The sequence below is a fragment of the Lynx rufus genome, unplaced genomic scaffold (assembly GCF_022079265.1).
Source record: "Lynx rufus isolate CCGP_SWC_20201006 ecotype Redwood Valley unplaced genomic scaffold, mLynRuf1.p SCAF_12, whole genome shotgun sequence".
Classification (NCBI taxonomy): Eukaryota; Metazoa; Chordata; class Mammalia; order Carnivora; family Felidae; genus Lynx; species Lynx rufus.
The window spans coordinates 38,558,702-38,702,880 of NW_025814826.1; the positions used below are offsets into that span (position 1 = coordinate 38,558,702).

Sequence of the window (144,179 nt, forward strand, 5' to 3'; positions counted from 1 at the left end):
TCCCCTGTAAGTAATACTTGCACATTTTCAAAGATGAGAATCTTCAAATCAGTGCTGTGTATGGACTGGCAACACATTTAATGTCTATCATTAGTGGATTGGTTAAATAAACCATGATTCAACCACATAATTGGAAAACATGGAGCTGGAGACAAGAATGAGACAGATCTGAATGTGCCAAATGTGCTGATATGGGACAATCTCAAGACGCAAGTTTGTATAGCGTGTGCCTGTGTGTTCAGCAAAGGAAGAAGAAAGAAGATACTTCTGCATAGACTAGTTCTACAAAGATACACAAGAAGTTAGCGATCATAGTTGTTCTTGGGAGAAGGGCTGTGGAACAGAGGATCTGTGGGGCCAAATTTTCTTTTCATTGTTTGCTGTTTGCAGATTTTCAAAGTATGTGTAGATATTACTTGTGTAATAAGAAACACTAATTTAAAAAACAACAACAAAACCTTCCATGTAAAGCACTTCATCACCATCTCATGAAGGTACTTCGTCACCCGGCCCAGCCTACCTTTGATACCTTCTCTGTTGATTCAGGTCATACCATGCCATTTGCTATTCCTGACATGTTCCTGCTACCCAGGAGTATTCCACACATAGGCACACAGCTGGGTCCCTTCATCTGTATATTGAGAATAATAACAGCACCCATTACATATAGGTTTTTGAGAATTAAATCAAATAAAACATAAATGCTTGTAGCAGTGTCTACCAAATAATGTTTCCATAAATGTTAGTTGCTGTTATTTTGTTTTATCCTAAGGTAGCTCTTCTCTATAAAAGGCTTTTGTTCTATCTCTGTCTGGTGAAAGGCTGCTTATACTCTTTGGCCTAGCTCGAATGTCATCCTCTCTGTTCTTCACAGTGTCTGAGAACTTTGTTCATACCATTTGTGTGGTGCTTTTCATAGCTTACCATTTTAATAACATACATGTCTGCTTCAATTCATACCTTATGGGATAAATATCATTTTCTGTAATTTAGTGTAATGAAAGCAGTATGAAAATCCCCAAAAGATGTCACATGTATGTATAACAGCAAACTCCTCTTACTGTGTGTCTGCTCATGGTTTCCCCACTGTGTGACACTAAAGGAACCTTCTGGGAATTAGGATCGACATTAGTACCAAGATTCCCCCCAAGGTGATCTAAACACTTCACACCATTTTGGTTGTCAGGCCTCACTGTTTACAGCTCCTTCCTTCTTGCCAGAATGCTGGGCCAGCTTTTAGTACTTAATAATATAGATGGTGAGCTAATGCTTGGCTGATGTCTAATTTAAAAGATTGACAGTGCATTAAAAGCCATAGAAGACAAAAAAAAAAAAAAGACTCGAATAAATCATTACAAGAGAAATCTCTTGACTGATTATCATTTTGGAGTTGAGTCTCTAATATTAACACAATAAAATATTCAATTGTCTTCCATATTCCTGTGAGAAAGAATATATTATTCAAAAATATAAAACATAATTTCAGAGTTAAAATATCTGAGGGGGAAAGGTGTTTTAGACTGATATATATCTTTATGGATAATGTGTTATCAGAATCATCTGGAGGAACTTTTTTAAGACTCAGATTCCCAAGCTCCACCCAAGGTCTACTACATTAGAATTTCTGGCAGTGATGACCCTAGAATCTGCTTTTTCACACAGGATACCTTGGTGATTCTTAAGCATATTAAACCTTGGAGAGTCACTGATTTACAATAGCATTTAGAAAATTCAGCTTACATAAGAAAGTTCAGCAAAAAAAAAAAAAAAAAAAATCAGCAAATCTAAAGATCTCCTAAAAAGTCAAGCTCCACCAAATCATCAAATAACCATTGTATGTTGCTCCCCATCTTAGGCAGGGGTTCTGTATTTTTGGTTCTATGAGGCACCTTGAATGATGTCATGCTTGCAAAGATATCAGGTCTATAGACAGGTTTGGACAACTGTGGAGAATTGGAATGTGGCTAGCCAATGAGTGATTCTTTTTCCTTCAGCTCCGTATTGAATTTCTCAATTCTAATTAGAGCTTCTCTTTTCAGGGCTTCAGGTCTGATTAAGGATAATGGTCATGGGAAGGAAAGGGGAAAGCAACATAGTATGTCTAGGGTCTCAAGTAATATGGAACCCAAATAATGAGAATTGAGTCACAATTGTACCTGACCTGTGCACCTGCTTGTTTTGTGATTTTAAATTTTCTGTTGAGTAGATCCAGTTGCCTTTTCAGTCCTTCTTTACATAACCCTGGAGGCACAGAGCATAAAGATAATAATCAAAAGCAACATACTCCACTCAGCGCATTCCTCTTCCCCCATAGGAAATAAGGTAGCTCAGTATGATTTGAGAGTCATTGTACTTTATGAATGAATCTAATTATTAACAGAGATTTACTGCATAGCTATAGTCTCTAGTGAAAAGAGCATTTGTTTTAAAGTCGCTATCTATTTTTAAGACTCACTTCACTTTTTCTTAGGTGTACAACCTTAATAAACCAAGTCATTTCTTTCTGAACCATAGTTCTTATCTGCAAAATGAGGTTACTTCAGCTTGTTGTCATAAGGATAAAAGAAATAATGTTGACAAAGCACTGAGAATATTGTCTAGTATATAGAATGTATTTAATATCTCATTAAATCAATCACCAAATAGCAAAGCATCCATGATTTCCTACTATGTGGTATTAATGGACTGTGTTGCTATAAGAAATACTAAGATTAGTACAGATCATGCTTAAACTACCGTGGTGCTTATCCACAAGATAAAAACCGAAACACACAAACTATAGCAATATTGTATAAAAGCTATTTAAATAATATAAAATACATCATAAGGCAACACATGATCAGTTGCTAGAATAGGGGTTTAACTGAAAAAGACAATAAATGAGAGTAGTGAAGAGGAGTACCTGGGTGGTTCAGTAGGTTGGGCTTCTGACTTCAGCTCAGGTCATGATCTCAGGGTTCGTGGGTTTGAGCCCCATGTTGGGCTCTGTGCTGACAGCTCAGAGCCTGGAGCCTGTTTCGGATTCTGTGTCTCCCTCTCTCTCTGCCCCTCCCCCACTTGTACTCTGTCTCTCTGTCAAAAACAAATAAACATAAATTTTTAAAAATGTAGTGAAGAAATACTTCAGAGACCAGAAAAGCAATGTGCTAAGATTACCTTGAATATTATTGAGGCATTTGTGAAAGTATATCTTTATGCACTCAACAAATATCTCCTGAGTGTGTACTACAGCATGTCCTATAGGCTCTGGGATGCAGTGATAAACAAGACAGAAAGGGTCCCTGCTACCATAGAGCCTATATTTAAGTCGCAGGGAAAAGACACAAAAGAGAATAAATCCATGTTCAAAACTAAGATAAATCTAAGTAGTGAATGACAAATGCTAGGGGCAAGGCATACAGTGGAACTAGCTGGCAGGTATTTTAGAGATAGAGTCAACGAAACCTCTCTTCTCAGGGAAAGTTTGGTCAGAGACCTAAACCAAGTCAGAAAGTGAACGAAGAAAAGACCAGATGGAAGACAAAGGAGCAGCAAGTGAAAAAGCAAGAATGAGCTTGGTTTACAAGTCCCTGCAGAAGACCAGTGTGGCTGCAGTGAGAGGAGCCTGGGGAGCAGTGGCAGGAGACACACGAGAAAGGGGAATGGAGGCCAGATCACACAACACCTTCTTAGTCATTAAAGAGGGAATTTGACTCTAGGCTGTGATGTGAGCTCATTGCAGAATTTTGAGCAACTGAATGGTATACTTTAATGATTTCCTTTACATGATTGTGTGTGGAGAACAGACTTACAAGAGATAATAGATGTAAGATCAGTTAGAACAATAATACATTGCTCTAGGAAAGAGGACAGTGACTTAAGCTGTTGGAGATGAGAAAGGGAACTAAAAACACAGTAGTTAAAAGAAGAATTTAAAGAGAATATCAAGAGGGGAAATTATAAAAAAACAACAAGCTCGTGGACCATGTATGAAAAGTAAAGAGGATACAGAAGAAATGAATTGAAGCCAAGATGAGAAGTAAGAAGCTCAGAAAGAGATTATTATTTGGGTAAGAGGGTGTAAAGACATTGAGTCTGGAGCCTGTGCACTTGAATTTGAATCCCAAGTCTATGCCTTACTATCCATGGGCCTTTGGAAAGGTCACTTAACACCACTAAGCCAGTTTCTTCACTTGTAGAATAGGAATAATGATATCTACATCATAGAGTTGTGAGGGTCAAATGAGAAAACATTAATTTCGTAACACATGGTAGGTTCTCCGAAAACATTTGTTTGTTTCCTTATACCTCTAGTTGAATTTAAACTTTATTTATGCCCTTTTAACAGCAAGAAGCCGCTAAATACCACTATTTAGAAAAGTGTAACTTCTTTGTGAAGACTTTACTGCAGTGGATCAACAATCATATTTCTGTTACTTACTCTATTCTCCTGTAATCCAAGGAGAATTCTAAAAACTGTCTCAGTTTTATTGCAAGATGGGAGATTCCCAGGCAAACTGTGGTGTGGTCAGATCACCTTAAGGGGAATCTCTATGACAAGCCCTATTTACCAGATGGCTCAGTCTTAGGTCCACTGAAATTGTGAACTATTAGCAAGCACATTGCAGGGCAGTTTTGATTGTCTGCGACACTGTATAGGGGAGGCGGGCTTTAAGAAAATCAAAGCATAAACTCTATAGGGCTTTATGGATTAAGGTCACAGCCCCTCAGTGAATACATAATGCCCTAAAGATGATTCCCATTTGCTCATCCAAAAGGGGAAATGGACCAACAGAAGGGAGGAGGTGGCTTTTATTTATTTCCATTGTGCAGTACTAAGTGAATCCAGGACTCACTGCAATTTCCTGTCAGGGCCTCCCTTTTATTTCATACAGCTTCCTACTCAGGCAGCATGTAGGAAAATTGAACAGTTGTCTAGAAATTAGAATAAACTCCATTAAGTAGTTGAAGATTAAATGTTGATTTCAAGTGTCCCAGTATGAGATACAGCTCAGGGTTTGGTCTTTCATACTGCTAGAAGCACTTTTTAAAATACTGAATACATGGCCAAACCAAAACAGAGAATACGGCTGGTACAATATTGGTGTGATATGCAAAAAAGGATTTGGGGTCGCACATGGTGGAGAAGAGAAGATATGAAAACTGTCCCAAGTTAGGGATGAAACAGGCAAGCACTGTGAAATCAATCAATAGTTTCTTCATCGCCCCAAAATATACTAATACTTAACTGAAACTAGTGGTCATTCAATCACTGATTAAGAAATGACCGCCACCACCATACCATACATAATTTAAAAAATGTTTTTTTCTTGTGATGAGGACTCTTAAGATTTACTCTCTTAGCAACTTTCAAATATGCAAAAAAGTGTTATTAAGTACAGTCACCATGCTGTACATTACATCCCATGACATTTATTTTGTAACTGGACGTTTGTGACTTTTGACTCTTCACGCATTTCACCCACCCACGCACCCACCCCCAACCACTCTCTGGCAACCAGCAATCAGATTCTGTCAGATCTTACCAATGATCATACTTTCTATAGTGTAAGTGATAAATTGAATCATGGCAAGAAACAAAAGATGTTCCCCCTGACCCCTAGGTATTTTGATTTGAACAATGGAGTTTTAAATTATGTTCTTGATTCCTATCAAGATTTTAACGAAATTACAGAACATACAAAAGGTTGCTGTTATCTTGTTCAAATAGAACTAGATTTTGCTCATCTAGCTGCAGATTCAGCAGATATACTGTACAAATATAAATTTTGGAAAATTCTACTCGATCTATAAACTTCTTTTTTTTTTAATGTTTACTTATTTTGAGAGAGCATGAGGGGAGGGGCAGAGAGAGGTGGGGACAGAGGATCCAAAGCAGGCTCTGCACTGACAGCAGCAAACCTGATGCAAGGCTCGAACTCAAGAACCAGGAGATCACAATCTGAGCCTAAGTTGGATGCTCAACCAACTGAGCCACCCAGGCATCCCTTGACCTATAAACTTCTTATCAAAGCACATGAGATCTTCCCTGCTAAATGTTCTACACATCTTGTACATAACACTAAAAAAAGAAAGGAATGTGATTTACTTACCTATAATATTGAGGCTTTCATAATGAAAACATAGGTCACTTTTCAAAATGTGTAAAACATGTAAACATATAAAAGCACTTAATGAGATTATTGACTTGATAGAAATGGAAGATTGCCCCTTAGACATGTGCCTACAAGATGGATATCATTGTTCCCAGCCATATTAAAATATTAGCTTGCCATAAAATCATATTTTCAAAGCGTGGCACAAGAAGAATGCCTTCTAATTTGCAAATTCGAAGGTGTGAATGGAAAAAAGACTACAGTAAAGCAGAAATGTAGATGCTGTTCCTTTGAAACTGATGATCTTTGAAGAGGCTATAAGGAACCTAGAAAAAGATGAAGTGGCTACGCAGGTATTGTTCAATGTTCCATGTAGGCTGCAAGGAAATTCATACAAGGAAAAAAAAATTCGTATTTTGGAAATAAGACCGCTTTAGAACTCAGAAAATGGCAGCCAAATTAAACAGGACTTTCTCATTTCTTCACTAAAACTGTACCTTATTTGGAATCCAACTTTAATTTCACAAGTTCAAACTACCTGTCTGTTTTAAAATCCTTTTCCCCAAGAAAGAGAGGTTTAAGTTATGGTGACATGATTAAGAGTGTTTTAAAATGATAGCCAATTTATGGGGCGCCTGGGTGGCGCAGTCGGTTAAGCGTCCGACTTCAACTAGGTCACGATCTCGCGGTCCGTGAGTTCGAGCCCCGTGTCAGGCTCTGGGCTGATGGCTCAGAGCCTGGAGCCTGTTTCCGATTCTGTGTCTCCCTCTCTCTCTGCCCCTCCCCCGTTCATGCTCTGTCTCTCTCTGTCCCAAAAATAAATAAACGTTGAAAAAAAAGATTTAAATGATAGCCAATTTATTTAAATATGGACACTTACATGATTAACCTCTAAATGGCTATCTGATTGATAGGCAGCTGGTCTATCAAAATCAGTGTGGATTCAAACTGAATGGACATCTTGAGAGAGAGAGAAATGAATTCTTACAAGTCTAAAAACCTGGTGTTACTTGTGAGTAAAATCCCAAGTATTCAATGCTCAGATGCTTTTGTTGAAAATATTCAGATCATCACGTGGGACTGACATCAGGAATCAATGTGATGTAGGCTTAGTAACAGCAGAGCAGCAAGTCAATGTGACTTTTACATTTGACTATATTTACTTTTACCACTACATAAAAAACAAAAGTATGCCCTAAAGAAAAGTTTGCAGGCAGTTCAGAGAAGTATTATTGGAAAAGGAAACTGAAAGACTAAAATTACCCCACTGTATCATAAGACAGAAAGAAAAACCTCACTGTTATCTTTTTATCAGATATAGGTAACATCTGTTTAGTATGAATCTTACAAATATACACTAAGATAGCCTGAAATTGTTTAATATATAATAAGAGTTAAAATAAGTCATAGTATCAGAGCAAAGAAATATTATGAAAACATTGTTAACTTTTCCTCACACATATGATTTTTCAATTAGTCCTATTATTAATCATTAATTGCCACAGTTACCTAGTTCTATTGCTTTGGTTTAAATAATAGCATTTATATAAAAGAAAATTAAATAATATGAATTTAATATAATTTCAAATAAACACCCATTTTCACATCTTTATGTTAAATAAATAACATAAATCATTTATTATAAACTATATATGGCTATAAAAAGTTGTTTATTATCTCTCAGCCAAATGCTGTTCCCTTGCCCACCTGGTGCTCCCAAGTACACTCTCTAGTCAACCTTCTACATAAAACTGTCTTCAGCCAGTCAGATTTCAGAGAACCCAATGATTAACACAGAAATGGTTCCTTCTTTCATGAACTTACAGAGTAGCAGGAAAGAAAGGCATCAAACATGTGATTACCAAGAAAACGTGTGGAAAAGAAGAATGGAGGTATACAGAGGACTAGAGAAAGTACAACTGGGAGAGCCAATCTGGCCAGGAAGGCTTTCCCAAGAAAGCCAGAGCCAGTCAATTTCCTGGAGGCTTCAGGGAAAGCCCAGGTTGCAAGCCCAGGTTTCCAGCACTGGAATAAGTCCAAGGTTGCAAACCAGTTGCCTGCAGGACAGATTTAGGCTGAAGGCATTCTGTGGCCATTACACCGTTGTCAAAAAACTCAAGTGTGTGCCCTCTCTCTCTCCCTCCCTCTCTCTTTCTCTCTCTCTCCCTCTATATATATACACATCTCTCTCTCCCTCTCTCTCTCTCTATATATAGAGAGAGAGAGAGGGAGAGAGAGAGAGAGGGAGGGAGAGAGAGTTTTACTTTAAAGCCTGATTTCTAGCCTATTTTGAAAAATAAGAAATGCAGCCAAAAATAAGAAATGAAGACCCAAGAAATGGACCCATGTTGCAGTGACCAACTGGACACGAGTAGCCACTGCCCCCTTTAAATGACGTATGACTTTTCCAATTCACATCTTCCCCTCACTCCCAATTGCTTCCCTGCATGGAGACTGAGTGGTACATGTCACATACCTTCATGCATGTTGTTACTTAGAGTAGAACATGTTTCTCATCAAGATGAGGCAACAAAAAGATAGCGTCCATGTATAGTCAGCTCACTTCACTAATTGAGGCCACTTTAAGCATCTGAATTTGTGATGTCCATCATAAGCCACTCTCAGATAAAACAAAGGTCTCTTTATATTTAAAAATTAGAAGACATTTCTCAGGAGAGCTCTTGCTCAGACTCCATATAGCATCTCCTTCTCCTAACTATTGTCCACCTTCAAAGTGTATCTAACTAAATGCCTTTCTTTTGTTAAAAATTTTTTTTTCAACGTTTATTTATTTTTGGGACAGAGAGAGACAGAGCATGAACGGGGGAGGGGCAGAGAGAGAGGGAGACACAGAATGGGAAACAGGCTCCAGGTTCTGAGCCATCAGCCCAGAGCCTGACGCGGGGCTCGAACTCACGGACCGCGAGATCGTGACCTGGCTGAAGTCGGACGCTTAACCGACTGCGCCACCCAGGCGCCCCAATGCCTTTCTTGATGTATTTAATGTGGCTGACCATCAACCGAAGTTGAGATCTCCAGCTGGAATCCCTTTCTCCTAGACTTTTCTGTGTCCCATTCAGCTTAAGTCCCTGAAACTAGACTCAGAATTACTCTGCCATCTTCTGGGAAGCATCTCCTGGTCAGGGGGCCCCAGGTGTCTTGAATGTGTGCTTTAGGATGCCAAGATAATCCAATGAGGTGTAGGAAGAAAATGTTAGCACTTTTATTTATATTTATTTTTATCTCATGAAACAAAAGAAATGAAGATATATAAATACTAAGCATATAGCTTGACACTGGTATCTTCCCTCCTTCCATGTATCAGGCTATTCTGGGTCTAGGTATACTCACTTATTTTTTCAACTTCAATATATTATAATATGTTGCAGTTGGGGAAGTGATTTTCCAAATTTCAATGGCAGTGTGGAGGCATAAATGGTATCAAAACTGATGTCTTAGAGGACTAAGTCCAAATATACTATGCTGAGTCTTTCCAGTTGGGGGACCCACTATCGCTTTCTCTGTTTTCAACAGCTCTGTCTTTTCCTTTCCCTTAGGAAGCTGCTGCCACCTTATGCGCACCAGTAAACATCTTCAACTCCTAATCTTCTGTGAGTTTAGAAAGCCTTCCCCTAGATACACCAATCCCTCTGGGAACCACCCTCCCACCTCTCTGAACAGCTCTGATAACATTCCTCTTAAAGTCCTTTTCTTCTTCTTAAGAAACTAGTTATCACCCATCACTCTTGCTTTGTGTTTAGGCAGAACTGAGTTGGTATCCTAGCATCACTTATATTCTTGGTCAAATTATTTAGCCTCTTAGAGCCTCAGTTTTCTTATCTAGAAAAATATCATTTTTTAAGGTTGTTGAGGAATTATGAAGTTTCTAGAACTTTATTTACAGCTGTAAGATTTATCTACTATGCTATCCTACTATTCCTCTTATTTAAGCCTTGGACATTTAACTTGTTCTAGAATAATTTCAGACAGAGAAAGAGAGAGAGAGATTTCAATTGAACCCAAATAACACAGAAATACCTCCAAATATCCAGGTCTTAGCTGGCTTACCACTAAAAGATAATAAGGGGCTCAGAATGAACTTTTCCTTACTGGCTAAAGTCTAGAGGCATTCAAATACAATGTTAAACTTATTGATTTTCGTACCCACCTGCTCAGTTTACAGCTTATTTCCTTGACAGCAGGATTAAAAGAAAAAGAGCAATGAGTAATGGAATGTCTGGGGCAGATTTCGGACACAGGAGATAAACTCCAAGTGTCTGAACTTGCACGTATATCAGCCTATATCTCTTTCTGATCTTCCTAGTAGAAGTACATTCCTTTGGTTTATCCTCACTTGATCTCTTCCATTTCCCTACTGAGGACTTACCAGACTCTGCTTCAGTCATACCCTTGATAGCAGAATGAATTCCATCATCTCCTTCGGTGGGGTGTCATTTGTCAACAGGAATAAGGGCCTCGATTGTGAGGAGGAAGCCCTGAATATCGATAGACAACTCCCAGCTATCAACGCCTCACTTTTGCCTTGCGCCTGATACCCCAGCCCAGCTAGCTAGGTGTCAGAGGTAACATTCCTCTTGGAGGTTTCAATACACTCTGTTGTGACCCCTTGACTCTGCTTGATGACTTCCATGATTTGTTTCTATATATTGAGGAAGGTGAGATTTTTAAGCTTACAAAGGGAAAAAAGCAACCAATTGGATGCCATTTAGCACTCAAAAAGAAATGGATTAAATATCACCTAATTTGTTTTAATTCCTGCTATTCCACAACATACAATATCCTCTGGTTGGGCTGGCTGACTTCCTGACCCCATTCACTCTTTCAAGTGATTTTACTTTTTATTGTGAAATATGTCATCCATAAAAAAGGATGTGTAAAGCATACATGTACTTTTAAAGAGACTGTTATAAAGCACACACCAAGGTCCCCCATACCCCCACATACATATTACAAAATGATAGAAAGTTAATATTTCAGGAGACCTTCCCTTCCCGTGATATAACCACTATCCTAACTTGTGTGATAATCATTATTAATAGTTTTATCACTTATATATGTTACCCCTTAACAATGTAATTTAGCTTTTCCTGTCTTTAAATTTTATATAAATAGAATAATAGTGGCTCTTATTTTGTGACTTGCTTATCCCATTCCATATTCTGTTTGTGAGATTCATTCACATTGATAGAGAGGTATAATTAGTTAATTTTCTCTGCTGTATAATACTCCATTGTATTACTTTATTATATTGCAGCTTCCTGTATCTATTCTACTGCTGGTGGAAATTTGATTTTCTACATGTACCTTGCTCCACTTCTGTCTCTATGTCTGTTCCAGCCTAGGAGACATTTTTTTCTCCCCATGAATTTAATTCTCTCAATATATGAATATTGTTCTTCCTGATTCTTCCTCACCAGTTCACTGTCCATCCTGACAGATCATACAAGTTGAGGTCAGACATATTTAGTTACTGAATTACTAATGAGCACCTTCATTAATTAATCAAATATTTTGAGTAGGTGTGAGAACTTAGACTCAATACAATGCAGTTTGGTATTCACTAGAGCTTACCAATATTTTCTTTTACCAACACTTTGGACCCATAAGAGTGCTCAGTTAGTATATGTTAATCCTTGGTTGAGATTAATAAAAAAAGCATAATAGTAGTAATAATAGTAGCAGTTAATGTTTACTGTGTACTATGTGTAAGGCACTGTACTAAGAGTTTTAGAAGAATTAAATTGTTTAATCCTCACAGCAGTACTATGAAATAGGTACTATTATGCTAATCCTCATTCTATACATGAGAAAACTAAGAGAAATTATGTAATGTGCCCAAAGTCATACACTAATGGGTATTAGAATAGAAGGGATAATAGAAACTTAAAGATAGTCACTTTAGTTATTCCATGCTGATTTACAAAGACATAATCACAGGGGCCTGGGTGGCTTAGTTGTTAAGCATCTGACTTTGGATCAGGTCATGATCTCCCATTTGGTGAATTCGAGTCCCACATGGAGTGAGCTTGAACCCGTCGGGTGAGCTTGACCCCTACTTTGCATGAGCTCAAGCCCTGCTTTGGATGAGCAGGAGCACAAGCCTGGGTTCGGTTAAAACACAAGCCCCGGGTGAGCCCCACTTCTCTCTCTCTCTCTTTCTCTCTTTCTCTCTCTCTCTCTCTCTCTCTCTCTCTCTCTCTCTCCCCCTCACTCATTTGCATGCTGCCCTCCCTCTCTTTCTCTCAAAGAAAAAAATCATAATAGTAATAACTATTACTTGCTGAGTATCTTCACTGTGCAAAATACTAAATGGAGCCCTCTACATCATCTCATCAATTCTCATAACAATTCATTGTGATGAGTACTATACTATATTTCCAGTTTAAGAGCAAGGAAACTGAGGCTCACAGATGTTAAGTAATTGCCTAATTATCTAGTAAGTGACAGGGTGGGATTTGAACCTAAATATGCCTTACCTCCACATCGATGATCTGCCATAACATCCTGTTGTCCCTCTGTAGATTTTACCAGGTCCATGACATTGATGCTTTTGCATCTTAAATCCTAATTTCTTTTTTTTAATGCCTCTCATCATAGGATGTGATGTGAACTATAAAGTTCAACATTCCACTTACAATGATGTCCAGGGAAAAGAAGTCATCACTGGTATGGAGTCACAGTTTTGGATTCCATGGAAATTTTTTATCTATTCTATTCTGCTATGTCACCATAAGTGATTGGCTGTAGCACAGGAAGAAAAAGTGAGTGTGACCATTAGTCTTGCTCAGAAAAATTAATGAATATCAAGACATTCTCTTGTCCATTAGCCCTTGGATGGTTCGTTTCTTCTTGCTTGTTTCCTGAGAGTGGAAGTGACCAGTTGGATCCTTTGGATCCTTCTCTGTTCTCTGCTACATTGATTGCTCTGATTAGTGAAAGCTATATACCACACAATGCTTTTAAAACCATTGTACAGAGAATACAACTATAGTAATAAATCAATATTGTTTTTATAGTTTGTAACATAGTTTAATTAAATAACAGTTTAAACTTTATATTTTTAGTAAGACTTACCGTATGCAGCTAAATCTTGGCCCCCAAAGTGGCATTTAGTTGTCTTTTTGCTCATATAACTACAAAGCAATTTTTAAACTGAAAGTGTAGGTGTGCTTTTGAGAAACTCCTTTCTGAATCAGCTGGGGAGAAGTCAAAAAACTTACCATGCACAAAAATGATCAGGGGATGGTACAAGTTAAAAAATCAAGACATGAATGCATTTTTTTATTTTAATTTACAAGTAGAAAATTATCTCCTTCCAGTACCCCATGCTATGAGTTTTGGCAAATGCACAGAGTTGAGTAATGATCACCACAAACAAAATACAAAACAGTTCCATCAACCACCTCCTCCTCAAATCCTTGGGTTACCTCCTTGGAGTCAAGCTTTCCCCCTACTCTTAGTGTCTGCCTACCATTGATCTGTACCCTTTCCCTATAGTTTTACTTCTTTAGAATATCATATAAATGGAATCACATGGTATATAGCCTTTGAATCTGGCTTTTTTTTTTTGCTTAGCATAATGTTTTTGAGATTAATCCAAGTTATTGCATGCACCAATAATACATTCCTTTTTATGGATGAGTACCATTTCATTGTATGGATATACTATAGTTTGTTGATCCATTCCCCAGTTGAGGGACATTTGGATTATTTGTAGGATTTGGTATTAGGAATAAAGCTGCTATAACATTCATATACAGGTTTTTATGTAGCACAGATTTTTTTTATTTCACTTAGTAAAATAAGTATAACTTGAGTTATAGGGTTGTAATGTAAATGTGCTAAATTTTGTAATAACTGCTAAATTGTTTTCCAAAGTACCAGTTTGCCCTCTCACCAGCAAACTATGAGAGTTCCCATTGTTCCACACAGTCCTGTACACATGGAATGATCAGTCTTTGATAGTAACCATTCTAATTAATGAGTAATTGTATCATGTTGTAGTCTTCCATTGCATATCCCTAATGATCAGTGGTATTGAGCATATTTTCATGTGGATATCTACCATCTGTTTATCTTCCTAATGAACTGTCTGTACAAATCTTTGGTCTATTTTTTAATTGGACTGTTTGTTTTCTTATTTTTGAGTTTTCATTATGTAGTTTGGATCCAAGTTCTTGGAGATTTTCTCCCAAGTCTATGGCTTCTGTTTTCATTTTCTTACAATATGGATTATGATTTTGATATTGTATCTAAGAATTCTTGCCCTAACCCAAGGTCACAAAGATTTTCCCCTATGTTTTCTTCCAAAATTTTGACAGTGTTGCTATTTACATTTATACCTATGATACTTTTTTTTTTTTAATTTTTTTTTTTCAACGTTTATTTATTTTTGGGACAGAGAGAGACAGAGCATGAACAGGGGAGGGGCAGAGAGAGAGGGAGACACAGAATTGGAAACAGGCTCCAGGCTCCGAGCCATCAGCCCAGAGCCTGACGCGGGGCTCGAACTCACGGACTGTGAGATCGTGACCTGGCTGAAGTCGGACGCTTAACCGACTGCGCCACCCAGGCGCCCCCCTATGATACTTTTTAAGGTAAAATTGGTATAAAGTATGGAGTATATGTCAAGGTACATTATTTTTGCATATTGATATTTAATTACTATAGCATAATTTTTTGAAAGGACTGTCCTTTCTCCATTGAGTTGTCTTCACATCTTTGTCAAAAATCACTCTACCACATACATAAGGGTCTATTTCTAGACTCTTTATTTTGTTCCATTGATCTATGTACCTTCCCTTCATTCATACCACATTCTCTTGATCACTGAAGCAAATCAGCAAATGAGCAAATCAGATAGTGTCAATTTTCCAACTTTGTTTTTTTTTTTTTCCTCCAAAAGTGTTTGGTTCTTCTAAGTCCTTTGCTTTTTCTTTATATATCTTAGAATCATCTTGCCAATATCTACAAAATATCCTGTTAGGATTTTGACTGGAAATTTCATTGGATCTGTAAATCAGTTTAGGAAGAATTAACACCTTAAAAATACTATTTCACTCTATAAAGACAGTATAAATCTTCATTTATTTAAGTCTTTTTTTTTACTTCTTTTACCAGTAATTCATAGTATTTCAAATAGGGGTCCTGCATATATTTTGCTAGATTTGTAGCTAAATATTTTATTGCTTTTAATGTGATTGTAAAGTGCACAGTTTTTTATTTTTATTTTTCATTTTTGCAAAGTGTACAGTTTTTAAAAATTCAATTTCCAATTATTCGTTGCTCTATATAAAAGTAAAATTGATTTTTATGCATTAAACTTATATCTGCAACCTTGATAAACTCTTTTAAATAAATATAATTTGTTTCTTCCTTTCCAGCCTGTGTGCAATTTCTTTTTCTTTCTTTTTTTTTATCTTCTCGCACTGGCAAAGACTTCCAGAACAGTCTTAAATAGGATTGATAAAATGAGACATCCTGAGTTGTTGCTAATCCTAAAGGGAAAGCATTTGGTCTTTTACCATTATGTCAGCTGTAGTTCTTGTATATACTCATTATCAAGTTAGGAAAGTTTTCTTCCATTCCTAGTTTGCTGTTAATTTTTATCAGAAATTGTTGTTGAATTTTTTTCAAGTGCTTTTTCTGCATCTACTAAGAGGACTGTGTGGTTTTTCTTCTTCAATCTGTTAATATCATGAATTATATTGATTGATTATTCCATGTTGACTTGCCTTACATTCCTGGGATAATTCCACTTGGTCATGATATATAATCCTTTTATATGTTGCTGAATTTAATTTGATAACATACTGTTGAGGATTTTTATGTTTGTGTTCATGAGATATATTGGTCTGTTGTGTTGTTTTCTTATATGCCTTTGTCCACTTTGGGTTCAGAATAATGCCAACCTCATAAAAAGAGTTAGGAAGTGTCTTTTCCTCTTCTATCTTCTGAAATGTTTGTGTAGAATTCATACGACTTCCTCCTTAAATGTTTTGGATAATTTGCCAGTGGAACCAGTTTGTTGTTGTTGTCATTGTTGGAAGATAATTTAACATATAAATTTAATTTCTTTAATAGATATAGGGTAGTTCAGGCTATTTCTTTTTGAATGAGTTTTGGTGATATGTGTTTTTTGAGTAATTTGTCAATTTAATCTGTTACGGAATTTATAAGCAGAGAGATAGTCATAGTTTTTTTTTTTTAAATCTTTCTAATTTCTTTAGGGTCTCTAGAGGTACCTCTCCTTTCATTCCTAATATAGGCAATTTGGGTTTTCTCTCTTTTCTTGGTAAGTTTTGTTAAAGATTGTCAATTGGAATGATGAGATCAAACTGGATGCATTTAAAGCAAGAATCCCCAAAGATTCTGATATTAATGATGCTACAGAAACCCCACTGTATGGCATACAAGACACTATCAGTAAAACTTAGCAAATTCAAAGTAATATTTATGTTTGAATAGAGGTCTTGTGATTTTCTTAACTCTAACCTGTCTCATCATGTCTCACATCATTTCACTATGTTAATTTAAAAATCATGTAATTATTAGAACAAACTTTATCTGGAAAACTCAACAACCACTTCAAATGAGTAAATGGTAGGTTTTCATTTCCCCAAACAAATCTTTCCAAATGTCTCTTTATATTTCAAATAGTTATTGACATTTTTAGAGTAACATATTAAATATCTTAATTATTAATTTTTCTTAATCAAAAGAAGTTACTATGGTTCATGTGATCCTGAGTTTAAAATAAAATTGTTTCAGGAGATAACAGATGCTTTCCAGATGTCCTCTAAAATTTCTGATTGATTTATATACTCATGTTGACTTACAAAAAAACAAAATAGGGCTTAAGAAATGATTCAACCATCTAACCTATTAACATTTAGATGCCTAGATAAATGAGTTGAAAATGTACAATGCCCATCTTCTTTCTGGAGATCCCAAAATTTAGGACTAAGTTATTTCTATAAGTCTAGAACCAATTAGTGCTGTTTCCATAATGTTTAAAGCAATTCTTCCACTGTACTGGATTCAAGTGGATTAATCTGTATTTTAAGCTATGGCTATAATTATCAAAATCTGACTTAATAAAATAGAGATGGTGGAATAAAAAAGACTTTATGAATATTTGTTAATTTTCTACTTTTTTAAAAGAATATTTTTTTCACAAATAGAAATTTACCTTGAGGTCCTCTAAAATCAGATTAATTTTTCTATCCTCTAATCCCATTTCAAATATCCTCAAAGTACCTATATGCTGTCCTGTAAAACTACTTCTTTAATACACTAAATAAAGTTAGGGCAATCATATATTCCATCTTAGATAATAAATTATAATGTTACCCTACCTAAAATGAGTTTGGGTCAAAGCTATCAATATAAAATGAAACATTCATTAGAGCAAGTACTAACTGATCAACACTAAATGCATAGCAATTTAAAGATAAAAAGAATTAATGCCTTCTGCTTTTAATGAAACAACACACTATAATTTGGTGTATATAAGTACTAAGTATTAAATAACAAGATAGAGTTTTTTAAAGTACCATTACTAATATGCTTCTGAAGGAAGAATATTGAGTATAAGCTAGACTCAGCAGCATAAGAACCAGAAGCACGTCTGTTTGGACCCCTACTCTATTCTTGGCACCTAGCACCATACCCATAATAACTTTTGTCTGCTGACTGTAAGTCTAGTGGTTAAGTACATGGGTTTGGAGGTCAGACAGATGTAAGTCGAAATCCTACTTTATCTAGGCAGATATATATTAAAACTTTCATTAAAAACAATATTATCCAGTTTATTTTTCTAAATCATGAGATATGAATTTTAAAAAACCTAGTTCTAAGAATCAAATCTATTCTCAAAAGTTAGGATTACCACATGAAAATCACTAAAAAGTTATGCTTGAGGCTTTGAAGGCAACTCATAAAGAGGAGTTTCAGAATTTGTAGCATGTTACATAAGCAATTATCTGTGCAGAATGTCCACTTTAAGGGGGATGATACTTTGGGATATATAAGCTTTCATACATTTGTTTAAATTCAATCTCAGATATTGATGGCAGAATAAATTTAATAAAAAGTGGAATTACATATTATTATAACGGTTTGTGTATTTTGACTCATTAATTCTACTTCTGAGAATCTACCATAAATCAAAATACAGAGTAGTACATTGAAACATTACTTGAAACAATTACAACAAAAGGAACAACCTAATACCCAACAATGGAAAAATAGAACCAACATCAACTATGAGAACATTTTTGACAAGGAATCTTTTGTCACATTGCAAAATCAGAAGTGCATAAAAAAAATTATGTATGTAGTATGCATTCAACTACATAAAAATATACATAGAACTAGCGCTAAAACTATCTCAATTTAAAGATAAAGAGTGTCAAAAAAAATAAAGATAAAGAGTGTCAGATCAGGTTAAAATAAAAGGCAAATATCTCAGATAAGAGGAGCAACTGAAAAATAACAGACTGGTTTAAAAGTAAAAGATACCATAGGCAACACAAATAGAACTGGGGTCAAACATTAATTTCATAAAAATGACAACTCAAAGAACAAAGCATTAAGTGGAATAAAAGATACACATACATGTGTATAATAATACGTTCTAAAAAATGCATAATAACTATATAAAAACCTATGTATCAAATTACACAGCACCAAAATATAAAAAGAGTCATTAGAGTATATGTGAAATATTTAGAAATACACTTTACACAGAAAATTTTAACATGCTACTATAAATTTTGTCATATCAGATAGAAAAAACAAGGGGCACCTGGGTGGTTCAGTAGGTTAAACGTCCACCTCTTTGTTTCGGTTCAGGTCATGGTCTCACAGTTTTGGGGTTCAAGCCCCATGTCGAGCTCTGCATTGGCAATGTAGAGCCTGCTTGAGATTCTTTCCCTCTCCCTCTCTCGCTCTCTCTCAAAATAAATAAATAAACATTTCAAAAAACAATTTTAAAAAGATAGAAAAAAACAGATAAGGACAGAGAGTTGAATAATTAATAAAATTAGTAATGCATATTGCAAATACTTCATATAATTTGAAAAGCACCTAAGTAAAATTAACATATTAACCTCCACTAAGCCAAAAAATATATATAAATAAGTTCTATAAAAATAAATTATAACAGGCTAATTTTAAATTGCAAAGCAATAAATTTATAAAATAATGGAAATTTAAACAAAAACACCTCAACTACTTCAAAAATAACAGTTTCTCCTATTATATCAGTTTGTGGAATACAGTCAAAGTTGTCCAAACCTTTATTAATTTTTTTAAAACAAACAATGAATAGAGATAAATGAACTAAAATTTAAGAGGCTATAAAAATAATATGTTTCATCTTTACCCATTAAAATTTGAAGATTTCCAGGGCTAGACTCTGTTCTCATTCTGTTGCAAGGCAATTTCATCCATTCTTACAGTTTCATCTATCATTTAAATGGCAGTCAAGATAATTAAAAAAAAAAAACACAGAAGAATAGAAATTAACCCTCAAAAAGAAAGGCAAAGCAAAGCATAAAAGAAAATATTAGAAAGAAAAAAAAACTACAAAGTGATAAAAGGCATCCGAATTGGCAAGGAGGAAGTCAAACTTTCACTCTTCACAGACAACATGATACTCCATATGGAAAACCCAAAAGATTCCACCAAACAACTGCTAGACTGATCCATGAATTTGGCAAAGTTGCAGGATATAAAATCAATGTACAGAAATCAGTTGAATTTCTATACACCAATAATGAAGCAACAGAAAGAGAAATCAAGGAATTGATCCCATTTACAATTGCACAAAAACCATAAAACACCTAGGAATAAATCTAACCAAAATGGGGAAAAATCTATACACTGAAAACTATAGAAAGCTTATGACACAAATTGAAGAAGACCCCCCCCCAAAAAAAATGGAAAAAGATTCCATGCTCCTGGATAGGAGGAACAAATATTGTTAAAATGTCAATACTGCCCAAAGCAATCTACACATTCAATGCAATCCCTATCAAAAAACACAGCATTCTTCACGGAGCTAGAACAAACAATCCTAAAATCTGTATGGAACCAGAAAGGACCCCTAATAGCCAAAGCAATCCTGAAAAAGAAAACTAAAGCTGGAAGCATCACAATCCCAGACTTCAAACTATATTACAAAGCTGTAATCATCAAGACAGTACGGTACTGGCACGAATGCAGACACTTAGATCAGTGGAACAGAATAGAGAACCAAGAAATGGACCCACAAACATATGACCAACTAATGTTTGACAAATCAGGAAAGAATATCCAAAGGAATAATGACAGTCTCTTCAGCAAATGGTGTTGGGAAAACTGGACAGAGACATGCAGAAGAATGAGCCTGGACCACTTTCTTACACCATACACAAAAATAAACTCAAAATGGATGAAAGGCCTAAATGTAAGACAGGAAGCCATCAAAATACTTGAGGAGAAGGCAGGCAAAAAACCTCTTTGACATCAGCTGCAGCATCTTCTTACTCAACACATCTATGGAGGCAAGGGAAACAAAAGCAAAAATGAACTATTTGGACCTCATCAAGACAAAAAGTTTGTGCAGAGCAAAGGAAATAATCAGCAAAACTAAAAGGCAACCAATAGAATGGGAGAAGATATTTGTAAATGACATATCAAATAAAGGGTTAGTATCCAAAATCTATAAAAAACTTATCAAACTCAACACCCAAAAAGCAAATAATTCAGTGAAGTGGGCAAAAGACATGAATAGACACTTTTCCAAAGAATACTGATGGAAATAGACTGATGGAAATAGCCAGATGGCTAATAGACACATGAGAAAATACTCAACATCATTCATCATCATGGAAATATAAATTAAAACTACAACTCACACAAACCAAAATGGCTAAAATCAACAATTCAGGCAACAACAGATGTTGGTGAGGATGCAGAGAAAGAGGATCTCTTTTGCACTGTGGGTGGGAATCCAAACTGGTGCAGCCACTCTGGAAAACAGTATGGAGGTTCCTCAAAAAGTTAAAAATAGAACTACCCTATGATCCACCAATTGCACTACTAGGTACATATCCAAGGGATACAGGTGTGCTGTTTTGAAGGAGCACATGCACCCAAATGTTTATAGCAGCACTATTGACAATAGCCAAAGTATGGAAAGAGCCCAAATGTCCATCTATGGATGAATGGATAAAGAAGATGTGATATATATATATATATATATATATATATATATATATATATGAGTGGAGATAGGTAGGCTAAAATGTTACTGACAGTTCTCTGCTTTGTGGAGTTTGACTTTCCGTGTCTTGTTTTCTGCTTAAAAATTATTTTTCTATAATGAACATATATTAATTAAAATAACAAAGATAAACATTAATTTAGATAAAATGGTAGAGTAAAAAAAGAAAGGAAAAAACTATCAACAACTTGCTCAGAGGGAAAAGAAAAAGGTAAGAAAATTTACTACAGTTATGAAACAATTATTATATGCTACTAAAAATGATAAAGGAAAATAAGAAGAGATCTTAAAATCTAAAACAGAATGGATAGAATATAAATTCCAAACAATAGTTTAAAAGACAAAGTCAGCACTTGCAGTTTCTGCTCTGACATGAAAAGAGCTTGAAAGTCATGTCTCCCTCCTTCATAAGAAGAAAAAATCTGAACAATGCCATGCCATGAGGACACACTCAAGTGGCCCTGTGGAGTAATCCATGTAGAGAAGAACTAAGGCTCCTAGCCTACAGTCAGCACCAATTTGCCACCCTCAAAATATATTTTCCAGCCCCCCTCAAGCTTTCAGATAACTATAGTCTCAACCGACATAAAACTTTAGTATCATGAATGACCCTGAATAAGAACTAAGCCCTGAATATGAACTACAGAGACTATGTGACCATAAATGATTATTGTTGTTTTAAGCAAAACAAATTTGTTTTAAGCAAAACAAAACAAAATTTTGGGCTGATTTATTATGCAGCATTAGGTTATTAATGCACTATTTTGATAGGCATGTGACAGAAATGTAGGAACACTTGGAAAAAAAATCACATTAAGAGAAAAACAGAGATAATGGCAGAGAATTTTTCCAAAACTGATGAATGTCATCTTCTATTATCTTCTGGCTCAAATAGTTCAGTGAATTCTAAGTAAGATTAAAAGAAAAAAAATCACACCTAGACATCATAACAACACTACAGAACATCAAAGATAAAGAGATCTTCAGGGAAGCCTAACAGAAAAAGATAAAGGATCTTCAAAGGATCAAAACCTAGACTGACAGCAGACTTTTTCATAGCAACAATGGAACCCAGAAGTCTGTGAAAAGATGTGTTCAATTTTGCCAAGGGAAGGGAACTATCAGAATTCTATACACGGAAAGACTATACCCAAAAAGTCATTAAAAATGGAGATGCAATTAAAATGTCTTCAGAGAAGAAAAAACAGTGAGTTTGCTACCAATATAATATTACTAACTGGCACAAAAATAGGCACATAAAGTAGCCCAGAAATAAACCCATACTTAAATCATTGATTAATCTATGATAAAGAAGACAAGAATATTCAATGGGAAAATGACAGTCTCTTTAACAAATGGTGGTATTAAAACTGAACAGCTACATGTAAAAGAATGAAACTGGACTACTTTTTTCACAGAATCACAAAAATAAACTCAAAATGGATTAAAGCCATAAATATGACCTGAAACCGTAAAACTACAAGAAAACATAGGCAGTAATTTATTTGACATTGGCCATTACAATAGTTTTCAAGCTATGTCTCTGCAGGCAAAGAAAACAAAAGTAAAAATAAACTATTGGGACTACACTAAAATAAAACAGCTTTTGCACAGTGAAGGAAACCATCAACAAGACAACCTACTGAATGGGAAAAGATATTTGCAAGTGATATACCCAATAGGGGGTTAATATCAAAAATATTTAAAGAATTTATAGAACTCAACACACACACACACACACACACACACAGAGAGAAACAAATAATCCAATTAAACATTTAAACAATAATCCAATTAATGTACAGAGGATATGAATAGACATTTTTCTAAATATGGCATACAGATGGTCAACAGACACATGAAAAAATGCTCAACATCTTTCATTATCAGGGAAATGCAAATCAAAACCACAATGAGATATCACACATGTCAGATTAACTAAAATCAGAGGTTCTTGTGTGACTCAGTCAGTTGAGCATCCAGCTTTTGATTTCAGCTTAGGTCATGATTCCAAGGCTGTGGGATCAAGCCCTGCTTCGGGTTCCATTCTGAGTGTAGAGCCTGCTTGGGATTCTCTATTTCCCTCTGCCCCTCTCCACTGCTTCTCTCTCTCTCTCTCTCTCTCTCTCTCTCTCTCTCTCTCTCAATTTAAAAAAAAAAACTGAAATCAAAAACAAAAAAATAAGTGTTGGTGAGGATATAAAGAAGGAACCCTTGTGCACTGTTGATGCAAATTTATGCAGCCACTCTGGAAAACAGTATGGAGGTTCCTCAAAATATGAGAGATAGAATTACCATATGATCCAGTAACTCCACTATGGAGTAGTTGTCCAAAGAATTCAAAAACACTAATTCAAAAAGATATATGCACCCCTATGTTTATTGCAACATTATTTACAATAGCCAAGATATGGAAGCAACCCAAGTGTTCACCCACATATGAATGAATAGATGTGTGTGTGTGTGTGTGTGTGTGTGTGTATTTGGTGTGGTGTGTGTGATGGAATATTACTCAGCCATAAAAAAGAATGAAATCTTGCTATTTGCAACAACATGGATAGACCTAGAAGGTATTATGCTAAATAAAATAAGTCAGAGAAAAACAAGTACCATTTTTTTCACTCATATTTGGAATTCAAGAAACAAAACACATGAACAAAGAAAAAAAGTGACAAACCAAAACAAAAACCACTCTTTAAAAAAAAAGTATGTTTATTTATTTTAGAAAGAGAGAGACAGAGTGCAGACAGGCAGGGGCAGAGAGAAAGGGAAACACAGAATCTGAAGCAGGATCCAGCCTCTGAGCTGTCAGCAAAGAGCCCAACATGGGGCTTGAACTTGTGAACTGGAAGATCATGACCTGAGCCAAAGGTGGACATTTAGCTGACTGAGCCATCCAGGCACCCGAAAACAGACTCTTAAATACAGAGGAGAGGTGGGCAGAAGGACACTTATCATGATGGGCAACAAGAAATGTATAGAATTGTTAAATCATTATATTGAACACCTGAAGCTAATGTAACACTGTATGTTAATTATAATTCACTAGAAAAAATATTACTAAGGAAATTCCAAAATATGTCTTTTAGTCACATGGAATGGGAGCTGTGGTGGAAAGTACAAGAGGAAAGGGTTTTATGGACAAATTCGATGAAATCTTGATGGTATAAAACAATAAAACTAATGTCTTTCTGGATTGAAATAAAAACAAAAATAAGTTAGGATTAAAATACATGACAATAAAAGGATACAAATGAGGAGCAGGTGACTGGAATCAATTGTGCTAAGGTTTGTATATTGTTCAGGAGGGGAGTAAAGATTTTTTATTAAATTTAGATCTTGATAATGCACATTCATGCTACAATTTCTAAGAAAATCCTGGGAATAAAATCTCTTTTATTACTTGATTCGTAACTGATAGATACGACAGCTACCAGTGAGACTAATCTAAAATAACAGAGAAAAATACCATTTGGAAAATAAAAACCCAAGAAAAGAGAGAGAGAAATATAGAAAAAATAGAATAATGAGGAAAAACAAAATAAATGTTAGAAAAAAATATCCAAATATGTGTGTGTAGTAATTTAGAATATATATATTTTTATGAACAGATATTTATATATAAAACATATTTATATATCATATATATTTATACACACATATATATGGTAATTATATCTACATATAGTAATTAAAATAAATCTAAATGGACTAAATGTACTCATTAAAATACAAACATCACCAGAATATGTTTAAGAAAACAAAAATCTACATCTAAAACACAAGACTATAAAAAGTTTAAAAGGAAAAAGTTGAAAAAATCCTAGGAAATATTGACCAAAAGAAAACTGTGTTCATTATATTACTGTATTAATATTGGACACAATAGATTTTGTAATAAAAGGCATTATTAAAATAAAGAGGTCCACTACATGCTCATTAACTGAAAAGTTAACAGTTCTAGATGTGTATACTACTAATACTATGGTCCCAAAACATATAAAACAACAATTAATAGACTTCAATGGGAGATAGGCAATTCTGCCATAATAGTGGAAGATTTTAACACAACTCTCTCAGTACCTGGAAGATTTAGTAGAAAAAAATTAAGGATATAGACAATTTTAATAACACAATTAATAAGATTCATCTAATGTTAGTTTAGAAAATGCACCCAACAGCTATAGAAGGCACTTTTTTTTTAAATCAGGCACACATGAAGCATTTACCAAAGGTGACCACATACATAAAATAATTCTCAACCAACTTGAAAGGATTGTACTCAAAGACCTTCTTCTCTGACTATAATATGATTAAGTCAGAAACCAATACTAGAATGATAAGAGAATAAAGACCTTAGAAACAAATACTCTCCTATGGTCATTTGCTATATGATAAGGGTAGTGTTGCAGAGCATTTATTCCTCACATCATACACAAAACTCATCCCAGATGGATTTACAGCCACATGTGAAAAGCAACACTATTCTTCTATACTGTTTTCTATAAAATTTTTAGAAAACAGTATAGAAGAATATTTTATGATTTCAAAGCACAAAAGGACCCTTTCTTTCTTTCTTTCTTTCTTTCTTTCTTTCTTTCTTTCTTTCTCTCTCTCTCTTCTTTCTTTCTTTCTTTCTTTCTTTCTTTCTTTCTTTCTGAGAGAGTGAGCATGAGTGGGGGAGGGGCAGAGAGAGAGACAGAATCTTAAGCAGGCTCCATCCCCAGTGCAGAGCCTCACGAAGGGCTCGATACTGTGACCGTGAGATCAAGACCTGAGCTGAAATCAAGAGTTGGTCACTCAACCAACTAAGCCACCCAGGCACTCAAAAGAATTTCTTAAACAAAACACAGAGAGCACAAACCAGAGGAACAGATTAATTAATATGACTGTTAAAATTAAGAACTTGTGTATCAAAAGACTCCATATAGAAAGTGAAAGTAGATATCTGCAAAATATATAACGAACAAAGGGTAATATATCAATAATATATAAAGAATATTGTACTTCAATTTTAAAATGAACCTAATAGAAAAATGGAGGGAAAAAATGAATTCCATAGGCGCAGAAATGAAAATACACATACAACAAAAGATATCAATCTATTGATAAATCAGGAAAATGCAAACTAAAATCACACTGAGATACTGTTGATACCCACTAGACTGGTACAAATTTAAATTTCTGACAATACCAAGTGCTAATGAGAATGTAGAACAAAAACAACTTTCATCTAATGCTGGTAGAATTAAAAATTAATACAATCACTTAGGAAAATTATGTTATAAATGAGAACATACACAGACTATAAGCCCACTGGATGCTTTATACAGTGCACCAGAAGACATGCATAAAAAACATTTATAATGACATTATAGTAATAAAAACTTGAAAATGATTTAAATGTCTATCATTGGTGAAATAAATAAGTTGTGATCATGATGGAGCATGGAATGAGTTAGGTAAAGCTAAGTGTATCCACATGGACAAATCTCAACAATATAGTGTTGAGAAACAGGAAAGCAGTCATAGAAAAATATATATAGTATGATTCATTCGTATTAATTTCACCAAAGAGCACAACCTAACAATGTATTCTTTAGTGGTCCATATACTGGTGTAAAAACATTAAAGAAATCCAAAGGGATGTGGTTAATACAAATGTCTGAATAAGGAGAGGTGCAGACAGCCAGGAACATGGAAAGCATCTGTTCTATTTCTTAGCCTGGGTGATGAGCACATAGAAATCTGTTTTATTATTGTTCTAAATCTGCACACATGCAATTTTTTATCCTTTTTCTTGGTTGGATATTCACTATATTTTACAAAACACACACCAAGAAATCCTTCTTTCTTTTCTTTTTTTCTTTCTTCCTTCCTTTCTTTCCTTTCTTTCTTTTCCTTCCTTCTCTTCTCTTCTCTTCCTAAAAAACAAAAACCCTGAATAAACTAATGTACCTTTTGTTTGTAGATGCAAATAAAAAATTCACTCCAAAGAGCTCAAGCAAAAATTAATTTGTAAATTATATTATGTGGTCACTGAATTTCTTATATGAGCAACCACCCCAATTTGGAGACTATGCAGACAAATGATGCTTCTGTTACTCTGCTAAATGGTTCTTGTGGAGCTGCTACTTCAGCAGCCACAGAACAGGGTAGACACTATAACTGGTCAGACTGGGCAGTGGACATTGTCACAATATTCTGTCTCTGGAGGTTTGACAGTTCTGTTCCCAAGAGCATTGGAATAGATTTCTGGAACACCTGCTTCTGTGTGACAGTAGTTTCAAAGTGACAGGAAATAATGAACCTAAGTCATATGCTAGAGAAATTGAACACAGCAAAACTCTGCAAGGAATCATTCTCATCAGAGTTGATGTGAATGCCATCTTCCAAAGTTGTGCAACATAACTGTAGGCATCTGCAGAAGCCCTGGAACATGTTTGAAAGTGAGTTTCTGGATTCTAGCTTTTAAAAGTGTGGACACCTAAAGTACGAAATTCTCCAAATACAAGAAAAGTGTTAGAAATTGTCAGATGGCTGCCTGGGACTGGATGGTAGTCTCCACAAAATTCTATGTTTAAGTCTTAACCCCAACCAAGTACTTCAGAATATGACTGTATTAACAGATACAGTCTTTAAAGAGGTAATCAAGTTAAAATAAAGCCCTTGGGGTGGGCCCTAATCCGATCTGACTTGTGTCCTTATAAGAAGAAGAAATTTGGACACACAAAGAGACATCAGGGATGTGTACCCACAGAGGAAAGATCATGTGAAGACATAGTGAGAAGGCAGCCACTTCAAGCAAAGGAAAGAAGCCTCTGAAGGAACTAAACCTGCCTATGTCTTGATCCCAGCCTCCGGAGTGGTGAGAAAATAAATTTCTGTTGCTTAAGCCACCCAGTCTGTGGTATTTTGTTATGGCAGCCTTAGAAAACTAATACAAAAAGAAGGACAAGTGTTTGCTGAGACTACTCCCAAGAGAAAAAAAGGAAATAAAAATTATTTTCAAGGCAGAATAGTGATTAGTTTTGAAGGGGTTTTCACTGAGATGTTGGAAATATTTGTATTTTGATTTGAGTAGTGGTTACAGAGATATGTATGTGTGTGTCTGTATATGTATAAAATTTCAGTGGGCTATACATTTTAGGTCTGTGCATTTTACCATATGTATGATTTACCTCAAATAAAATGTTAATTTTTTACAAACTACCACAAAAATGCTTGGCACCAGTTTTACTGGTAGGTCTTTCATAGTTTTTAAAACTATGTATTTCTTAGGCTATAAAAACTGTCGCAGAATTTGTAAGCAAATAATTGAATTAATTTCATGAAATTAGCATAGCTCTGAAACTGACACCAAATAAAAAACTGGGTCAATTTTATATAGAAATGAAGATTTTTTTAAATAATAAATTATTAGTAATACATTCATCAGTACATTAAAAAGTAAATCCTTTACAGGGACAATGTGGAATTTATTCATTGCAGATATTTCACTTTTGAGAAATTTATTAATATATTCTACCACATGTCAATAGAGGTCAAATGACATTCCACACAAATTCCTGATTTTATTTTCATTTATTTTTTTAATGTTTATTTATATTTGAGAGAGAGGCAGAGACACAGAATCTGAAGCAGGCTCCAGGCTCTGAGCTGTCAGCACAGAGCCCAACACAGGGCTCAAACCAACAAGCTGTGACATCATGACCTGAGCCAAAGTTGGATGCTCAACTGGCTGAGCCACCCAGGCACCCCACAAATTCCTGATTTTAGAAATGAAGAAATCAGCAAAAATAGAAGTAGTTGTTCAAGATTAAAAATATACGTGGTCAAATTAGGAAACTAAAAGAATACTTACCATCAATCAGGGATTCCAGAACAATAAGAAGGCAAATAAAAATTGAGTTAGCATTGGTAAATGTTATTGTTTGTAGATAATACAATTATATGCTTAGAAAACTGGTGAATATCAACTTTACAAAGTCCAAAATTAGTAGGCTTTCAGCAAAGCATGAGAAAATATAAATATGCTAAAATCATTTTCTTTTAAATTAGCTGAAAAGATAATTGAAAAGAAGATTCCATTTGCTCTAGAAATGAGAAACATAAAATAATTCTACTAGAAAATACCTAGGGCTCACATGACAAAATTATAGCACTTGCAATACATAAAATCAGATTTACATGTAGAAATATACCATGATCCTGAATGGACAGGCTAAATTTTGCAAAGGTATCATTTCTTCCCGAGTTAACTTATACTGGGAAAAAATATTGGTGTGTGGCAGTTTTGTAACGTGTCAACTTTCCTTTCTATTTCTCACAGGAGTGGACAAGAGAGATTCTTTCAGGACATTTGGAGAGTAGACATGAAGCAGCAGCCATTTTGTAGCTTCGACACATTGTCACTGATCCAGTTTCATCTCTGGGTGTGATGAGTGGCTGGGCAGACATTACTCAGTCTTCCCCTGTATCCTCCTTCAGCTGCTCTGACTCCTGGGACAGATGTGTGTTTGGCCTCATGACCAAAGGCAGATACTCACACCATACCACCAAGGGCAGAGCAGTATGAACAGGCACTGGTATCACTCCATCCTCCAGGGGCTTAGCTCTGTGATTGCGGCTGCACACTGTCCTTGCTCTTTCCATTGTACCCCCATCTTGCCTTCCCACTTGCTTGCCCTGTGGACTTCAAGCTCCAGGATCAGACACGAAGACAGCAAGACCACTGCTTACCAACTCCTACAATCACATAAGATCGTATCTATATGTGTATACCTCCTAATGCTTTTGCTTCACAAAAACTGAAAAGTATGATTACATACAAATTAAAACTTCAGAATGTTAAAAATAAATACATTTAAAGGCAAAACAAAAATCATAAGAAAGGTTTTAAGTCTTTAATACATAGTTTCCTATGAGTCAATTAATAAAATACTAACTATGCATCTGAAAAATGAGAGAAAAGAGAAATAGGTATCTTAAAGAAATATTGTATTTGGCCATTAGACATATAAAATCAATATGAAATATCAATTGTATTTAAAGAAATACAAATTGAAATAAAAATTGCCATCATAACTACCAACTATAATTCACTAAACTGTTAAAAATGCAAGTTTAATCTCACTAATAATCAGAAAGTAAATTGATATAAGGTTTTCAGAGGTCAGTTTGGTTTGTTCTATCAAGAGCTTTGGGGCAGTTCTTAATTCCACCTCTAGAAATCTAACCTAAGAACACAATTAGCATTTGAATAACTAATAATACACAAAGATGTTCACTGCAGTGTTATGCTAACAAACAACTGCATACAAAATTATTTATAAATAGGAAACTGGCTAAATATATCATGGTACACTCATAAGATGGAGCCATAGTCCTCATTAAAAACTTGTACTTGAAATATTAAAATAATAGTATAATGTCCATATATAATGTTATGTGAAAAGAATGGCCTTAACAAAACTTTGTACAGTATAAGTTTTGTTACAAATTATAAATTAAATTAGATATAAAAATAGTAAAAGTAAAGGACTAAATGAAAAATATATCAAAATGGAAGTGGTGATTACGTGGAAAATTAAGGAATTTTTTAAACTTTTGTCTTTTACTTTTCTGATATTTTTCTCTTTATACTTTGCTGTATTTACACTTTTTATAATCATAAAAAATAGATGTTACTAATATATCAAATTATTGTCCTTGGATAGTGGGATTAGGAGCAGCTTTCTGGTTTTATGGAGTCCCATTTTTTTACGTATTAAGTTTATAATCTGACTTTTTAGAAAAAACATCCTTTTCACATCAACTCAGGGGCCAAGTGAGCACAACTGAAGGTCTCAGATATCAGTTTTTGAAAAAAAAAAAAAAAAAAAAAAAAAAAAAAAAAAAAAAAAGCAGCTACCTTCCCTTTCCCTGAAAGTGTGAGATCTCTGAGCTAGAGTTAGGTAAGTACAAATAGTTAAATCGTGATTGGTGAAGGTCTTGCCATTATTTTTCAGAACGTGATTTTCCATGGTGCAACAGTTCTAATTGTTAGAAAGCTCTCCTCTGGGGCACCTGGGTGGCACAGTCGGTTAAGCGTCCGACTTCAGCCAGGTCACGATCTCGCGGTCTGTGAGTTCGAGCCCCGCGTCAAGCTCTGGGCTGATGGCTCAGAGCCTGGAGCCTGTTTCCGATTCTGTGTCTCCCTCTCTCTCTGCCCCTCCCCCGTTCATGCTCTGTCTCTCTCTGTCCCCAAAAAAATAAATAAACGTTGAAAAAAAAATTTAAAAAAAGAAAGCTCTCATCTAATTGAGTCAAACAAATGGTTTTAACTCTATCCTCTTGGGCACAGAGTATATCTAATCCTTCCTTCACATACAAGCCCTCCAAATATTTGAAAAGTTTTCATTCCCCGCCCCCCCCAGGTCTTCTCAAGGCTAAATATCTCCAGATCCTTCAGCTATTTTTCATAGGGTCATGATTTTGTCTCTTCAGTTCACATGTCATCCTTCAGACACATTTCCTTTTTTCAGACAATTAACAAATGAGAAAACCTTATTGACTAGCCACAAAAAAAGATGAAAAGTCAATGGTAAGATTTATTTTCAGACTTAGTTTTCAGTACTTATTAGAAAATAATTTACTTTTCCTTTTAAAAGGTGAATTTCCAGAAATTGTTCTTCATTTTAACTCAAGTGCTCAGCAAATTCTAAGTAAAGGACACACTTGGCTAAATTATTTAATTATTCCTAGAAGCAGGGGGGCAGTATAAACTAGTGTTTAGGAGCATAGTCTTTGGACTAGGTTCAAAGTCTTCTCTACTATTTATAGCTGTATGACCTTGAGCATAACTCTCGGTTTGATTTCTTCTTTGTAAAATAGGTGGTAATAATATTAAACATCTCATAGGTTACTGAGAATTAAATAGGATAATGTATGCAAAGCACTTAAGTCATATTGCCTGGTACATAGTAGTCTTCTTAAACAAAACATTCTATATATATTCTCAAAGTAATTTTAAAATCTTCAAAATAAGTCTATATGAAGACAGTGACTATAGGAAGCATCTATATGAAGACAAATACAATCAGAAAGCAAAAGCATAATAGTTACTAACAGTGGTTTTTACAATATTTCACTTTCTAATCTTAAATACATGATTTGATTTAAAAACTATACTTTCACAAATTCAAATTAAAGATATACAACTTTTCTGTGAAGGATATATAAATAGGGAATGAGGACAAATGAACTAAATTCAGTTTTCCAGGGGAGAAATGATGAAGGCTTGATTCATGGAGACAACAATGAAGACTATCATTTTGTTGAGTGCTTACCCTGTGCTAAGCATTCACTCAAAGAGGAGGAAGAAAGGCAGAGGGATGTAGGGAAGCAGAAGAAAGGAGGATGGGGAGAGGAGGCAAGGGAGGGTAAGGAAAGGAAGGGACAAGAGGGGAAGAGTAGGGGGTGTCTGGGTGGCTCAGTTGGTTAAACCTCCAACTTTTTATTTTGACTCAGGTCATGATCACAGTGCAGAACCTGCTTGGGATTCTCTCTTTCCCTCTCTCTGCCCCTCCTGTGCATTCTTGCATGCTGTCTCAAAATAACAAATAATTAATTAACTAATTTTTTAAAAAGAGGGGAAGAGTGAGTGGTAGCTAACACGTATTGAGTGCAGGCACTGTGTTGTCTACATGAATTTGTTTCATTTAATCCCATAAACCTACAAAATAAGTACTAGAAAAAGTCTTTAGAGAGGTTAAGTAACTTGCCCAAGGCCATAAAAATTTATTAACTGGCAAAGGACTCAAACCTAGTGCTTAACCACTAAGTTATTATTAAGAGGGAAATTGTTTCGATTAGGGGAGCAAAAGGACAGGGAAGAAAATATGAAGGTTTGGGGTCTAAGTTACAGAATCAGTAGTGATAAGAAGTATGGATTTGAGTGGGGATGGGAGGTGGAATAAACAGGACAGTAATTCTTTGATTTTTGCAGTTCTGAAGGCAATATCCAAGACACTCTAAGTAAAGAAAATTGGAACATTTCGATTACACTAAATCAATTTCACATGATAAAGGAATTGAACACTAAGGTCAATAACAACATTTCAAAGACTAGCCAACATTCTCAATCATTCCTTTTATTTAAATCTGATTTCTGTTTCATTTTACTTAAAAATGCAACATGAAAGAGAAAAAAAAAAAACCCTTCCTTGTTTTCCATCAAGGTGATTTTTTTAATTTGGTAACTTTAGAAAGGTCCATATTTTCCTCAATTTGATAACATAAAGTTTAGCAATGGGGAATGGCTTTAACCAATACCTTCTTAAATATATATACCAAAGGAAGCCTTTCAGGACTCAGCAGAATGTTTTAGTCTTGCCATGTTCACTTTAGAGAGCTGTGGAGAGTCTGGCTAGTGATATTGCTATGCTGATGCTTTCTTCTAGACACACACCTGATTAAAGCCTGCAGGATCAAAGAGTAAACCACTTACAGCAAAGTGCTACAGACCCAAAAGCTCATCTGTGATTGGAATCACTTAAAACTATTTTAAAGGGTCATCACAAAGAGGGTGCTTATTTTTAGAAATGAGTTTTGATACAAAGAAAAATGTTGGCCATTTCCCTTATGTTTATAACAACATTCCAATTTAATCTTCAGTTTAAAAATTCTTTAATTATTGCACAACAGTGTTTTGTTGATTGCATAACATTCACTTCTATTTGATACTAAAATCTAGGCTTTCTGTGTGTGTGTGTGTGTGTGTGTGTGTGTGTGTGAGCATGCACATTCCTTTCCTTTATGGTAATGATATATGCTAAAACTATGGTTTATAGGTTTAAGTCCACTCTCAGGAGCAAGCTATAAACATGAATGATGGAAAAAAAATCTGTTATAAAAACATTGTATTTTTACTTATTTCATTCTTACTTTACCCAAATTTTTTTTTCTGTTAGCAGCCATGGAGCTGGAAAAAAGCATTATATTATGCGGGTATCTGTTTCAAAAGTTTATTCCTCTGAATTCCACATCCCTATTCTCCACCACTTAAAGCTACTGACATATGGGGTGCCTGGGTGGTTCAGCTGGGTAAGCGTCTGACTCATGATTTCTGCTCAGGTCATGATCTCATGGTTCCTGGGATTGAGCTCCCTGTTGGGCTCCGCACTGACAGTGTGGGGCCTGCTTGGTATTCTCTCTCTGGCCCCCCCTCAAAAAAAAAAAAAAAACTTAAAAAAAATAAAGTCATTGATATGTATATATACATAAGGTCTTCAAGTAAAAGTAACCAATAGGTGTTGGAATTATTCTTTGGTGATGATTAGAATATTGTACAGAAAAAGGACTTTTAAAGTAAATTCTCTTTGTTGGTTATCATGTCGATCACTGAAAAAGCTGGAAGAACATATGCCAAAACACACAACCACATGTTTTTTTTTTTTTTTTCTGTCCAGTCATACATCAGAATCCAGCATAATTATTCTTGAATTAAAATCAAAAGCAAGTTTGTAAGAAGAGATCTATGTTCTTTTAAATGCCAAGATTTCATCTGGTATTCAGTTGATAACAACCATTGTATTTACTTCACTTTTGTTTATAGTGAAATTAAAAGTTGAAAGACAAAAAAAAAATATGTGAAAGAAAACACTGCATATCACATACACCTTTATGAGCCTTTGGCATTTCTATGTTGAGCAAAATATATTGTTCTAATGTAGTATAACTTTTTAATTGTCCTTGTCTTATACTGTTCTATAAAATTGAAGTGACCTTTTAAAAACAAACAAGAAAACAAACAAAAAAACAAAAGAAGTTTGTCTGCTCCTAGAAGACAGAACCAAAAAAACATTGGGCAAATTTAAACACACACACACACATTAGTTTTGCTTCTCTACAATTTAGTCATTATAGTAGAATATAAGTTTCAAACACACAAAACCTCGAGTCTCCTGGTGCATCTTGTGTTACCATCTCTTATTCCACTGGCATTCCTATGTTGGAGCAGAGTGTTCTTAGGATAATTTAGCTTAAAAAAAAAAAAAAAAAAAAACTACAGTTCTTCCTTGCTGTCTGTTCAAATATCCAGAGATGTCAAAGAGAGTTCTTTCACTTTTATTTTCTTTCGATGCTCTCAAAGTGAACAAACTATTTCAGTAATTTTTTTAAATTTTGGTGAATGATATTTCACCTAAAAGTTGATTGTTTCCTAATAAGAGAATGTAGCATCTTATAAAAGTGATAATTTTGTCAGTATGGGATTATACTTTTTTTAGTCAATTTTTTATAGTAAACTATTCTTCCCTGAGTTCCATCAGTCACTAATGTCAGACAAGAAGAGTTTGCCAGGTGATCAGATGGTAAACCTGAAGAATAATGTTTAACTTAACAAGGTTGTTTTGAGACTCACTTGAAATAATGTGCATGATTGTTAAGTAAAAGCAAAAATATGAAGCAAATAAGAGACATTTTTATTGATTATAGGTGAAACCTCATTTGAGTTCTACAGATCTTCAAAGAACAAGGCCCCAAGCCCAGCGGTAAAGGAGTTATTACTAGATAACCAAGAATGTTGTCGAATCACGTCATCTATGAAATCATGAGGCATACTGGTCATGTAGAGCTCTGGGCGATTTCTGAACCAATGAGACCATCCACATTCTGCCCAATATTTTCTAGGACTAGTTATAGTAACTTGCAGCAGAAATTCAATTTTTTAAATAAAAAAGGATTATAAAAGTTCTAATACTTTTTTGTCACAGCTTCTTAAATTTTGTACCTATCATGTAGTGTTTACACTGCAGCACATACAGCAGCTGACCTTTGAATATACCAAGACAAAACTTCTCATCTACCATTATGGGATTCATGCTTCGTGCTTTGTTTTGTTTTTAAAAGCTGTGATGATTTTAAGCTGATCTATCTGTATTCTTTTCAGGTCCCCCTCACATCCAATGGCATGCACTTAGGAAACAGCTGGCAAAGGTTCAAGGTGCAATCTGTGGCTAAGAACAGAGAAACACTAACTGGCTTATGCACAGATGGACCAACAGCTCTGGCCCGATTAGCTAAATGAACAAAGATACAAAGCTAATCATGTGCTTCCTCTCTATGCAGACCATTTGTCTTTAAAATGAAGTGAAAAGCTGCATAGTCCCTAAGTATAGCAACCAGAGAGACTCAGAGCAATGCCCTCTCGGCTAGACTACTGCTTCAGTATTTCCTAAACATCACCTGTGTACCTGAATGAATGAATGGGTAGTGAAGGAGTAAATCTCTACAGTATTATCATGCCTACTGTTTGGGGAATACAAAGATGAACATATATCATGGTTATTATGCTTAAAGGGCAATGTAGAAGGCAAGAAAAAATGCCCACAAATAAGTGTAATCCAATAGTATTTTATTCCCCTAGGAGAACTGCCAGATTTCAAGTCCTGTTTAAATAAGAATGTCTTTCTGTGATCCAATTTTCCTTCCATGCCACTCTGAATAAACCATGCCTCTGGTCCTCAAACAGCTGCAGTCTAGCACTGATCAATATGGAATCTTAGATGTATACCTTTAGGCAATCAGGCTTACATATAGGCACACTATTTTATTCACCTGGAGTTGTGCATAAGTGCCCAAGCTGCTTCCCAGTTCAAAATAGTAACTTCTCCTTACCCCTCAATTGTCCTCACAAAACTTAAAAACAAATGGATCAGTCTGACATTGTTCTCCCAATCCCAACAGACTAAATGACTAAAAGTCAGAGTTTCAGAACCAAAATAGGAGATGCCTTAGGTTAATGTTATTTCTTGCAGATTCTAAGAGTCAAACAGTTTATTAAATACATGAGATGAAAAATTAACCAAACATAACAGTGTTTGTGCTACCTCTCCAGAAAATTAACACTTTTCCAGAGAATGGCTTGATCTCGAAGATAATTTAAAATGCATGGGAGTAAATTATTCATGGAAGACACACAAAACAGTTTCAAAGCAGGCTATTTTCTAAGAATCTAATTAAAGTCTCATTGAAAGTTTTAAACATTTCACTCTAGCAGATTGTTTGGCTCTGGCCTTGATTACTTTTCTTACTGATGGTCATTATGCTTAGTATTTTACTTCTGACCTTTTTACTGCAGAGGTGAATCTGATTTGGGATTGCTCCTGTGTTAGCAGTGGTACTGGAAGCAGATTTACTTCCCACATGACCTCTTTAGGATACTCGAAAGATACCTGTACCTCTTCCTTTGTCCACACATCTACCAGCTAGAAAAGAAAACACGGGTCATATATGAAGATCAACAATAGGCTGGCAAACAACATGAGTTCACAATATTGTGAATTTGGAAATCAACAGTTTTATATGCTGTCCAGCTATTTTCCTAACCAATGGGTAGTAGAGAGGAAGCAAAACATCTGAGATCATTAGTATATCTCTCTCTCTTTTTATTTCCATCATTGCCAAGAAAGAGCCAAGATCAAGAGAAAGATAAGTTTTGAAACATTTCATAAATTGTAGTTAATGGTGACTTTTGCAAGTCTTCAGTTGACCTTAACCATTTAAAAAAGTATCTTATAGCCATACTTCCTGAGTGTAACCTGTTTTCACATACAACTGCACTTACTATATAGTATTATGTTTGTGTGTCTGTCTCAGACATCAACTGTATATTCATGTAAAAAAAAAAAAAAAAAAAAGGATGTGGGAGTCTTTTTATCTCCAGTAACCAGCCACACAAAGCAGCTAATATTGCCATTAGAACGACTAGGAAATCAGTGAATAAGAAATCCATGATTTTGTTTAAGCTCACCCAATAGAATGAAAATTAAAGATTTTTGATAGGTATGTTTAAGTACACATTGTTTTTTTCCATTATGCCATTCCAAACACGATTCATTCATTCATTTGTTCCATTTATTCAATAACTTATCAAAGGTTTAACATGAGCCAGGCATTGGGGATTCAGTAATGAGTAAGACAGATATCATCCATAAACAAATGAAAATGACAGTCTAAGACATTAATCAACTAATTATAAAATTTATAAAGTAATAACAGTGTAATTTCAAGTCGGATAACTATCTAGCCTAGTCTAGGGGTAAGAAAAAGTTTCCTACAGAAAGGAAATGTCAAGTTTTCCTTGATATTTGAGTTCTGGAGGATAAATAAAATACAAACTAGAAATACATGTGTGCATGGTAAGTGGGGGTTAGAGGAAGAGAAAATTCATTCCCAGGCAGAGAGAACAATATTACAAAAGTCAAACCATAGGAAGGATTTTTTGCTCTTTAGAGCAGTATTCTTCAAATGTCCATAATCCAACTGGTAGATAATGAAATTAATTTATGGGACATAGTAACTATTACAAAAACAATAAAATAATAGAGATCATTACATATACTAAGGATGGGTATTGTTTATAAAACTTCCATCAGTCAAATATATGTATTATTTTTATAGTAAAGAATCATGATGTAAAGTATTTTTCTTATTCTGCAGTAGTCAAAATAGCTTGAAGGCCTGAGAGGCCAGTGTAGCTGGAGGGTGGCATAACATGAGGTTGATACAAGAAGAAGATAGCAGATAATTACAGCCATGTTAAGAATTCAGTCTTTAAGAACAATAGGGAGCCATGGACAGGTTTTAAATAGGGGAGAAAAATGATCAGATTTCAACTTGAAAAGATTTCTCTGTAATTTGGAAAACAGGTGGGAATGGGGGTCAAGCATAGTTATAGGGAGAATAATTCAGAAGATACTATATTCACTAAATGATGGATACTAACCTGGGCAAGAATGGTGGTGGCACAGAAGTAGATGGATTCAAAATAGAATATAAAATAAGTTTAAAGAATACAAGTTGGCATTGAAAAATGGTAAAAGAAAAATAAACCATCAAAGATGAAAAGAAAAATAATTGAACGAAGAAACTCAATGGAGGTTTAAGAGCAAATTAGACACAGTTGACCAGATCATTAACAAACTGGAAGAAAGATCTGAGGAAATTAGGCAAAATGCAATGCAGCACAGGTGGCAAAGATCAAAACTATGAAAGGGAGGGAGGTTTTCTTGGGAAACTAAAAAACAAAACAAAACAAAAAAAAACACCCAACCAACAACAACCAATGAACCAGGAAGAATTATCCAAAAAGATAATTTTCTAGAACTAATGCAAGACAAAAGCCATTTCAGAATCAGAAGGCCAATGAATCTCAACTAGTATAAATAAAATTCACACTTAGACACATCATAGTGAAATTGTAGAACACTAATGAAAGATCCTAAAAGCAACCTGACGAAAGTCTCATTACAAAAGGAATGAACAAGAAAAAGGGCATTATTGTATAAAATAATGTCTGATTTGTAAAGTACAATAAAAAGAACAGAATATGGGCAAAAGTAAGTGGGGAGGAAGATCACTGGCATCATATCTTCCTTATATTGTTGGGGAGGAACAGAGATAATTTTAGGACACTAAGTTAAAAAACATGGGGAGCCTGGGTGGCTCAGTCGGTTGGGCGTCCGACTTTGGCTCAGGTCGTATCTCACAGTACGTGAGTTCGAGCCCCATGTCGGGCTCTGTGCCGACGGCTCAGAGCCTGGAGACTGCTTCGGATTCTGTGTCTTCTCTCTCTGACCATTCCATGCTCATGCTGTGTCTCTCTCTGTCTCTCAATAATAAATAAACATTTAAAAAAATTAAAAGAAAAAAGATGGTAGCAATAAACCCACATAGATTAGTAATCATAATAAAAGGAAATGGATTTAACTCACCAGTTAAAAGACACAATTTTCAGACTGGTTCTGAATACTCTAGCTAAAACAAGAACCTGGAAATGCAATGTGTTCATCAACACTGGGATGAATTAAATATGGTATATTCGACAATAGAATACTATAAAGCAGTGACAAAGAATGAATTATAGCTGAATACACCAACGTGAATATATCCACATAGATGAATTTCAGTGCTGGGAAAAGCAAGCAATAGATTATGAAGTATGATTTCAATTAAGTACATGTCAAAAACACGCAAAAACATTTTGTTAGGAATGTGTGTGTGTGTGTCTGTGTGTGTATGATAAAACCATGCAGAAAAACAAAGGAATTATTAACACAAAAGTCATGGTACTGGTTGCTTCTCCAGGGCAAAGAGGAAAATACAATTAATGAGGGGCCCACAAGCTCTTCAAAGTTACTAGGACCGTTCTATTTTTTAAGCTGAGTACCAAGTAGGAGGTATTGTGTAAATGAGCATTGATTTTATTTTTTTTAGCTTCTATATATATTTTAAAAACCATAAATACATATGCTTGTGAATACATAGAAACTTTAAAAAAAAATACACAAGCAACTACTTACTTAATATAAGCTTGATGAACTCTTGTTCTTTAATGTGTTCCCAGTACCTGTAAAAGTTGCTGACACATAGGAAGGTCTACTAAGTGGAAACAAATGAAAGTACAGGGCACAAAAAAGAAAGTTAATCAGTACATTATTTGTGCTCACCATCTTTACTGGTACAGTTTACCTGTTATTAAACGTTAAGGTTAAATCCAGAACCAGGTAAGTTTTTTATGCAAGCTTCAAAAATGCATTTTAACAATGAACAAATGTTGGTAATGTGTAAAAATGGCCATTACAGGTTTTTTTTTTTTTTCCGATACTAGTAATCTATAGTGGCATCATCTTTCAAGTTCAAAGGGCAGAAATATGTGAAAAGCAAAAAGTGATAGGAAAAGTGAACATTAATTATTCATATAATGGATAACCTTGAAGGAGCAAACCATAAATAGAAAAAAATCAAAGGGATGTTCATCATCTGTCTGTTCATCACTTGTCTATTCCAAATAGATTTTTTTTGTGGGGTCACTAGAATTCAATGATTATACTGGTAGAAAAATAGAATATCCTTTGCTCTCATTTGAAAGTAATGGTGCCAAGAGACTAGGAACAGTTTTGTGGATCAAGATCCTCCTTTGCAACCTACTGAACATATACCCCTTAACCCTTTATAAATTTAAGGCAATAATGATATAAGAAAGGGTACTGGGGTATAACTGAAAAGCTTTTCAATTAGTTGCTTTAACATTTAATAGGTGTGACTTTGAGTAACCATCTGTTTCCTCATCAATAATATACAAATATTAGCACCAAAATTTCAGTGTTTCCAGGCATTGTGAGGCACTAAAATGTTAGCTTTGCTTCTCTACATATGTGTGAAAATCCCTGATACATAGCAATAGCTTCCCATCTTTCCTCCCTGTGTTACTGGTCCACTAAAGCACATTAAACAACTTGCTTTTAGCTGCTAGGTAATCACCTAGAAATCCTTGCCATTAATCTGGTTTGGTTGAGCTATAGTCTTAAGATAAAAAGTCATTAATGATATTTCTTTTTGCCCTTGAGTCACTTGTGAAGAGGGAAAGTCATCTTAACATCTAACTTGAGCAACATATGTAATTTTACATAGTTTTGTGTAACTATCTTTAGTTTTTAGCGATCTGTACTTCTGATTCATGGAATTAGCTCCTACACACAAGGTAAGGACCTGTTTCAATCTAGTTCCTGAAATGCCACTTTTTGGTACTTTATGAACTTTGCCCAGTTTGTACTAGAGATGATCCTTTAAAGTTGGCATTTTCAGAACACTGGCAAAAGATGAATAAAAAATTAGTATTAGTATTTGGGCTATCCTAACCAGCAATCCTCCCCCTCTCTTGAGCACCTTTGGGCTACAGTTTAGAAGAACCAATACCATAAACCAGAGGTCTAAACAATAGCACATGGGTCAAATCTGGCCCATATTCTTTAAACTTAACTGCAGGCTGAGGGTGACCTGATCAGAAGCCAAATAAAAAGCCAATATGCACGTATCTTTTATCCTTGTGTATGTTGAAGAACTCCATTTCTAGAATATTCTCATAATGATAAAATAACAGAGATGGAGGACAGATTAGTGGTTTCTAAGGGTAGAGCTGGTGGAGGTAGGTATAAACATGAAGGGAATAGCATGAGGGAGAAGTTCATGATGATAGTTCTTTATATTTTTTGTCTTTTTTTTTTTTTTCATATAAAAAAGTTCTCACCAACCCAGTGGTGCAAAAGCCTAGTAACAGAAAAATCATTTCCCCAATAAAGCATATCTATTGTTCAGGTAATAGTGATGTTTACAGAGTGATAGGATACAAGCACATGACCTTCATGCAGCATAAATATGTGTGCCATCCCATATACAATCCCTTATAGACCCAGCCTGGTTCTTCTCCAATGCCGCCTGTTGGGAGTTGTGCCTGATTTTATTACTAGTTTCCATCTGAATCCATTTGGGAATGGGGTGATTCTGCTTTTGTTTCTTAGCCAGGAACAGTCAACCCAACACACTATGATGGCAGAGAAAAGAAGATAGTACTTTATCTTGACTGCACTGAAGGCTATACAAATCTACAGAAGTAATGAAATGGCATAGAGCTATTTACACACATTGTACCTATGTCTATATCCTGGTTGCGGTAATGCATCATAGCAACATAAATGAAAAAATTGGGGTGAACTAGGTTTAGGCTACAAGAGACCTCTCTGTACTATTTTCACAATTTTCTGTGAATCTATAATTATTCCAAAATGAAAAGTTAAAAAAATACACACATCTATACACAAGGAAATTCACAAGATAAAATGAAACACAGCCAATTTTATTCAAATTCCCCCAAATTTATACACAATGTTGTTTCTAAAATGCATGTCATCCTTTATATAATGATTTTATTATTTCATTTTTATAGTTTTTTCATCTTGTCTTTATACACTTCTTCAGTAGAAGCCAGAGTCCTGAGTTGCCCAGTTAGGAGCCTAAAACATGCAAAGGGAAATTGACAGAGTTAGAAGAAAGTACTTTCTGAAAAAGCTAACTTACAAAGTGATACTAGCATTTCCTTTCAGTACTCCTGCCCAAACCCCTAAGATTTTAACGACCTCTGCAATTTCTAAATTATGCCACTTACAACAATAAAAAACAAGTCCAAATATCATCTGAAACAGTTTTTGACCAATTATAAAATATAACAATGACAGTATCACCAACATTATAACAAAAGTCAATACAAATTGATCTTTAAGCATACAGAAAATAACATCATATAAAAGTTATCTTTTTAGGTTGAGTTATTCTAGACGTGGCTGGAACAGTCATGAACAATAATTTCCCAATTCTTACTTCTCTTCTTTGAAAAACTACTCAAAGGACACAAACCTCTGTTAAGATTTCAATCACATGAGGTCTCTGAATGTTCCATCTATTTTAGGAAGCAGTTGTACTTCCTAAAAATAATAACTTCCTACCCTTCAGTTACACATAATCGTAATAGCTAAGAAGCATTAAAGCTGGTTTGGGATTCCAAAATTACATGGCTGTTCAAGTTTAATATCTAATATGTAGGATCTTTACCAAAAGAAGGGATATATATATTTTTTGACATAGTTAAATATGACAGATAAAATCAATTTTTTAAAGATCAATACTAAACCACACATGTAAGATGTAATAATGATGTTATATTCTTGCTAAATTCAAGACTGAATAGAAAATATGTGGTTCTTACCTCAGACCTACTATTCTGATTAAGTTTCTTCTCAATATTCATGGCCAACATCTGGCTTCTAAATGAAAGGCTTTTGGTCTTTTCAATCACTTGCTGATAGGGTGAGACTGCATTGTTACCCATAACCACATGACCCTAAAATAAGACAGAGGGAAATTGATCCTGTAATATTACAACCAAGTTTCCCAGTAAGTCATGAGCATGACATCACAACACTACCTGACTGTTGCACACATTTTTATGCACTGTACAGAGATGACAATATAACTCCAGCAACAAAAAAAACAGGTGGTTGCTGTTGCCTTAAAACAAAGCAAAAATTCTAACAGAATAGAACAAAATGTCCTTAATGAAAAATTCCCAAAAAAGCATAAAATAATCAGCAACTTATATCAAGATGTAGCATAACTAACATAATACTCACTAATTTAGAATCAATCTTGGCATCCAGTCTTGCATTTCTAATCAAATTTACAATCCACCTTTCAGCTTCTTCTGGAGTCATGTTCAGTTTGTCTGCCAACATGCTAATGAAAAAAGTAAAAACAATGTTAATGGAGTCTAAAACCTTGGTTTCATGTCCATAGTCTTTGAACCACACTCTGCATAGAGACTTTCAGGTATTTATGGATCACCTCTCTTAAATACTGTGACTTAATAACTGCACTATTCCATGTTTGTGCAATTATCTAATACTGTGCATGACCTATCCCCATTCCACCAACCAGACTGTTAAGATCCTTGAGGGGAGAGGACCACATTTCACATTTATAGAAATCTTTCTGGCTTCTAGAATAGTACCTTACACTTAGCAAGTGCTCAATTAATAATGCTCTAAGAGAGGAAAAGGTTTTATAATGTATAATGATTATACAAATTAAACCTACTACAAGGAACATCAGTGATAAGTATAATATAATGAAGTAACTAAAACTCAGGTCTGGTGTATATGTTTGCATTAAACTCCGAGGGCACTCTGGGAATTGTACACTATACAACCTAAATGTTAGCCAATGAATTTCAAAGGAAGGAGAAAGATACACATACATAAAATACGAGGAGGGTGGAGGAGGGAGGAAGACAAAGAGGAGAAAGAGGGAGGGAGGGAGGGAGGGAGAGAGAGAGAGAGAGAGAAAGAGAGAGAGAGAGAAAGAGAGAAGGGAGCTAGGGAGATGACTGGGGTAAAAAAGATACCATTATAGAGATCAATTTATCAGGACTAATAAAAGCACCCCTTGGCAGTACATAAGTAAACCACTCAGCTGATGGAATAGTATGCATATATAGTATTAAAGAGTACAGAGTATAAATGTATTCACATATGCATGTTTAAACATTAACTGTTCTCTTTTCATCAGTCTTCACTGAAGACATTACACACTTGCCAGGCCCTCTAATGTTATCACTGGTTTGATGAAAAGAACTAGAGTACCAATAATACAATCTTTCCTTAGAATATTATAAACTAAAATTCCTGATCCGATGTCAAGACACTGGCAATCATATCATTATGTAATTCCAGACTTTCCAACACAAATAACCTAATTTATAAAAATACCCTTATGAGAATAATATTATCTATGCTATCCCCATGTTACACATTTATTGAAAAAGAGTTAACAGAAGTTCGTTCAAAATGTAAAAATTAATGTGGCGCCTGGGTGGCTCAATGGGTTAAGCGTCCAACTTCAGCTCAGGTCACAATCTCGCTGTTCTGAGTTCAAGCCCCATGTCTGTGCTGACAGTTCAGAGCTTGGAGCTTGTTTCAGACTGTGTCTCCCCCTCTATCTGCCCCATCGCTGCCTGCGCGCTCTCTCTCGCTCTCTTTCTCTCTAAAAATTAACATAAAAAAATCTTTAATGAAAAATTTAAGTTAGGTTATCAATAAAATAAGTACAAACTAAATCTATGCAGATATACAATTAAAATTTATCCATAAAGGTGAGCCTGGATACCTCCGTCAGTTAAGCATCTCTTGGTTTCGGCTCAGGCCATAATCTCACAGTTTGGGAGTCTGAGCCTCGTGTAGGGCTCTGTGCTAACAGTGCAGAGTCTACTTGGGACTCTCTCTCTCCCTCCCTCTCTCTCCGTGTCCCTCTTCAGCTCGTTCTGTCTCTCTCAAAATAAATAAACTTAAAAAAAAAAAAAATCTTATCCTTAAAATATGCTTGGAGCTAATAACATCTTGATGAATACAAGCAAAAACACCACCATAAAACTCCCTGGATTTATGTGTCAAAATTTTGTTCTCTGTCTTTCTGCGATCGATTTTGCTCTAAATACAACATTCTCAGCAAGCAGAAAGAACAATTAATCCATGACTATTAATTTAATTTCATGGACTTCATTTTATTCTCTTTATCACTGTTCTCTAATAACCCTAATTTTATTTAAGCTACTAAAAATAGGGAACTACATCAACTTACTTAAACAAGCAGGTGTGTTTTTGACTAGTAAAAATTCCTGCAACTGGTGTTTCCTGTGGTTTCCCATAAACTCCTGTGTTTCCTGCTGGTGCTTGACTTATTTTAGAAATGTGTAAATTTCATTGTCTCTACACTTCTATAGTAAGCAAATGTCTGCTACTCTTACCTAAAACTCAACTCTAAATGTAAAGAACAGATTTTCCAAAACATACTGATTATTTTATCACCTCCTATAGCAATTTATCTTTCGTATGCCTCCTGCATCCCCCCAAATATAACTCATTAAAGTGAGGCCAAAGCATTTTACTCTGAAAAGCACAAAAGAAACTGTACTAAATATATTAAAATTCCAATGTTTAAGATCACTATATTCTATTTTTTTTTTAATATGAAATTTATTGTCAAATTGGTCCATACAACACCCAGTGCTCATCCCAGCAGGTGCCCTCCTCAATGACCATCACCCACCCTCCCCGAGCTCCCACCCCCCATCAACCCTCAGTTTATTCTCAGTTTTTAAGAGTCTCTTATGGTTTGGCCAAACCACTATATTCTATTTTAAAGAGCAGAAAAATTATTCTCAGTAAGCTATGAATTATGTAGAGTTGGTAGTGTAAAGATGCTTTAAAATTATAATATATAACCTATTTATGAGGCTGTTTAAATAACTAAAATTATAATGAAACATGGTCTTTTGAAGCCTAGGTTATCTATTAGATTCCTCTAGATGCTGTCACATCTAACTGAGAAGACCTAGAATTCTCTCTTTAACCACTGCCTTTTATCTAACCACTCTACTGTCATCTTGAAAGACTTTCCTCTCCACCCACCATACTAAACCTCTCTATTCATTACACTTGCCAGGTTTTTAATCACTTCAGGACCTTTGCATATACTGTGCCTTCTGCTTAAAAGGGTCATCCATCATCTTCACTTAACTGTTACACAGGTCTCAGCTAAAACAGTACCCTCATAAGCCTTCCACGACACCTCTGTAAACTGTAATATATCTTTGATTTCATAGCCCCTCTATATTCTTTGGAGCAGATATAATAGGTGTAACTTTCTGTTGTTGAGTATCTGCTTTCATGATACACTGTATATGCAGCCAAAGAGAATGTACCAAAGTTTCTTTGTTCACTGTTACCTACCTAGCAATTAGCACAATGCCCAGTTTACAGGAGACAATTAATAAAAATTTACTGTCTGACTCCTGTACTAGTCACTTCCCTAGTTCAGGCTCTATTAGTGTTTCCTAGTTTTTTTTAACTCATCTACCTCTCCAGTCTCTCCTTAATCTATTTTATATAATTGCTAACTAACCAGTTTATTCCCAAATTCCTTTCAAAACTTTAACACAGTCCTTTTACCGAAACAGTAAAATCCAAACTTCTAAATATCTCATTCATGGTTCTATACAATTCGGCTACAACCTCACTTTCAAATTCCCATTATTCTCTCCCATGAACACTACATGCCAGCCAAACCAAACCAATTATCTTCCTTCCTTGGCATTCACTCAACAAAATATGAACTGTTAGATGCTAACAAGAAAATACAGTCTGTTCCTCACTTTTATAAAGTTTAAGCCAGGGGTTGGGGAGTAGAGGACAGTAACTTCATCCCCAAAATATATAAACTATTTTAAGTGTAAAGATGAATAAAGTAGAAAGAGCTATGTGAGATGCACAAGAGTTTACTATTCTAGTCTGGAGGTTTGGGGACTTCTTATTTAAGGAAATATTTAAGGTCAGATTTTAACATAAAAGACAGAAAAGTCTACTCTGTATAACTCCATAGAGAATTCTTCATCCTTTCTTTCTTTACATCCATATTCTATCTCATATTCCAACATGGCTGGGGCAATATGGCAACATGCATGAAGACCCACAAATATCTGCAAACTCTGACCCATAATCCTACGCTGGGGATTTACTGCTTTGCATTGTGCTTGTTGATCCTTTATGTATTAAATCAAGTCAAAAAAAAACCTGAATAATGTCCAAGAAGTATTAACAAATTATTGATGGCATCTCAGGTTATCTATGCTACCAATCACTCTGAGAGTGAATTAAAGAATGTGGCAACAGTCCAGGGTCTTTTAAGTAACAGGAAAATATACAGGGTAAAAGAAATTAAATGACTGATAGAAAGAAATCCTCAAAACTTGACAATACTCTTATGGTCCAGTGATTTTATACAAAAATAGTTAAGTTTTAAAAATAAAACTATAAATCCTATTAAAGCTTAAAAAACAAAATGTTGGCTTAAGCTATCCTATACCATGCTTACCTTGTGTTATTTAAATTAACTCAGTTTATCAATACACTAAAAGACAAAATGTATCGAAATGCAGAATTTCTGAGAAAAGTATCTATTTGATCTAGATTTTAAACACAAAAATAATTTCCAGATTATTCAGATTTTATAAACTCTCAACCTCATCTGGCAGCTTAAAGCTGACATCTAAATATCTGTGTAAGTGTCCCTTATATATATCTTTAAGTTGACTAGCACACCTTTCTCAAGTAATGCAACAACATATTGAATATGTTAAATGAGAAATACATATGGAACCACAAAAGACCTTAAGTAGCCAAAGTGATCTTGAGCAAGAATTACAAAGCTGGAAGCATAACACTTCCTAATTTCAAACTATTGTTACAAAGCTTTGCATAGATGTTCAACTAATTTATGACAAAGGAGCTAAGAATATACAATGGAGAATTATATATTGTTTGATTATATATTCTTCAATAAATGACGCTGGGGAAAATGGACAACCACATGCAATACATTGAAAATGGACCACTATCTTACACCATAAACAAAATTAACTCAAAACATATTAAAGACTGAATAAAGACCTGAACCTAAGACCTGAAACTATAAACTCCTCTAAGAACACACAGGTGGTAAGCTCCTTGACATCAGCCTTGGCAATGATTTTTTTTTTTTTTTAACGTTTATTTTTGAGACAGAGACAGAGCATGAAGGGGGGAGGGGCAGAGAGAGAGGGAGACACAGAATCAGAAGCAGGCTCCAGGCTCTGAGCCGTCAGCCCAGAGCCCGACGCGGGGCTCGGACTCATGCACCGTGAGATCGTGACCTGAGCTGAAGTCGGACGCTTAACCAACTGAGCCACCCAGGCGCCCCGGCAATGATTTTTTGATCTGACACCAAAAGTAAAGACAACAGAAGCAAAAATAAACAAGTGGGACTACATCAAACTAAAAAGTCTGCATAGCAAAAGAACCCATCTACAAAATGCAAGAGTAAGCTACCAAGTGGTAGAAGATATTGCAAATGACATATCTATGGGGTTAATATCCAAAATATATAAGGAATTACTACCACTGAATAGCAAAAAACAAAACAAACAAACAAAAAACCAAATAATTTAACTAAAAAATGGGCAGAGGACCTAAATAGACATTTTCCCAAAGAAGACATACAGATGGCAAACAGGTACATGAAATGCAAATCAAACCTACAATGAGATATCATCTCACACTTAGAATGGCTATTATCAAAGACAAGAAATAACAAGTGTTGGCAAGGATGTGGAAAAAAGAGAAGACTTGTACATTGTTGGTGGAAATGTAAACTGATACATTCTGGATGGAAAACAGCATAGACTTCTCAAACAATTAAAAATACAACTACCATATGAGCCAGTAATTCCACTTCTGGGTTTTAACAAAAGGAAACAAAACACTAACTCAAAAAGATTTATGTACACCCATGTTCACTACAGCTAATTTACAATAGCCAAGATATGGAAGCAAATTAAGTATCCATTGATGGGTGAGTGGATAAAGAAAGTGGGATATTATATGAATATTAGCCATAAAAAAGAATAAAATCTTGCCACTTGCAACAGCATGTATGACCTTGAGGGCATTATGCTAAGTGAAATAAGACAGAGAAAGACAAATACTATATGATCTCACTTTATATGTGGATTCCATATGTGGAAATTCTTTCTTTTCATTTATAATTTTTTTAATATATATATATAGATATATATATATTAAAATATATATATATATATTTTAATATATATATAGATATATATATATTAAAATATATATATATTTTTAATATATATATATATATATATATATATAGAGAGAGAGAGAGAGAGAGAGAGAGAGAGAGGTTGCAAACTGGGGAGAGAGGCAGAAGGAGAGAGAATCTTAAGCAGGCTCCACACTCAGCATGGAGCCCAATGCGGGGCTCAATCCCACAACCCTGGGAAGACGACCTGTGCCAAAATCAGGAGTCAGATGCTCAACTGACCGAGCTACCCAGGCACCCCTGGAATCTTAAACAAAACAAAACAAAGCAAAACAAAAACTAAAAAAACAGGCCTTGATACAGAGAACAGATTGGTGGTTGCCAGAGGTGGTGATGGGTGGAGGGACAGGTGAATTGGTTAAAGGGGTCAAATGGCACGAACTTCTAATAATAAAATAATTCACGAGATGTAATGTATAGCACAGTGACTACTGTTAATAATATTGCACTGTATATTTTAAAGTTTCCAAGAGAGCAAACCTTAAAAGTTCCCATCACCAAAAAAGATCTTTGCAACTATGCGTGGTGATGGATGGTAACTAGACTTACTGTGGTGACCATTTCACATCAAATCCTTATGTTATACATTATGTTGTCCATGATGTTGAAACTAGTATGTTATATGTATCAATTATAGCTCAATAAAAACACTAAAAGGCTAGCAATATCCTTTGAAAAATTACAAACTGTTGTGATACTGCATCCATAAAATAAGAACTGAAAGATGTGACATCATGGATTTGTTTTTTTTACCTACAGAAGGTTTGGAAGAAGATGTTGAGAAAATCTCCCCAGAGTGTAGAACATAAAGACAAAGGTATGGAAATTGGAGAGAAAAGGTAAAAAAATTAGAAGTCTAGTCCAGGAGATCCACTATCCAAACAACAGTAGTTTCAGAAAGAATAAACAGTGAAAATAAAAGAAAATAAATCATTGAAGAAATAATGCAAAAAAAAAAAAAAAAAAGTTTCCCAGAACTGGGGCATGAATTCCCAAATTAAAAGGGTCCAGTATGAAGAATTAAAATAAACCTACACTAAGATATATCACTGTGAAATTTCAGAGCAATGGGAGCAAAGAAAAATAATCCTTCAAATTGTTAGAGAGGGAAACAAAACACCTATATGTAAAAGATCAGAGATAAAAATAGCTTCTGACTTCTAGAGCAGAAAGCTTCTAGAAAGCGACAGAACAAAGTCTTCAAAATTCTGGAATAAAGTAGTTTTCTACCTAGAATACCATACCTAATACCATTATTCAAATATGAGAGTAAAATGGACATTTTCAGATATGACTATTTTACCTCTAAACAACCTTCCTTATAAAGCTATTGAAGGACATGCTTTACCAAAATATGATAGTAAATCAAGAAAAAAAGGAATACAATAAAACTGGAGCTCTATTACAGGAGACAGACTAAAGGAATCCTTAGAACAAAGGACAAAGGGAGACAAATGTGCAACAGGCACAGAAAGCAACAAGTCCAGATCTTTTTCCCATAGATATAACTGATAGAGTAATTAGTCTTGAGAAGAGATTTATAAACTGGCAAGCAGTCTGAAGTGTAATTAGTGATAAAGACACTAAGAAAAACAACTAAGCAAATGGGAGGAAAATGGCAATTATCAACTCCACAGAGTATAGTGAATACTAAAACACATTACAAATCTTATTTGAAACAATTTGGTGCTTGTTCAGGAACCCAGAGATAATTACAACAGATTAAAGCATTCAGAAAAAGTCCCATATACAAATGACAATTTAAAATGTGATATAGACTGCACTCTAGTCAAGAGTGTCCATCCTGATCAGTTGGCCTTGCCTCTCATTGCAATAAACTTTATTGTGACTGTCAAAATAAATAAATAAATAAATAAATAAATAAATAAATAAATAAATAAATAAATAAAATGTGATATGGGTGTCATTTCAAATTAGTGGGAGAAAAGATAATTTTTCAATAAATCATGTTGACTGGCCATTTAGGGAAAAAAAAGGTAGTGTCTTCCTAATTCTCTATTCCCAAGTATAAATCCTAGGTGAATTTAAATAGAAAAAAATACAGCCATAAAAGTCCTAGGAAAAAACATAAATAGCATATAAACCTATTGTGAGAAAGAATTTAAAATAAAATACAAAATCCAGTATGACAAATTATTAGTAACTCTGACTACAGCAAAATGTTAATAATTTTTCAGTGACCAAAAAAAAAAAAAAAAGGAAATATATAGGATCCTAAGTGCTATTTCAAAAAGACAAAGTGAAAGTAAGTATTTCACCCTCAGTTCTGTTTCATTAAACACGTTCATGCCTCTAGCACAAAACCAGATACTTTCGTTGTTTCTGGGCAGTAATTAAGACCAGTGGTCCTACCTAGGAACATCAGTCTAAATCTAGAGAACCAATTAGGGTTCCACCAACTCTAGGTCAATTTTCTTTCAGGTTTTTAATTACTAATTTTATGTATTACAAAAACTATGAACTTAAGCATTTACCTATGGGGTCCTCTTGCCTGCTTTTCACTGAAGACTGAGGCCAACTATTTAGCATATCCAAAGTACTCCAGTCTTTTACAAAGGTAGGACAACTAATTTAAGAATGAGTATTAAGAATAAACTGCTGAACTGTAAAACTGGAAGGAAATAGGAGAAAGAAAAAAGGAGAAAACTGAGAAATGCTTAATGCTGTGTGACAACTAAAGATTCTCATTGAATTTTCCAATATCTCCTTAGTCAAAAATAAGAATATAGGCATACCTCTAATTGAATTTCATTTTACTGAGCTTCACAGATACTACATTTTTTTAAAAATTGAAGGTCTGTGGCAACCCTGCAAAGAGCAAGTCTACTAGTTACATTGTTCCAACAGCATTTGCTTTCTTCATGTCTTTGTGTCACATTTTGGAGCTTCTCACAGGATTTCAAACTTTTTCACTATTGTTATATTTGCTACGGTGATCTGTAATCAGTGATAATTGATGTTACCACTGTTAACAGTTTTGAAGTACCATGAAACTCACGTAAGACAGCAAACTTAACCCATAAACGTGTGTGTTCTGACTGCTCTAGTGATGGCTGTTCCCCATTTCTCACTCCTTAGGCCTCCCTATTCCCTGAGACACAACAATACAGAAATTAGGCCAATTAATAACCCTACAATGGCCTCTAAGTGTTCAAGTGAAAGGAGGAGTCACATGTCTCTTAGTTCAAATCAAAAGCTAGAAATGATTAAGTTTAGTGGGGACGGCATGTCAAAAGCTGACACAGCCTGAAAGGTAGGCCTCTTATGCCAGTTAGCCAAGTTGTGAATGCAAAGGGAAAAGTTCTTGCAGGACATTAAAAGTGCTACTCCAGTGAATACACGAATGATAAGAAGTCAACAGCCTTACTGCTGATAGAAAGTTTTAGTGGTCTGGAAAAAAGACCAAAACAGGCACAACATTCCCTGTCAGTTCTATGAAGGCTGAGAGAAGTAAGAAAGGCCAAGGAAAAAAAAATTGAAGTTCCTGGAGGCTGGCCATGAAATTTAAGAAAGGAAGCTATCTCCAGAACATAAAAGTACCCAAGGTGAAGCAGCAAGTTATCCAGAAGATCTAGCTAAGATAATTAATGAACGTGGCTACACCAAACAACAGATTTTCAGTGTAGACCAAACAGCCTTATATTGGAAGAAGATGCCACCTTAGACTTACACAGCTAGACAGGAGGAGTCAATGCTTGGATTCAAAGCCTCAAAGGACAGACAGACTGACCCTCTTGTTAGGGGCTAATGCAGCTGGTGACTTTAAGTTGAAACCAATGGTTCATTTACCATCCCCAAAATCCTAGGGCTCTTAAGAATTATGCTAAATCTACTCTGCCTATGCTCTGTAAATGAACAAAGCCTGGATGATAGCACATCTGTTTACAAAATAGTTTACTGAATATTTTAAACACACTGTTGAGATCTACTGCTCAGGAAAAAAAATTCCTTTCAAAATATTACTGCCCACTGACAATGCACCTCATCACCCCAAGAGCTCTGATGGAGACGTACAATGAGATTAATGTTGTTGTCGTGCCTGCTAATACATCATCCGTTCTGAAGTCCATGGATCAAGGAGTAATTTCAAGTGTTATTATTTAAGAAATTCCTAGGGCTATAACTGCCATACACAGTGATTCTTCTGTTGAATCTGGACAAAGTAAATTGAAAACCTCCTAAAGATTCACCATTAAGACGCCATTAACAGAGGCGCCTGGATGGCCTAGTCAGTTGAGTGTCCGACTTCAGCTCAGGTTATGACCTCGCAGTTTGAGTTCAAGCCCCACGTTAGGCTCTGTGCTGACAGCTCAGAGCCTAGAGCCTGCTTCGGATTCTTTGTCTCCCTCTCTCTGACCCTCCCCAGCTTCTGCTCTCTCTCTCTCTGCCTCTCAAAAATAAACAAACATTAAAACAATTAAAAAAAAAAGACGCCATTAAGATTATTTGTGATTCATGGGAAGAGGTCGAAATATCAACATTAACAGGGGTTTGGAAGAAGTTAATTCCAAGCCTCAGATGATTTTTAAAAATTCCAGACTTCAGTGAGGAAGTAACTGCAGATGTGGTAGAAATAGGAAGAGAACGAGAATGAGACGTGGAACTTGAGGATGTGACTGAATTGCAATACTTTCATGGTAAAACTTTAACAGATAAGGAGTTGCTTCTGATGCATGAGCAGAGAAAGTGGTTTCTTGAGATGGAATCTACTCTTGGTGAAGATTATTGAAAATGACAACAAAGGATTTAGAATATTACATAAACTTAGTTGATAGAGCAGGGACAGGGTATGAGAGAACAGACTCCCCATTTGGAAAGAAGTTCTACTGTGGGTAAAATACTATCAAACAGCATCACATGCTACAGAGAAAATTGTTTGTGAAAGGAAGAGTCAATATTATGTGGGAAACTTCATTGTCTTATTTTAAGAAATTGCAGCAGCTACCCCAATCTTCAGCAACCACCACCCTGTTCAGTCAGGGGCAATTAAAATCGAGGCAAGACCCTTCATTAGCAAAAAGATTATGATTCACTAAAAGCTCAGATGATGGTTAGCATTTTTTAGTAATATTTTAAAAAAATGTTTACTATTCATTCTGAGAGAGAGCGAGCACACATGTGAGCCAAGAAAGGGGCAGAGAGAGAGAGAGAGAGACAGAGAAATCAAGAGTCAGACACTCAACTGACTGAGCCACCCAGGTGCTCCATTAGTAATATTTTTAAATTAAGGTATGTACCTTCTTTAGACATAATGCTACATTGCACACTTAACAGACTACAGACTATATATACTGGGAAACAAAAAAATTCATTCAACTAGCTTTTATCCCAAGTAAGCTCCACACTCAGTGATGAGCCTGACATAGGGCTTGATCTCATGACTCTGAGATCATGACCTAAGTCGATATCAAGAGTCAGATGCTTAACCAACTGAGCCACCCAGGTGCCCCCATTTGAACGGCTTTACTGTGATATTCACTTTATTACAGTGGCCTGGAACCAAACCCGCAGTATCTCCAAGGTATGTCATATATTACTTAACAGTTAACACAGAAATACAAAAATATTTTTGAAACGAGTTTATCTCCATCTGGAAATATACCTTTCTATATTTTTCTTTAATATCAGGAAATAAAATTATGAATAGTAACTGTAAGAAAGTTAATAAGAACTTTAAGAAAAATATTAATTTCTAAAATGTTATTTAACAAAGTAGAATGGCTTTAAGAGTAGTTGGCAAATATCTTCTTTTGTGAAAAGTCAAACTAACTCTCTAAAGGAAAATTACATTAATGTATGCTCCAACATGTTTATCACACACATTCAAAGTATTACTTCCATACTTTATTTTTATCTACAATTGAAAACTGGTCCAAGAATTACTCTAGAACAGCTTTTAAAATTCAGACACACACCATATCTCATAAACTGTTCAACTATACTAAATTAAATCCCACCACAGTAATCTTTTATGACAGATGTTGCATACTTTATAGTAAACAGATTGGTAACTTATCCTACAAATCTATAAGGTTGTATATAAACTGATAAAAACATTCTTTTTTTAAATGTTTTTATTATTTTTGAGAGCGAGAGAGAGAGAATGAGTGGGGGAGAGGCAGAGAGAGAGAGAGGGAGACAGAATCTAAAGCAGGCTAGAAGCTCTGAGCTGTCAGCACAGAGCCCAATGCAGGGCTTGAACTCGTGAACCATGAGATCATGACCTGAGCTGAAGTCAGACACTCAACCAACTGAGCCACCCAGGCACCCCTAAAAACATTCTTTATAAAGATATGCATTTTTATAAAGATATGACTATCACATGTGTTTAGTCAAGAAACCTATCAACTGAGAATGTTCCAAATCACTAATGGAAAAAGTTGTTTAATAAACAACCATTGGTTCTAGAATATGTACTATTCTCTTGAGCATTTAAAATGTGTCCACTTTTGGACAGTAAGGAGGCTGGAGACCAATCCTTCCCCTGGTCTCCCCAAAAAGGACATAATATTAAATAATTTTAGATTAATTAGAAGCAGAGAAATAGGTCAGCACAAACTTGTGAATGGAATACTGTGTCATAATTAGTATACAGTGGGGAAAAAAGTCCACTTTTCAGCTTAAACATATTCCATTTGCAGAGTTAACAGGGTTCACTAAAGCTTTAATCTAAATTACTTTGGGATTTTCCAACACACAATTTGTAAATTATGTCCATGTCATTCTCATTACTCTATTTTTCTTCAAAACACCTATCATAACTTATAATTTTGTCTTTATTTAATTTGCTTCTTCCTCTGGATTTAAAGTTCTGAGGGTGTGCTCACTACCTTCTAACCAGTGTTTGGCCACAAGAGGCACTCATTCACATCTGCAGTATTTTCTTCTTTGAAGACCTATACTAGTTATACTGCTGCTAATTACATCATAATCATGACACCTAGTGTGTCTATCCTCTCTGGAAAGTTGAACATTACCTTTTAAAAAAGTTTTTGCATATTCTTCAAGTAACAAAATTATAGAAATGGTTAACAGATGAGAATGTATCAATATCAATACACTGGTTGTAATATTTTACTACAGTTTGTGAGATATTATTGCGAGATGTTATCACTGGAAATGTGAACTGTGTAAATGGGAAACTGTGAAAAACAAAGGGGATTTATTATTTCCTACAACCTCATGTGAATCTATAATCATCACAAAATAAAAAGTGTAATTAAAAACGGGTTTTACATCAGAATTACTTAGAGGAGCTTTAAAAAAACATAGTCCTTCTTTATTTTTGTTTATTTCTTTTTAAAAGCTTCCCACTTGATGCTAATATGCTGTCAGGACTACAAATCACTAATTCAGAGCAATGTTTCCACCAAAGGCTGAGTGCACCTGGGAAGCTTTAAACCCAGATTCCCAAGCCTTGATCCCAGAGATTTGGAAATCTATACTTTTTAAAATTTAAGTTAATGTTGTTTTAAGTTCTCCAGATGATTTTGATGTACACCTGGGTTAAAAACCTGTATTACAGGGGTACCTGAGTTGCTCAGTCAGTTAAGCATCTGACTTTGGCTCAGGGCATGACCTCCTGGTTCCTGAGTTTGAGCCCCACATCAGGTGAGCTTGAGTCCAGCTTCAGGCTCTGCACTTTCTCCCCCTCTCTCATGGGATTCTCTCTCCCTCCCTCTCTCTCTCTGTCCCTTGCTCACTCACATACTGTGTGTGTCTCTTTCTATCTTAAACAAATAGAAACAGAAATATCTGGATTACAGAACAATGAGTTTTTTCTATGTACTATTTAAAGGTAAACATTAAGCTCTGCTGGTCATTACCATGGATTTCAAATCCTTAGAGTCTGCATTTTGATGTTTTCTGTATTTATAAAAGCCCAACTTAAATGTTTAACATTATTTTAAACCATATTCCAAACCCATTAAAGCAGCTTTAAAAAATGAAAAACCTAACCCCTAGACTAAGTCCTACTGTACACACCCTCCACCCTGCCAATAAACCTTACAGAGATCTCGTTGTTGCTATAAGACAACTATTTCTTTTTCACCCATAGCTATACTTTCTCCTCTGCCCCTATCTTCTTAATTCCTCATATACTAAAAATAATAAATCACTGATTTTTCACTCCATTACTTTAACAGGATGTAAATGTGTGCCTAAAAAACTGGCAACTTGATGCAGTGGTTCTCAATCCTGGATGTGCTTTGGTGAATAACCACTTTGAAGGTATAGGGTAGTAGCTCTGTTAGACATCACAGCAGAACATATCCAGAAAATCTGATCCCAAAACTTTGAAATGGCTTCAGGAAATCTGTATTTGCAAAATAAAATAAAACTCTATAATGATTCTGAGACACAAAGTTAAACAGTGACTTACGGTTTCCATCTTTATCCTCTGGCTTTTAGTGAAAAGACTAATGATAAATTAGTCTCAATCTGATATTTCTAAAAATATCAACTGTGCGCAATGAAAAAAAAAAGAATTTATAGTGAGGTATAATACAATGAATGTCAGAGATCTATTAGTTCAGGCTCCGTCATTAAGAACTACACAGCTCAATGTCTCTGAGCATTAAGTTTCCTAGCTATAAATAAGGGGCTACAAAACCACTAGATAACAAAGGAGTTGTACTGGATCTGGTTTTTTGTTTTTTGTGGGTTTTTTTGGTAAAACTGTGTTTCCAGAAGTCTTAGCGCCCACCGAAGTGCTTCGGCAGTCAGGAGGAAAGCTGAACAGAGGTACAAGCTAAGCAAACATAAAGGGACTATAATTTGACTTACATATACACAGAAATATATATATAATGTCACATTTGAAAACAAGTTCTAACACACACACACACACACACAGGATTTAAACCATGGTTCTATAATTTGAAATCTGAGCCACATGTAAAGTGTTCAAAAGCCACAAATGGGGATGCCTGGGTGGCTAAGTGATTTTGGCTCAGGTCATGATCTCAGAGTTGTGAAAACAAGCCCCACCATCAGCTCCGTGCTGGACGTGGAGCCTGATTGAGATTCTCTCTACCCTCTGCCCCTTCTCTGCTCTCTTTAAAAAAAAAAAAAAAAGCCACAAATGGACTATTGGCTACTATACTAAACAATATAGATACATAACATTTCCATCAGTGCAGAAAAAAGCCCTACTGTTGATGATTCAGTAACTGCACTGTTGGATCAGAAGCTCCCCAAGATTTCTTCCAACTCTAAAATTCCTTAATAATTGAAGAAAATGCATTAGAATGTAAGTATCCAAAATCACCTGAGTTACAGAACATTCCACACACAGCCAAAAGCATTTAAACAACTGAAATACAAAGGAAATACTATCATTATAAAAGAGAAAAGATTTCTGGACTTTAGAAAGCCACTAGAACTTTAGTCTGAAAATGCTTTAGACTTTGTCTAAAGCTACAAAAAAACTACTGGGATCAAAGAACTACAGCATTCAAAGAAAAACATCAAAACTACACTGATACCAACTTTAAAAAATCATTAGGTAATGATAAAGTCACATAAAAGCTTATAGATGATGTATTTCCACTATATTATATCCTCTGAGCTGCACTTTTCTCTTGTGTACACAGGACAAATACTTTATTTCACTGTTAAGCATGGTAAACCAAATCTCAAAAAAGGAAAATAATGAATACAAAGTCCTCAAGTTAATAAAGGGAAGAAGCTAGAGCTGGAACAAACTTTACTCATGGTACCTCAGTGAAAAAGCATTATTGTGGACAAAAACACAAATTCACTAATGCAAAGAAATCTATTCATTTAACAAGTATTTACTGAGCATCTCTAATGTACAGAGTCACCATACTAGGTACTAAAGATATAAAAAGGAGAATTTGCTTTCAAAAGGCTGATAACAAGGATAAATATAGTCCTAGACAAAGCAAAACACCCAAGTGACCATATTCTAATAAGAAATGGGGGAAAGTCTGCAAGAAAAAACAAAATATTAGCATCCCTCTTTCATAAGACTGAATTATAAATCTCTAAAAAAAGAAAAAAAAGGGCATTGCAAGAATTGTTACCTAATGTAACTGCATCCCACATATGATTCATCTCTTTATTTCACAACCAATAACCAATAACATATTAGGAATATGCAAGTATTCTTCAAGAGAATCAGATATTTTAAATTATGTCTGCTAGCTATAGTAAAGTACTAATAAAACTGGTCAAGGCTTTAATTCCCATAGGAGAAGCACCATGATTATACCATACTTCAAACTCTGAAAAACCACTTCAATAACCACCCAGTAAAATTAGGCAAACAAGTACGGATGCCTCAGCAAAAACAAATGGCACTAAAGAAAAACTTTGGTCTACACACAATTCCAAAGAGGCAAACATTAAAGTAATTTTTTAAACATTTATGGAACATATTTACTGTTTGACTTCATCTGTAGCCAAACAGCACTAGTTATTTTTCAAATTCTAATATGTACAATTAGTTTCTAATAGGTTATATAAGTTTCACAATTTTTCCCCCAATAATTTTCTCACACAACAAAGGAAATGTGAACTGAAATTCACCATACTTTCCATGTTTCAACATTTTAGGAGGTCATAGCTTACTATATGAGAATTCAAATATATAATTAAATAAAACAAACTCAATCAACTGAAATGATTACCAAATGTAGTCTTTCAACAGTATTTCTGAATCACTAAGGGCTAATCTCTTCCTTATTTGAACTCCTGTTGAAACCATTCTAAAACGTTATTTTCTCTTTTCTCCCTATATAAGAGTATAACAGTACTTTTTAAAAAGGTACCCAACAATCAGAATACTGCCATGAAGATACCATTTTCAAAAATCATACTATGCCACACACATAGAAGCCAAAGAAGGTATTTCTGAATCTGTACCATCCCATAATAAAAACAAAAGTTAGGATTTTTAATAAATCACTATCAGACTGTTTTCTTTCTCTTCTAAAGCAAAGGGAAATAAAACAAAAATCCAATTAACTGGAATCCTATTAAGTATAATTTTACAGTAAATGGAAATTTCCAGGAATTTAAAAGTAGAAAATACAAATCAAATCAGGGTGTTCTTACTTAATGCTGATACACTGGTGGATGCGACAGAAAGTCTCAAATATGAAGAGACGAGCATTTTCAATGAAATCCTCAAGACAAGCCACCAAGAAGAAGTCATTCACAAGTACCTATGTGTGTAAAGTGTAACAAAAAAATTAAGAGCACTGACAAGCAATTTTCAAAAATGTGACCCAAAATACTTCCCGTGTGCTTTACTGCAATTCTCTCACCTTATATCACAAGTTATATACCACAGCACTTTCTAGAATACTATGCTCAAGCCTCTAACAATTTAACTAGAAGTAAATGAATGCTATATGAAAAAAAAAAAAACAACCTAATTTAAGCACTGCAGTGTTTCCTTGTTCTACTGATGACTTTAGCAACCTTTTGACAAAGTAGTTTTGCCCTGCCCGTTATCCGAAATAAATGCTGTGTAGATAACATAGCTCTTCTAGGTACTCAAAATCATTATGAACAGACTAAATATATGCATATTTGTGAAGTAAACAGACTTGGAAATCTACAAAGGAGAAAAATTCAAGGGGTGGCTCCTATTCCACAGAAGGTATCATAACTAAAAGAGGGTATTTTAACTTCACAGTAATAACCAAGTGCCCCTTGGCCTCAGCCAGGCCTAACCAGCTACTTAGTGTATTGGCATATACCAACACATAATACATAATAACACTACATATGACTACGTGAATACAAATTATCACACTCGAGTCTATTTTATTTTGTCCAATGTGTGAAAATCACCCCTGAAGTTGTATTTACATGATAATTTTCTTGTCCTTAGGGAAATAAGATCTTAATCCTTCAACAAACTCTTTATATTTTGTGTTAACATTTGGGCTCAAAAATAAAACTGACAACTGATAACTTATGGATTTGGTAAATGCATTTAACAGGTAAGTTCTTAATTTCTTAAAACTCTACAAACTAACATTTAAAAAAGCTGATAGGGGCGCCTGGGTGGCGCAGTCGGTTAAGCGTCCGACTTCAGCCAGGTCACGATCTCACGGTCCGTGAGTTCGAGCCCCGCGTCGGGCTCTGGGCTGATGGCTCAGAGCCTGGAGCCTGTTTCCGATTCTGCGTCTCCCTCTCTCTCTGCCCCTCCCCCGTTCATGCTCTGTCTCTCTCTGTCCCAAAAATAAATAAACGTTGAAAAAAAAATAAATAAATAAAAATAAAAAAGCTGATAAATCTAACTCAGCTGCTTGAAGGTACTTTAGTTTCTACCAATCAACAGAAGACATTGTGATAAAATTCACGCCCTTATAGCTTGACTGGTTTATAGTAAATGTTCAGTACAATCATGTGAAAAATTCTAAAGACAGGCCCACTTATGAAACAAATTTAGAATCTCAGAACGTGCAGTTCTATACAATCTTATACACACACAGGAAATACTTCACATATTCACTAATATAGAATAAGATATGGAATCATGGGCATACGTGTGAATTTCTAATGCCACCAATGTTTTAACAAACTGTACTAACAAAAGCATACACATATGGCAATATTAAAAATGTCTACATCTCGCACATTTCTAAAACATCAGTCATTTTAAGATTAATATATATTTCTGATATAATTACTTTAATAAAACACTGCAAAGTTAACTTTTACAATAACCAAACATTAAATATTAATTTATAAGTAAAAATTCATACTTACTGATTCACATTCCCTCAGCTTTTTCTGAGCCCCATCAAAGTCAAAGTTAACATATAAGCACTCAACAAATTCCGTGATTGGGTCTTTATATGTGTAAGACTCCTGTAAAATTATGTCAAAGGTCAAGTTGGATTTGATTCAACACTGTTTGGTGGTAGACTGACCCTAGAATATCCCAATATTCCTGGTTTCTCCTCCTTTGTTATTAATTTCTAGCAAATTACCTAGTGTCATCGTCTCAAAGCAATTGCTCATATCCTGATTCTAGGCCCAACCGTAAGCATATAATGTCTTCCAGACTGAGTTCTCTATATATTGTCATCCTAGAACCATTCCAAATGGTTTCAAGTTCCTCTATTGCCAAAAGTCTTCCTTACTCAATAACATCCCCAAGTATAAGGGCATTCATTCATAACCTGCTGAATTTGTCTCTTGGTATTTAATTTATCCTTAGGTCAAAACAGCATTTAAGTTCTTTTTCTAACCCATAGTGATTACTGAGAAACTCACTAAAAATCAACCAGTAGGGCTGCAGCTTTTGTACAACTTGGGGACTATTAATACCATATTCTATGTAGAGATCACTACTCTGCAATTAGGTAGGTAAGAGATCTCCCAGAAATGCCAGGCTTCAAATCTCCTTCACTCTGCAATAAAGGCAATGCTAATATACGATATATATTAAGTATCCACCTAGCAGAGAGCAGTATTCATTCCATACTACATCTGGCATAAGTATATACTGGAATTAAAGATAGTAAATGCCCATTTGAGTATCCTGGGCTCCTCTCTATGTATACTTCATGTAACCTTTCTCCTATTTTTAAAACATTTTACCTTAAGAACTAAGGGTCCTACTTTAGAAACAGATGTTAGATCTAGTTTAGAGTTTTAAAAGTTAATAAAGATTTTAGTTTTGGGGGACACCTGGGTGGCTCAGTCAGTTAAGTGTCTGACTCTTGATTTTGGCTAAGGTCATGAGCTCAGGTTGTGAGATCCAGCTCCACATTAGGCTCAGCAATGGGCATAGAGCCTGCTGGGGATTTTCTCTCCCCCTCTCCCTGCCCTTCCCCTGCTCGTGTGCGCACACACACGCACGGTCTCTTTTTTTCTCTTAAGATAAATAAACATTTTTTAAAAAAGATTTTAGTTTTTACCTGTTGAATAACTTTAACCAGATCTTTTAGTACCTGTCGGCGTTTTCGAACATCTTTGTTTGTTATGACGGCAGTAGTCAAATAGCGCAGAATATGTGGACACATTGTCTGTATTGCATTAAGATACCTAAGGTAAAAATATAAATAAATAACTTTAATATTTTTAAGAGTTAATTATTAATAACTTACCCAGTTTCTCTAGACCTAATTTACCATGTGATTAAAAAAAAAAACCACACACTTGAGCAGCCCAGTGGATTGTGCTGTTTCAATAACCTAAGAATGTGACCAATTAACAATGATTATTATAAAGACCATCTCCTCCAAGAAATAAAAAAAACAGAAGCCTGAGGAGGACACCAGCTTGTATTCCCTAGTTTGAAGGGAAACAGAAGACTCAATTCAGAGGTAAATAATCCTATTACTGTTGTTGAGTAAAAGGATTTTGGAAGCCCCCTATATACACTGTCAGTCTGTTTCAAAAGATTGCTAAGCTATGACTCTCATTCACCTTTTAAAAAAAATGTATGAAAACCTTGTATGTTCAAATAAGTCCTCATAATCAGAAAATGAGGCACTTAAACAAATGAAAGATTCAAAGGATGAAAGTCTATAAACTACAGGGAGAAGGAAACTGTTATAGTATTATAAGGCTTTGGTTAAACTGGTAGCACTGGGAATTAGAAAGGAAGGATTAGATGTCAGACAAATGTCAGCAGGGCCTTGGCTAATATTTAACAAATCCTGCTATTCTGATGATCAGCAGCTGGCCACCCTGTCATTTGGCGTTTATCCTGTATTCCTCCTGCTCAATTTCCTTAAATAGCTCCCTAATTTTTACTCAAGAAGTACCTCTAAGTGTCAGGCACTATGCCAGGTTTGGAAATATTTGTCAATAAAGTCCATTCCTCTTGGCTATATATAAACCCCAAAGTACCCATCCAGCTCCACCTCCCACCAGACCCATCATTGACCACTTCCTGGTTTTCTCACTTCTTAAAGTTCACTCCACATGGATTGCTCCCCCAAACACATCCCTCTGAAATCCTCAACTCTGGTGTCCTTCAAGATCCAGCTCAGATACCTTATCTTCCAAATTCTTCCAGACTATACTAATAAATCTTTGTATTTCACCACATTGTAGATTCTCCACAAAATGTTGTTTGAACTCCTTAGAGGACTCTAGAATCTGATAATAATTACCTAACAATAATATTTAGTCCCTTCTTATATTCCCTCAGGGTATAAAAATCAACACTCAAGAATAAAACAATTTCTAGGAAAAGATAACTAACATCAGTTAAAAGTTTCATCACCTGAAAAATTAAGCCTGAATTTTAGGCAGAAACTTTTTACATTGCAACCTGTTCAGAACAATTGTTTGTCTCAATACTCTCCTGCCAGAGATCTCATGCACAAGCACAAGGATGACTGTTTATCTCAGTATCAGTTTTGAAGTAAATAATTGTAGTAGACATTTCTGGAACTCACTCATAAACTTATCCATACAGCTTAAAAAACTATAAGTTTATTGTCTAAGATGTTAAACATATTTATTTTTACCTATCCTAACTTTATATCACTGCACCATGTATATCTTCATTGTTTTTAATGAAGGGTAACTTCTTAGGAAATTGTATCTCACTTTTTTTGAGATGGTAGGGGCTAGCAAAACTTTTGTAAAAGTTTTGTAAAATATTTTAGGTTTTGCAGGCCAGGAGGCACAATTGAGAATACTGTACAGGTTCTTATATGAAAAGAAAACAAACTTCCAAAATATGTTAGTCAAAATATTAATTGTTGAGTATAATTTTTGTAATTCATCTACTAATGAGAACAGAAATTATCTATTGGGGATAATTTTGTTTAATTGCATTCAAAGTTACAAATCCCTAACATTAAAATTAGTTGCAAATGTTTATCTGTAACTGTTGTTCTGTAATGAAATTTTACATACTCAGTCTTTATAAATGTTTTTCATGAATCTAGTACTACCAAATGTTGGTATCAACTGACAGAAATGATTTTAATTTAGCATATTTATCACCTGAAAGGCATTATGGAATTCTGTTAAATTCTTCTTATGATATTGCCCTTTAGCGTATCATTACACTGCAGATAAATCATCTCCAATTCAATAGCACAGCCAAATGAATTTTGAAATGGAAATTTACTTTGTACTTACAGTGAGGCCTAAAAGTTCATGGAATTGCAATTTGAGCTTGAAAAATATATCTGCTGCAAATTTGTGTGGGAATGAAGGTTTGCCTTCTTGTTTTAACATGTGAAAGAAAGGCAAACAGATAAAGCCACTGGACATTACGTTTTTTAAAATTTTGGACATTACTTGTTATTCATGCTATGTTAGTTGTCATCATTGTGACAATATGAATTAAGAAACAATAACAAATTACAGTAAAAGTTACTTTCCAGAGCCACCCAAGGCTTGATAATAAAGATTGAGGGCAATTTTTCTTATTCAGAAAAATTTCAATCTTGCCCTGAGCAAGGGGAAAAAAAAAAAAAAATCACATTAAAACTTTGCCATTACTAAGCTATCTAAAGGTTAAGTAGAGAAAGTCAGGATATTCTGTTTCTGACAAAAGTTCATGGACTGATCACAGTTAAGTCCACATGAACAAATGAAGTTCACAGTTGACTAAAATGGCTCAAAATTACACCACAGATTCAACTATTTTCCACAAAGTATCTAGAGATGAACAATGTACTGAATAACCGTATTTTGAACACTTCTCATTTTTCCCTCCACATATATTTGCAGATTCCACTTCAGGTTGTACTAAATTAGTGTTTTACCAACTCTGAAAATATTTTCACCTGTAGTTATTCCACAGACGATTCATAAAGGCGTGTTCTTCAGTCACTTCAAATCCAGCAATGATTCTTCAAACCATACTGATAACATCTATTAACCCATCAAGAGCCAAGGAAAATCACTAAAAATCATATGCCTTGTTTTTTTAATTGATTATTGATGTTGCTCCAAATATCTTCAACTCTTGAGTAACTGTTCTCACCAAAAAGCTAATATTTTTAAACACGTCTATTTTTTCTGGACATTATTTCTTTGACTGCTGCAACTGAACATGATTTAGAATCACCACTGGTAAAATGGCTTTCCCTACATGGCCATTCAGAAACTTACTTTGCTTGAAGCCTCATTTTCATTAATTGTGAGGAAATTCTGCTATGAGGAGATATTCTGCTTTAAATTTCCTAATTTTTCTGATAGCTGCTTTGCTGTCAGTTGGAATGTCTTGCAATGTGAATTAAAATATATTCTTTCAGCATACCTATAGCGTCAGTTTAATGCTTTGCTTTCTAATTCAATACAAAGTAATCCCACTCCACTATGCCTTAAGAGTACCTCTGAAGTTGACTTTTCTTGTTTTGACATGAGTATGCATTGGGAATAAAATGTTGCAGTATGACAATATTCAGGGCCCTTGAAACACTGGCCAAGTGTAACTGCAGCATCATGGGGATTCATTGTGTACTGAGTAGCTGTGTGAGGCAACAAGAATGCAACAATGCATGATCTCTGTCACAACTCTCAACTCCCCCTTATAGTTCAAAAGCAGCCAAAGATGCTATGTATATCAATGAACCCAGCTATGTTCCAATAAAAATTTATGATGGACACTAAAACTGTAGTGTCATATAACTTGCAGGTCATAAAATATTCTTTTTTCAATCATTTAAAATGTAAAAGTCATTCTTAGATCACAGGCCATAAGGAAAAAAGCAATGGGCCAGATTTGGTCCATAGTCCAGACTTCCAGTATATAGCACTATCGTGGCTCTGGACTTCCCAACATAGCAGGGACTCCCTATCTTCTAGAACTGAAGCGATCCTTCCTATGTATGTATGTATATGAATCTACACACATCAATACATAAAAAGGGGGAGTGCAGATTAAGAGAGTAACTCTTATGAAGTTAGTTTACCATCTTAAAAATTTGCAATCCTGTTGAATCAATGATGATATATTTTAGTTTAAATACAAGCAAAACCACAGATGTGGTTAACAGTCTACACATGACCACTGTGCTCTTTTGTTCTGTTTCTTTTCACTATCTCCTTTTCTGTCAACTGAAATTTAAGGGTCAATTTTCATCTTAACCGCACTCTTCTAACTTTTCCAGATCTCACTGATAGCTGTGATATCTACAGTGTATTTATAATGCACAATACATCTGTACTTAGTTAAATGTTAAGCTACTTCTTATTATTATTTGTTTGGATTATAAACTATTTAAGAACAGAGGCTGTAACTCCATTATTTCTGAAATTTAACTTTATTATTTTTTAAAAATAAGAGCATCAATATTTATTGTGTTCTGAAGTATAATTTCATAATAGGTAATTAAAGATATTTTTGTATATTTTTTTCTCTAGTACAACCCTGTTCCAATTGTACAATTTTATGAAAGTTTTTTTACAGTGTTTTCTAACTGCAAATTAGATCATTTAGTAATCAAAAGAAAAATTTCCCAAAATAAAAAAAATTAAGTATCTATCATGTGCCCATGCTACAAGAAATAAAGAATAAAAATTCTGCCCTCAAATATGCTTATACTATAGTAGGAAAATTAAAGCAATTATAAATTGTTTATTTTACAGGTATTAAATAATTAAATACCAAACACAGACACTATATACAGGACTTAATTAAGGAAATAAAGCTGAGCTGGATTTTGAAAAAAGGCAGGCTTGAATACTTACAAACAAGAGAAGAAGGGCATTTCTGGAAAGACAGACAAAACAAAACAAAACAAACAAAACAAAACATGAAAAAAACAAGGCAGGGCACTTACTAGAACCTCAAAGGATGAAATTTTACTTTTGCTTTTTTATTTTTTAGATGGACACCTTAAAAGGTCATTATCCTGAGCTAGAATAGGTAAAATACCTACATGAAAAAGTGCTTTCTTAGCAGGAATGACTAGAAGTTGACAACTTCTGAATACCACCCAGTTGACTATAAAAGTAAACTTGCAATTTCTTAGGGTATTTATGTTATTTTTATGTTATATTTATTATGTTATTTCATGTTACTATTTTATATTTATTTTATTGAGTGTTAAACATTCAGAGGAGTGTTTAATTCAAACTGAACTTTGAATCTTTCTTTTTACAACTGGAGAGTAATAACTAGAGCATTGTATTACAAAAACATTCTTTAATAGCATCTACATTTGGTGGCAAAGCCTCATCTCTAATAGCCTATGAACACTTCTCTATCTTAAACCAGATACCTTATCTTATATATAATGTTACATTTAAAAGTTCAACATTTTTCAAATGTGTAAATCATCTCCATTTTAGATTCAGAATAAATTATGCCAGAAATGGAAATATATATGATGCAAGATACTTTATTTAACCTGCACTGGCATCTAAACTTTCACTTCAAGAACAAATGTATTAATTATCAACAAAGTACTTTTATATTTTAAAAAAAAGCCTGAAGTCCACAATCTATAAAAACTATCAATCTAACACAATTTTATCAATTAATATATCCAGCAAAACACAATGAATTGTTATTACTGTGCTACTAGAAATGGAAAACAGGAATATACCTTCTCCACTAATTTCTACTATTTATCAAAGACAACTGAAAAGCACATTGAATATAGACATACAAATGACAGTAACACACTACTTACTAGCAGCTGTTCTACTTAAAGAATATAAAATCCAGAAAAATAACTGAACAATGAATGATCTGTCAAGCCAACTGAGTATATTCTCATTTGAAAAAAGTGAGAATCAAGTAAAACTCAAAACAAGCCAGGAAGACATTACTAATGAGGGAGAAAATATGATGATAACCTGATCTAATGGCAAGTGAAAAGAATAAGCACAGTATTTTAGTAAAAAAAAGAAAGCTGTAATATTACTGAAGTAGTTTATTTTCCACATTTTGCTAACAGGCTGTTTCTGTTTAAAAAAAAAAGTTTCACAGTCAGGAAGGTCTTACTGGGGAGTTGAAACTGTTCAAAAACTGATTAACAGTGACAGCTGCAACACTTGGTAAAGTCACTAAAATTCACTGAATTGGAAACAAACAAATAAATGAAATCTTTTTTGAGTATCTTAGGACAAATCAAGATAGTGGCATCATTCTATACCAGTAATCACTTTTTTTTCACTACCAGACTCTTACAGTTAAAAAACAAAAACAAAAAAAGCCAGTTTCAACTATGTCCTTAATCAGGTAGTACAGATTGTTAATTTAAAAAAATTCAATCCCTGTGTACTAATCTTCATAATATTCTGTATGACAAAAGGAAGTATGTGTAATGCTCGTCTGCTGCATACTGTAGTTGTCACAGTTATCATAAGGACAACTATATGATTGAGCTGTATGCTTAACTGTGTTCCTCACAGAATACTATTTTTACTTGAAACAAAGAATGACAGATAAACCAAAGCTATTCAGAATTGGGTATTTGGTAGACATTTTCTAGAAAATAAAGTGAGCCTAAACTTTCAGAAAAATAAAAGATAAAATTAGAGCTTTCCCAAAAAGGTGGAATTTTGGAAAATACCTGTCACAAAGAGCTTGACTACTTTCCAATACTTTAAATCTTTTCTAATAGGTTTAGTGGTGATATTAATGAGTGATTTTTTTTTTTTTTGGTATTGTATGTCAACATATCTGGAATACCTGCATAACTCAATGATCCAAGATTTCCCAAACAACCAATGCATGATGTTATAAAGTCAAGCATGAGTACAAGATCCATTAAAGAGCAAGATGGGCCACTATAGTTTAGAATACCAGTATAGTTTAGAATCCAAAAAACTGAATAAGGTTTCGGATTCCACATTATAATAAACTTTAAAATATTACTACTTGTTGAGTTTTGTTAGATTAGCAAAAAAGAATATTCACAATTATCTGAAAAGGTTATTAAAACAGCTCTTGTCCAACTACATATATGTGAGACTAGATTTTCTTAACAAAATAACATCAAGGATTAAAGTAGATAGGAAAATCTAACATGCCAGCAAGTGAAAAGCCTGCAGAAATGTAAAACCGTGACATTCACAGTTCTCATTAAGTTGTTTTTAAGTTATTAAAAAAAAAAAAAAATCAGTCAACCACAACCAATTTACTACTTGTCAATTATAAAATATATTTTTTAATTTCTCAGTTTTACAATCTCATACAGTATAGATATATATCAATACATTTAGCCAATAAAGACAAAATTACATTCAACAATTCTTCATGAAAAGGTTTCAAGACCAAAAAGTGTAAGTGTGATTCACTTGTAGCAATAACATTCCAAAGACAATTCTAATGTCAACTTTTAAAAAAAAATTTTTTTTACTATTAATTTATTTTTAAGAGAGAGGGACAGAGAGAGACAGAGTGCGAGTGGGGGAGGGACAGAGAGAGAGGGAGACACAGAATCCGAAGCAGGCTCCAGGCTCTAAGCTGTCAGCACAGAGCCTGATGCAGGGCTCAAACTCACGAGCTGTGATATCATAACCTGAGCTAAAGTAGAACACTTAACCGACTGAGCCACCCAGGTGCCCTGTCAACTTTCTTTTTTAATTAACATTGAATAGCTCCTCTGTATTTACATTAATTTGACTCTTTGAGGGGGGGGTTGAAGCTCTTACTAGATATTCCAACAGAGTCCTATTTGCCTTACAAAGATAGATGACTATCTCCCTATATACACATACACTTTAAAATGTACCCAAATGGCCAATAATCCATCACAACCCACAGTCCTTTAGCAGAATCACTGAAAAGACAAAACAAAGCAAAACCACCTCAAAATTCCATCCTCATTTAACGGATGCGATAAGGTGTGTCACCTGGAGCATTTCAGGTTTTGGAAAGTATTGTGCAAGTATATATAGTATTCCTTATAATTTTTATTATATCATTTGACATACAAACCCATTTTCATTGCTAACTCTTTATTCTTGAAATGAATTTATCAGTTTTAATATTAATATAATAATAATTTCAACATTATATATTTGGTAATTTTATTTTCATCACCTTTATTGTGTTTTTCTGTACTTTCAATCAAGGTTTTAAAAGCTGAGTAAGTAATCAAAGCTATGAATTAATCTAAGTGTTTCTTTGACAGAGTTTCATGATTAACATTTATTCTCTTCTTTGATTGTTATTTTTACAACTTGGAATAATTTCTAGTTTCACTGTATTCTGCCCAGAAACTACAATCTATAAAATGTATACTTTTTTAACCTTATTACATCTTAAATGGCAAAATGTATTCTTTTTTATATATGAAATAATGGAAATATAAACGAAGAATTAAACCTATTTATCTAGAATAGCTTAAGGGTTTCTATAACCATGAACCTCTCTACCATATCTTAAAATTTTTTACAAATCTACTTTTTTTTAGTGCTCGCTTTGGCAACACATATACGGATCTACTTTTTAGGAGGGGTTCTGGGGAATTCCTACTCCTTTGGGAGTAGGAACATCCCAAGCTCACCTCATCCTACAGATACAACTAAGTAATACCCAAAACAGTGTATATAACCCAGAAAATGACCTAAGGACTGGCAGAAAAGACTCTCCACAGCTCAATGTAGAAAAGAAGCCTCATCAAAATGGGTAAAAAAAAGCAGAGATGTGGGTGGGAGCTAAAGGGACCTAAAGGACTGTCCATAAAATGGAGGGATGCCTTGGGCATGAAGAATGGAGAGAAAAGGACCCTCACACCAAGCACTCCAGGCACAGAAACGTGAACAGGCAGGACAAACTCCCATAACATTTGGTTTTGAAAAACAGAAGGGTGGAATTTCATGAGCTGTTACATTGGCTCAACACCTGAAATTTTAAAATGCAGTGGTGTGGCTCTAGGAGAGCCAGAGGAGAGGGTAATCAGAGTCCCCACCCTTAAAAGACACCACAACAAACAGCTCCTAGAAGATACAGCATAAAAGCAGCAGTTTGAAAAACACCTGGGGTATGCAGGAGGAAGATTTGTTTACTAATCTCAGGGCCTATGCTGGAGGGCAGGGATCACGGGAGAATTCTCTAGGAACAAAGGAGCTGGCAGGGACCATTTCTCTCCCTTGCCTCCCAGCCTAGGTACCTGGACACCTGCAAGGAACCAGTGCCGCTAACACTCTCCACCTAGCTGGCTAACATGGTGCCAAGCCCAGACATTCTCCTGTGGACACACCCTCTCCAGCCAGGTCTGGTCTCCTCCCACAGCAGATAATGCACAACGCTTCCTGACACTTGCATCCTCACCCATTCCACCCTCTTCTGAAAACCCACCTCCTTCAGCTCTGCCAGTCTCCCTCCCAGGAGGCTGTAGACCACCTCCCACAGCAGACCAGCTAGGACCTTGCAAGCAAGGAGTGCCTACTCCCTCCAGCAGGAGTTTTCTCAAGTGGCTGTAGGCTCCCACAAGAGACCCATGCAAACCTTATCAACTACCAGCACTGAAAATGAATCAGTAACCAAAAACTTCCCAACAATCAAAAATCCTAGAAGGCTGCATAGGTGAAAATTTTACCACATTTAAACAAGCTAATACCTATTTTTCTCAAATTATTCCAAAAAATACAACAGGAAGGACAGCTTCCAAATACATCCTTCGAGGCCAGCATTATCCTGATACCAAAATCAGATAAAGGCACTACTAAAAAAGAGAACTACAGACCAAGTTCTGTGATGAAAATAGATGCAAAAATCCTCAACAAAATATTATCAAACCAAATCCAACAGTACAAAAAAATTACTCACCACAATCAAGTGGGTATTCCTGGAGGCAAGGGTGATTCAATATTTGCAAATAAATCAACATGATACATTACATCAATGAGAAAGGATAAAAACCATAATGATCATTTAAATACATGCAGGGAAAGCATCTGACAAAGTACAACATCCATTCATGTTGAAAACCCTCAACAAAAATAGGTTTAGAGGAAACGTATCTCAACATAATAAAGACTATATATGAAAAACTCAAGGATAACATGAACATTACACTCATCGGTGAAAAACTGAAAGCTTTCCTCCTAAAGTCAAGGAATAAGACAAGGATTTCCATTCTCACTGCTTGTATTCAACACTGTACTAAAAGTTCTAGCCACAGCAATCAGACAAGAAAAAGAAATAAGACATCCAAATTGGTATGAAAGAAATAAAACTTTCACTATTTGCAGATGACATGATACTATATATAAAGCTTGAAAGACTCACCAAAACTACTAGAACTGATAAATGAATTCTATAAGGCCATAGGATACAAAAGCAATATACAGAAGTCCACTCCATTTGTATATATATTAGTAACAAACTAGTAGAAAGAGAAATTAAAACAATCTCAGTTACATGTGCACCGAAAATAACAAAATACCTAGGAATAAACTTAACCAAAGAGGTAAAAGATCTGTACTCTGAAAACTGTAAAACACTGATGAAATTAAAGAAACTAATAAAAGATATTCCATACTCATGGACTAGGAGAACAAATATTGTTAAAATGTGCTCACTACCAAAGCAATCTGCAGATTTAATGTAATCCCTGTCCAAATACCACTAGCATTTTTCACAGAATTCGAACAAATAATACTAAGATCTATATGGAACCACAAAAGATCCCAAATAGCCAAATCAATTTTGAAAAAGAACATAGCTAGAGATATCACAATCCCAGATATCAAGATATACTACAAAGCTTTAGTGATCAAAACAGTATGGTACTGGCACAAAAACACACACAAAGATCAATGGAACAGAACAGAGAGCCCAGAAAGAAACCCACGACTATACGGTCAAATTAACTTCAACTAAGGAGACAAGGATATGCAATGGGAAAAAGATGGTCTCTTTCAACAAGCAGTATTGGGAAAGACTGGCAAGCACATGCAAAAAAAGGAAACTGAGCCACTCTCTTATACCATACACAAAAATAAACTCAAAATGGATTAAGGACCTAAATATGAGACCTGAAACCATAAAAATCCTGGAAGAGAGCACAGGCAGTAATTTCTCTGACATCATCCATAGTAAAATTTTTCTAGATAGGTCCCTGAAGCAAGGGAAACAAAAGCAAAAGTAAACTATTGGCACTACATTGAAATAAAAAGCTTCTGAAAGCAAAGAAAGCAATCAGAGAAGCTGAAAGACAACCTAGTGACTAGGAGAAGACATCTGAACAATGATATATCTGATAAAGGTCTTAGTATACAAAATCTACCAAAAATTTCTCAAACTCAAGACCAAATAGTAGTAGCAGTAGTAGTAATAATAATAGTAATAATTTTTAAACGGGTAAAAGAGGGGCACCTGGGTGGCTCAGTTGGTTAAGCACCTGACTCTTGGTTTCAGCTCAGGTCATAATCTGCTTTGGGATCAAGTGCTGAGTGTGGAGCCTGCTTGGGATTGTCTCTCCCTCTCAGCCCCTCCCCCACCAGCGCAGCACGTATGTACGTGTGCACACACACTCTCAAAATAAGTAAGTAAACATTAAAAAATAAGTAAAAATAAAATACAGATGGCCAACAGAACATGAAATGATGCTTAACATCTCTCATCAAGAAAAATGCAAATAAACAAAAGTAGGTATCACCTCACACCTGTCAGAATGGCTAAAATAAAAAACACAATAAACAACAGGCGTTTGCGAGGATATAAGAACTATGCACTACTGATGGCAATACAAACTGCTGTAGCCACTCTGGAAAACAGTATGATGATTCCTCAAAAAATTAAAAATATAATCACCATTTGATCCAATAATTTACCCAAATATTAAAAAGCTAATTTGAAAAAATATATGCACTCCTTGTTTACTGCAGCATTATTAACAATACCCAAGTTATGGAAACAGCCTAAGTTAAGTAGATAAAGAAAAAATGTAGTACACACACACACACACACACACACACACACACACACAGGAATATTACTCAGCCATAAAAAGGACATCTTGCCATTTGCAACATAACAGTAAGTGAAGTAAATCATTCAGAGAAAGGAAATACCATGATTTCACTCATGTGGAATTTGAGAAAAACAAAGAAAAAAAGAGATAAACCAAAAAACAGACTCTTAACTATACAGAAGTGGTGGCTACCAGAGAGGTGGGTGGGGAGATGGGTGAAATGGGTGAATGGGATTAAGAGTACACTTATTGTGATGGGCACTTAGAAATGTATAGAATTGTTGAGTCAATATATTGTACACCTGAAATTAATATAACCTTGTATGTTAACTACACTGGAGTTTTTTTAAATAATCTACATTTTTGCATTATTTGCCTTTTGAGAAGTTTGATTTTTATCTTAACACTTTCTGTAATCTCAACTGAACTACCTTTGTATTTCTAGTATCCATAACAAACGGTTCTACTAATGAATTAAACACATGCTTTTAAAATTTCATATGAGCCATAAAATTGTCAGGAATTAATCTGTATTGTTTCCCTCTTGTTTGTATTACATAATTTTCGCAGTGGTTTGAATACTTTTTCTTTTTTTTTTTTTTAAGAATACTTTTTTTAATGTTTATTTTTGAGAGACAGAGAGAGAGAGAGAGAGAGAAAGAGAACAAGCGGGAGAGGGGAAGAGACAGAGGGACACACAGAATCTGAAGCAGGCTCCAGGCTCTGAGCTATTAGCAAAGAGCCTGATGCAGGGCTTGAACTCACGAACTGTGAGATCATGACCTGAGACAAAGTCAGACACTTAACCAACTGAGCCACCCAGGCGCCCCTGAATACTTTCATTTTTCTTGTTTGCATGCTTTTCATTACTTGGAAATATTCAAAAAGCCTACCTATTTAATATAATGTTCCTTTCTAAATACAGATGTAACTGCAAAAAACACAGAAGAGTGGGTCTACTAATAAGCAGTACCCTGGAAAGCCAATTCCTAATGATTCCAATGGCTTAATTCAGGAAGAGCTGCCCTTATCCTTAACTCATCCCCTAGGTGTCAGGATTATAGCCACATATTACAGGCCAAAGTGTGGGTTAAATTTGCTCTTCATGGCAGGTTCATCCTCACACACCTGATTTTGGGGATACCAATCAACTATTAAGACAATCTTACAGGTTTTATTAACCAGGAAAGAGACAAAATATTAATGTTTGTGTTATTTTTAATCTCTTCTCATTTGAATGCATGTTTGCTTAAATCTCCATAAATAACGAGAAATATATCCTTAATTCTTGTGTGAAATTCTCAGAAAACATCTTTTCTAAAAGATGCATAGTTTAACATTAAAAACAGATATGTAGCTATTTTACCAATCAACATTCCCAAATTTCTTGCAATGATTTACTAGTCATTTTTCTGGATACTCCAGATTTGTCCACTATTGTTGTGTCTCAATCACTGCATGAGATAGATTGTAATTGTCAGTATCACAAATAAATAAGCCTTTTCTAAAATGTAATGATTGCACAAAAGTACTTCCCAAAAGGTACCTCTCAAGAATCACTGCCCTGAGAGGATTAAATAAACAATTCACCACAGCAGAGGGAGATTAATCAGTTTAATCTCTGGTAAGAGAAAGCTACCAAATAAAACTTGAGAAGAACTTGATAAAAGACATTAACATACTTAAATCAGAATGGGGGGTGGGGGTAGGAGCACAGTGGGAAGTACTGATCTGAAATGGAATCAAGAAAAGAGAAATAAAAAAGCAAATCTAGGAAATGCCCATCCAAATGTTGAGAGTAACATATGTCAAAAATGTTCATCATCTGGTCCCAGTGCAATAGTCCTATTGTGAAGATAGATATACTAGGCCAGCTTAACCTGATGGTGCCATTAACAGTCCACCCACATAATTAAACTTTGCATTCTGATTCTAAGTACTCATAAAGCAATCTTATGTTTATTACACAGCTTCCTATGTGTTAAATCTATAGGGTGAGAACTCTTACCACTTACACTTCTCATTATAAATTACTGATGGTATTCTGGTTTTACACATCAGTCTTTCTGAGGATGGTTCAGCTTCTATCTTCATAAATCTACCTTTAAGACACTACCAAGTAAAGCTGCTGAGCTTTCTATGCTAAAAGCCAGAACAAGTATTACACCCTTGTAGAATCTTATTTTAGTTTACAGTTATTTTGGGCTTTGTCTTTTTAATCTTTTGCATTAGTCTTTTACTTAATTCAACATACAGACTATGATTTATATAACTTTCCAGATTATAAACAATTTATCAAGGCATCTAACAAACAGCAAATAATACTCAAATACAATTATAATTTTAAAACTATATATATAATTTTAATAATGAATTTCCCACAAATATGATTTCTTTAAGGTATAACAGCTAAGAATGAGGCTATTATGAACACATTAGTGAATAACGTAAATCTAGAAGGCATGCTTAAATACTATAAAATACTATAAAATATCTCAAATAGAAAAATAAATACAATGTTATAAAAAATAAATTTTCACCTCTTGTCATTTATATTTATTTTTTAAATTTTTTTTTTTTTCAACGTTTATTTATTTTTGGGACAGAGAGAGACAGAGCATGAACGGGGGAGGGGCAGAGAGAGAGGGAGACACAGAATCGGAAACAGGCTCCAGGCTCTGAGCCATCAGCCCAGAGCCCGACGCGGGGCTCGAACTCACGGACCGCGAGATCGTGACCTGGCTGAAGTCGGAGGCTTAACCGACTGCGCCACCCAGGCGCCCCTTGTCATTTATATTTAAAATGGGATGCAGGCAAAGATCAAAAATTGTTTTTTACCTAATGCCATGTAGGTTTTTTTTTTTCTTTTTTTCAAGGAAAGAAAAACATAATTTCCTGTTTCAAAAACTCCTCTGCCCATGTTTAGTTTTAACATACTGGGTCACCATGTCATTTATACTGACTAAATACATTAATATTCAATTTACATTGCAATGCAAAATAAAACAGGTCTATTTCTGTTAAAAGTACTTTTTACCAAATCCAGGGAAACATTTAGCATCTAATGCAGAGAACAGAATATACACCATTTAAAATTGGCTCCCTAATTTTCCATAAAAATAATTACTGGCATTTCTCAGTTCGCTGAATATTATTTATCTGTATTACCATTAACAACTTAATTTCTCTTAAATTCAAAGTGCTACTGATTACGGTAACAATTTCACTGAGGAGGTCAAATATATTAGTCTGAAAAATCTTACTAAAATGAGTATTTGAAGTATACTTATTAATTAAAGTCACATTTATTAATGGGACTCAGTTTAGATTATCTCATCAATTTATCCAAATATATTGCCACAGATATTATTTTCAAGACTGAAAATTACAAAAATTAAAAACAGGTTGCTCAATCTTCACTGACGTTTTGTATCAGAAGGGTATTACACCAACTATTTCTAAGGTATACTTTTATAAATTAAAATAAATATGCATTTTAGAGAAAAATGTTAAAATCTGGTAATTTGACAGACAATAATAAACAAAAATCAAGTGAAATAGAACTACATCTTCATTTAGGGTAAGATATAACAAAACCTATGGCTCAAGTGTTTATATCAAGTTTAGCTAACAAGATAGTCAATATATGGCATACCATGAAACAAATGCTAAAGTGTTATTGCAATCTTGGGCTATATTTATATAAGCACATGTACAGGTCAAGAAGCTAATATTGCCCCAGTAACCTATAAAATTTAAGTAACAAACCTAGAATTCTGAAGATTCATATTTTAAGAAGGCTATGGATAAACTGGCATTGTTATCTAAGAAAGGCAACCAAAATACTAAAGAGTCTGAAAAATTAAATATTGATAAAACCATAGATATTTAGCCTGAAAGAAGAGATAAGGAAAAATTATCTTCAAATATCTGAAGTGTTTTCACAAAGCAGTCTTGTTTTCCGGTGTTCTAAGCAAATAAGAAGATTCAAAGGCACCTAAGCTCAAATGGAAAACTAAATTTAAAAAAATGATATAGCTAACAATGTTCATAAAGCAGTAAATTTCTCATCACCAAAAGCTGGATAATGGAGCAATGATGATATAAAGGATTCTAGGATGTATATATTTCTTCTAGTAATTTGGCATGGAGCCCTAATTCTAAAGCTTTAATTAATATATTAATTACCTGGGATCTTGTTAAGATGCAGATTCTGATTTAGTTTTTCTAGGGCGAGGCTTAAGATTCTACATGATGCCTATGCTGCTGGCCCAGGAAGCACACTAAACAGCACTTCAATGATCTTAAAGTATACTTTTTTCAAAAAATTTAGAGTTACGTGTAAACTTTAACAATAAAGTTTCCCTACCACATGAAGGGAAAAAAGGTTGACAACAAATTCAAATGTTAGAAGTACATTTTTAAGTTTAAAAAAAAATCCATATTATTTCATGTGACTAAAACCAAATTATATAGTAAAATAACTTACTGTGGCTGGTAAAGGAAGAGATCAATAATATTATCACGCCCTTTGGGGTGGTTGAAGAAAACAAAAAGAGACCAGTGGATGAGCCATGTTCGCTGCTGAAGAGACTGAAGTGGGGAACTCACAGACTATAGAGTTAAAAAATAAGTACATAGGAAATATTAATATGAGAAAGAGGCAAGAGAATAAAAGAATAAACACTGATCTCAGAATTTTAGTTAAAAATGAGAACCTTCTGAGGCATACCCTAGAGCCCTTATGATCAAAGTCCTAACCCCTGGACCCTCTACCATCTGCACAAATCTCGACATTAGAAATTATCTCCCTGTTCTGACAGATAAATTCAATAATTCTGCTAAGCCAGAAGCTGTAAATTATACCCATTTCAGAAAACATTTTAAAAGCAGACTGAACTAAATACTCCATAATAAGTGCTTTTATCAGAAATAATTATAGATGAAAACTGTCTTATTGAGGACTTATTACTGAGGTGGCACTAATAGTATTACGCCATTTTCACCGTACAAATAAAAAAGGCACAGTAGCTGTAAGAGAAATGAAAACAGTTCTTTTCTCTAAGAGCCAAAGAAGTTTGATAGTTTCTCTCAAGGAGATTCAGTGAAACTAGTCAATCCACTAACCCACTGTGATTTGTATGTCAAGTCAACAAAAGCTAATCTGAACAGTTTCCTTCATCTCCCCACCCTTCTGTTTTTTAAAGTACACAGTGTTTTCCTCATCAGAAAGTATGAAGGTCACACAGAAATTTCAGAGAATCACCATGGAAAAATGTAACTCACATTATTATCTATGGTCTCTTTTAACCGTGTAAGGTCTTCCATAGCTGCATCCCAGTTCTGCATTAAGATCTCAGAGGCCAGTTTCCCCCAGAGTGAACTCAAAGCGTTTCTATCGGTTGCTGGAACCTGTTTAGGCAATCATAATTAATTATATTCTGAATACTCTGGAAAAAAAAGATGCTGTACATTTTATACTTTACATATCTATCTTGCCTACTAAAAGACCTGTAGCTTTCTACCCCAAACTGTAATTATCAAAGTTCTTATTGGTTCACATTGGCTAAACTGATTCAAACAGCTTCCATTTAACTTAATTTACAAAAAAACCTCAGCCATTTGATATTCAGTCTAAATCAGAAAGAGTGATTTAAAACTAGGACACAGCACCAGTGTTTCAGTTTAACCCATTTTTGGTAATTTATACACTAATCAAATTTTAGGCACCTAAAACTTTGGAAACCAGTTAGATTCAAAGGATATCTGTTGTTAAAATCACTGGAATAAATGTGCGGCAAATCCAGACTTACGAATTTTATTCACAATTTAGAAAAATTATTTTTAGAAAAAAATATCCAAATTATGACACAAATGAAAAGGGTCAGAAAGAGACAGAGGGAAAAGCAGGTCTACTGGATAATAATAATAATCAAAGGTATACATACTGAGCAATAAATGTTAATTTTCATATATAATCCTAATAAAAACAGTATAAAGGTAAATATTTTCCATTTTAATTAAAGAGGGGAACCTGACACATGGGAGACCGTAATTCCCCCAAAATTAAACTTTTTTTTTAAGTTTATTTGAGAGAGAGAGTGTGGACGCAAGCAGGGAGGAGCAGAGAGGGAGAGACAGAATCCCAAGCAAGCTCTATGCTGGTCAGTGCGGAGGCAGGCGCGGGCTCTATCTCACAAACTGCAAGATCATGACTTGAGCCGAAACCAAGAGCCTGAAGCTTAACCGACTAAACCACCTAGGCATCCCCAAAGTTATACTTCTAATCATGAAAGATATAAATTTATACCACAATCTAAACCTACAAAAAGGGTAGAGCACCCTACCTCTTCTTGTCACCGATGGAAAAGAGTCACAAGGCCAAAACACCTATTAAGGACTTTGACAGCAGTAATTAACTCAAATATACTGAATAACATTCAGCAAACTCTAATAACAGACACTAAATTCATAAATTAAATTTTGAAACATATCCATGAAACCACTGATTCTTCTTATTATCATTAGAATATAGGTCCACAAAAAAACATACCACATGTACTTGAATATTCTGGCAATTTTATTTTTAAGATAACTGGAGTAATCCAAATGATCATCAACAAATAAATTCTAGTATAGTCATAGAATGGAATACTATGCACCAATAAAAAGAATCAAACTTTTTTTATTATTTATTTACTTATTTTTAGACAGAGAGACAAAGAGACACAGAGAGAGAGAGAGCACGTGCGTGTGAGTTGGGGAGAGAAGCAGATGGAAAAAAATCTTAAGTAGGCACCACACCCACCACAGAACCCAATGTGTGGCTAGATCCTGGGACAATAACCTGAGCTGAAATCAAGAGTCAGATGTTCAACTGACTGAGCCTCCCAGGTGCATCAAGAATCAACTCTGATGCACACAGTAACAGAAATGAAACTTAAAAACTTGCTGGTCAAAGCGAGCCAGGCACAAGTTTACATATTTCATCCCACTTACATACAATTCTAGAACAAACAAAACTAATCTATAGGGATGGACAACAGATCAGTGGATAAAATCAGGGTGAGGTGTGACTACAAGGGGGCATAATGGGTCTTTCTGCATTAACAGAAATATTCTTTATCTTAATACGGTGATAGTTGTACAAGTATATGCATTTGTCAAAACTCAGTGAAATTTAAAAATTGATTTACAGAAATCCATAAAATCACTGTTCAAATTATAAAGGATGAAATGTTTGATCCTTACTTTAAAATCTGAGGAATATTTTATCAAATTTAAGACGCCATCAATCTTAAGATACACTATTATTTATGTTTCCAAAACACAACCAATTTAAGACACAACCCAGTTTGGTATTAAAATGTGATAATCTATGTATCTGAAAATCAATATGAAACAGATAACTTTTTAAAAAATGTTTATTTTTGAGAGACAGAGAGCATGCAAGGGAGCAGGGGAGGGGCAGAAAGAGAGGGAGACTGAGAATCCTAAGCAGATTCCATGCTGTCAGTGCAGAGCCTGACACAGTGCAGAGCCTGAAACTCATGAACTAAAAACTGAGATCATGACCTGAGCCGAAATCAAGAGTCAGACACTTAACCAACTGAGCCACCCAGGTGCCCCAAACATCTTTTACACCAACATTATCAAACAGAGCACATCAGACCCAAAACATCACCTAAGATCCTAAAGCTTCCAAAAGTCATCATTACTTAAGCTTTCTTAAGTCAAGGAAAAGTACCTTTAAACCAAATGGCATGTACTTACAGGAGATAAATTTAAAATTCTGAGTGAAAACAACAAAAAACCATGCTAGTAAAACATGATCACAAATAGTTCTAGCATCTTAAAATCACTTTTATTTCAAATAGCTGCTGGATGAAGGGAGGGTTATATTTTAGAGTCAGAGGCCACAGAGAAGGCAGATTTTCACAAAATAATTAAAATACAGTGTTAATACCTTTTATTAATTTTTTAAAATAACTTTTAAAACAAAAACGTTCAAAAATTCCTACTAAATCTGCTCTACCATTTCATTCCAAATTAATGCATTTCTGAGTACAACCATATAGGGTGCATGTAAACACTGCTTGATGTATTCTAAAAACCACGAAACTTTTTAAAAATAAAGGTAGATTCCGAGGTCACACTGCTTTAATTTACACAACACTGACCTACAATAGGTCACCTGGAGAGTCAAATTCTAATCTCAGATCATAGTTACAATGGTTCTTTCACATCTTATGTTTCCCTAACTATAGATTTAAAAGAATACCCAACCACCAGACAAGAATTTAGAAATGAAAAAAAGAAGGCTATTACAAAAAAATAAAAGTAAATAACTAACATGTAAAACACTGACATTATTCATCCCAAATCAAAACCAGGATTTTTAATCTTTGCTATTAACAAGATTTCACATATACATAGATTTTATATATGCCTATCCAAACAAAAGAAAAGGAGAAGTAAAATTATCCATTTTTTAAAACTTAGCTTTGTTAGCCTCTATCAATATGCCAACAGAAAGTAACCAACTCCCAGCTACTCAAATGTCTTGTCACACATATGGGACATGAATTTAAAAATAAATTTCACCTAATTTCTAAGCACTATCTAATCACTCTAGTTTAACTGCTCTTAACGTAAAACATTGATTTTGTGCTCAAATCATGGTAATCAATCACCTAACAAATGTCATTTGAGTTCCAACACAAGACCTGTTAGGTAATGCAAAGGTTTAAAATTGAGTTTTTTTTTAAGTTAGGAAACTAACTTAGATCTTCACATTTAAAAAAAAAAAAAGGTAAGTATAAAAACTTCACGAGCATTTGTAGAAATTGTCAGACTAATTACAAAATATTACTACATATAATATACTATTAAGACTAGAATGCTATATTTGTTAGGATAAAAGCTTTTTGTAACAGCATAGAAAGTTTTTTAATCCCCCAAAGATTCATGCGTACTACTCTGGCTCAAGTCCATGTCATTACAGTTGGCTCTTCATACCGACCTGCTTTCAAGGATGGATATGCTAGAAGAGTTTCAATATCTGGATTTCCAGCAGTTACCTTAAGTTTCCATGTCTTAGCAAAATGGCACATTCACTCACTGACCAGCAACAATAAATTTACTGTGCTAGAACTCTAACATGACACTAAATCTTCATTCTCAAAATTCACTCCCAGCATTAACAAATGATATGAATAACCAACTCTTTTCATGTACCTGTAATCATATCAGGCTTCTGATTTTACAATCCTGGTCTAAGCTGTTTACATTTCCAAAGTAATCAACTTTTGCTCTCCTAAATCCTTCATAATATTCAAAGTAAAACTGATGGAATTTTCTGATAAGCCACTACAAGTTTAGCATCACTGATTACCTTCAATGCACTTGCAAGCTAACCACAGCTAATCTGCAAATTAAGAATATTCACAAACGGGAGCAAGAGAAAAATAATTTTTTTTCAAATCAAACTTGGAAATAAACTGAAAATCTTTATTTCTTTGAAAGATGGTAGTTTTAAAAAATGAAATTCTCTAAGTACTTTTTTTAAGTGTAGGAATTATTTGAATTAATAACATATCAATCTCTTCCCTTTCCCTGCTCCCCCCCAAAAGAAAATTTAATTTCCTGGAAAACAACCAAAGATAGCAGCCCTACATCTTTTCTTTGTGACATATGCGGCTAAAAAAAAAAAAGAAAGGCACCAGAAAACAGAGACAGAAGAAACAGACTCTTCAAAGGTTAGAAAACAGTCAAGTCCCTGTCTTAAGAGATCATTTCCCAACATCTAGGATTAACTAGAGAAATCAGAGACTTAGGTACTTGCTTATTAACCCAGGGTGAGTAACAAATTGTAATTCTTCAAATGAGAAGTTAGTTAAAAACAAGGGCATTTTGATAACTCCACAAGGCATTTATTAATACAATTACCTACACAGAAGGCAAAATGAGAAAGAGATCTTTTCATTTCAAATGCTGATTTTTTTCTGTGGCTTCATGGAACTCTCCTTCCTCCCAAATAAAAGCCCTAAATCTAGGGGCACCTGGGTGGCTCAGTTGGTTAAGAGTCCAACTCTTGATTTCAGCTCAGGTAATGGTCTCATGGTTCCTCAAGTCGCACATCAGGCTATGGGTTCTGTGCTAAGAGCATGGAGCATGCGTGGGAACATGCGTGGGATTCTCTCTCACTCTGCCCCTCCCCGATCCCTGTCTCTCTCAAAATAAACATTGAAAAATTTTTAAAAAGGCAGTAATCTAGGAACATGTCAAATAGCCAAATGAAAATAACAAACAGGATTCTTTATGGTTAGAAATTTGCTCTAATAATACCATTTAAACTCACCTACCTCCTACATTAAACACACTCACTCACTCTCTCTCTCTCTCTCTCTCACACACACACACACACACACACACACACAGAGTTTCATATTCTAAACTCAGCTGAGTACAGAAGTAAATGGAAAAAAGTTACTATTAAGGTGTAATTTTTTTTCAAATATCCTAAGAATTCCATAGTGTTTAAAACAAACTCAAGGGAGATATACAGCATAAAATAATGAATTAAAGTTAGGAATAATGGATTTATGCAATAAATATTTATTAAGTACCCACAATGTGCTGCTCACTGTGCTGCACAGTAACATAACAAATTGATTATAAGATAGAATTTTGCTGATGTTAAAATCATACAATTATACATAAAATAACAAATTAGTGGCTCCTACTTTTGGATTTCAAGGACAAGTTAAATCTTTCTTCAAATTTTGAGGTCCTGATATAAGCTTTCCTATTTCTATTTGTTCTTTGTTAGGAAAAGTTTTATTTTTTCCTTTCCCCAAGAATTCTTGAAAAGTTAATGTACAGACTCAAATCTATAGACATGTTTTGACAAAGCAAGTAAAACCTACAAAATCTGAAAGAAAAAAAATTACTTACCAACACTCTAAAGAAGTAAAGATATTCTGCTGCTCCAGAGTAATTCCCACATTCATACTGGAATTTTGCATATCTGTAGAGTGTATCTAAATATTCCTGCCTAAACTAAAGAAAGAAAAGAAAAAGCATCAGTTCTATTTCTAACTTTGAGTTTTAAAATTCAAACCATTCACTCCTTTAAATGTCCCTAGAAGTCAATTCTCTGTATGCCAAGTGTCACAAAAAACAAAAACAAAATCCATGATCAGAAATACATATGACTCTTAAAACATATGTTAGGAATTGGTGGATTTAGCATTCACAATTCTGGTCTCAAAGAGTTACAAATTCTACAATACCTAATTTGTTGCAATCCAAATCTGAATTGCAGTGGAAGGTCTCCCACCTGGTTAATGAGCTTAGATAACTACCAAATATATGCATCCCTATACAGTCTTGTGATTCTGTACAAATAATATGTACAGTAAACTTCAATGCTCTGTGAAAACTGGCCTCCAAATGACACGAAATATTAACATTAGCTATGCAAGCAAAGTGAAAGTGAAGAAATCTAAGAGAAGGACTCCGAACTAGAACATTATCAAATACACCAAACATTCTATATGGAAACCAGAAAGAATAATTTGCACAGTGGTCAGCATACCTCCTGCTAAAGTAATTGTTAAATGAGAGATAAAACTTGAACGCAAGTTAAAGAATTAATTATATGTAAATCCTTATGGTTTGAGTTAACACAAGGGAAGGGAGACTGGGAGATGACTAGAAAAGCCTACAATAAAATTCCCTTATTGGGTATTTATGAAGACCTTGATAATGTCAAGAGCTACTATATTCCACAAGGCAGCCAAAGTATTACTTAATTCTGCTCAAAGCATTTCTTTTTTTTAAAAATTTTTTTTCAACGTTTTTTATTTATTTTTGGGACAGAGAGAGACAGAGCATGAACGGGGGAGGGGCAGAGAGAGAGGGAGACACAGAATCAGAAACAGGCTCCAGGCTCTGAGCCATCAGCCCAGAGCCTGACGCGGGGCTCGAACCCACGGACCGCGAGATCGTGACCTGGCTGAAGTCGGACGCTTAACCGACTGCGCCACCCAGGCGCCCCTGCTCAAAGCATTTCTAATTCAAATTTAGTTCTATCTTTATTTGTTAATCCATCAAAAATAAATGGTACCTATTACTTGAGTATTCTAGGAAAAATAAAAAGTTTTGAGAATTTCTATGATTTAAGGTAAGTTTAAGTGGGGCGCCTGAGTAGCTCAGTCAGTTAAGCATCTGACCCTTAATTCCTGATATTGGCTCAGGTCATGATCTCAGGGTCATGAGTTCCAGCCCCATGTTGGGCTCCATGATGACCTGAGTGTGGTATCTGCTTAGGATTCTCTCTCCTTACCTCTCTGCCCCACCTCACTCACGCGCACACTTGCGCTCACACTCTCACTCAAAATAATATTTATAAAAAAATAAAGGTAAGTATAAGCATCTCATTTTCTTATCAGCACCAATTTTAAAAACTGATGTTTTGAAAACATATCATATATTTAATAAGTCAATCTGGAAATTGTATTCTTGTTAAGCCACAAACCTGTCTTTACAGCACTATTCTTTAATTAACCTTATTGAAACAGGACAACTAAAGAAATTTTTTTTAAGTGTTATTTATTTATTTATTTTGAGAGAGATAGAGAGAGAGAGAAAGAATCCCAAGTAGGCTCCCCCTTGTCAGCAGGGAGTCCGACACAGGGCTCAAACCCCCGAACCACTGAGATCATGACCTGAGCTGAAACCAAGAGTTGGACACTTAACCGACTAAACCACCCAGGTGCCCTAAAGAAATTTTTTTTTTTTTAAAGATAATAAAGAGCCCCTTTATGGACCAATATATCACTTAAATATGTTTTGTCAGATTTGTGGAATCATTGCCAACATGAATACAACTGCCATCAAATGCATTCTTAACAATGATTTAAAGTAGAATGAATTATAAATGGGAAAATTAGAAAATTTTTAAAATACCACTTACACCATGCTTGTCCGCTAGGTAGTCAAACAGCATCCGACCATCTCTAAATTAGAAACAAAAATTACTGATTTGATAGGCCACAGAAAACAAAATGAGCATATCCAAACATTCCTATTACCCACATAAAGCCATCTAAATATCTTAATACTTAAACACTAGAAACAAAGTAAGTCTTCCAGAATCAAATAAACAGAACATTACAAGATTAATCAATTATGCTTAACTTATATATCTATGCTACACACCCTGTATAATTATTATCCAACTAGTGTCAATCCAATTTAACTTTTCTTAAATTAGCTTTGCATAACTAAGATGTTGCCAGGCGGGTAAAAGACAAAATGATGACAAAGACACCAAGGAACAAGTGATAGATGGCACAGTGACCCACTTTCTGCGCATTTTCAAAACAGGAAACATTTTCTTATGCTTACCACAAGAGGGAATGCTGTGGAATGCTTTTCTGGAACATAATTTTACTTGAGATTTAATGGGGAAGGAATATAATATCATCACCAAAATCAACATGGGTATATTATAATACTGAATATGAAACATGTATAACTTTTTAACATAAGATTTCAAAAAAAGCTTAACATTTCTTGTGGATCATAGTGAATAACTTGTGTTATACTCCTTGTACCTTTTAGTATGTAATCACTGTCCTTTGGTTGATTGGGTATTTCTGGGAAAGTATGAGAAATACAATATGTTGAACAAAATTTAAAAACAAATTGGCAGGAAGAGGTTATTACTTTGAAAATAAGTAGTTTAATCACAAGTTTTTAAAACAATTCCATTCTTTCATTTATCTCAATGCCATGCCTATTAAACTGCAAGGAGTGCTAATATTTGGTGAATAAATCTATATTCATCTTATTCAACCCAAATCTCATTACTTCCTCGTATTTAAGTGACTAGAATAAATTCAGAATTTAAATTCTAAATTTTTGATTGTCCCCTAACAGCTGGATTATTTCAGCTGTTCCTTTGTGGGCATTTACATGTGACCTGAAGGTCTAAATCATTATAAGTGTATACATGTAGTGTGTGAGTGTATATATACATACATATATATACATATGCGTATGTATATATATATATACACACGTGTATATATATACATATATACACACACACACAGATGGCTTTATCTTACTAAGCAATCATATATATCTTATGTATAGCTATCTGTGTGTGTGTGTATGTAATCTGTGTATATATATATGTAGTATAACACAGTGTATGTTAGTAATATAGCAGGCTACACTGTAATATGGTATATGGGCTCCTGGGTGATGTGCCAATTCTTGATTTCGGCTCAGGTCATGATCTCACCATGCGTGAGTTTGAGCTTCCGTGTCAGGCCCTGCGCTGACAGCTCAGAGCCCACTTGGGATTCTCTCTTTATTGGAGGGTAGGGTACTGTCTAATGCATTGTAGGATATTTAGCAGCATTCCTGGCCTCTCCTTGCTAGGTGCCAGCAGCACCCCTCCAATTGTGACAATGAAAGATGTCACCAGACATTGCCAAATGTCCCCTAGGAAGAGGGGAGGAAGGCAGAACTGCTGTAGCATGATCAGATTTGGGGAACTGGTAAAGAAGTTAAAAAAAAAAAATTAGTATTAATATTAATTAAGGAATTCCTGGTCCATACACAATAAGGATAAATGAAAATAAACAGATAAAGTTATCAATTAAACCCTGAACTTTTATGATGGGATATTAAATAAAATTTGAATTAACATTTGTATTAATCCAGAAAAGAATTTTTAGAATTCAAATTAAGGGGGGTTACCTGGTTGACTGCATCTGCCTTGTAGTTTCTGGATCTTCAAACATCTTCACAATTGGTTCCGTTTCTGCCTGAAGCTGTTTAAGTTGTGCAACAACTGTGGTTCTTTTTTCTCTCAAAGCTAATTAAAAATGCAAAGGAGTACTATAATGTTCAACTATACTGCTCACCATGAGAGTATCTCTGGAAAAATTTCAATTTATTTCAGTTGTACATAGATTTATTTGCCCCTAGTATATTCACATGCCAGGAACCACCAACCCGGTAAGTCTCGCAAATCCATTTTTTTTTTCTTTCTAGCAATGCGGAAGCACATAAAGAAGTCCTCTTCTTATTCTTAAGGAAAACTGAGGAATACACAAATACAGCTGGGGGAGGGGGGTGGCTGCTGAGAAATTACCTAATTCCACATTTCAAATACTTTACTCCTAGTGTTTCATTTGTTCTCAATGAATTTTCTCAGATGAGTATTATCCCGGAGTTCCTGAACAGAGACTCAGAGTGGTTTACACATTACTATAGATTTTCAATTAGGTTGAATGGATTTTAAATCCAACCAATAATCTCTCTTTTCACTATAAACCTACTTTTGTAATCTATCAAACCCAATTCTAGTTTCTTTTTACTCCATTATGAAGAGCCACAGAAAACTTGAACATAACCTACCCTGCAGGCATGCTTTAAACTTTTACTCTGAAATAGTTAACTTTTGGGGCGCCTGGGTGGCTTTGGCTCAGCTCAGATTATGATCTTGCAGTTTGTAGGTTAGAGCCCCGCTTCGAGCTCTGTGCTGGAAGCTCGGAGCCTGGAGCCTGCTTCGGGGATTGTGTCTCCCTCTCTCTCTGCCCCTCCCCCGCGCGCGCACTTTCTCTCTCTCTCTCAAAAATAAACAATAAAAAATTTTTTTAAAAAGTTAACTTTTTCATCACAAACTAAAATTTAAAGAGCTACTGTCATTTACTGTAATATAAGTAAAAAATGTGATTATGTTTAGTATAATAATTTCTGTGTTACACATTAAAAAGTATTACTAGAACAATGTTTCTCAAACATAGAAGGGGATATGTGCTTAAATTATGGAAAATGTCAATTTAAACTAAATAAATTGTATTTATGTACTGAAAGCATTCTTAGAATCTTTTAAAATACCATGCTCACAGAAGAAATAATACAGCATTTTTCAAACTTACGGGGAAACATTTTTTTTTAAAGGAACATCTTACCATAGGAAACATGTGGAAAACACCATACCACAGCAGTTCTCCAATTTGAGTGCTGGGCCTCAGCCAACACTTTGTGATTAAGTAGATCTGGGGTATGACCTCAAAATTTGCATTTCTAACAAGCTCTCCCAGGTGAACTGACAATGCTGGGACTGGGGACATTATTTATGAGAACCGTGACTATACCCAGATGCCTCAAGATGGAAAAAAAACAAAAAAAAATCTCTAAGGCACACAGATCCTAACTGAAAAAGTTACTAGCAAACCAAAAACAGCCACATTCTCAGATAATTCCAAGGAGACAATTCATTCATAAGCACAATTTTGATGATACATACTATAAACTGAAAATATTTAAAGACCATGTTTTAAAGTAGTCTCACTTTTTGTGGTGAGAAAATAATATACTTTAGATGACATGTAACCTTCACATTACCTTTCATCCAAAGAACTTTTAAGCCATAATAACCTCAAATAGCATTAAAGGCTCTTGGCTAAAAGCTCTTTTATAAATCACAAAACTTTAACACACATATCCTCAGTTCACAAGACAAGCTGTAGTTCCAAATGACAAAACTTACCATGTGGAATATCATCAGAATAAAGATTTTTGTATACATCCATAGCAAAGTCTACCATGTTGGTATCACTAAGAAGATCCAATTTCCCTTGTAATAATTCTTTTTCATTATAGATCTGCAAGAGAAAATTACTTTCTAATGACTATGTTTAAGTTCCCACAAATAAACTAATAAATATCCACACCAACTCTACTGATAAGCATATATAGTGGTTTCCTTGCCACATCAGGAATCAACTCAGATTTTTTACCTTCTTAGTTATCTCTCACATCCACATGATGCCTACCCATCTCTCCTTGAGGTGGGTTCTCCTCTACCCCCACATATTTTTTTGCTAAATCATTTGAATCCTTCATAATCCTTACCCATCCATACCACTAAAACAGAACTAGCACCCATTCTCTAGGTCAGCCATGTCATATCAGGTTTTTGCTTTGCAAGGAATTCAAGAAACAATTTAACCCATACTACAGGGATCAAACAGACACACAAGCAAACTCACATAAATGTGAAGTTTAGTGCAATGAGCAACATGTAAGGATCCTATACAACAGTATTCAAGGAGACAGTAATCAAAATTAAAAAAAAAATTTTTTTTAAGTAAACAGTCATCAAGATAAGGCTTCAGCAAAAGATCTGCATACTAAATTTAATTTTGTCAAGGAAAGAAAAAACACAAGAAGATTCCACATTTCACTGCCTGTGAAAAGATGAAGGTGATCAAATGGTACAGCTATGAGATCAAAACTGAAACTTCCAAACTATATATAAGGAACTCCTACAGAATATAAGAAAAATAATTGAAAATGGCTAAAAATTTTAATACCCACTTTACAGGAGTATAACCAAATGGCCAACACCGAAAAACGTTCTCAACTTCATTAATCACACAGAAAATGCAAGTTAAAGCCACATTAAAAAAAAAAAATGCACACACACAAAAAACTGGCAATACTGGTGTTGGTGTAGAAGTAGAGTAACTGAACACTTACTTTTCTGGCAGAAGTACAACCACTATGGAAAACTGTTTTTATCTCCTAAAATCAAACATACATTTTCACCCAGTAATTCTGATCCTTGATACCCAAGAGAAATGGGGGAATATATTCAAAGGGCATTTCCAAGAATGTTCATAGCAGTACTAGTTGTAATAGCCAAGTTTATCAACATTAGAATGGATAAACTGTAGTCTACTCATCTAACATATTAACACTCAGCACTGGGAACGAAAGAACTACAGTTACCCTAACACCCTGGATGACTCTCACAGTGAAGGAAATAAATCATACAAAGCACTACAATGCTTAATTTCAAAACCAGGCAAAACTATTCTAGGACTAGTGCTTACCTTTGGGGGGTGTAATGACTAGGAAAGATCAGAAGGAAGGTTTTTAGGATGTTCGTAATGTTTTATTTATTGATTTGGATGGTGGTCACACAAGTGGGTTCACTCTGAAAAAAGGCATTATTTGGCACTTTTCTGTATGAATGTTATACCTGATAAAAAGCTTACTTAAAAAAACAGGAGAACCTAATCTTCAGTGAAAACATCTTTCTCTAGCATGTCAACCTCTTCTTGCCACCCCATTAATAGCTTTTAATTTGCATCGTCTCTACTGTAGATTCATAGCATTGCTCCTCTGACATTAAGACCTTACTAGCCTCTTAAATCTGCATCTGCTTATATCACCTTCTCTAAATTCTGCCTTATACCCACCCACACTTACTTTGTAAAGAGTAGATAGGAAATATTTTAGACTTTTAAACCAAGAAGCAAAAATCTAGGATAGGCTATATAAGTACTGTAAGAGTTTCCACAATTTCTTTTCTAAGTAAAAAAAAATGGAGTAAAATTTTTTGTAAAAGAGATCTACTAATGAGAAGAATGCCATTCTTTTTGGGTGGGAACTGTTTCACTCAATTGGGGTATAAAGTCAGTGTTATATAACTGAAAATGTTTGCAAATGTCCATCTGTTAAAATTATTTTTAACTTACAGACCATACAAAACAGGCAAAGGGCTGTATTTGCTTCATGGGCTATAGTTTGCCAATCTGTGGTCTATCAATCTCTGGGAAACAGATCCAACTTTTTAACAGATTGAAAATATTCTTTTGACATCTCTTCCTGCTGTCATCCTCCACAAATCCAACATCCACAATGAAGATCTTTAAAAACTCAAGGTTTGGAGCACCTGGGTGGCTCAGTCGGTTAAGCGTACAGCTTCACCTCAGGTCATGATTTCACAGATCCTGAATTCCAGCCCACATCAGGCTTTCTGCTGTCAGCACAGAGCCTGTTTCGGATCTTCTGTCCCTTGCCTCTCCGTCCCTTCCCTGCTTGCACTCTCTCAAAAATAAACATTAAAAAAAAAAAACCTTAAAGCCTTAAAATTTCTTTATCTCACAACTTTCACTTAGTACCTCATCTCTAAGACTTCCAACTTAAATTCATCATCTTGGTCACCAATATCATTAAAATGCTTCATCATCCCATTGTACCCTCTGCTCTTTCTCATTTTTATATCACCCTTTTTCGTTGTCACCACATTAGCTTAGATATCATTTTTTAGCTATTTCAAAGATTTCCTCATTAGTAGTAATATCACTGATTCCATCCATTTTCTCAAACCAAATACAATTCAGTGTCAATCCCTAGTTCTGGGGAAAAAAATCATCTGTTTTCTATGTTCTGGCTAAGGATGACTATAAAATGTTTCAAGAGCAGGCAACAATGCTATTCAATCACATTTGTGCTTTTTCTCTGCTGATCAGCAATCCATCTCTAAATGACATATATTTACATGTCTACCTCCAAACATGTTTACACTACTTCAATCATCTTCCAATGCTCCTTTCAATCTGAGAGTGACTGGCATGAGCTCTTATATGATTTTCAATCTCAGTTGGGTCATCCACACTTACCAATTCTTGTATTTGGTCAGTTTTCTCAGTCTCCACTTCTTGTCCTTACCTCACTCCTCAAAACCCCAACTGGTTGCCTCACTCCTCTCTCATACAGGATGGCCTACCCTCCGAATAGAAAATATTCACGAGTACTTACTTTGTCCTACAAGACTAAGTACTTTATATGCATTATCTCATGTAATTTGTCTAACAATCCCATAAGGGAACTTTGCTGTTCCCTAACATCACAACTTTGGAGTTGTGTTATTTATTTCGAAAAGGATCAGGTGAATGAGGAGTATACATATCTAATGAACCGTAACTACCAGGAAGATTTGAAAAGTTATCAGAACAATGTTATGTTTCTTTGAAGGGCTTTTTGGTCTTATTGCTTTTGGGACACACAAATCTACTCCCCAAATCTAGAATTCCCTAAGTAAACTTATGTTGTAATCTGCGTTCACATGAAGAATTCATTTACTTTTTTGGCCAATATTTGAATCCTTTCATCATAGTAATATTACTTTATTATAATTAATAAAATGTTATCAATTTCCCAACAAATTCAAGGTATAACTAAGACCAGTATATCAAAACTTTTAGGGTTGAGATGTTTTGAAATGAGGTACCAAAACCACAGACTAATCTCACGATATTTTGAGTAGCTAAATGAATGTTAACACTCAAATTACTCCAAGTCTGTATACACCGAAAAAAGCACTGTTAAGTAAAAACTGTCCAATTTTTGGCGGGGGCAGGAGGGCGTCCCCATCCGACAAAATATGCCACGCTTCTAGAAGTGGCAGGAAAGACCAGGAAAACTCTAAGGGAAAAATTCACAACTTTATGGAAATTAAAGTCTAGCTATTTCACTTAAGGGTAGGAAAATTATTCCAAAGTTCCAGCAAACAAAAACAAAGCCAAGCACATCCTTCCCACAGTTTCTGAAAGAAAAATCAAAATCTCTCACACATCAATTTGCTTTCGGAAGCAAGCATTACCCCAGCGAAGCTGGCGAATGATCAACTTCCGAGAGGAACCGACGCGGAAGTCCCTCCGGCACCGTCACGTCAAGAAGTGAAGCAAAGACCTCTTTCTCCCCCTAAGTTGCCTACTGTCACTTCCCCTCTCTTCACAACCGAATTCTGCGGTGCTAATCAACTGAGAAGACGCTAAACTACCAGCAGATCCTTACTGCCCGATCCAGGACCAAACTGGCGGCCGCCTCACACGTGTCAGGCCTAGGGCTAGAGTCACCGCCTTTCGGCCTTCCCCAGTGTATCACGCGTTCCCACGCCTTCCTCGCGCTCAAAGCCCCCCTCACCTCTTTTACGGAGAGAAATTCGAGCAACGGAAAGACTAGATGCCGATCCAAAAAGTGCGCGATACGAGTAGTCAAGTCGTATTCCGCCATCTTGGCAAGGAAAAAGGGAGTCTGAGCTCACTAAAACTTTATTCATAGCGCCGACAAACGAACAGACAGGCCCCAGGTTGCGCATGAGCAGTAGTTCAACAAGCCAGGGGGAAAGGGGCGGGGTTCAGCCCGTAGCGCTCCGCGAACAGTGGCGCATGCGTGCCAAGGTAAGGTAGGTCCTTCCTCTAGGCAGCTCTGGGACTGGGCGGAGCGGCTGGCTCCAGATCTTCCGTTTGAAAGTTTGTCAGTGCTCTGCAGTGCATTTCGCTAATAAATATTGAAAATTGAGAATTGATTGCTGAGGGATTGTCGGTTACATTGGGATGCGACAGAGGACAGAGGACAAGATAATGAGGCTCCTGTATTCCGAAAAGTTGCGTACAAGAAGGAATAGACCTGAGGTTTCGTTTGGCATATATTGATCATTTTGTAATCGTTTGTTAAATTATGGTGGGACGCGTTTCTAGACAGGAAACAAGTGAAATAATTTTAGTTTATAGTAAAAGCCATAATTTAGTGGGGGTGGTCGGGCTGGGCCTGTTTAATTGGGGGGGGGGTAAGAGAAAACTTAGGGTAACAACTTAACTGAGAGTTTGTACTGACAGAAGGAAGCCACGAAAATTGGAGACAGGGTAAAACTATGCTGGTGGAAAGCTTAGCAAACACAAAGGCCATGAGACAGGAAAGGACTTGGTATGTTCCAATAGCTAAATATCCTGTGTGACTAGACAGTAAGGTAAACGACTCTGAAAAGGGCTAGGTCATGATTAAGATAAGGAATGTGGATTTTATTCTGAAGTTTCCTTTGCTAGTCCGTTTTCATCTTTCAGGCCTCTTCATTTTGGAGTCCTTGTGGGTCTTGGAGCTTTTCTCTATCTACGTTAATGCCCTAGTTGATATCATTCAACCTAAGGGCTTTAAGTGCAATCTATACCTTGACAACTCCCAAAGTATAGCTCCAACACAGACTATTAGTTAGCCGCAGACTCACATACATTTAGCTGGCTACTCAACATCTCACTATTAACATGTCCAGAACAAAACTCCCCCATGTAGCTCATCAAAACCTGCTGTTTGCATTCTTCCCCATCTCAGTGAATGCCAGTTCCATCTGTTCAGTTACTCAGACCCCTCGGAATCACCTTTGACTTTGTTCTTTCTCTTACATTCTACATTGAATTTACTAACAAACCCTTTGGTTCAAACCTTTGAAGCATATCCAGATCCGATCAGTTCACACCACCTCCAAAGTCACATCCTTAGTCCAAACACCGTCAATGTCTTGCTTTGATTTTTGGGGTAGCTTCTTCACTAATTAGCTTGCTCACCCTCTTTTCTGCCTATGATTTATTCTGATACAGCAGCCAGAGTGACTTTAAATATGCTTAAAACTATCCAAGCCTTATTATCTTACACTGACCTTGACTTCTTCATCTCTTCCTCTTGTTTGTTCTAACCCTGGCCTGAAGCAACAGTTTTCTATCTCTGTAGATTTCTCTATTCAGGACTTTCATATGAATGGAATCATATAATAGGTAGCGTTTTGTCACTTTGCATAATATTTTCAGAGTTCATCCAAGCTGTAGCATTACTCGTACTTCATTTTTTCTATGGCCAAATAATATTCTATTATGCTGCTGTACCACATATGATTTACCTACTTATCCATTGATGGACATTTAGGTTGTTTCTACCTTTCGGCTACTATGAATAATGCTGCTATTAACATTCATGTGCAAGTTTTTGTGTGGACATATGTTTTCAGTTTTTTTGTTATTTACCCAGAGATGGAATTGCTGGGATATCTGGTAACTATCTGTAGTCACTTGAGGAATTGCCAGACTGTACTATAATTTTGCAGCATATTAACACTGGAGGAAACTGAGTAAAGGATACACTGGATCTCCCTGTATTATTTCTTACAGTGCCTCTGAATCTACTATCTCAGAGTAAGGTTTCAATTTAAAAAAAAAAAAATGATTCCTAGGGGCACCTGGGTGGCTCAGTTGGTTAAGCCTCCGACTTCAGCTCAGGTCATGATCTCGCAGTTCGTGGGTTTGAGCCCCACATCGGGCTCTGTGCTGACAGTTTAGAGCCTGGAGCCTGCTTCAGATTCTGTGTCTCCCTCTCTCTCTCTTTCTGTCTGCCCCTCCCCAATTCCTGCTCTTTCTCAAAATTAAATAAACATTAAAAAAATTAATAAAACATGATTCCTACACTGGGCGTAAGAAACTGGGTACTCACTGATGACTACTATATGGGGGGAGAATGGTAAAGGAATAGGTATGGGTGCTAAAATCAGGAATTCTGTTTCAGACGGAGTAAGATCCCTATTAGGTATCCAAGTGGTAATGTGTAGTATGCAAGTTGAGATACTACTCTGGATCAGTTGGTATAGTTGTTACTGCTTACCATGCACGTACAGTGGATACGTGCCAGGACTCCAAGTGGATGCCTGAAACCATGGATAGTACTGAACCCTATATATATTATGCTTTGTCCTGTACATATATACGTACGATAAAACTTAATTTATAAATTGGGCGCAAAGTTTTCTGGAAGCCCAGATACTAAAGTTGTAATAGAATATAGACAGGAAAAGAGGAAGTTAAAGAAATAGCAACCAAAGCTTCTAGCAGAAGTAGGCTGGGGGCAGAGAAAGGAAGCAATTAGGTAGCAGTATGGAAATTTTCCAATAAGGAACATAGGGCATTTTTGAGAAGCAGAGAGAAATAAGATGCAATTCAGTTTGATTATCATTTTGAATTTTTACCATATGGTAGGCACTCAGCTAGGTATCAATGGGAATATATTATCAGTAAAGGCTATATAGGAGCTTTCAACCTAATAGGTGGCAATTACTTATTCATTCATTCTGTATAAATTGAATACTTAACAATGTGCTAAGCACTGTTCTAGGTCTTGGGAATATAAAAACTGACTGTCTTCTCTAAAGAAGCATATATTCAAGGGAAAGGAGATGGATAAAAACAGATAAATATATACTTTGTCCAGTGGTGATGAATGCTGTGAAGAACAATATGCAAGGTAGAAGTTAGAGAATGGTGAGGAAAGGCTTCTAATTGATATAAAGTTGTTAGGAAAGACCTCTCTGACAAAGTAGAATGTGAAAAGACACCTGAAGAAAGTAGGGAACGTATGGTTTTCTAAAGGAAAATTCCAGGTAAAAGTATAAAGGTACTGAATCAAAACTGCAGTTGATGTCCTTGAGAAATAGCAAAGAGACTAGAAATTCAAGAGCTGATTGAGCAAAAGGAAGTATGATAGAAGATGTGTTCAGAGAGGGGCTATGGGACAGATGACAATGTCTGGAAAGCCACAGTCAAGACTTTGGGTTGTATTCTGAATGAGATGGGAAGCTATTGGAGAATTTTGAGCATAGAATTACATAATCAGAGTTATGCTTTGAAAAGACCACTTCAGAGGCTGGGAGGTGGGGGCAACAAGCATATGCATAGAGAAGCCAATTAAGAGACTCCTGAAATGATTCAAGCAAAAGATGATGGCAGCTTAGTGATAGCATTGAAAAAGTTGTGCATAGTAACAAAATTCTGAATATGTTTTAAACACAGAGCTATCAAAATTTGCTAATGGACTGTATGAGAAAGAAAAGGGTCAAAGATGACTCCAAGGTCTAGAAGAACTGAGAGGCCATTTACTAAAATAAAGGGTGTGATAGATACATGTTTTAGAGAGAAGGCAAGAGTTTAGCTTTGGACATATGCTTTAGATGCCTATTAGACATCTAAACTGAAACACTGATTAGGCAGTGGTGTATATGAATCTGGAATTCAGGAGACAGGTAAAAGCTGGAGACAGAAAACTAGATCTTGTCAACCTATTGATGAAATTTAGAAACATTTACTGAATGAGATCAGAGTGTGAGTACATTTGGAAAAGACACGAGGAAGACTAAATCTTAGGCACTTCAACGTGTAGAAGTTGGGACAACTTAGATAAAGTAAAGAAGCTGGAGAAAGATGAACCATGAGATGGCAAAAAGAAGAAGAAAGTAAGGGAAAGTGGTGTCCCAGGCGCCAAAGAAGGAGAGTGGTCCATGCAGGAAAGAGCAGTATATCAAATGGTGCTGTTAGTTCAAGGAGACAACTGAGTATTGCCCTTTGGCTTTCAAAATATGCAGGTTATTGGGATGCCTGGGTGGATCACTCAGTTAAGCGTCTGACTCTTGATTTCATCTCAGGTCATGATCTCACAGTTGTGGTATGAAGCCCCACGTTGGGCTCAAAAGATGGGAGAAGAAGTGAAACAACATATATAAACATCTTTTGAGGAATTTTACTAGAAAGGGAAGCAGTGAAATAGAGCTATAGATGTGGAGTCTAGGGAGGGTGTTTTAAAACACGTATACTGATTGACATGATACGATATTTATGTATATGACTGTCATGGAAGGATAGAGTATTAATCCTAGACTGTAGGGAATATGAGAAGAGCATGGGTCCCAGTCAGGCTGGCCCCAGAGATTGATTCTCAATGGGAGTAGAGAAAATGGGGAAATTTTGGTGGGTTGGATGTCTTTTTTATTGAGCAAAGAAGAGGAAGAGGGCTTTGCAGGTGGTTCAGGAACAATGTGAACAATGTAGAGACACAAAAACAGGAAAATGGAAGAAGCATTTGAGAAAGACAGCTTGGGAAGTTAGCTGAAGATCGAAGACTAAGGGAGGATACGCCAAAAAAGAAAGACGAGGGCCAAATAGTAGAAACCTTATATGAGGAATTTGAAATTTATCTGAGGTCACGAGGAACCTTAGAATATTTTTGAATATGAGAGTGAGTAATCCTATCTGTGTTTCAGGAAGATAATTCTGACAGTTGTATGCACAGTGGGTTGGATAGGTGAAATGCAGCCAGGCTGTGGAAGGTCTTCAAAACCAGACTGGGAAATTTGGATTTGATCAGATAGGCAATGGGAGCCACTCATTAAGTTCTTAAATAAATAAAGAAATAAACAAACAAACATACAGTGGTTTGTTATCCTTTAAAATTAAACTAGAAGTGATTTACAAGTTGGATTAAAGTGGTGACAGATTGGAAACTCTACTGATTTGCCTGGCTTTTCCCTTGGAATTTTCCTTGCTGGTTTGTGAAAATATCTTGTTTCTTTTTATAAGAGAGATTTAGCTCCAAAGATGGAAAATCTGACTTTCTTGCTTTATTATCTTTCTAGTGTTTTAGTTAAAAACAGATACTACAGAAGAAGAACAAGCAAAGCCTCACCTAGTACTCAGTGCTATTTGATTCTCATTCATTTATTGGATATTGATTGAATGCTTTCCATTGGCTGATCACCATGTCAGGTTCTACGGAAACAAAGAAAGGAAACCAATCTCAGCCCACAGGAAGCTTATAGTTTATTGGTGGTAGCAAGCATGTAAAATGTAAAATAATTGTTGCACAGTGTGAGAGAGTCTATTCAGAGTGCACTTGGGAGTCCAGGGCAAGAAATGATTTGCTGTCAGAGGAAGTTGGGTCTTCATGGGGAAGGTAACATTTGACTACCTCTACCAGAATACATAGATGTTTAGCTGGCTAAGTAAAGAGGAAATAATGAGGGATGAGCAGGCACACAGACTTGGCCTTGAGAAAAAGCATACTGTGATCAAAGACATTGAGAAAGTCTTTATGCCTAGAGGGTGCCATGTGTAATGTCAAGTGGCAAAACATTAGTCTGCTTTGAGGGAGCAGGGCTAAAATGTCAAAGGTACTGAGGACTATGCTGATAAGTTTAAATTCTATCATGCAGGCCAGTCTTCCTAACTCTTTTAACATCTCCCTTTGACACATCCTCTTCCTCTGTCTTTCTAGTTCAGGCTCTGATCATCTCTCACACAGACTACTGCAATAGTCTTTCAAAGGCTCTCACTGTCCCTGGTCCTGCACTCATCTAACCTGTCCTCCTTTCTGCTATCCAGATGACTTCAATATACAGCTAATTTTGTTATGAACTGAATTGTGCCCCCAACTCCCAAAATTCATATGTGAAGTCCTAACCCATAGTACCTTAGAATGTCATTGTATTTGGAGATAGGGTCTTTAAAGGGGATGATTAAGTTAAAATGAGGTCATTCGGTGAGCCCTAATCAAACATGACTGGTGACCAAATATAAAGACAGATTAAGACACATGCACGTACAGAGGAAAGACCATGCGAAGACACAGGGAGAAGAGAGCCATCTACAAGCCAAAGAGAGAGGCCTTTAGAAGAAACAACTCTGCTAACACCTTGATCTTAGACTTCTAGGCTGTTATTTAAGTCAACTGGTCTGTGGTACTTTGTTATGGCAGCCCTAGCAAACCAATAAATTCTGCACTTCCTATTTCATATAATAAAAGTCAAAACTTCTTAGCATATTATATATAAAGTTCTTTGGAAACTTATCTCTCCAGAATCTTATACCTTTCCATGCTAAGCTCTGCTCAAACAAACCACCAAGTCTACTGTTTCTCTACATTAAGAAGAAGAAAGATCCCAAATAAACAACCTAACTCTACACCTTAAGAAACTAGAAAAAAAAAAATGGAGCCCAAAGTTAGTAGAATAAAGAAAATAATAAAGAGCAGAGCAGAAATAAATATAATAATAAAGAGCAGAGCAGAAATAAATACAATCAAGAACAGAAAAACAAAGATTAACCAAACTAAGAGTGGGTTCTATGAAAAGATAAACAAAATGGACAAATCTTTAGATAGCCGAACAAAGGAACAAAGACAGAGGATCCAAATCAAAGTCATTAATGAAAAGATAACCTGCAAGAAATGGAAAATTTCTTAGAAACATACAACTTACCAAGACTGAATCAAGAAAAAACTGAAAATCAGAATAGACCAATTACTCTCATAGGAAGATTGAATCAGTAATCAAAATTCTCCCAACAAAGAGAAGCCCAGGACCAAATGTCTTTACTGGTGGATTTTACTCTTTACTATTTAAATAAGAATTAATACCAACCCTTCTTAAACTCTTCCAAAATGTCAAAGAGAAAGGAACACTCCCAAATTCATTTTATGAGGATAGCATTATCCTGATAACAAAACCAGAAAAGGATACTACTAGAAAGGAAAACTATAGGTCAATTTCCCAGGTAAATATGGATGCAAAAACTCTCAAAATTCTAGCAAACCTAATTCAGCAGCACATTAAAAGGATAATTCACTATGATCAGTGGGATTTATTCCTTGGTTGAAAGGATGGTCCAATGTATGCAAATCAGTCAGTGTGATACATCATGCTAATAGAATGAAAGAAAAGTATGATCATCTCAACAGACAGAAAAAGTGTGTCTATTCTATATCTAGGTGGTTAAGTTTTTTTTCCAAAATAATTATTTGACAAAATTCAACATCCATTTATGATAAAAGCGCTTAATAAATTAGGCATAGAAGGAGCATATTTCAACATAGTGAAAGCCATGTATAAGAAGCCCACAGCTAACATCATACTCAGAGATGAAAGGCTGAAAGCTTTTCCTCTAAGATCAGGAACAAGACAGTGTGTCTGCCTTCACCACTCCTATTCAACATAGTCCTGGAAGTCCTAACTAAAGCAATCAAGCAAGAAAAAGAAATAAAAGGTATGAGAATTATGGGGCGTCTGGGTGGCTCAGTTGGTTGAGTGTCCAACTCTTGATTTTGGCTCAGATCATGATCCCGGGGTTGTGGGATCAAGCCCCACATCAGGCTCTGCACTGAGTGTGGAACCTGCTTAAGATTCTCTCTCTTTCTCTCTCTCTCTCTCTCTCTCTCTTTCTCTCTCTCTTCCTCTGCTCCTCTCCCCTGCTCATGCTTTCTCTCCTGAATAAAAACTTTTTTAAAAAAGGTATGCCTCTATTTGCAGATGACATGATTTTATACATAGAAAATCCTGCACACTTAACCACAAACTCTTAGGTCTAATCAGTGAATTCAGTAAAGTTGCAGAATACAAAATTAACATATAAAAGTCAGTAGTGTTTCTATACCCTAACAACAAATTTTCTGAAAAAGAAAGAAATCAATCCCATTTACAATAGCATCAAAAACAAAATACTCAAGAATAAATTTAAGGAGTTGAGAAGTCACTATTCTCAAAACTACAAGACGCTGATGAAAAATTAAGGCCCAAATGAATGGAAAAGTATTTCATGTTGATGGAGTAAAAGAATTAATATTGTTAAAGTAGAATACTGCTGAAGCCATCTATAGATTCAATGCAATCCCTACCAAGATTCCAATGGCATTTTTTACAGAAGTAGGGAAAAAAAAAAAAAACTTCTAAAATATATGTGGAACCATGCATTTATTGCTTCTGCACTTGCTTTCCAGCAGGTCATTCAGACGAAAATGCCCTTCTGCCCCCTCCCACCCCACTGACCACCTTTTCACTTTTTAAGACTCAAATGAAGCATCATCTTCCATATACTGTGTTTTCCACTAGCAGAGCATATCTGAAGTAATTAATCCCTCTTTCTAACCCTCTTTACTGGCAGCAACATTTATCCCATCCTGTAACATTCTAGCCCACTTTTTCTTTTTTCTACATGTTTTTTTCCTCCTACTTTACTATACACATCTTGAGTATAAGGACTATGATATCTGTCTTTATAGTCCCAATTCCTGTCTTAGTGCCTGGCACATAACAATTATTCAATAGACACTATGGAAATGAATAAGTGTGCACAGTGTCTGGATATCCAGACCTATGTGTTCTTCAAAGAAATCCAGCCATATTTTGGAATGGTTTAATGAAATCCTATCATTACGATAGGGGACACATGTTTTAGAATGCTCATGTCTCCGATTTAATAGCTTTCTTACATATTTATAAATAACACTAAATAACATTATTTGTAATCCAGTTACCCTTTTATATACTGCATGCAGATGCCTATTGCATTTTAGTGTCTGCCTTCTTTAGTTATATTTCCAGTTCATTTACTCAGCACACATTTGTTCAGTTTCTATTTTGTGCTAGACACATGCTAGATTGTGAAGTTAAAAAAAAAAAGAGAGAGAGAGACTAAATGCTGTTTCACAGTTAGGTAAAAGGGACAGATACATAAACCAACAATTATACTTTAGTGTGGTAAGTGCAAAGATAGAAATGTACAGGAGGCATTAATGGAGTAATTTCATTAGACTGAAAGTGCAGACGTACCTTTCATCTAGGTGTTTTTTAAGTCTTTTTTTCTCCTCCCAAATAATTATTACTTCTTGGAGTGTGTATCTTCAGAAGATGACTTTTTCCTGACCTTATTCTCTTGCACTGGAGGGACCTCTTGTAACTCCTTATGTGCTGATTCTACCTAATGCCTGCATGAGAATTTCCAGAAGCCTCAGTCCTGCTGTCATCCTCATTAAAGTATCACAGAGAGAGAAGGTGCCTTTGGAGGACTTAAATCCCCTTCTTTCTTCACTTACCACCTCATATAAAGCTAGGATTGACAGCTAATTCTATTCTACTCTGAGACTTTGTAATAAGTGCAGTGAAGGATATTCGCCAAAGGGAACCATCACTGCTCTTTCTCATCTGTCTCCAACACCAGGACCTGGAATGTGGCTACCTCATTCTTGGGAAAGTAGCAATTACTGGTAGTTGGGAGTATCTCAGAGGAATCTGAAAGAATTGTGATGAATCTAAAAGAGCTGACAAGCTAATATAAACTGCTGGCCACTTCAGAACACCTGTGTATCTGTTCAAATACTTCTAATTCGGTGTGTCTTTTATAGAATATTCTGTGTCGGTATTATCTGTCTTTAAAAATTCTTGCAGTCTAAATAAGCCCTTACCGCCTGATTACCAGACCAGTGGTTAACATACTTACCAACAGAAATATGTGCTGAAATGCAATACAGGTTTCTGATAATGACAGTTGTCATTTGAACACATTCTCTTATGTGATAACAACCATCTTCAATTATCTGGCTAAAAATCCTATTTAGCATTTATTTGAAAATTTTGCTGTAAAAAATACAGGCTCTTTAAGAAAATAATTTTTAAATCAAGTTTCCATATTACTTTAAGTTATATATCTCAAGCCAATGTTAGATCTACTGGCTATGAAGAAATTAAGCCAGTATTGCATGCACGTCCAGTTACTGCTGATCCAGCCAAAAAATAAAAGATAAATATTGAGATATTATAGGGAGCCAGGCAGAATTTTCAGCCTGGAACCCAAACAAGAAAACACAGTTTTCCAGGCACTCCAGCGCCCCAAGGCAGACGAGTTAAGTAGGAGAACAGTAACACTGTTCATACTTGTGGTATACCCTTTGTCATATCGTATTTACTTGATCTGTTTACATGTCTGTCCCTTCCACTAAACTATGAGTTCTACAAGGTCAGGAATGAGGCATATTTATGTCTATACCCATTTACCTTTTGGAAAAAATAAAGAAAAGAGGGAGGGGGAAAGGCCTGTAGGTAGCCCCAAAGGGGAATAACATGTGGATTCATGGGAAGGCATTTAAATATTTTAATATTATCAAACTAACCAGACAGTAAGAGACTATGGATGTGGTTAGTGAAGTCTTACCTGACTTTGCTATTTAGAATAGCTTCCTCCAGCATTTCAATACCTTGTTTATTTCCCCACCAATGCTTATCACAGTCTGGGTTTACTGATTTAAGTCTTTCTCACCTCAAGGTAATTTCATGAAGGCAGGAACCTAATCTGTGGTCTTTTTCATTACTGCCTGATAACTGTTTGTTGCTTATTAACTATTTGCTGAATGGATCTTTGAATGAATTAATATCTGTTATTTAGGCAGAACTACATGATAAGAAAAGGCTTACTTATATATCCTGGTGTGTGTGTGTGTGTGTGTGTGTGTGTATACACATAAATATACATATAGACATGTATACATATACACATATAGAACTATTGAAAAAGGAAAGAATGTGGAGTGTCTGGGTGGTTCAGTCAGTTAAGCGTCCAGCTTTGGCTCAGGTCATGATCTCAGGGTTTGTGAATTCAAGCCAGCATCAGGCTTGCTGTCAGCACACAGCCCGCTTTGGATCCTCTGTCCCCATCTCTCTCTGCCCCTCCCTTGCTGGCGCTCTCTATCTCAAAAATAAATAAACATTAAAAAATAAAAAAGAAAGAATGTGAAAATTCCTTGATTCCTGGAATTTGATCTGTAAAAGGGAGATCTCTCCTTTTTATTCTCCTATGTGACGATGGGAAATTAACTCCATGTCACGGAAGGAGGGAACTAAGCTAGTGATACTCTTATTTTGAAGGCTTCTCTGAGTCCTGGAGATCAGGAATGGGTGAGTTGTTACAGGCATTAAGCTCCATTTATTTAACAAAAGTATTCTGTACCTGTTATGTGACAAGAACTGAGTGGGGCCACAAGGTACAAAGATGGCTCAGAGGAAGGTTGTAAAGCAGCAACAGGTAAAAACAAGAGCTCCTGGTCTGTGAGCTGCTGGAAAAGATCTGTGTACTAGCTTCACGTCTTTTGTTTTGTTTTTTTAATCTCTTCATTTCGTTTTGATTTTTAAATAATTTGTTTTTTAAAATTAAAAAACTTTTACTTTATTTTTAAGGCATTAACATAATATTTTTTAATTTATGTATTAATGGTTTAATTCTTTTCTAATTTCTGTCACCTTGGTGTTGAGCTTTTCTAATTCTGATTGACGATATTCTTTCACATCTTGAATCATTTTCTTAATGTCTTTTTTAGGCTTGTTTTGAAATGGTGGGTTACAGTTTTGAGCTGTTTTGTGAGCACATTTTCCTTGTCTGTAGGAATGTTAGTTTGCTCCTTAATTCCTTTTTCTTATAATATTTTTGTAAGGGATTTTCCCTCGATACTCTCCTCATGCTCACTTCTATGGGAAATTAAAAATTTCCCCCCCCCGAAAATTTACAGTTAGGCTGGTGGAGAAAAGCTTTTCTGACTTCAGCATGCCCCCTCTTTGGCTGTTCTCGTATAGCGGTCAAAACCTTGGTGGCTAGCTGTCTGGAATTCTCTGGCCCCACTTCCTCCCCCTGCACCTTTTCTTTCTGAAAATCTCTGCTGAGATTTCTCTTCTGCGCAGCAGCTTTTCCTCCGTGTGGAACCCTACCCCAGATCAGCGCACTGGGGCAAGGCGCAGGTTTGGGAGTCCCAGGGAGCCCTTCTGCTCTGTTCCCTGCAGTTTCGCGGGCTGAAGCGCCCATCCGGCGGGAACGGACAAGGTGCCGGCTCTCACCCCGGCTGCGCGCTGCCGGCTGCTGAGCCTGGAGCTGCTGCGCGCTCGCGGCGGCGGTGGCACCTGCTGGCACCTGAGCTCACCTGCCTTGGGCTATCGCAGGGCTTCTGCTTTTTCAGGGCATCCGCCTGCTAGCTTCCTTCTTCTTCCCGCACTGACCCTGAGAATCTGACTATTGGGGATTTGGCTCTACCCGCTTGTATTTTGGGTGCCCTAGCTTTGCAGCCACGTTTACCGAGACGTTTTGGCTTCCCCACGTAGTTACTCTGTTTTTGTGGTTACTTGCTTGCTTTTGCTTGTTAGTTTTGTAGGAATTCAAAGACTTAAAACCTGGGCTTCCACCGTCTCCCCCAAATCCCTGTCAACCGCATCTAAAGCTGAGAGAAAGCTGAGACTAAGCAGATATGACCTTCCACACAGGCTCTTTGAACTAAAGAGCTGTCCTAAATGTATGCTTCCTCGTTATCCATATCACCACTGTCTACACATTTAGCAGCTTATTTCTTCCCTAGCCAGTCCTGCTGGGTTCACCTTTGTCCTCAATCTCCATGCTTGGTTTAAGTAATCTCCCTAACAATCACACAGGACCATGTCACTTCCCTGTACCAACTCCTTGTCAGTGCATGCAAGACCCTCCATAACTGGGGACTTTCTCTTTCTCTTGTCTGATGTGGTGCACAACCTTCCAACCCTGTGGGTTAATGACTACTGGCCTGCTTGCGATCACACACATATTACATTGTCTCATGCTCAGTGCTTTTGGAAGGCCTTTCCCACCATTTCTCTTCTGGCTAATTCTTATTTGACTTTCCAGACTTCACTGCCCTCCTCTTGGATCTTACAGCATCTTGTACTTCTTGTCATTGACCAAGTGAGATACATATGATCTGCTTAAGTGTCTGTCACTTCCAGTTGGCAGTAAACTAGGGACATCTTACTCACCTTTGTGTGCCTCGCATCACATATAATGCTTTGCACATAATCTTAACATTTTCACTGCCACTTGCTTCTCTATCTGTCCTTTCTGAGTCGTTTTACAACTGCTACTTGGTAGTAGCTTTGTCCTATTTACTGCCATGGTATGTTAAAAGAAAAAAAAAATCAATTTTCTCTCCAGCTGAGATATGTCTTCTGAGCTTCAGAACATTTATTTGCTGCTTGAGTAACATCTTCACTTGTGTATCTCCCAGGAATCCAAAATCAAGATCTGGCTCTCCACTGGAGTTCCCTTTCTTCATCAATGGCACCTTGTTGATCATGCCCGAAAATAGGAGTCATGCTAACTCACTATGTTTTCAAAGCTCCCCAGTCATCAAGTCTTACTGATTCCACCTTCCAAGCCTCTCTCAGCTCCATCCTTTTCTTATCCACTGTCACTGCACCACTTGAAGCCATATAATCTCTCACCTGAAGCCATTTAAAATAGATTGCTAACTATATTCCTGTATCTACACTTGACCTTCTCTAATCTGTTTTACATATAACAGACAAAAAATTACTCCTCGAAAATGAAAATCTGATCAGCTTGTCCTCTGCTTTAAAACCACTCACTGGCTAGGGCCCCTGGGTGGCTCAGTCACTTAAATGTCTGACTCTTGATTTTGGCACAGGTCATGATCTCACAGCTCTTGAGATCAAGCCCCACATCTGGCTCTGCACTGACAGCGCAGAACCTGCTTGGGATTCTCTCTCCTCTCTCCTTCTGTCTTTCTGCCCCTCCCCACTTGCACTCACACATGATCTCTCTCCCTCTCTCAAAGTAAATAAACTTAAAAAAAAAGTTGCTTTTCATTGTTTTTAGCATGAAGTCTGAAAATCCTTAAAATGGCCTCTAAATTCCTGTTCCTTTTGCTCACTGATTTCCTTTAAGTTTCTCAAATTCAGCCAACTCCTTCCTATCACCCAGTCATTCTATTTCCTCTGCCTGGATCCTCCTTCCCCCTTACCAGGCCAAACTCATACTTTGGCTGTAATATGGTAAATACTTTTCTGCTCTTTATAATTATATTCAATAAATATAGCCCTAAAAATAGTTTACGTTTGCTTGTTTTTGAACTTTACATACGTGAAATCAAATTCTACAAATCTTTTTATGACTTGTATTTTATACTCAACGTTATGTTTGAAGGATCCATCCATATTGCTGATTGTATAATTTTTCCTTTTTCTCGCTCTATAATATTCTACATTTTCTTAAAATCTGTTCTAAAGTCAGTGAACTTTAGGTTTGTTTTCAGTCTGGGGCTGTAATGAACTATGAATAATGCTGCTACAAACCTTCTTATACACATATCCTGATCTACCAGTGCACCCATGTCTTCATAGTATATTCCTATGACCTTTGACAATTAATGCCAGATTGTTTTCTAGAGTGGGCATTCAAGATTATACCCATACCAGGAATATATGGGAGTTACTACTGATATACATCCTTGCTGACACTTTTTAATTCATGCCAATCTGATGGAGGAGTGTTTTTTTACACTTTTTTATAATAAATTGATGCTTTACAAAATAATAACATGGCAATATGTGGTCAATTGTTTCCAGAGCTGGCCACACAATACCTTAATCTCACATGCCCTTCTGCAATGTCATTTTGTAGTTTCTCCATTAAAAATTTGGAGTTGATTTCTCTTCTCCCCAAATCTGGGCTGGTGTGATGACTTATCTTGACTTCTAGATTTAAGTCTTCAGAAGCCTGGTAATTTCCACTTTCACTTTCATGGAATCCATCTGCCATGTAAGTTCAGGCTAGACGAATGATGAGAGATGATGTACAAAGAGAGAGGACACGCCATCCCCCAGATATTCCCACTATCCCAGTTAAGGTGCCAGACACAAGTGAGGTCATCTCAAATATTGCCCCTTCACCTGAGCTTGCAGCTGAATGCAACCGCATGAGTGGTCCCAGCCAATATCATATACAGAAATAATAAACGCTTGTTACTTGAAGCCACCCACTTGTGGTTATTTTGTTGTATAACAATAGATAATTGAATGAAAACATATATCAGAAATCTTTAAAAATGCCTATACGTTCCATATTAATTTCTTTCTTTTAATAATCTATCTTAAAGAAATGTTTTAAAATATGTACAAAATTGTTAATCATAGTGATAATTGCATTTTTTTTAAAAAGTGGAAACAACCTGTGTGTTTAAAATTTTAATGTGGAGTAATAAAATAAATTATTATTCTTTTATAGCATAGAGCACTCTACAGACAAAATTACATTGAAAGGAATTTTGACGATATTGGAAGATGCTGAAGAAAAATACGAGGTGGTGGTAATGGCAGGATCAATATATATTTATACATATATTCTTGTTTAAAAATTGTACATAGAAAAATAATTGGAAAAAGCAAATCAATATATTAACAATAGCTTGGGTGGGTTCCCCTCCCACGCCCCAGTCTTTGAAAGTTTTCTATGGAGATCATATATTACTTATCTAATGAGAAAAAAGATACTAATGTCATTTTTTGGAGCAGTAGAACATTTCAGTCAAATTTGACACACTCTGGCAGAGAAAAATCCCCTACTTAGGTTTAAAGTTGTACAGGCTGTGGCACTCTGCTTCCCCTGGTGGCAATCATTTCAAATTTCAGAAGCAGACATAAAGGCTAGGTAGCCCACGTTTTTGAAATTTAGAGACAGTTTCTAACTCTTTTTCTAAATTCAAAATAAACTCTACTCTTTTACTGTTAGAATTATTTCATAAAAGAAATGGCATTTGAAAGCCCTGACTGTAAGAAGAATGCAATCTCAAAATAAAAGACAACCCTTTAAGCACATTTAACTTTATGAAAAACTCACTAAGGACTTTGAAATTTTCATTTTGCCATGGACTAGGGAGACTTTATTTGGGCAACTGGCTCCAAGAAAGAAAAAAAACGCTGAAAACTTAAGACTACACAGAGATATTGAAAGCCCTATATATTCTTACTCAGTAGAAAACCACCTAGATTTCCTAATAAAATTATCTTTCAAGTTGAAAGGGATGAAACTTCTAAAGTTATAAATCCAGTTCAGCTTTCTTCAAGGGCAGAGTTTCTCCAAATGGAGGTGCTTATATAATGTTCAGCCTCAAGGGCGCTATCCCAGACTCATGGATATGAATCTCTGGGAGTGTGGCCTAGGAATCTACATTTTTAACAGCATTCACAGGGGAGGTTTATACACCTACGATTGAAGGAAACATTGTCTTTTAAGGCTTCTCTATATTGATCTGGTTGGCAGATCATGGCTGTAACATGTAAAAATTCACCAAGGTGTAAACTTAAAAAGGTAAAAAGAAACAAAAAATATTAGGAATTACATAATTTCCTTAGCAAAATAAACTTAGCAAATTTTAATTGACACTAGCAGTCATAATTTATATATTCCTGTTGCTCTGAAGCAGATTGTTTTGCATTTTGTTAGCAGACTTAGGCACTGGTCATTTTAAGAGTCTCATGCTCTACTGACTGAGCTAGCTGAGCACTGGCACTGGTCATTTTAGAAACAATATTTTATATAGTTTTGGTTAAAATAGTCTTATTTTTTAATGGAAAATAATTCTGGTTTATAGCCAAATTTATGTGAAAAGGCAAGCCATTATTTTGTTTTCTTTGATATAGATAACATTCATTACTATAGATTGCTAAAATTTTGTATTAATTTAGAAAGTTGATGTTTCAAGTAAATGGTACATTTAAACCCATGGAATTTTTGTTTTGTGAGCATGAAGAAATGAAAACTTCTACAAAAAGGAAAAAAGAAGGGTGGCTGGGTGGCTCAGTCAGTTGAGCATCCGACTCTTGATTTGGCCTCAAATCGAGCCCTCTGTCAGACTCTGCACTAAGCATGGAACCTGATGAAGATTCTCTCTCCCTCTCTTGCCTCTCTCCACCCCAACTCATGCTCTCTCTCTAAATCAAAAAAAAAAGAAAAAAAAAAGAAGAAGAAGACAGGAAGGGAGGGAGGAAAGAAAGAAGAAAAAGAAAAAGCAAAGAAGAAAGAAAATGGAAAAAAACGGTGCCCTAATGACACAACATTTCTGCCCCTTCTATTCAAAATAAATCCCTTCAAATAACTTAAGACATTTCACATGTTTTGATCATCAGTTTTATCCTAACTGTTCTCTAATTCCCACTTATAACAGCTTTCTGAACTGCATAATAGCTTATTATAACACTTTATGTTTGAACATATTTTGTAGTCATTTCTACTGATATGTATTTATAAGATTTATTATTATTTAAAATATATGACTATTTCTGTATTGGAAAGAGAGAAGCAGAGACTCACTAAGGGGCAAGGGGCAGAGCACCTTAAAGAATTTGTGGACTCTCATTCTGATGCCTGATTTATCACACACCTTTACAATTTTACTAGTGTTAGAAGGAGGCCTGTTTTCTCTTGGAATGCTACATTCTTTGGGGGATGAAGTGTTCAGAGTCTTTAACACTGTATAAGAGTGTCCCTAGAGTATTTGGCATCTGGATATGGCCATCATCAGAGTAATGAAAGATAGAGCAGTCCAGAACTAACTCTGTCCAGGGGAAAAGCAGGATAATCTTCCCAGTGTTGCAGAAATAATGGCTTATAGCATCTATATAAAATACTTCTTCAATCGTGCATTTAAGTTGCATTATTGTCACCCAGCCTACGTACAATTAGGAAATTAATAGTTAATGAGTTTACTATAAAAATTTAGGTGATTTTACACCATAATTTTCATAACAAGTATAGGCTGTAAATTGTTTTTGTCACACATATAATAGTATCCTTCTCTTTTTTCAATAATAAAGAGTGCTAAAAAATTTAAAAGGATTTCTGAAATATAATGAATATATTTCAGAATATTGAATATAATGAAATATAGTGAAATGTAATGAAATGTAATGAATAGCCCACATTTGTTTAGAAATTATTTCCTTAGTATTACCAGGAGACACAAACTTCTAAACTAGATGGACTGTCTCATTTTGTCTTTATGAAACATATATATTTTTGCTTTTAATATAAAAATCATATGTACATAACAAAAAGGCTTAAAAATTCAGATGAGCTGAGAAGGCAATAATTAAAATCTATGGTAGAACAACCACTTAGAAATAATCTCTGTTAACATTTGTATGTAGGAATACATCAAGAATGAGACTGATAGGTCACTGCATTTATTTAGCACAATGTACCCAACCTTGCTTTATGAACATTAGCTCATCTAATTCAAATAACAGTTGTACAAGAGGGTACTATTATAAATTCTATTTTACAGAAGAGAAAACTACAGAATAGACTTAAAAATGACTTGCCCAAGATCAGGCCACTTGATTGACATTAAGCCACCCAGGCACTCCTTTCCTTCTTTACTTTTTAAGGCTGAATAATATTCCTGTGTATATACCCTACCACATTTTGTTTATCCACTCATCTGTCAATGACATTTAGCCTGCTTTCCCCTCTTGGCTATTGTGAATAATACTGCTATGAACGCAGCTATGCAAATATCTTGTTGAGATACTGCTTTCATTTCTTTTGGATATAAACCCAGAAGCAGGTTTCCTGGATCATATGGTAATTTTATTTTTAATTTTTTGAGAAACTATCATAATATTTTCCATGGCAGCTGCACCATTTTACATTCCCACCAACAGTGCACAAAGATTCCATTTTCCCCATGTCCTTTTTAATACCTGTTATTTTCTGTGTTTTCTTTTTTTTCCCTATAGCAGACATTCTAATCGGTATGAGATGATATCTCATTGTGCTTTTGGTTTGCGTTTCTCTAATTAGTAATGTGAGGATCTTTTCATGTTTCTTGGTCATTTGTATACCATCTTTGGAGAAATATCTATTCTAGTCCTTTGCCCATTTTTAAATGGAGTTGTTTGGCTTTCTGTTGATGAAGATCTTTATATGTTCTGGATATTAATACCCAATATATATTTTTAAATACATGTAGAATAACTACTTTGCCATGAAATCTATACTCTGGCATATGTATAGTGTAATTTTGAACAATCCTTCTATTGCAAACATTCTATTTTCATGTGATAAATTAAATTGCACTGATCATATTGATTTTATGATAGTTTCTGTATTAGTTTCTGGCGTCCATTGTAACAAATTACCACAAACTTGGTCGAAGAATTTATTCTCATAGTTCTAGGGGCTAAAAATCTGAAACCTGTCAGGACCACACTGACCCTCCAATTCTCTGGGGTAATGGCCCTCTCATTTCTGGCTTCTGGTGACTGTTGGCATTCTTTGACTGCATCATTCTAGTATCTGCCTCTGTGGTCACATTGCCTCCTCCTCCTATGTAATCTCCCTCTACCTTAATCTTATAAAGACACTTGTCATTGGATTTAGGGCCCACCCAGATAATACAGAATGATCTTATCATCTCAAGATCCTTAACTAAATGACAACTGCAAAGACTCATTTTCCTTATAAAGTAACACTAACAACTTCTGGGGATTAGGACATGAATATACCCTGGGGGGCGGGAGGGGGCAATATTCAACCCACTACAGTTTCACTAAGATAAATTTGTAAAATTAGAAGTGTTAGTTCAGGGTATGATGGTTTTAGATAAATATTTTCAAACTGTGTTCTAGAATGACTTTGAATTGCATTTAAAAATTAAAAAAGAAAAGAGAAGAGACAATTAGAGGTGGGGAAAAAGTGAAAACAGAATAGTGGGGGTTATCAGAGCCGTCCTTGGTTATTTAAATTCTATTCATAGTTGTATAAGTAACACATACCTTACTGCTCTAGGCCTAGAGATGTGGCCAAACTTGTGTAGCTATAACTTATTTATTTGATTATCTCTTTTGTTTCTGCTTAGAAATATGTTTTGTTTTCAAATCTTTGCATTTTTATGTAAATAATCTTCAATTTTGACACTTTCTATTGAATTTCTTTTCCTATTTTCTTCAATTGTCAAGTAATATTTACAATGTAGACTATAAATTTGGGGGCTTTTAAAATCATTTGATGAAAAAGCTAAGAAAAGCTATGTATGTGTGTATGTATGTATGTATTTTGTTGGGAGGTAGAAAACCATCAGGATTCTTTTCTGAAACATAGTTGAAAAGTTCACCAGAAAGGAACTATGTCTCAGGATAAAAGTCATTTTCAAGAGGATTTGGGTAATAAATCATGTGGAATTGTATTTTCAATACTTTATCATGAATAGCAATGAATCATTAGCGTCTTGATAGAAGGTGACTTTTTGTAACCAACTTGTAGAACTTCTACACTCCAGTTGAGTGTGATTTATCTTTAAAGTCAGGGGCAATATACTTTTTCCAGGGAAGGGACAATTGCTCAAAGTTGAGTTTTGAACTCTCTCTTAAAACTAACTGGTTTTAACTTGTGGCTTAAGATTCTCAAAAATAAACCAGTTTCATTTATTTGATAAACCCATCTTGTATTTTGTCCAAATTTTCTATTTATTTTTGAATTTGTCCATCCATTGGACTTGACTCTGAGTAACTTATCTGGTTCCAAAAAAATCAAATCCATTTTCATGAAAAAATAATTTGCTACCAGAGAAGATATTCAGTATGTTGCTACATTTACCAACAATGACTTAAGCAGCAGCATTATCATTAAAATAAGGAAATGGCCTCCTGAGGAGTATACTTTAAGAGAGGACACTTAGAAGTGTTATTTGTGGTATGTTTTCATTAACATCCTGACACATTGCTACAGAAGTAACACAATAGAGTCTGTTGGATTCTAGATTCTATGGGACAAAGGCAACTCTCAAGATTTTCTAGTCAAACCTCTTAATTTTACGAATTAAGGAACAGTGAAATTCGGGCAACTTAAGTAGGAGAAGTTTAGCTACATCCTTAGTTGGTGATGGATTTAGGGAGATACAAGTATTTTAATTTGATTCTTAAAAAAGACAACTATATATGGTGTAGCTGATGCCTAACAAAGTTCAACCTCCAGATGCGTTTGCATTGGCTGGGAATTTTTAACTAACTTTAGGAGGGGCAGTAACTCTACTTCAGATTAGAAACAGCTTTTAGTTATGTATGAAACATATGACCTTTAGGTAAAGTCAGACTTAAATAAAAATGTGAATTTCAGATAAATAATGCTTAATTTTTTACTATAAGTATGTTCCAAATATTTCATGGGATATACTCATACTAAAAATATTCATTTATTTGGAATTATTTGGAAATTTAACTGGGTTTCTTGTATTTTATCATGCAAATCTAGCTTTGGAGCATATGAGGCATAGATATTACCATTTCAAACCCAGCCTACCAGCCACGTATGGCAGAAATATTTACAATTCACTAAATAGCCTTATGTTCCTTCAATATTTTGTAGCTTTCTTGAAATTAGGCAGAGCCACATGACTAGTTCTGGCCAATGTGCTGTCGTTTGAAGTGATGTGTGTCAGTTGATTGACTTAGTTAAAAGCCAATGTGCAATGTGTAAACACCTAACCCCCCACACCGTCCTTGCTGCAGTGAACCAGGTGTGAAGCTGTGTGTTCAAGATGTTATAGATGGAAGACACAGTAACTCTTGTATGCCTGAAGAAAAGTTGAAATGCAGGTACCCATAAAACCACTGGACCCACAGCAAACTTTGCTTGTGTAAGAAATAAACCTTTATCTGTTAAACCATTGAAATTTTTGGGTTTGTTTGTTCCTGCAGCTTGGAGTAACTGACCCTGATGAGCCTACTGTGTCCCATTAGATAAATTAAATAAATTCTGTGAATCTTTGCTGTTGTTTGCCATTGTTGTTTTCTAATCTTTAAGGAGTTGCCATCACCTCTGCGGAATTATTTGAAGAATTACAGGCGAAAAGCTTTAGCACTCCATAGGCTGCAACAAATGAGAGCGACATTTAATGATACCATGCCCATTATGATTATTGTCTTAAGTCTTACAACAATCTTCTGAAATTGGTGTTATTATCATTTTCATTTCATAACTAAAGGAAATGAGGCTTGAAGTGGTTGAGCAATTTTCCCAAGGTCGTTTCACAAATCTCTTATATTAAATAGAGAGCTACGTCTCTATTCCAGTACAGTCTGATTCCAAAATCAGTATTTTCAAACCTATATCACATACACATTTACCCGTGACATACAGAAGCCTGTCTCTATGCTATTGGATCATTTTTAAAACATTTATCGATTGCCTATCGTATCAGATACCCATATTAGGATTAGAATCTAAAGATAAAAGACCAGACCAGACTTTCCCTTGAGGAAGTCTCAGTCTTGTTCAGGGATGTAAAGATATAATTACAGATTGTTATGGCAAGTTATATGATAGAGAAAAGTGCAGGCTTCTAAAGAAACACATGTTGGAATGGGGTGAGGCTTCAAGGAGGTGGTGAAAACTGAATTGAGTCTTGGAGGATGAATGTGATGAAACAGCCTCGGACTCTGGGCAGGGAAAACATATAACAAGCATGCACAAATCCATTTGGTATGTTATAGAATTGTAGTTAGTTATATGCTGGGGTTGCAATGATCTAATGAGTTCAGAAATCAGGTATAACCAGTGGGAGCTAGAAACATGGCAGAGGCTGCCCAATAGGAGTGAGAATATAGAGATGGAATGGTCCAAAAGGACAAAGAAAATGTAAGTACCACATTTTAGAGAGAGGGGTAGAAATACCCCAACTTTTTCCTTCTGCTGTGTTATATCCTACCTCCGCCTCCCATTGAGCAAACCTAACTAGAAGCCAATGGGGCAAGAGAGCCAAGGAAATGTAGTTTCAGGAGCCAGCTTTCTGCCATACAGAACAGTATAAGGGAAGAGTGAGAAATGGACCCTGGAACAAATAACACAAGAATATCAATTCCATCCCTTGCTCTGAGAGGAAAGTGTTCATATTCTTCAGACAACAGTATTAATATATCCTATTGCCTCTAATTGGGTTTCCTCAGCAGCAGATCCTGAGATGGAGATTAGGGTATAGGAAGTTTATTGAGGAATGTGGAAGAGAGGAAAATGAAGTGGGATTGGGCACAGGTAGAATTTGAACTGCAATGCAGTTTCAACAAAGCCCCAGCTGACCCCATGTGTAGCTGTGCAGCCAGTACAGCCCTTTGAAGTTGTCTCCAGTTGAGGTACTGGGATTGACCTTTATACTCCCATGCTCTTTGGTTATCGTGTACCAGCTATTCTGGGAAGGAGGCATGACCTTGGGCCCGAGGAAATCCCTGTAGAAGGCTGACAGCCAAGAAGCATCTTCCAGCAGCAGTCCCAGAGGCTGGGGAAAGCTACCATAATACACCCCTTGTGCCCCTCAATCTCTGCATGGTTTCCACAAGCACTCCCCATGAGCCTTTCTTCCTAGGGGAGCTTTGGAAAAGGAAGGTTAATGAGACAAGCTAGAGTTTTCACTGATGTAGCTGGTCACAAAGCCACAAATACTGGTCATCTCCCTCCTCTACTATGCATTCTAGATCTCCTCCCCTTCAGCTATCATCTCTAGTGGTTTACCTGGTGGCATAATCCAGACCCTTTTCTCTGAGGTATCTGAAGCACCAATTACCATACCCTTCTCTGGCCAGAGTTACTGCATTTGTCAATCTGCCATCAGAATTGGGCAAGGGAATAAAGGGCCACCCAAGTAGATCACCTGGGTTTTGCACATATTCCAACCAGTTCTACCCCCTCTTGATCCTCTTGGTGACTCTTTACCTTGCTGACTGGTCCTTGGACACAAGGAGCCAGAAGTGTCCAGGCAGCAGCCATAGTTCATGGTTCAATTGGACTCTTGCTGTGTGCCCTGGAAGAAATGTTCTCTCTTTGGGAATCAGGATTTCTGGACCCATAGAGCCCAGAGTTCTATACAGACAGTAATAAAGAAATCTTAAACTTTTAGTGAAGAGCAATCTTAGGGGATTTTAAATTTTTAGAGGCTAAAAAGAATAAGAACACCTAGAGAAAAGGAAGTGGCCAGTTACATAGGAAGGAAAACAAGTGTGTGATGCTTCTGAAGCCCAAAGAAGAACATTTTCAGGAAATAGGTTTGATCAACTATTGTCAAATGCTGCACTGGGAAAGGTAAAATATGATGAAGGTTCAGGTTAGACCACTGGATTCAGTAAGAATTAATGACCTTGAAGAATGGGTTTTCAATGGAGGGGAAGAATGAAAGCCTGATTAGAGGGGGTTAAAAATAAGAATAGGAGACAAGAAAGTGAAGATGGTGAGTATAGATGCTTTTTATATATTTTTCTTTAAAAAAAAAAAGAAATAAAGAAAAAGAAGATAGCTTGAGGAAAAAGGCACAAATGATTTTTGTTTTTAAGGAGGAAGACATTATAGCATATTGATGGAAATGACCCAATGGTGAGACAATGAGAGGCCTAATTAGTCTTTGCCATAGATGCCTAACAAGAAGTGCTCAGTGAATGCTAGCTACTCAGACCTTCATAATTATAAAATGATCTTCATACTTCCTGGAGATTTTGATTGAAACTTTTATTTCTAGCAAGTTTCCAGGTAATGTCATCAATAAACCTAAACATTAAGGCCCATGAATGTTGCTGTGAAAAATAATAAATAAGAAGTTTATGGTTTCTTATGACCATGTGAAAATAAAAGCATACTCATTGTTTTGAAAGGAGGGGTTTATATAGGCTAGTTTTGAAGGGAGGGGTCTACATAGGCTAGCCCATGCATCTGAATCTAAACCTGTTATTTCCATGAAATAATTTAGAATTTTGGTAAGGTTTATTGTTTGAGTAGCTTTGGTCAACAGCCAATAACAGATGGCTTGTGGATGTGTAGGGTCACAAAAACAAAGAAATAAAAACAGACAACAGTACACAGAAGAAAGAATAAGGTCAATGGAATGGCTGCAGAGCATTTAGCACAATCTGCGCACTCAGATAAAAACTCTCTCTTTTTAAAAGTAACTATGGCGATTGGGAAACTAATCAGGGTGACTGGGATTAGACCTAGTACTTTAGTGAATCTAGGACAGAGAAAAAAGGGAGCATATGACGTGTAGTCTTGTTATTTTGAACAAAGGAGAAAAGAATAAACCTCTTTATTTGTGAAACTGTTCAATTTTTGTGTGGAGAAAAAGCCATGACTATAACCAATCGTAGTCTTTGTCCAAGTGAAAGATTACGGAGAATTATTGTCAGATGCTGGATTTCTCCTTCCAGAGAAATGACAACCCCATACCTTGAAAATTTCAAGAGCAGTCTTCCAAAACCCCTATAAAATATTAAACTAATATACTTGCAATTTTAGTATGAATCAGGAAATGCAGAAATTACAGTACTCATAGTTATATTAAGTTCACAGGGCACACATGTAAGACTTTTTATTCCAAAGCAGCCCAATTTGAAGAGTTAATATTTCTTTGGGGACTGAATACTTGTATTTTCCATCTTCTCTGAATTAAGATTAGAAAATGAAAGTAAGTGTTTGCATACTTCATTTAATGTATAATTTCTTAGTTTTGCCAAGATGTTTGGCTGACCTCTGATTTTGTATCAATATTTAAGGGAAGATATTAAATGAGAAATCATCTTGAGTCAAATTCAAAGACCAGTCATATACCAGGGCTCTTATACGTTTTATATTTTATTGGGACTATTTTCCATAACATGTTTCCATCATTAAAAAGAGAAAAGTATTTAATTTCTAACAGCAAATCTTTAGTTTTTTATTTCTTTATTCTAAAACATTGAACAGAAGAGAATCATGAAGACAGTTTAGTATTTCATTTACTTATATTTCTCATTAAAATTTTTTTCTCTTGCTGTGTTTATTTTTTTAATTGTCCAAATATTTTTTGATTGGTTTAAATATTCTGGAAAATTGATTTGGGAGCTGGTAAAATACTTCTGAAGTTCATGATGGCATGGCTACTTGTCAATGTAAAAATGGACATAACCAAAATATCCCTAGTTCTACATTTTCCAATTAACAACAACAACAAAAAATACATTCCTTTTAAGAAATATTCCAAATCAACCAATATGATTTTATCTTATGGGGACAGTCTGAGGAGCTGTTGCAACACACCTCAGAATGGTCCACTCAGGGACTGGAAGAGGGAAATATTTCTCTACTGATTCTTGTTCTGCATTGTGTTAATACCTTCACACTTGCAAGTTTGTGTGTGAGTCAAAACTTAGCTCAACATGTTCCCACAGGTACTACAGCCAGAAGTCCCTGATGTAGAAAGCAAGAAATTGCATTAGAGGCAAGGAGCTGTCCCGTTATATTTGTGTATGCCTGGTTGTCATAATAACACCTAGGCTAGCTAGAAGTACTTCGAGAGAAAGTGAGGTGGGACACAATAGGTGTCTAAACACTCTTTCATGGTTAATTTTGGAAAAATAACATGGTATAACAATCAATAGATGTAGTTATTTGCAAATTGATATTTAAGGTGATACAAGAATGCCGAAGATTTATCAAGATGACTGCAAGAAAGAATGTCTAAGTGTAATAAACCATGTTGTGTTTTAGTAAAGAAAAGACAGGCTATAGTTACAGAATATATCCCATGTTTTCGAGTCTGCACAGGGCCTATTAAGAGGAAGACAAAGGGCACCTGGGTGGCTCAGTCGGTTAAGCGTCTGGCTTCGGCTAAGGTTTGTGAATTTGGGCCCCACATCGGGCTCTGTGCTGACAGCTCAGAGCCTGGAGTCTGCTTTGGATTCTGTGTCTCCCTCTCCCTCTGCCCCTCCCCTGTTCACACTCTGTCTTTCTCTCTCTCTCAAAAATAAATAAACATTAAAAAAAATTTTTTTTAAGCACTATGGAAGATTTGTGTGCCTTCAATATAGTTGCAAAGCATTGTCTCCTATAAACTAGTCAAATATCTAGTCTGTCTATCAACATGGTCTTTTGTGAAGGAGGCATCAGGCAATCATAACTTAAAGACATTAACTGGGAATCATCTAACTAACTTTATTTACTCTGCTTCTATGTTTACCAAACAACCTCTGATTCTCCTGAGGCTTTCTCATAAATTGGTCTACAGTGATAAAACGGACCCATTTTCAACATGAGTAATTGTCTTCTCTTCAAAGTCACGTTTATCATTGTAAATTTACAAACTAAAAAACTGGAGGCATCTGGGTGGCTCAGTTGATTGAGCATCTGACTTTGGCTCAGGCCATGATCTCATGGTTTGTGAGTTCGAGCCCCACATCGGGCTCCCTGCTGTCAGCACAGGGCCTGTTTCAGATCCTCTGTCTCCCCCCCCACCTCTCTCTCTCACCCCCACTCATGCTCTCTCTCTCAAAAATAAATAAAACATTTTAAAAAACCTAAAAAACTAAACTATGATTTGTATGTCAATCCTTTGTGAATCTGGGTAGTGTGAGATGAAGAATACTGAGCATGATTGGGATATTGTTTAAAAATACATCAAGCATGGATGTGACAAGGAAACCGTTATGATATAACAAGAAGAGGATCACTTTTCTAGTAAGAAAAGCAGTTGAGTAAAGGTTGAAAGAGTCGAGTGGCTTGGAAGAATAGAAAGGGCAGTGTGCTGACTCTTCTTACTGGCTCTGTGGACAAAGTGAAGGAGGTTTGGGAGATAATATAGTTTTCAACTATGGGAGACAGAGTGAGAAAAAGATTTAAGGCTATAGCTTGGCTATTTTGATTGTAGAAGGACCTCTACAAAATATTGTAGACCCAGTTATCCTCAATTTTCAATTAGAGTGTGGTGTAACGGAGCCTTTGACCTTAGCAAAATCGCATCTCCAAGTTAGTGGTTTGGTTTGATCCTTTATCCAAAAGTCTTTGGAGATGGGAAATAAAGGTGATTGCAAAGCATTTGGTAAACATAAATTAACACAAACTAAATATTAGCAACTTTTCAGCAAATGTCTCTGAAATAAATGGCGTATTTCACGAAAAATTTCAAAGTGGTTTCTTGATACATTAAAATGTTTTTCTCTTATTAGTGATGCTTTCGTAGTTGGCTTGATTCACTTGATATCGATGATCTACACTATAATAAAATTTAAGCAGAGAAACTTAATACAGTCTGAATTGGGAACCACAGCTTCATTGGGACTTAATGTATCATGTTGCAGCATAACATTCTAATATACATAATTTCCTAAATCAGGCATTGACTTCAGGGAGTACTTAAATATTCAGCTCAGTTCTCTCTTAAGTGTTCAGAATATAGTTAACAATATAATGTCCTGCATGCAGAAGGTAAAAAAGCTTCCCTCCACACCCAGAGCCACAAGCAGAGCCAGAAAATGAGGCAATAGCTGTATGAAAAATGCCCTGGCAGTTATTTTCAGCACATTTTGATAGGATTTAAAAGGAAGAAGAATCAACATTTCCTGAGTGCCTGTGCACCGGGCCTTTCACTAGTATTTTAACACGGTGTAGCCATTAAAACAAATCTGAAAGTCGAGGTATTCATTATTCCTATTTCATTTTTAAGGAAATTAAGCTCAGAGCTGTGCTGACATTAACACAGCTGTGGTGGAACTGAGACTGGAATACAATCCTGTCTTCGTTCTGTTCACACGCATGACTGAGGATCTAGGTACAAATCAATGAATGTAAGAGAGTTCAGCCCAAGTAGCCCACCATGGGTATTCTAGCATCATTCCTTCTTCAGACAGTCTTTTCAGTGCTGACAATGTAGGCATGCATTTATGAAAAGAAAATCTCTGCTGCTTCCTTAAAGGCAAGAAGGGGGCTATCAGACCAGTTTTTGCCTTCTTAGTAACAATGGGTATGTTTTCAGGATCCAACCTCTAACATGTTCACCAACTGTAAACTCCTGCATGACAGAGACCATGACATAGACTTCTAATTCCCAATTTATATCCGGCTTAAAAGAATCTTGCCCAGAGTCAAGCCATGGCAGCTTATGTTTTCGTTGTTGAATTCTTGCTTCCTCTAAACCCTGAAGACTGAAGCCCTGAATTATTTCAATTATTTATGAAATAAACCAGTGGTCACATTAATACAGTTATTTATTTATTTCATATAAGTAGATGAAGAAGATGTTTGGCAAATGCTCACTTTTACAATGAATTCGGTTTGGCTTATTGACTGAGTGGCAAAGCATTTGGATATGAATATTTTCAGTTGGCAGTAAGGAAGAGAAAGAATTCTCTCTATTTGTGTCTTGACATTGTGAGTTTAAGGAATGCTCTGTGCTTTTATCCCAACAGACTTACAAATCAAAATAAACAAGAAATGTGGGGTACCTGGGTGGCTCAATTTGTTAAGCGTCTGACTTCAGCTCAGGTCGTGATCTCAAGACTCATGGGTTCAAGCCCTGCATTGGGCTCTGTGCTGACAGCTTGGAGCTTGGAGCCTGCATCAGATTCTGTGTCTCCTGCTCTCTCTCTCCCCCTCCCCTGCTCACACTCTTGTCTTTCCTTCAAAAATAAATAAACATTAAAAAAACAAACAAACAAGAAATGGTAGCCTACAGCCTTCAGTGGAAGACAATATTGGCGGGAAAAGAGAAGTATGTTTTCATTATCAAAAAGGTAAAATCTGTCAGTAGGAGAAAGGGGAACTCTTATTTTGAAGCTAATGTATAAAATGTTATTTTTTTATAACTTCATGAGCAAACACATTAAAATTCACTTTAACTCCATAGGAAGTTAATAAATATATGAGAAAACTAAGGTAAGTACTTCAAATGAAGAACTGAGAAGTCACCTTATAAAAGGGTTTAGTAGGTAGACTCTAGAACATGGTCCCTAACTCTTGGTATTCTCATCCTCATGTAGTCTCTTCCCGTGAAGTGTGGGCTAGACTTAGTGACTTGCTTTAATGAGCAGAATGAGGTATAACTAACAATGTACATCATAAAGGACAGTGTAGTGTCTCTTTTACTCTCTCTCTCTCCCCTCCCTCCTTCCCTCTTTCTCTCTAAGATCATTCACTCTGGGGAGCTAGCCATAGTAGCATGAGCAACCCTATGGTGAGGCACATGTGGAGAGGAGCTAAGGCCTCTTGCCATGTGAATGAGCTTGGAAGTGGATATTCCAGCCCCATTCAAGCCTTTAGATGACTATAGCCCCAGCTGACAGTCTGACTGCAGCCTCATGGGAGACTGAACTGGAACTACTCAGCTAAGCAGCTCCTAGATTCCTGATCTTGAGAAACTTTACAAGATAATAGATGTTCATTGTTTTAAGTCACTAAAATTTGAGGTAATTTGTTGTGCAGCAACAGATAACTAGCACAAGGAAGCAGGAGTCATAACACACACTCTATCCTGGAAAGGATAGGGCCAGGAGTTCATTTCAGCAAGAGGACGAGATAGGAATATATCACATTTAAGTAGTCAGTTAAAAGAAGAAAATATATGCCACAGGTCTTGATAGTCAGCATGTCAAGACTGAAGGATTGGAGGGCCAGCAAAATTGGCACACTTTGGAAAACTCGGTACATAAAGGTTTAACCTCAAAGATTAGTAAAGGATGCAGGTGAATGACCTTAATTGAGGGGGGCGGGCAGCTATAGAGAAGCTGGAATTACCCCATAGACTGGGAGACTATATGACATTTGATGTGGAAGTTGTCCTAGTTATCAGAGTTTAGTCAATTAAATAGGCATGATTGCTACCCTGTAGGAGCTTATATTTCTAAAGGGAAAAGTTGACCTGGGCAAGCATATAAAAGGGTATCACTCTAAATTTTAAATGAATGTTCTTCCTCCTCACCATTCTCTCTGCCTCCATCAGGCTCAGACTCTCAGCACCTCATGCCTAGCACTTAATTGCTACCAGGTTGTTTCTTGTTCTTGAGCCTTGTCTCCTCAGCTAGACTGTAAGTTGCTTAAGGAAAGGATCATGTCTCATACAATAATCCTCCTCTAACCACAAGTTCTTACTTGAAATGTGAGTACGTGTGGACATATTTCTGTGTACCTTCTCTGAAACCACAAGAATTTTGGATCACTATACATGTATCATTTGAAATGCCACCATCTTGTCTCTAGTGACATTCAAATCTCTCTGGGTTATTTTGTTTTCCTACCCTCTTCTGCCTCTCTATGCTATTGGTTACATTCTCTCCAATTTTTGCAAAGGTGCATTTTACATTTTCTTTATATTATGGGCATTGTGATGTGGTACAAGTAATGGTGCTAGGTATTGGGAGACTATGCTGTCATTGATAAGATAGACATGTCATTTCTGTCATTTGCTACCCATGTCATCTGTACAGTATTATTAGGGAAAAATTAATTAAACAATAATACACATAAACAGTGACAGTTCCCAAGAACGATTAAAGATAGTACCCATGGTGTGTCATGCTATTTCCCAGTGAAGAATCCATTTTTTGATCTGACAATATGCTGTGAGTGGTATCTTGTACCAAAGAAATTTCCATAAGATTTTTCAACACAGAATGCTCTTCAGAACAGAAATATGTACTCATATAAAGGATATAGATAAATAACACAAATGCTGGAGACACAAAAATGCAGTATCTGAAAAGTAGGCAACTAACAGTTGTCAGAGCATATTGACGGGTAGTAAGACCTTGGAAAATAACCTCTTAAACCTTGATAGCTAAAAAATTTTCATTTGAGCAAGTGGACTTATAGTGTATTTTAAAAAGACCTTCACACATATATTAAATGATTCATTACAATTCTATAAAATGACTAATTCTTTCTAGTCTGTTAAGTGTCCATTCAAAGTTGTTTCTTCCAAGAGTCTATCCCATGTAGTTCAATAGTCCCTTGTACTCCAGCATAATTTAGAGTAATTTAATATTTAATTGTCCATTTCCATCCAATAAATCATGAGATTTTAATGAGAGCATGGACCTGTCTTTCTTGATTAATTTTGTATCACTAGTCCCTAGCACAGTGCCTTACACATGGAAAGTGTAATGAATAAAGGAATAAATATATGGAAGTAAAAAGGGTTTTCCAAAAAAAAAGACCTGTTATCATATGCATTCTTTCTCTAAAAAGATAGAAAAAACATTGAAAAGAAATAAAATCACACTGTAGGGCTGTTTAAACATGTCTGGTGATAAATAATTCTCCTAGGAGCACAAGATCCATTAATTACTTTTCATTCATTTCTTCATTTATTTATTACCTTCTTCCTGCATACTCAGCAACGCCTTTTACCTCTCCTTTTTGGCTTCTGAAGCCTCTCTGGGGGCTGCTTTCCAGGTTGGCCCTAGCAGAAACCTGACATTCCTGGAACTCACTCTCTATCTTTTGCTTTGAAGGGCCTGATATTGAACAGTCCCAGCTTGTTCATTCATAACAGGCTGAAATATTTGAACTGCATTCTTCTAGAAACAGCAGTCATTAAAGTTGTGTGAACAAGAAGCAACATTGAAAAGCAGGAAGATTCTTCTGTTAATGACCAGTAGAATTGGTCTTTCTCTGGAAAGGTGGATGGTGAAGAGACATAGCTTTTAAGCAGAGGAAGGCCATACAATGTTAAAGGACAAGGAGCAATATGATATGTTGTATTTGGTACCAAATGGGTGTCACTGGTATGAGTTCAGTGAAAGAAGAGAGAATGTGGGATGGCAGGGTCAAGGATCCCTCAGTGATAAAGTGGGTCATAAGTTAACTTTGAAAATAGAAAGGCTTTAGATAAGTAATAGTGCATATGATTTGTTTACAGGAAAAAATTGAGAACAGTTTGATTGTGATAGTGGTTTGTGATCTCAACTTTGGATTCACTTGAGCTCAATAAAATGAGAATTCATGTGATCTGTCAGTGTCCTCCGAATTCATGTGATCTGTCAATATCCTCCAGCCAAAGACCACCAGGAACACACCTGCAGTTGAAGAAGGCTAGGTTTGTTGCTTCATTGCAAAAAGGGACAACTATGCAGTATCTTAGTAAGAGGGCAATAGAAAAGACTTACTATAATATTTAGGCTAATGCTATTAATTTGGGGTGGGTTCAAGGAAACAGGGCTTTGCTCTACGTTAGATGCTGTCAAGAAGCAGGGTAATTCCATGACTGGGGATCTTAATAAGTCTTACCTAGAAAATGGAAGAAACAAAGTAATGCTATAACTGCAATTAGTAAAGAAGCAGCAATCAATCATACCATTCAGGATAGGGGGTATTTGGGCACTTTTGTGGTTTGGGCACTGCTCCTGTATTAGTCTGTGCTAACACGTGATTACAGATTGGTTATCATGGGTACCAAGTAAGTGGTCTTGTCTGATGTTGGTGTTCTGTGAAGTTGCTGGGGCTCAACAGAATACCATGGCCCTACCTGTGAAGGTCAGGGCAGCTCCTGGATGTTGGGATTGCTTTTCCAATTATTTATTTATTTATTTATTTATTTATTTATTTATTTATTCAATATATGAGGTTTATTGTCAAATTGGTTTCCATACAACACCCAGTGCTCATCCCAAAAGGTGCCCTCCTCAATACCCATCACCCACCCTCCCCTCCCTCCCATCCCCCATCAACCCTCAGTTTCTTCTCAGTTTTTAAGAGTCTCTTATGCTTTGGCTCTCTTCCACTCTAACCTCTTTTTTTTTTTCCTTCCCCTCCCCCATGGGTTTCTGTTAAGTTTCTCAGGATCCACATAAGAGTGAAAACATATGGTATCTGTCTTTCTTTGTATGGCTTATTTCACTTAGCATCACACTCTCCAGTTCCATCCACGTTGCTACAAAGGGCCATATTTCATTCTTTCTCATTGCCACGTAGTACTCCATTGTGTATATAAACCACAATTTCTTTATCCATTCATCAGTTGATGGACATTTAGGCTCTTTCCATAATTTGGCTGTTGTTGAGCGTGCTGCTATAAACATTGGGGTACAAGTGCCCCTATGCACCAGTACTCTTGTATCCCTTGGGTAAATACCTAGCAGTGCTATTGCTGGGTCATAGGGTAGGTCTATTTTTAATTTTTTGAGGAACTTCCACACTGCTTTCCAGAGTGGCTGCACCAATTTTCATTCCCACCAACAGTGCAAGAGGGTTCCCATTTCTCCACATCCTCTCCAGCATCTATAGTCTCCTGATTTGTTCATTTCGGCCACTCTGACTGGCATGAGGTGATATCTGAGTGTGCTTTTGATTTGTATTTCCCTGATGAGGAGAGACGTTGAGCATCTTTTCATGTGCCTGTTGGCCATCCGGATGTCTTCTTTAGAGAAGTGTCTATTCATGTTTTCTGCCCATTTCTTCACTGGGTTATTTGTTTTTCGGGTGTGGAGTTTGGTGAGCTCTTTATAGATTTTAGATACTAGCCCTTTGTCCGATATGTCATTTGCAAATGTCTTTTCCCATTCCGTTGGGTGCCTTTTAGTTTTGTTGATTGTTTCTTTTGCTGTGCAGAAGCTTTTTATCTTCATAAGGTCCCAGTAGTTCATTTTTGCTTTTAATTCCCTTGCCTTTGGGGATGTGTCAAGTAAGAAATTGCTGCAGCTGAGGTCAGAGAGGTCTTTTCCTGCTTTCTCCTCTAGGGTTTTGATGGTTTCCTGTCTCACATTCAGGTCCTTTATCCATTTTGAGTTTATTTTTGTGAATGGTGTGAGAAAGTGGTCTAGTTTCAATCTTCTACATGTTGCTGTCCAGTTCTCCCAGCACCATTTGTTAAAGAGACTGTCTTTTTTCCATTGGATGTTCTTTCCTGCTTTGTCAAAGATTAGTTGGTCATACGTTTGTGGGTCTAGTTCTGGGGTTTCTATTCTATTCCATTGGTCTATGTGTCTGTTTTTGTGCCAATACCATGCTGTCTTGATGACTACAGCTTTGTAATAGAGGCTAAAATCTGGGATTGTGATGTCTCCTGCTTTGGTCTTCTTCTTCAAAATTACTTTGGCTATTCGGGGCCTTTTGTGGTTCCACATGAATTTTAGGATTGCTTGTTCTAGCTTCGAGAAGAATGCTGGTGCAATTTTGATTGGGATTCCAGTGAATGTGTAGATAGCTTTGGGTAGTATTGACATTTTGACAATATTTATTCTTCCAATCCATGAGCAGGGAATGTTTTTCCATTTCTTTATATCTTCTTCAATTTCCTTCATAAGCTTTTTATAGTTTTCAGCATACAGATCTTTTACATCTTTGGTTAGATTTATTCCTAGGTATTTTATGCTTCTGGGTGCAATTGTGAATGGGATCAGTTTCTTTATTTGTCTTTCTGTTGCTTCATTATTAGTGTATAAGAATGCAACTGATTTCTGTACATTGATTTTGTATCCTGCAACTTTGCTAAATTCATGCTTTTCCAATTTTTTAGATGCAGCACAAGAAACTGATTCACTGGTGGACAAGAAATCTATATTTCTAATACGACGTCTATGTGATTCTGACTGAGGGAATCTGAGGATCAAGTTTTCCTATGATGGGAAATAAGGCTGAACAAGAGGAGTGGAGGATTACAGAGATCTTTGAGAAAAACAGGCTAATAGGTTTGAACATGATTCTGCCAGCAATAGCAGCCTTTAAAGACATATGAGCAAAGGAGCAACATTACAAAGCAGGGTTCAGGAAGATTTTTCTCTTGGTAGTGAATACAGTGGTTAGATAGAGCTTACCCCCCAGCAGGGAGTAAGCAGGGAGAATAGAAGCAGACAGACAGCAGCTAGGAAACTCGTGCAATGTCTGATCTTGACAAGATGATCAATTGGATTAAAATATTGGCAGTGGCAATGGAAAGAAATTGTTGGATATGAAAGTCATTAAATAAAAACTTCAAATTATTCACTGTGACCCTGGGGACAGGGACTTTTCCTGATATCCTTTGCTCCCAGGCCTGTGCCTGGAGCAGATTTTACCTCAGGGGGCACAAGTGTACACCCAGGAACTATTTAAGGACTGACTGAATTAAACAAGTAATAGGATTATATAACTGACAGGATGTGGGGGGGGGGAAGGAAGAAGGAAAAATCAAGAGTGATTTCAGGACAGTTTGGTGGGACAATTATTTCAGTAAAAGAAGCATTCAGTTTGGATACTTTGGGTCTCTGTCTTGTCAAAATTAACAATATGGACTTGGAATTTGAATTCAAGGGATAGATTAAAATAGAGTTGCAGGATGAATAAATAGGAGGACTGAAATCTTTGGAGTACATGGAATTTTTTTAACTGTTTTTTGAAGTTTATTTATTTATTTTGAGAGCAAGAGAGCATGGGAGGGGCAGAGAGAGAGGGAAAGAGAGAATTCTAGGCAGGCTTTGCACTGTCAGCGCAGAGTCCGATGTGGGGCTCGAACTCACGAACTGTGAGATCATGACCTGACCCAAAATCAAGAGCCACAAATGCACCTCTGGAGTACATGGAATTTCTAAGATTGGGTAGATGAAAGAATGGAAGTAAGAGTCAGCCTCCTTTTCTTTTGGTAAGGCAATGCTTGTTTTCTACCCTAGAGGATGAGTTAACCGTTAGGGGGGAAAAATACATACATAAAATACATATATATATTTCCAGAGCATCCTTGTTTCAATCAAGCTGTGCTTTTTCATGTATTTAACTTACCTATTCTATAAAAAGAATATAGTAAATGTAAATCCAAACACTTAAAGATGGGCCTAGAAAGAAAATGAAAATACAAATCTCACATGGGAATGTGTGAGTGACAGCGTGCAGTAAGTATGGTGAAGCTTTAGTTGGCTGTTTAGGATATTTCGGCCTTCTCAAAACATGACCTCTTGAGTAAGAGGCGCCATCTTCAATGACTGCCTTTCATATCACAGGACAACGATCAAGAATTTAAATGAACCCATTGCTGCCAAAATGGTGGAATTTTGAGAGCACCCTCTAGAGACTAAGTAAATACAAAATAAGAGAGGAAAATCCTTTGACTTGACAATTAATACTACATCCAACCACCAATGGAGTTGTTAGATAGAAGTAAATGTATTTGAGATGGCTCTTGCCTAGCCCATTCTGGATTTTGTAAAAACCTGTTTCCAGACAGCTCACTGGAATCTTTCTTGTTAAAGTTTAACCAAAAGGTGGCGGTATTCTATACAAATGCTTACTTGTCCTCTACTATTACTGATATGTTTTGTAAAATAGATGTCTCAACATTATACATTATGAGAATCAAGTCATTAAGAATCAGGAAAAAAAAAATACCAGGCTTCATAGAGAAAATGTGAAATTTATAAGAAAACATCTTTAAGTAATGTGGAACATGACACAGTGTGTTAGAGTGTTTGTGTTTCTACCAGGAATCTTATGATACGTTCAGTATTGGAGACACAAAAATCTGAAGCAGCATTTCCATACTTGATTTGTACGTGGTCTTCTTATCATACTGCCCATCTAAACATTCTAAAATTGATTAACATTTCTTTTTTTCTTATATAAACCTTTATTCCCCAGCCTTCTCAGGGAGGCCCTCCAGTTTACCACAGCAATTGGTGTAATCTGTGGGAAAAGAACACTGTCCTACATTCTAAGATACCCAGGTTTTAATTCAGATTCTATCCTAATCATAAAAATGGAAGAAACAAGCATTAATTGAACACCTATAACACACTAAGCCAAGATATATGTAATCTTGCTTAAATGGTAAAGGTGACCCAATAAGGTAATTATCATTAGCCCCATTTTACAAATAGGGAAAGTGGAGGCTCAGGAAAGATATATAATCTAACCAAGGTCATTACTAGCAGCTAGGATATAAATATTTAAACTGACTTTGAAATCCCCAGTTCTTTCCATTATGTTAACTCCTATGACTACAAACCACTCATGTCTTTTGGTTGTTATTTGATACTATAGTTAGGGAAAAGCTACTAACAAGTTAAGAACTTTCTTCAGGATGTCGGGAAATATTTTTGTAGAAATCATTTTATTAGTTCACAGCATGAATTAGATATGAAGTGTAGAGATCTGGAAGTGTATGTTCTCAGTGAGTACATTTTAATAATATTGGAATAAAGCTACATTGTGACATTGTTCAATGTTATACTTAAAGCTTAATATGAGGAAAGAAAGACTGAGTTACAACATATGATCTGTATCTGTAACTTATTTTTGTGCATTACCCGCCATTATTTTTCCTACAGGCTGCATTTCCAATGCTCTATAAGAATGTTAGTTTCCCCAACATTGTGTTTTCTCAGCCCAAATCTTTGACAGTCTCAGTCAAAATTCAATTGATATTGTGGGCTGATTTTTTCCCCCTAACTTTTTATTGAAACAGTCTATTTCTCTGGAATGGTTTAAGGCTGTTCTTACCATTTCCTGCTGGGTGGGACTTTTTCTTTTTTTTTTTTTTTTTGCTATGCTGTTTGCTTAAACTATGAAACCATGTCAAGTAGACGTGTTTTATCATCCTTTTCCCCCTTTAGAGGAACCTCCCTATAATTTAAGGTTGTTAATAACCTCACCAAAGTGACATTTCTAATATTTACTTGTTTATTTTTGTCATTAGAAACACAGAATGAGGGACAGTGGTTTGTCATCAGTACTTCTAATTCCAACCTACAATGAGTTGTTGATAGTGTGTCCCTTCAATAAAATTGTGTGTCATAAAAAGGGTATTTTAAGCATAAAAGTAAATAAGGCTAATAATTTTAAAAATACGTGAGAGAAATAGCTAATATGAAATAAGGCTACTAATGTCTTAAAATATAGGTCATCCATTTAGGAGTTGAAAAACCAAACATATTTCCTAAAGTTGGTTTTGGAAAGCAGAAGGCATTAGGGTTAAATTAATGAAATGAGTATTTAGGACATGTATGTTATTATCTTCCTCATCACTGTTATTATCAAGGTACGTTAGCCACAGTAAGAATGTGGCATGTGTATCCATTTACACTTCATCATTAATTAAAGCAAGTGACATGCTCTTTGGGAACTTATCAATGAAACAGAACAAAAATGACAGGGACTCTATTAAGCCAACAAATACATTAGATCGTTGAAGATGAAGGAAAGAATGGACATCCATTCCCTTTCACATGCTGTTTTAGAAAATCATTCCAGTATTTTTCCTGCTTCATTACAGGGAGTTTCTTACTTTGAAATTCCCCTGCATGGGTATCCTGACTTGTTCTTAGTAAGTTACCATTACACTAGTCCTCCCACCTCCCCATCTGTGGTTTTGGCTTTTCTCTGTTTCAGTTGCCCACGGTTACCTGGAAGCAGATGATCTTCCTTCTGACATACCATCAGAAGACCAATGTCACAACCATATATCATTCACCTCAGTTCATCTTATGAAAGTAGGCATTTTTGTCATCTCACATTATCACAGAAAGAAGGGTGAATACAGTATGAGATATTTTGAGAGAGACCATATTGCATTCATGTTACTTTTATGACAGTACATTGTTATAATTGTTCTATTTTATTATTAGTTATTGTTGTTAATCTCTTACTGTGCTTAATTTAAAAATGGAACTTTACCATAGGCATGTATGTATAGGAAAGAACATAGAATATATATATAGGATTCCATACTACCTGTGGTTTCAGGCATCCATCGGGGGTCTTGGAACATATCGCCTTCAGAAAAGAGGGACTACTTTAGCTGCATTCCTATATGAAAGCAGATTAAATCTTCTTCCATACCTCGTAATCTAACCAGCTGTCCTTATAATGTTTTCACGTTCTAGACTTGCTGGGTCAAAGAGTGTGAGAGGATCGGGCACCCTGGAAAAACAATTCACGATGCAGGTTATACTGATGTGAGAGACTACCCTCTTCTCACATCATGTAACATATAATCACCCTTTATTTACAGAAATTGTACAGAAAGTACTGAACTGGTAGTCATTAAACTAAGGTTCTAGTTCTAAGCCCATTTCTAACTTAAGAGGCCACTCTTGGAAGTCACTTGGTCTCTCTGGGTCTCAGTTCCCAGCCAGTAAAATAAGGGACTGTAGCGTATATTGTCTCTAAGATGTCCTCCAGATGTAAGACTTTAACAAGACCTATAAAATCCGTATTTAATGCCAGAATCCAATTGGAATAACTTTAAATTTACTAAATAAAAACTGAGCACTAGCAAGGGGTCTGCAATACACCTGTTGAGCAACATTTTGAAACTCCCTAAACCATGTGACCTTTACTAAAAATCAGGGCATTGTACAATTTTCTTTATCCTACTAGCAAAGAAGCCATGAGAATGAGTAAAATTCCTAGCTACAAAACTGCTGAGAATTTTTTGGAAATCATCTTCAGTAAATATGCAGTATAGCTACCTATTAGAATGATTAATATACATCCTAAATAAACATGCTAAGAGAGCTACTACTTTGAAGGAAGAAAGTAAGTCAAGTGAAAAACCATTTGTCCATTGTACATATATACCACATCTTCTTTATCTATTCATCAGTGGATGAATATTTGAGCTCTTTCCATAATTTGGCTATTGTTGATAGTGCTAAACATGGGGGTGCATGTGACACTTTGAATAAGCATTTTTGTATCCTTTGGATAAATTCTTAGTGGTGCAATTGCTGTATTGTAGGGCAATGAAAAAGAATGAAATCTTGCCATTTGCAACAATATGGATGGAACTAGAGTATATTATACTAAGCAAAATAAGTCCGAGAAAGACAGATATCATATGATTTCACTCGTATGTGGAATTTGAAAAACTCAACAGATGAACATAGGGGGAGGGAAAAACAAAATAAAAACAGAGAGGGAGGCAAACTGTAAGAGACTCTTAAACACAGAGAACAAACTGAGGGTTGCTGGAGGGGATGGGTTAAATGGGTGATGGGCATTCAAGAGGGCACTTTTTGGGATGAGCACTGGGTGTCATACGTAAGAGATGAATCACTGGGTTCTATTCCTGAAGCCAAGATGACACTGTATGTTATCTAACTTGAATTAAAAAAATTTTTTTTGATGGATGTTTAAGTAGACTTGTGGCGTTTGTTTTGCAATGCATACAGATATCGAGTCATTATGTTGTACACCCAAAACTAACATAATGTTTTATGTTATACCTCAATTTAAAAAAGGAAAAAAAGCACGAGAAACCATTTTATTTTCTTTTAGACAAGCCCCAAATATTTTTCTCATCTATTTTTAAAATCAAGAATAGGGAATACTGCCTAATTGTCAATACGTTTAAAAACTAGTAAAGAGAGGCAGAGATTAGAAAGGAAATGAAAAATGAACATGGAGGGAAAAAATGAGAAAAAGAAAGAAAGGGATTCACAGACTGAGAGAGAAATAGACAAGCCAGAAGATAAGGACCAACAACAGGGGGACTTTTACAGACATTAAGTGGACAGGCAAAGACAGACAGACACTCAACAAATGGAACATTAGTCATCTACAAGGAAGGTTTTCATGGAGAAATAGCTTAATCAATGGCTTTTAACAAAGCAGATTTCATAAACATAGTAGTTTTAAGCAATCATGGCATATGGGGAATGATAACCTCTTTGGCACCAATTTCTGGGCTGACGGAAGAGGAACTGAAGACTGCATCAGAGATTTCCCAATGTTATTTCAATTAAAATGAACTTCTTCAATGGGCACTCCCTACACTATTGTAAAATGAGAGTAACTAAGTAGAAACTGGTGCCTCATCTAGAAAGAGGAGGAGAAAAATTTAGGACAGAATAAAAGACAATTTTAAAAAAGTATTTTGTTCTTCGTGGGAAAACAATTTATAATTTTTCATGAAAGTTATTTATTTACAAATCCTTTAAATAATGTGTAACAACTGCTAACATCCATCTCTTTTCATATTATTATTATTAATTCAAAATAAAATATTTCTGAAATTAAGGAATTAATTGCTTTTTTTTTAGGTGTTATAGATGAGAACATAATTGTTATTTTTAAAATATCCTCATCATTTGGAGATAGAGTAGACATATATGAGTGAAATGACATGATTTCCTCCAATATAATCTGTCAAAAATGTGTGGGGGTTAAAAATAAAACAAGTGGCAGAATATTGCTAATAACTGAATCTGGGAGATGTGTATGTACAGGCTCATGCATTTTCTATTTTTGTATATATCTGAGATTTTCTACAATAAAAAAATAAAGTCTCTTTTTTTTTTTTTTTGAAACTGAGTCAACTATTGCACTGTGTTTGGAAAAAGTAGCTAGATGAATACACGATATCTCACCTTTAGGGCGTCGTGAATGACTCAAGGATTTTTTGTTACCAAAATTTCTTTGGCTCCTACTTCTGTTTCAGTGATTTCTGCAACTTTATTCTTCATCATTATCTAAGTTTTATTTTCAGAACAGCTGAACTGTATTTTTTATGAATTTCCACTTCAGAAATACAGGAAGTCTTAAGAAATGGATGAGAACCAGGTACGTGGTGTACAGTTTTCCATTGTGTTTTATTTAACCCAAGTCCCAGATTCTAAAAGCAGAAGTGGAAGTGTCTTAATGCCTTGGGTAAAGATGTCTCAATTGTTCCATGAGAAAGCTGGAGAAAGAGTTGCGTTTGGAAGCCTTGCTTTGGCTATCACCTGAGACTGGTATCCTAGAAGTACAGTGTGCTCAGCCTCTTGGAGGAGAGGAATGCTTGCCTCTTACTCACACACGGCTTTATTTGCAAGTTGAAGTCTCAGAGGAGACTGCCTGTCTACCCAGCTGCAGAATGTGTATGTGATGATTGCATCTGTTGCCATGGAAACTGAAATATAACCGATAAACTACACACCCCAAACAGATTAACATTGACTTAGAAAAACTATGTAGGGTTATTACAAAATGTATGATAAAACATCTCTTTACTGTACCTCCCTCTTTAAAATGATAGCTTATGAAGTAGGATTTTCAGAGAAATCATTCTCCCTAGCTGAGTTTGTGGTGGTAGCAAGATTATTGCTGAATAAATCCTTAAAGTAGTATAAAATAACTGCACATGACAGCAGATGAATGAATGGTTTAAATACATAAGGGTAATGATAGAGTTATGAACTACTATGAGTCCCAGAAATCCAGGCCCAAATGTGTTTGAACATGATAAAAATATAATTGATTTTTATTTTAACATGATTTACTGTTTCAAAGATGTATTATCTATTGTCTTGTTGTTGAACTTATATTAACCTAAACTTAATAATAGCTACCACTTATTCAGCAGTTACTCATGATAAAAATGGTAGATACAGAGAACTAATAATTGATGTCTTAAGAACATTAGTTGGTTGAAATGGGGATTTTTTCCCCCTGGAATGTGGCTATCATACCTAAATTGCTGAGATTGGTCATTTGGGGAAACTGAAAAATTATGAAATGATAATTATTTAGATATCATACAATTAGCAAAACTTATTTTGGGGGGATCAAGGGAATTACAATCATTTGATAATAACAATAAATTGTAAAAAAATTTTCCTAACAAAAATAATCAATGGTATTATATACTAAGGGAAAAAAGCAAACACTGGAATTGCACTTGACCATTTTTGGATTTTCATTGTGTAATGAATTTGTTCTGGATTAGGAATTTTAAAAAACAATCTTGCAAGTTACACAGAGCAAGAGGACAACTTACAGAGGATGGGTCTGTTTCCTGGAAATTTTGAAGTTTGTTTTGCCATCTTTTAAGTCAAAGGAAGACTGGAAGATTTGTTTCCCCATTTGTTGCTCTGAATATTTATTGGAAAGGGAAGGTTCTTTTGGAGACAGCTGAAACAAAGTTCCAATGTTCTAGATTCTGTCTTTGGAAATGATTCATAGCTTCTAACATAGGACCTTGTAATGATTTGTATGTGGATGTATGGAATGTTTATCGCCTAGGAATGGTGATAGCTGGATCCTCATCTATTCTCTGTCCTGCCATTACTTGGCTATGGATCTCAGACATTTCTGGCCCACAGTTTTCTCATCTGTCAGATCTCAGTAGGAGGTGCCAAATAATCTGTAACATTCCTTTTAATTCTAATTAGAATCAAAATTCATGCTAATGTTTCTGGCTGACTCAACCCTAATCTATAATTCCTTTCTCCCTAATCATTTTCTGGTATTGAGCCAGGGATAAGCATGTACCCAGTTCTAACCAATGAAGTGTTAATGGCTGAGATTTCAGGAAAGCTCTTTAAAAGGATATCTTGGGCCGGAATGATCATTTGGGCCTTTTGAACCAGTCCCCTTTTTGACTGAAAAAAATGCAATGCATAGGGTGTAGCAGCCATCTTAATGACCATGTGGTGACAAGCAAGACTGCAGGGATGGCAGAAGTGGAGAGATGAAAAGAATGTGTATCCCTAATGAGAAGCTGTGCCAGCCTTGGACTGCCTGTATCTGGATTTTTTGCTATATGAGGAGAATAAACCCACTGTTTAAGCCACTGTGGTACGATTTACCATTATTTGCAGAATTTATGCCTAAATGATATAGCTTAATGCAACAAATAAAATGAAAATGCCTGAATTGAAGTTTCCTTGTGAAGGATACAGAGATTACTACCATGATTGCCTCTCTCAAAGAGCTTCTGAGTAGAAAGCAAAAGACGAACACTCAACTGGCCACAATACCAGTCAGAATGCATTAAGAAGAGATACAGTACCAACATTTTCAGCAAGATGAGGATTTGATTTTAGGGAACCATGTGGGGAAATCAGGCATAGAGCCTTAAAAAAGATATATTTTAATATTCTTAGAAGTTTATGCTGCTTCCTAATTACATTAATAATTAAATTATTAATATAGAAGTAATAACTGCACATTAAGCTATGATCACTTTTTTTATGCCAAGCTAACAATTGTGTGTCATATGGTTTGGCTTGAGTTTCAATGGAACATTTTATGATCAGGTAACCCATTTCCTTCTCTTTGATCAGCTACTGGTTTATGCAACTATTCCCAGTGTCCTAATAATTTGCTGTTTGAAAAATTATGGACTAAAGCCAATGCCTGTCTTCCTTCTTCTTATACACATTTCTCTACTACTCTGATGCTACCCTGACCCTACCCTACTGTCCCAAATCTTTTCCCAGCCTGTGTAACCTGATAAGCGATTCAACACAGATGAGTTAACCAATAAAAATGGCTTAAGATGTTACTAGTGTTCCCTCGTGTTAGTGCTTTTATAGCATCTAGTGCATAATTCCTGATCACATTTTAGAGTCATCAGGGAAACTTTTAAAAAGACCAAATGCAGGGGTGCCTAGGTGGCTCAGTGGGTTAAGCGGTCAACTTTGGCTCAGGTCATGATCTCGCAGTTGGTGAGTTCTAGCCCTGCACTGGGCTTTGTGCTGACAGCTCAGAGCCTGGAACCTGCTTCAGATTCTGTGTCTCCTTCTCTCTCTGTCCCTCTACTGCTCATGCTCTCTCTCTCCCATTCTCTCTCTCTCTCTCTCAAAAATAAATAAACTTAAAACAATTTTTTAAAATACCAAATGCACAAGCCCTCCCATCCAAGCCAATTTGAATCTAATTAGTCTGCAGTGATACAGGAATTGGTAGGTTTAAAAGCACTTCAGTTGCTTTTAACGGATGATTGAGTTTAAGAACCAGGAGTCTAACCTACATCCAAGACATGTATCCACCAGGTGCCTTACATTGCAAGTTTCTCTAAAAAGCTACTCTCAGCCTTGTGGGATTAGATGACCAAAACACAAGTCGTTTTGTCCAGGGGTTAAAAAAGAGTTTGTTGAAAGAATCCTGCATTTTCTCAGCAAAACCACAGGGAGTGGGATCTCTTTAGGGCCTGCACCCAGTATCAGAAAAGCTGACAGGAACCAGGCAGTGGTTCCCCCGCCCCTTCCTCTCTTACTGCTTCTCTCTCTTTCTCACAAACTGCTGCTTCTCTGCAGATTTTGGTTTATTCTTATCTCCCTCTGGCCATCCCCAGACATTTGGTCCATTCTGCTCTTTCTGCAACCCAGCTCTCTCTGCCTTCCCAGCTATGAAGGAAAATACTATGGCTACTCAAGGTCACTACATAGATTTGTGCCCTGCACCTGAAACTGCATTTACCTAGAAGGCTGCCTTTTTCTTATATGAACAAAATAGTCCCTCCGGAGGGACATGGCCTCAAGGTACATCACTACGGGTGGCCCCAGCTTCTCCCTTTAAAAGACAGAGGCTCCTTTCTTACAAGTACCTGGTCTCTGAGATGCTCTGGCCCAGCATAGTTAAGTGCCCATTCTGATCTACTCACCTATGCTCTGAGACACAGGCTATTATGGCAGAAACATAGCTACAGAGGATTCATCCCTACATGGGGGAAAGGGGAACTTATTTAAAAAGGAACCATTTACGAGGTGGGAAGTTAACTGAAAAGGTCTACCTAATCCCTCAAAGAGCTACCTTCTGAATATGAGAGATGTCTAAAATGTTAAATGTCTCTCAGAAGCCCTCTGTCAGTGGAATAAGCACGTAGGAAAAAACCAGAGGTCTTTCCTGACTGGTGTGTTCCGGGAAAGCATTATGGAAGGGATATAATTTTTATACACAATGTAGGGAAAGAGGCAGCCCAGACAGGCAGACAGAGTATATTGAACAAAGGCATGAGGTGAGGATGGCAACCATTTCAGACTGATTGGACTGTAGGATTTAAAGTGTAGTGTGTGATGAAGTTAAGGCCAGATTGTGGAGATTTTTGAAAGTCAGGGGAAGGAGAAAGGATATCTTCTAGAAAATGTAAGATTTTTGAGCAAGGGAAATAAATAATCAGATGAGTATTTTAGGAAAGTTGATCTTTTCTAAAGTGCCTGTAATAACTAAAGAGGAGAAGATATGCAAGTAGATGAGTGGATCAAATAAGAGGCAAGATGGGGTCTAATCTAGGTTGGTGGCAGTAAGAATAAAAAATAAAGACAGGACTTTCTTGAGGACCATGGGG

At 35.7% G+C, this 144,179-nt stretch overlaps 1 protein-coding gene across 1 annotated transcript; it reads right to left on the reverse strand.

Annotated features, from left to right (window-relative positions):
- Positions 1-43,045: 43,045 nt before the first annotated feature.
- EIF3E (eukaryotic translation initiation factor 3 subunit E) lies at positions 43,046-97,254 on the reverse strand. The gene is made up of 13 exons (XM_047074110.1): positions 97,149-97,254; positions 92,920-93,034; positions 91,119-91,236; positions 89,320-89,362; positions 87,297-87,401; positions 81,627-81,752; positions 80,830-80,954; positions 64,407-64,533; positions 63,250-63,351; positions 61,582-61,691; positions 44,397-44,499; positions 43,973-44,107; positions 43,046-43,223 (listed from the first exon to the last, which is right to left on the reverse strand). The coding sequence occupies exons 1-13, from the start codon at positions 97,236-97,238 to the stop codon at positions 43,185-43,187; spliced, it is 1,338 nt and encodes a 445-aa protein (XP_046930066.1). The 5' UTR covers positions 97,239-97,254; the 3' UTR covers positions 43,046-43,184.
- Positions 97,255-144,179: the final 46,925 nt, after the last annotated feature.

Excerpts from the sequence above, each read along its gene's own strand:
- EIF3E (XM_047074110.1), bottom strand. The coding sequence starts at position 97,238 with ATGGCGGAATACGACTTGACTACTCGTATCGCGCACTTTTTGGATCGG. Across the intron at positions 87,402-89,319 it reads ACCTAGCGGACAAGCATGGT|TTTAGGCAGGAATATTTAGA; the intron begins GTAAGTGGTATT and ends TTCTTTCTTTAG. Across the intron at positions 81,753-87,296 it reads TTTACTTCTTTAGAGTGTTG|GTTCCAGCAACCGATAGAAA; the intron begins GTAAGTAATTTT and ends TTGCCTAAACAG.